The 144,179-nt window shown below is 40.6% G+C and overlaps 3 protein-coding genes and 1 long non-coding RNA gene across 7 annotated transcripts in view; 1 reads left to right on the top strand and 3 right to left on the bottom strand.

Annotated features, from left to right (window-relative positions):
- Positions 1–5,464, bottom strand: part of M1AP (meiosis 1 associated protein) — a 12,688-nt gene extending 7,224 nt beyond the window's left edge. The window contains exons 1-3 of the mRNA XM_064149400.1: positions 5,270–5,464; positions 4,127–4,419; positions 332–514 (exon numbers count right to left, since the gene is read on the bottom strand). Of these exons, the coding sequence (XP_064005470.1) occupies positions 332–514; positions 4,127–4,375 (432 nt within the window). The 5' untranslated portion in view covers positions 4,376–4,419; positions 5,270–5,464. The remainder of the gene's footprint in view (positions 1–331; positions 515–4,126; positions 4,420–5,269) is intronic.
- Positions 5,465–36,717: 31,253 nt separating this feature from the next.
- Positions 36,718–44,452, bottom strand: LOC135178479 (uncharacterized). Its single transcript, XR_010303565.1, has 3 exons — positions 44,383–44,452; positions 39,737–39,858; positions 36,718–36,829 (listed from the first exon to the last, which is right to left on the bottom strand). It is a non-coding gene; the product is annotated as an uncharacterized LOC135178479 (long non-coding RNA).
- A 28,510-nt stretch (positions 44,453–72,962) lies between these two features.
- On the bottom strand, positions 72,963–78,191 carry FGF20 (fibroblast growth factor 20). Its single transcript, XM_064149399.1, has 3 exons — positions 77,719–78,191; positions 75,300–75,403; positions 72,963–74,076 (listed from the first exon to the last, which is right to left on the bottom strand). Exons 1-3 carry the CDS (start codon positions 78,083–78,085, stop codon positions 73,831–73,833), a joined length of 717 nt encoding a protein of 238 aa, XP_064005469.1. The 5' UTR covers positions 78,086–78,191; the 3' UTR covers positions 72,963–73,830.
- Positions 78,192–85,719: 7,528 nt separating this feature from the next.
- MICU3 (mitochondrial calcium uptake family member 3) lies at positions 85,720–143,186 on the top strand. Of its 4 annotated transcripts, XM_064149077.1 has the most exons (15): positions 85,720–86,015; positions 97,621–97,774; positions 103,223–103,254; positions 104,336–104,414; positions 109,187–109,234; positions 110,600–110,682; positions 116,260–116,331; positions 117,631–117,669; positions 120,848–120,943; positions 125,588–125,688; positions 127,065–127,236; positions 131,045–131,153; positions 133,213–133,370; positions 136,340–136,414; positions 140,827–140,915. In XM_064149077.1, the coding sequence occupies exons 1-14, from the start codon at positions 85,734–85,736 to the stop codon at positions 136,406–136,408; spliced, it is 1,494 nt and encodes a 497-aa protein (XP_064005147.1). In that variant the 5' UTR covers positions 85,720–85,733; the 3' UTR covers positions 136,409–136,414; positions 140,827–140,915. The 4 variants fall into 4 exon arrangements, with proteins under 4 accessions (XP_064005147.1, XP_064005146.1, XP_064005149.1 ...); XM_064149076.1 differs by lacking the exon at positions 136,340–136,414 and having other exon boundaries at positions 140,827–143,186; XM_064149079.1 differs by lacking the exons at positions 117,631–117,669; positions 120,848–120,943.
- Positions 143,187–144,179: the final 993 nt, after the last annotated feature.

The raw sequence follows: 144,179 nt of genomic DNA, 5'->3' as shown, positions 1-144,179 counted from the left end.
AAGTAACTGCAGGCTGAAAGGAAGATCATGCCCGTTAAGTGCTGTGTCTGCCTTTGACACAGTTCTGTGAAGTAATCAAAATAAAGCTGAAAAAGCATCCAGTCTTATATGGCTGGACATTTTTCTGTTCTGTGATGTCAGCCTCCATAAGGAACTCATGCCTGAACTTCCCTAGTTTCCATGAGCATTTGCTGCTTGAGGTTTTGGGAAGGTATTTTCTTAACTCCTCACTCCCTCACATGGACCTTAGATACCACACAGACCATATTACTGTGCTAACAAGTGGCAAGTCTGCTAGATGGTTCCCATTACCTTTCCAGTATTTTCTTACCTCAACATAACTATTTGTGGAGCCTCCTGCTGCTGTGTGTCTGCTGTATTGTTTGAACTGCTGCAATCCATCCTGCACAGCTTGCACCACTCCACCTGCTCCCTGTAGGAAGCAGCCTTCTCTTGGCAGCGAGCGGAGCTCCGATATGCAGGCTTGGATTCGTGCAAAGTTTTCTTTCACTTGCTGCAAAACAGCATGCCATGAAATTAAAAGGCTGGAAATGTCAGAGTGAGAATGTGAAAGTTACTATATGATGGCTGTCCCAAGGACAGCTGGTGTCACTCATTATGGTAAGAGTAGCACTGTAAATGCAATGACGATTAACTCTTCGTGTGCTACAGTGATGCTTTGTGTCACTAGCATGGATGGGAAGAGATTGGGCCACACTCTGTGCCTGCTGTGATGATTTACAGCGCCTCCAGTCCAGGGCTGTTGAACCCTTTTATCACATGTGTTACCACCTCTTTGAGCTTAGTATCACTTTATAGTGGTTACCTAAAGCCACAGAAAACAGTATATATATGAACCAAGCTGGTCAAGATCATAGTAGATTAGTCTCATACTCTTTCTCCACACAATATTAGTTAAGTATTAACATATACTGAATTATACTGAAGGTCTCTTCCAACCTCAACAGTTCTATGATTCTGTCACTTTACCCCTGTACTTAACACTGGAGAGGCCCCATGTCAAGTAATGGGTTCAGTTTTGGACTCCTCACTATAAGAAGGACACTGATGTGCTGGAAAGTGTCCAGATAAAGGCAATAAAGCTGGTGAAAGGTCTAGAGAACAAGTCTTATAAGCAGCAGCTGAGAGAACTGTTTAGTCTGGAGAATAGGAGGCTGAGGGGAGAGCTTCTCACCCTCTACAATTCCTTAAAAGAAGATTGTGGAGAGGTAGGGGTGAGTCCGTTCAAGTAACAAGTGATAGAAGAAGAGGAAACAACCTCAAATTGCACCAAGGGAAGTTTAAGTTTGATTTCAGGAAGAATTTATTTACTGAAAGGGTTGTCAGGCATCGGAACAGCCTGCCCAGGAAGATGGTGGAGTCACTCTCCCTGAAGGTATTAAAGAATTATGCAGATGTAGTGATTAGGAATATGGTTTAGTCAAGGACTTTTCAGTATTTGGCTAATGACTGGACTCAATCTTGAAGGTCTTTTCCAATTTAGGCAATTCTGTGATTCTGTGAAATATGCTAATTGTGCTTTAATGCTCACTTGCCATCTTCTCCCTTGTTGTCTTCCAAGGTCATCCACTTTCTTCCTGGTTTCTTTTTCTTCATCCTCCTGCCCACTCCAGGGAAGCTCTTTGGACTTGTTAAGAGTTAGACAAACAAGGGAGACTAGTAGGAACACAGAGCATAAACAGGTGTCCAGGAAAAGGGTAATTGTATACAACACTTCCCCATTCACTCTCCCAGCCTCTATTTTCAGCTCTGGGGCTTTCCTGACTTCATGTAACTTGGCTAATAAGGCAACCTTTAATATAGCTCTCTCTTGGTTGCTCACTGTGAGAAGCATCATGTCCCTAGATAGATCAGAAAGTCAGTGTGATGAGCAACATGGCCTCTTGAGACAGAGTAGCAAATCAAGAGTACAGAAGAAGCCATGGAGCCTTGATAGAAAGGCTGAAGAGGGCTGAAAAGGAAGATACATTTATCAGCTAGAGTAGAAAAACTGCTTCTGATTCTAGAAGCTGCAGAGGACCAGGTATCATGTATCAATATCTATTCAACATAGTCATCTTGCTACTCTTCACTGCTTCTAATAGAGAAATTAGGGTTCTGAAAAACAGCCTTCAGTGCCCCAGCACTTGTCTGAAGAGATAGCTCAGTAGCAGAGCATCCAGACAAAGCTGAGGAGACATGAGTTGTGGCTCACACCAGAGTTGTGCCCATCATCTGGATGCATGCTGCTGGTTCAAGCCCTTGAGTGTGAATTCTGCTGCTTTGGACAAGTCACAGAGAAAACCAGTATTATGGCAAAGGAGTTGATGCAGTTACAGCATCACTGAGTCCACTATTGGAATGCAGCATACAACAAAACAGAAGAGTAAATACACAGAAGAGCTTGGAAGTGCCTGTAAAAATGCCTTGTGGTTAAGAATAGTACATTGTTCTCTTTATTTAGCAGCTAGAAGTTTGATAAGGGACCTGCTGATATTTAGGGGATGTAAGTATAGAGTACAAGCAGGTTCTTCAATCTAGCCAAAACAGAAAGTACATTAGCAAGTCCCTGGAAGCTAAAGCAAATAAATGCAAATTAAAAACCAGCTGCAAGTTTCACAATGACAGAGGTTAACCACTGGAAGAAATTATCAACAGAAGTACTAGCATCTTTGGGCCAGAACTGGATGTCTTTAATGCTATATGGATACTTTAGTGAAATATAATAGCCTGCAACATGAAGGAAGCCAAAGAATGATCTGAGGATTCCTCTGTCTTTAAAAACTGTGATTATCAAAATGAGGAATTGTTGCTTAGATCAACAAGACAGAAGATCCACGCAATGAGACAAGTGGAGAGACTGTATCAAAGTGCAGTTGTGCTCTTGTACCACGATTACCAAACGAGACCTGAGGTTGCTGTCTGCCAGCTAAGTTGGATCAGTATCAGGGCATACTTAGGAACTACACGAGAAGGTAATTTGCCTTGTAAATTAACTTGGACATATTGCAAAATCACTGGAAATAGCCTTGCAACCTAGTGCATCATACAGTGACATACTAGGATCAATGACAAGTGAAGTCATCCTAGGAAGCAAAGCAGGCTCTGTTCTTAGAGCCCTTATCCAGAGTGATTTTACTGTATCTCCAGTGATATCCTCTTAAGTCATGCTTGTCATGTCACTTATAACCTATGCTACAAAATAGAGACCTCATGACCCACAGGCTTCATCTGCTAAATTATTGCTGACCTCGTTTTTTCCCCAGCTGGTCTCTACCTTTCCCAAGTTGTGAACACTTGACAAACTATTTCAGAATGTTTTCACCATTACTGAATAAAGTGGAAAGGCTACTAGTGTGTGGTTACACCAATGCAGTGTAAATGAAGAGTGCTCAGTATGACTGTTTGTATGAGTTCACAGATTCTTGTGAACTTTGTGATGCTTTGTAATGCCAAACTTTCATTGCATTGCTGCTAGTTATTCTCCATATGCATTTATTTGGCTGCATATCCCCAGATGAGTTAAGTACTTGCTCTTACTGACTTAGGTCTGTATGTTTAGGTGTGTAGCTGTGACGCTGAGGGACATGGTTTAGCAGTGGACTTGGCAGTGCTGCATTAATAATTGGACTCAATCACCTTAAAGGTCTTTTCCAACTTAAATGAATTTGTGACTCCATGATGTCAGTGTATTGCTAAAATTTCCTTTCCCCTTAAATGTCTGGATGTTCTCTCAGAGTGGTAATATCTGTGTATCCAACAGGTGTACAGACCATTTCAACAAACTGCAGGGCTGTGTTTGATAGTTTTGATGGCTTAGCAGTGCAGCTAGTGCAGGAAGTAGCACAGGGGAGGGAGAGCTGCAACAGGTGTTTTAAAAGGGAACAGCACAAAACCTGATTAAAGTACACAACCGACTTCACAGATCAAAACTATGACACCCCTCCTTTTAAACATCATTCTCCCACAAAATTCACTTCTTCCATGAAGTCTACAAAATTATGCTCTTTGTCAATGATTATTTTTAGATAGACATTTGTAGTAAGTCGTAACTTTCTTTACTGAAGTACAACACTGTGTTGTACTCCTGTTTGTCAGACCCCAAGAGAGGCAGTTGCAGGCATACCGTAAAGGGAAGCAGACACTCCTGCTGGTTCTGCACCAGGTAGAGGCTCAGCAGGGGAACGCGGCAGGGGCCTGTCAAACTGCAAGCCAAACAGAGCGTGTTTTCCAGAGCTTCAGAGAGCACAGAACAAGTGTTGGTCCAGGAAGGTGATGTGACATCCACAATGAGAATCCTTGATGGCTGCTGACAGTGGACTTTAGTAGCAGGAAATGTCCTCCGTGTTTCTGAGAGTAATTTTCTGGAAGTCATGTCTTCTGAACTTGGGTATTAGATGTTCACTTATCCACCTGCATCTGAACAGGAAAAAATAACAAATAATAACCATGAATGGGATCTTCTCTTTCCAATCCACTTGAAAGCAACCCGAGACAGAATTAAGACTCCTGCAGTCTCCTCCAAAGCAATCATTATGGTGAGACTCTGGAATGGGTTGCCCAGGGAGGTGGTTGAGGCCCCATCCCTGGAGGTGTTTAAGGCCAGGCTGGATGGGGCTCTGGCCAGCCTGATCTAGGGTGGGGTGTCCCTGCCCATGGCAGGGAGGTTGGAACTAGATGATCCTCGTGGTCCCTTCCAAGCCTCACTGATTCTATGATTCCATGATTCTATGTCTGGGAGGAGGGCCAGGAGGTAGCTTCTTCCCAGCCATGGGGACCCTGCCCACAGGGGACATGCCCGTGGCAGTCGCGATAGGCCTGTCAGCGCCCTGCCGTAGGGACGTGCCCGTGGCAGTCGCGATAGGCCTGTCAGCGCCCTGCCGTAGGGACGTGCCCGTGGCAGTCGCGATAGGCCTGTGAGCGCCCTGCCGTAGGGACGTGCCCGTGGCAGCCGCGATAGGCCTGTCAGCGCCCTGCCGTAGGGACGTGCCCGTGGCAGTCGCGATAGGCCTGTCAGCGCCCTGCCGTAGGGACGTGCCCGTGGCAGTCGCGATAGGCCTGTCAGCGCCCTGCCGTAGGGACGTGCCCGTGGCAGCCGCACTGAGCCCGGCAGACCCCCGCGCCAGTGACCTGCTGGTGACAGCTGTGCTGGGCTCGGGCCGGCCGAAGCGCTGGCCCAGGGCCCGTGCCGGCCTCCGAGTCAGCCGGCCTGGGCTGTGGTGCCAGGGGAGCCTTGCCCGGGCAAGGCGGCTGCCGCCGCTGCCGTTACCTGCTCGGCAATCCCGGCAGACGCGCACCCAGGGGGCCTACGGTCTCGGCTCTGGCCGGGGCCGGCTCGGGCAGCGGTGCGCAAGGCGGCTGTGCAGTCCCCCGGCTCGGGCAGCGGTGCGGGGCCAGGCTCCCCTCCCTGGCCGGGCGGCTCTGCAGTCCCCCGGCTCGGGCAGCGGTACGGGGCCAGGCTCCCCTCCCTGGCCGGGCGGCTGTGCAGTCCCCCGGCTCGGGCAGCGGTGCGGGGCCAGGCTGCCCTCCCTGGCCGGGCGGCTCTGCAGTCCCAAGCCGCAGCGGGATAGGTCCGCGCAGCCCCGGGCATGCACGGACACGCATGGGCCAATATGTACCAGCATGTGCGGGCAGGCAGGCATCGACAGGCAGGCATGGGCAGGCTGCAGGAGGAGCCCGTCAGGCTCCACAGCGGATGAAGAGGGAGTACCAGTGGGGCTGGAGTGTGCCTTTGCCCTCTCATCTGGTAGGAAGTAGATCCTTGCGGGAAAACCTGCATTTTTCAGAAGGGATTTTAGCGTAGTAATACGTGCTAAAGATCTCAGGTTAAAATCAGTAAAGATCCTTGCCATTTCAGAGCTTTTATGTACTAATCTATGCATTACATAGGTCAGTTAAACTATAAACTCCATAAAACTATAAACTAAACTAAGTGTTCTAAATTTATATCATGTTTAAAACCACAAACTAAAAGAAATATGCATTGACTACTACGTTCTGGTACCTCACAGACACGTTTCCCATCACCTTTACCGTAAGTATTAGTGTGAGGTTTTCAGATAGAGAAAAATGTCTCATTTTTATCTATTGAAGACTTGTATTCATTTATATGTAAAACAGATGTAATAATAAAACTCTCTCTTCTGTATTACATAGAGGCTTTTAGAATGTTTTAAAAATCCTAACTAGAGAGAGTCAGGGTTTTAAAATGTAAAAACAACTTCTGTATATATACATTTTAAAATAATGTTGCTTCATTTGTAGCTTCCTTTAATTAGGAAAAAAAATCAGAACAGAGCCATCTGTGCTTAGTGTGTTACATAGTAAGTCTAAGCAGATATTCTATGTATCTTAGATATTATAGGTAAGTGTAGACAGAGAACTAAGCCTAAATAGAGAACTAAGTCCAAGCAGCCTAAAATCTAATTGTAAGTGGGTATCTTTTTGGGCTTCTATTTAGACTTGGGTATGAATGTGACAATATATCAGATATTACATAAAATAGCACATATAATATTTATAAGTACGTTCCCTAGATACCTTCGTGTTTAAATAGAAACATAAGTGTATATGTTTCACTGTAGAAGGTTTCTGAAATGCTTGTAATTGCTATTCGTAGCAAGGATTTAAAACCTTCACCTTTAAGTATCTCTCTATCCCAGACAGAGAAACACTCAAGGTTGAGCATAAGCCCGATGAGGAGAGGCTGAGGGAGCTGGGATTGGTTAGCCTGGAGAAGAGGAGGCTCAGGGGTGACCTTATTGCTGTCTACAACTACCTGAGGGGTGGTTGTGGCCAGGGGGAGGTTGCTCTCTTCTCTCAGGTGGCCAGCGCCAGAACGAGAGGACACAGCCTCAGGCTGCACCAGGGGAGATTTAGGCTGGAGGTGAGGAGAAAGTTCTTCACTGAGAGAGTCATTGGACACTGGAATGGGCTGCCCGGGGAGGTGGTGGAGTCGCCGTCCCTGGAGCTGTTCAAGGCAGGATTGGACGTGGCACTTGGTGCCATGGTCTGGCCTTGAGCTCTGTGGTAAAGGGTTGGACTTGATGATCTGTGAGGTCTCTTCCAGCGTTGGTGATACTGTGATACTGTGAGATACTTGCAAAAGCTCCCAATTCTCCCCTTCCCTTTTTCCCATCCTGGTTTGGGGCCAAACGGGGACTTCGCCCCTGCAGGCAGCGGTACGGAAGCGCCCCCGGCGGCAGCGCCCCGCGTTGCTATGGCCGCGGAGCCGCGCGTCCCGGTGGGCTCGGCGCATGCGCCCTACGCACGCTCGTTGCTGGGCAGCAGAGCCACGCGTTGCTATGCTGCGGTAGCGCATGCGGCCTAGTGCGGCGTGCTCTTGCTCTCACTACTGCCGCCGTGTGGACGGTGAGGCACCGCTCGCCGCCAGACGCCGGTAAGGGCAGTCGTTCCTGCCGTGCCCGCTGGGTGCTGCCTACCGGTAAGGAAACGCTGCTGCTGTCGCACGCGTGCGGTACCAGCGACCGCCCGGCGACTAAAGCGCGGAGCTGGAACCCGGGACCAGGCGGATCTGGGCTCCGGCGCAGCTGGGACTCAGGCTGGGCAGCTGGGGCACCACAGGGTTAGAGTTAGTGTTTGTGACCCCGTTAGGGCTAGCGTTAGCGGTTAGGTTTAGGGTTAAGGCCCTAGAGCAGTCATTCTCACCTCTGTGCCAGGTAAGATCCTGGAGCACATACTCCCGGTTACTGTGCTGAGGTGCATGGAAAATAAGCACGTAACCATTGGCAGCCAGCATGGCTTTACAAAGGGCAAACTGTGCCTCACAAATCTGGTGGATAGGAACTGAAAAATAATGTGATCTTTTTTCTCCCACAAAGCAATGTCTCACTGACTTTACTACCATTTCACATTCATCATGCCAGTGTTATTACAGTAAGTTGTACAGAAGGAGACAAATGTTTTGATACAACTCTCGTTTTTTAACTCTAGAAAGTGTCACTGTTTTTTTTTTCTACACCGATTCACAACATTAAGTATAAAAATCTGAGGTCACATAGGTTGTATATAGTGCAGCCAAGAGTTAACTTGCAGTATTCAAAGCATCACAACACCACTCTCTAGTCGTTGAAGTTTTCAGAGTTTAGTGGGTTTGGTGTGTCCAGTTTTGGGCTTCCCAATTGAGAGAAGCAGGGTTCTGCTGGAGAGAGCTACGAGGATGATGGTGGGACTTCAACATCACTCCTATAAAGAGAGACTGAAAGACCTGGGACTGTTTAGTCCTGAGAAGTCTGAGAGAAGATCTTAACATCAGTAAATATGTGAGGGATGGGTGTCAGGATGAAGGTGCCAGTCGCTTTTTGGTGATGTCCAGTGACAGGACAAGGTACAATGGGTACAAACTAGAACACAGGAGGTTCCACCTCATTATGAGAAGACACTTCTCTACAATGAGGGTGATGGAGCATTGGAGCAGGCTGCCTGGAGAGGTTGTGGAGTCTCCTTCTCTGGAGGCTTCCAAAACCCACCTGGATGTGTTCCTATGTGGCCTGCCCTAGGTGATCCTGCTTTGGCAGGGAGGTGGACTTGTTGATCTCTGAAGGTCTCTTCCAACCCATAACATTCTCTGATTCTGTGAATTACATTCTTAGCTCCTCAATCTAAACCCTATGTCTCTTACAGTGAAACACACACTGAAAACACTAGCACCAGTGTTAGCTGTCAAGTTTATTTTTGGATGAAGTCATTTTTTTCCACTGTTCCTTAGTCAAAACCATATATTATGTACTGTTTTTTAAAAGCTATTTTGAGACATAGCATACAAGTACAAGCACTTGAATAAGCTGTAAAGTACAGATTCATAAATTCCTGTAATTTCTTCTAAAGATAAAATCTGATCTAATGCAGACTCATTCTATACCCCACAAAGCTTCAGTGTGAGGTTTGAATGCCGTTTCATTCATCATGCACATTTCATGTCACTTCATTTAAGCACATCATACAGCTATGCATTCTTCTATAATCACATAATAAGCTATGTGTCAGGCTGGTTTGAGTATAAAAATGACCTTTGTCATTTAAATTACCATATAATTAAGGAAAACCACATTGTGGTTGGGAGTTATCCCATTCATCTTTAGCTTTAAGTGCATATTTATTCTTCTGATTTTTACATCCTGAATGATGGACAATGTAAAATCCACAGCTATCATTTGCTTTGCAAAGTGTTTTCTTTAGTCTGCTATGTTGATCCACCACCATATGATGTATAAACAAAAATAAATGCAGTCGTTGAAACATGAAAACAAAATAACAGGGGAAAAAAAAACTTTTCCACTTAGATCATAGAATTCACACAACTTACTCAAGTACACAGCAGCTAAAGAGTTTTAAAAGAAAAGATTTTACTGCAAAGTTTAGCTCGTTTGTTGTCATGGTTTTCCCGGTTAGATGGAGTCAGTTAGGTCGTTGTCTGGTGCAACACAACTAAATTGGTGTCAGCTGTTGTTCTTTGAGGATAATTTGACTTCTGCAGAGGTGTAGGTAGCAGTAGTTCCTATTTTGTCTGAAACCTTTGGGACTCAGCAGGCAAGCTGAACAGAAGGCTTTGACTTTGTTTGTCTTTTGTTAGTTTGGAAACTGATGCTGCTTGGAGGGGAGAAAAAAATGAGCTGAGGCCCAAAGTGCTGCTGTTGCTCTCCTTAGTGAAGTACCAGCTTGAGAGAGCCACTCATTCTTAAGGCTTTGTTGTTGAATTCTTCTGCTCTGTCTGAATTGTTGCAAGTTTGACGTTAATGCACGTTTTAAAAATTCAGAACTCAACTGAAGATTATTTTCTACATCACATTGCTGAAGCTTAATGTCACTTTGTTTTTTGTCTATTCAGAAAGTTCTGAAATCTTCTGCAGCATCACCAACTCCCACTTTAGCCTTTCAGATTCCAAGGACAGATTTCTTCAATTGCTCCTACAGCTATTTTAGTTTCAGCTAAAATTAAGTGTAACATTTTGCCCTTGAATGAGCCTATGATGAGTATCATTTACTGCAGGTGAAGGCCCATCAAGTAAAAATCGCATCGCTTAGCTCAAACCTGAAGAGGATGCTAAAGAGCAGTTCCTGCTTGTTTTGGCGTTCACAGAATCACCATGATCTGTGGCCTTCTGTACTTTCTCACTCTGGCCAGGCTGACTGTTCAGTTCCTGGTAAATCAGCTCCAAATCTGACTCAGTGATAGCTGCTCACTTTGTGCTTGCTCTGCGGCTGTCTTAATCACAACGTACATGTACAAGCAGTCATTTTAACTCTTTCGAATATAAACACAAAAGAAATGGGCAGCTGGCAGAAAGAACTGGAGCACTAGCAGGAACTTCTGCAGAAAGAATACCAGCAGCAAAAAGTAACAGATCAGGAGGAGTAAATGGGATGAGAATGGATTGTGTGTTCTGGGAGAAGGGGAGGGTGGGTATGCTTAGATAAGGTTCCTAAAAGGCCATTTAGAAGTGTGTCTGAGGAATAGTGAGGACGTTTTCTGTAGTGCATTTGAAGGGAAAAAAAGGAGATTCTTAAACCCAGAACAGGACAGAATCTTTATTTTCTGGAAGATTCTTTGGAAAACTGAAAGAGGACACAAGTGCACCAGAAGGCAAGAATGTTTTAGTACATGATACAGTACTACAAACTACTAGGGTCTGAGGAGAGTTACTTCTATAAATCTAAATGCATAAGACATACCATGATGGTGTGTTTTAGCAGCATTGCATGGAAGTTTTTTCCTTGTTTCCACTCTTCAAATTAGTGTCTGGGTGTTATGTGGTGCAAACACATGGAGAGCTGAGAGACTCTGGAGGTGAAGGAGTGGTGTTTGGAATTTAAGCTGGGAAAGGAAGAGGAAAGGTGGTTCATTCAATTTTACATATAGTTTGTTTATTTATTTATTCTTTTATTTTCTTCAGTATCCAACTCAGTAACTAAAAGTTTAGATAAATTGACAATAACTACCTTAAGTTAAATTCCCCAAGTCAAAACTGGTTTTGCTTGGAACAAAGGAGTTGAGGATTTCTTTGTAATGAATGCAATGTCAAAAACTACTGGGAAATGCTGATGACTTAGCTAGCTGCTCCGTTCTCAAGTAGACCTCCCTGTCAGAACAGCCTCAGCAGCTGATTTTCTTGAACAATTCCACCTGAGTTTTTCCATCCCTACCAGCCCACCTTATATTTTCACTCCTGCTCACTTTGGCCTCACAATCCAGTGTGGCACTTGAACCTAATGAACAATTTTGGAAGGCTTACATTGCCACTATTATCAGTTGCTCAAAACTCCACCGTTGACATCGCTTGTGCTCATTATTTAGCTCATTACAGGAGAAGTGAAGGCTCCTATTGTGGCCTTCCAGTATCTGAAGGGGGCCTACAGAAAGACTGGTAAGGGACTTTGTAGGGTGTCAAGTAGGAATAGGACTAGGGGCAATGGAGCAAGTGGGCAGATTCAGATTGGATGTTAAGAAGAAGTTCTTCACCGTGAAGTTGATGAGACACTGAAACAGGTTGCCCAGGGAGGTTATGGAAGCCCCATCCCTGAAGGTCTTTATGACCAGGCTAGATGGGTCTCTGAGCAACCTATCTAATGTGAAGTGTCCTTGCCCCTGGCAGGGGGGGTGGAACTGGATGACCCTTGAGGTCCCTTCCAGCCCTGGCAATTCTGTTATTCTATGGATATATCATGAATAATTATTTTCTGTACTCTCCACAACTTCATTAAAATGGCCTACAATTTCTTATGCATTCTAAGAATTGCTTTTTGCCTAAAAAAAAGTACTGTGTCCAGTTCTGGGCCCTTCAATTCAAGAGAGATGTTGAGGTGCTGGAACATGTCCAGAGAAGGGCAACAAAGCTGGTGAGAGGCCTGGAACACAAACCCTATGAGGAGAGGCTGAGGGAGATGGGGTTGTTTAGCCTGGAGAAGAGGAGGCTCAGGGGTGACCTCATTGCTGTCTACAACTACCGAAAGGGAGGCTGTAGCCAGGTGGAGGTTGGTCTCTTCTCCCAGACAACCAGCAATAGAACAAGGGGACACAGTCTCAAGTTGTGCTGGGGAAAGTACAGGCTGGATGTTAAGAGGAAGTTGTTGCCAGAGAGAGTGATTGGCATTGGAATGGGCTGCCCAGGGAGGTGGTGGAGTCACTGTCCCTGGAGGTGTTCAAGCAAAGCCTGGCTGAGGCACTTAGTGCCATGGTCTAGTTGACTGGCTAGGGCTGGGTGCTAGGTTGGACTGGATGATCTTGGATGTCTCTCCCAACCTGCTTGATTCTATGATTCTGTGATTATTCTATGATTCTAAAAAAGGCAAAATACTGAGGCAACAAAAAGTATTAGAGTCAAATATATGTTTTAATGTTCATCTTGGCATAAAAGCAGAAGGGATTTGTCGTGTTTGTTATTTCACAAGCAAGCTTACCATGTAAATTGCAGCAGTGGTATAGCTGTCAGCTGTCTCCCTCTACTGATTCCTATGCCTGAGTCTACCTGTCAAATCTTCCAATGCAGTAAAAATGCGTAAGACATGGAAATGACAGAATTTAAATGTAAAGCCAGTGAAGGAAGGAGGTTTGGGTGTCTCAATTCAGAGCTATATTTAAAGCTGCTTTCTGGAACTAAGAAGTTTTCCACACTTTTCTTGCAGCAGCCTATCCTCTAGTTGTACTTTCTATAAGCCACTGCACCCTTTTTACTCCCCAGTGAAATATTTTGTAAGGCTTCTTTGTCTTCCTAGTAAAATGTTAATTTCACTGTAAAACTGAATTCTATTTATTGCTGAGTATGGACTGAACTCAGCTCGAGCTAAGCATGAACTCAGAACAAAACAGGTAATTTTATTGGCAGTCTTGTTTCTAAATGTTTGATAAGGGACATCATTGTCGAGTTTGGCTAACATCTGTTCCTTCACTATCTGCATTCCTTAAATACATTATTTTAAAACAACCAAACCACACAAAACACCAAATACAAAGAAGCAAAACAAAGAAACAAACCATAACAAAAAAACAACGCACACACACAACCCCACAGCACACCACCCCCACCCTCCCCCAACAACCATCTTAAAGATGAGAAGGATCTGTCCAAGCTGACAAAGCAGTCACATACTCACTCCATGTTGGGTTTCCTCTTCAGAAACGAGCATTTTGTCCAGTCTGGGTATCTGGATTTCGGGCAGCAGAGGGAGTCTCTCATTCAGTGGAGCCCCATTCAGTTCCCTTCATTTACTCTCAAGCTTTGTGTTTTGGGGATAATTGATTTAAAGGTCAACGCCAGCAAACCAAAGAAGGGATATCAGGCAGAATGTTTTCTCTTTCTCTTTACTCAAGAGGGATGGAAAACTAAGATCTTTTGCCATCTAATTGTCACTAATGTTTTCTTCCAAAAAGAAGAAAAATGTTAATCCACTCTTATCTTCCCTCATCTCAGCATTGGTTTGCAAAGGCCTTGAATGTTTTCAACAAGAGGTAGTAAAGATTTGGCTGCAGAAGACAGGGATTTTTTTTTCCAGGACATGAAACAGCAAGTCTAGCAAATAATGGCTATTTCCACCCCAACTCTTTGCACTGTTGCCTCTATCTATGTACTGTTGCCATTAGTATTGAGAGAGCCATTGTTCATTGTAAGAAAATATAAAAGAACATCATTATAAGTTCAGATTTCTCTAGTGGCTTTCTGGAGGGGTTTTGATCAATGCAGAAGGACTGTCTGAAAAGAGAAACATTTTCCAAGAGAATGTATTACACAGAAAGAGAATGCCCTGACACTGAAAGAAACTTGGGGGGTGGGGAGGGAAGTACCTACCAGTAGGCTAGACAAAGGGCACAGGTCGAGGCCTTTTGTTTGAAAGCACTGATTAATGTGAGGTCCTGTTACCTGCTATAATCATCGTTTTGTTCAGAGTGAAAGGTTTCCTACATTCCTAATTTGTCTTAGGGATAGTAAAAGAAAAAATCCTGCCTACCTCGGTCCAAGGGTGAGACAGTTTCATTTTGTCTTCAGTTCAAAGTGATGGATTCAAAGGATGCAGGTTGCTGCAGAAATGCTGAGTGATTCCCTGGAAAAGCAGCCCCTGCAGCTCACCTCACATCACGCAACTGTTTATCTTGATAAAGAGGGACATTTAGATTGTTTCTTAAATAAAGTGTCACTGTGGCAAAGTTAGCAAGAACTGTTAAACTCTGATAGAGAAGGATCACTCCTTATATGCACATGATATTAAGAGGCTAGGTGGTTGCACAAATTAAGTCTCTGGCCTTGATTTTTCACTGTGAAATGTAAAACATGCTGGCAAGTTCTGCTTCCTGACTGGATAGGGCTGGGGGATAGGTTGGTCTGGATGATCTTTGAGGTCTCTTCCAACCTGGTTGATTCTATGTTTCTATGATCAAGTTCCTAATGCTCTTTTCACTGAAAACTATAAGAAATGTCTAGCTGATGAAAATGGGACTTACACAGACATTTTGGAGGAGGGTGGGGATGGGAAGGGCATTTTAGTATCTTTCTCCAAAGGTGGAATAGAAAAAGGCAGACCAGAACCACAGAGTTAAGGTGGAAGAGACCTTTAAGATCATCAGGTCCAACTGTTAACCTAGAACTGCCAAGTCCACTACACCATGTCCCTCAGAACCACATCTACACAATTTGAAATTCACTCAAGGATGATGACTCCACCACTGCCTTGGGCAGCCTGTTCCAGGGCTTGGCAACCCTTTCAGGGAAGAATTTTTTCCTAATCATGCAGAATGACAGAATGATAGGGGTGGGAAGGGACTTGAGAAGATCACCTAGTCCAACCCCTTTACTAAAGCAGGCATCCCTAAATCAGGTTGTGCAGGAATACGTGCCAGTGGTTTTTGCAAGTCTGCAGTGCAGGAGACTCTACAACCTTCCTGGGCAGCCTCCTCCAGGGTTCTGGCACACTCAAAGTAGATTCTCCTTAAATGCAACTGAAACCTCCTTCAAGTGTATAAACTAATGTAGGATAAATACAGGGTACAGGAAGTAAATTACAGCAAAAGAGTCTACTGATTTTAGACAGTAAAATCAATACTCAATTTTTGTTCATTCCAACAGCAATGAGGTACATTTTAACTAATTTTAGTAGAAGGAGTCATTGACACTAGGAATTTGTCATGTCAAGGGTGGGAAACTTTGGAGCTGACACTGACAACATACTCAGCAAATATTTTCCCCCAAAATTTACCTTGGTTAAGTGAAGGTATGTTGCCCCATGTCATACAGCCTCCCAGTTCCTGAGCACTACGCCCTAAAATGGAAACCCTGATGTTGATAGGCTGAAGGAGCTGGGCCTGGAGAAGAGAAGGCTCTGGGGAGACCTAACAGCAGCCTTCCAGTACCTGAAAGTGGGCTACAAGAAGACTGCAGAGGGACCATTTGCAGAGGCCTGCAGTGACAAGACAAGGGTCAATGGTTTGAAATGAGAGAAGAGGAGATTTAGATTGGATTTTAGGAACTATTCCTGTACCATGAGTGTGCTGGAACACTGCAACAGGTTGCCCAGGGACATAGCTCCTTTCCAGGTGAGGCTGGACAAGGCTCTGAGCAGCCTGATCTAGTGGGTGATGTCCTTGCTGCCTGCAGTGGGCTTGGACTAGATGACCTTAGTTGGACCCTTCCAACTCAAACCTTTCTATGATTTTATTAAACAACAAAATATTGGAACTCAGAGATGGTGTGGAGTGGTTGGCTTCTGGGCTGTAGTGAAGTACAGAAATTCTATTACTCACAAAGCATGTATACCATCTGCCACCCAATGCAAGCATGCAGCAAAAAAACTAATTCCCTAAAAGGTATTCTAGTTTAACACCACAGGAAGAGTCAAGAAAGAGTACAGTCTTGGACAGAGTTCACAGGTTGTGAGACCATTAGCCCTGCCTGCGCTGAAGGGAAAATATGAGAGTCCCTTCACAAATCCATAGCAGATTACAGTGAAAAAAACTTTCATCTCCATTTTTATTTATCCTAGAAAAAGCCATGAACATCATTGTTATTTGGAAAGGCATGTAACATTTTGCCTGTGAACTAGCAAACCAGGCAGAAATCAAGAGAACAAGAAGACTTGAAACAAGTAAATATAGAGTCAAGTTTGTTTTGAGTCAGTCACCTTTACCTGCTCTCCTTCAGCAGGTCTCCTACAGCCCTTCTGCACTTCTGATCAAATAAAGAATAAGCTGTTTAATTTATAGTAATGGTAAATGTCAACATTCCCAGAGGCCAAACCCTCAACAAGTACCTTCAGTACCAAGTACAATGTAAATTGTATGCTAAGGGCAGTCTCTGTTCCTCACCTTACATCTCAGGCTGCCAATTAAGGTAAGATTGCTAAGCATTTATTGATCTGACAAATCAAGTGAAGTATTGCTGATATTTTATGCAATACTTTGACTTTCCTCTATTGTCCTTTTAAACTAAGCTATAAAGTGTGACCGTCCTCAACTAGACCGGGTTGCCCCATCAAGCCTCACCCAGGGAAGGGGCCTCAACCACCTTCCTGGGCATGCTAAAATGTATGTTTCTCACACAGATGATGTTTTATTCAACTATTTATCAGCTCTGGGCTTTCTCATACACACTACAGACTTGTATGGAAGATCTCTTCACGTCCTGCAAATCTACATAGTCATTTGAATGAGAATTTACCCCTGCTTTGCCAGCTTGCAACACCAAAGAAATCACTTTGGTCATCCACAGCACACACTTGTTAGCACTCAGCTTGTTGTCTTGGGTTCAAATGCAGGTTCCCAGAGACTCTTATAAATTTGGTAGACCCAATGACAATTTATAGGATTTATAGAGTTTATAGAGTGCCCTCCCCTCCTCCCCCTCCTTTCCCCAAAAGACAGGGAGAGAGATAAGAGGTAGGGACACCCCCAATAAATCAATCTCACTCGATTTGGAAGTTAAAAAGGAAAAGTTTAACAATAACTTAGAAAAAAAGGGATTGGAGGTAGGGGAGTTTACAAAGGATGAGGAAGGGAAAACAGCAAAATACAAAACAGGGATGGATACAACCCGAGTAGTGTGATGGTGTCTCTGCCTCGTGGCTGGTATGCAGTATCAGTGTGTGTGTGTGTGATCATGAAACGCAGGTAGAGGAGGAACGAGCAAGAGGGCGAAAAGAGGAAGAGACAGGAGAACTCCTGTCTTTTATACCACAGGAAGTGGGGGGAGTGGGCTAACCATCACCTGGAGTGTGGCCCACCCCTGAGGAGGGGCCGAGACCCCTAGGGTCAGGTTCAGGGTCACTCCCCCAGGAGTGTTAACCCTATACATTCCACCCCTTGGTTAGACCACTTCCACCTTCCTAAGAACAGTCTTCTTCTCCAAAGATGGGAAAAGTGTCCATGGGTTAAGAGTTCGTGAAGTCCTTCTTGGTCCCCGGCTGTATCTCAAGGCGATGTGCTCCTCTGGCCCGGTGCAGGTTGCTGAGATGTGAGCAGGGCAGGAACGGAGGAAAAGTCAGTGAAACAGGAACAGTTCTTGTTGGAACTCAGGAAAGTCTTTTTCCTCTGTGAAGAAAAAAAACATCAGGAACACTCTCTCTTGGTGTCTGGCATCAGGGGAACAGGTGTAGATGAGATGGCTGTAGACATCCTCTGGAGGGAAGTCAGGAACAGTCTCTCACTGCAGGGCATCAGTGACGAATCAGATGCAGGGTTCTGGTTGGACGCCGTGGTGTGATGCGATGTTGTAGGACTCTGGATAGCTGCTGCTGTGATGTAGGTTCTGTTGGACGCCGTGTAGTGGTGAGGGTATAACTACAAAAACAACTTGTAACCCCTTATGAACTATAATACAAGTATTGCACAACTATGATACAAGTATTGCACAACTATGATACAACTATTATACAACTATAATACAAGATAACCTGAAAGTATCTGGAACACATGGAATCAACTCTGAGATTTCAAAACCTTTTCAGCTAAAGAGAGGTTTCTCTGAGGGACACACTCGATAACACCAGTTTCCATCATCACCCAGTATGTGTGACCAGGACCCTCTGCAGATACCACCCCTTTGATGGGTTTTCCCCCACCAGAGGCAGGAGCAACCCACACAGTCTTTCCCAGTAGATTCCTTTCACAGACTACAGGAACTCCATCTCCCTCAACTGTGGGCAGTAGGGCAGACTGAGCAGGACCAGCTCTGTTAACTGATCCCCTGCTATTCACCAGCCAAGTGGCTTCTGCAAGGTGCTTCTCCCAGTTTCTGAGAGTTCCACCTCCCATAGCCTTCAGGGTGGTTTTCAGCAGGCCATTGTGTCGCTCAATCTTTCCTGCAGCTTGTGGGTAGTATGGGATGTGATAAACCCATTCTATCCCATGCTCTTTTGCCCAGTTGCTTACAAGGTGGTTCTTGAAATGGGTCCCATTGTCTGACTCAATTCTCTCTGGGGTACCATGTCTCCACAGGATGTGGCTCTGCAGACCCAGAATGGTGTTACGGGCAGTAGCATGAGGTACTGGGTAGGTTTCCAGCCACCCCGTGCTTCCCTCCACCATGGTTAACACATACTGCTTGCCACTGCGAGACCGAGGCAGAGTGATGTAATCAATCTGCCAGGCCTCCCCATACCTGTACTTTGACCACCTTCCCCCGTACCACAAAGGCTTCATGCGCTTAGCTTGCTTTATGGTGGCACAGATGTCACATTCATGGATAACCTGAGTTATGGCCTCCATGGATATGTCCACGGATCTGTCTCGGGCCCATTGGTATGTGGCATCTCTTCCTTGGTGACCAGAAGAGTCATGTGCCCACCGAGCTAAGAACAGTTCACCTTTGTGCTTCCAGTCCAGGTCAATCTGGCAGATGTGGGCAGCCTGGTCAGCTTGGTGGTTATGCTGCTGCTCTTCAGTGGCTCTGCTCTTTGGGATGTGAGCACTGATGTGTCGGATTTTAACTGGCAGTTTGTCCAGGCGTGCAGAAATGTCTTGCCAGAGATCAGCAGCCCAAATAGGCTTCCCTTTTCTCTGCCAATCATTTCTCTTCCACTCCTTCAGCCACCCCCATAAGGCATTTGCTACCATCCATGAGTCGGTGTAGATGTATAGCATTGGCCACTGCTCTCGTTCTGCAATGTCCAGGGCCAGCTGGATGGCTTTCACCTCAGCATACTGGCTGGATTCGCCTTCTCCATCTCTTGCCTCTGCAACCCTGCGTGTGGGGTTCCAGACGGCAGCCTTCCATCTTCGCTTGCTGCCTACCAGGCGGCAGGATCCATCTGTGAAGAGAGCATATGCCTTTTCCTCCTCAGGAAGGTCACTGTATGGGGGGGCTCCCTCAGCACGGGTCACTGCCTTCTCTTCTGCTGGCTTTCCAAAGTCAGTGCCCTCTGGCCAGTTGGTGATGACCTCCACAATGCCTGGACGCTCGAGAGTCCCCATCCTAGCCCTCTGAGTTATCAGAGCCATCCACTTACTCCAAGTGGCATCTGTGGCATGGTGCGGAGTCGAACCCTTCCCTTTAAACATCCAAGTCAGGACTGGAAGCCTTGGAGCTAAAAGGAGTGGTGACTCCGTCCCAATCACCTCAGAGGCAGCTCTGACTCCCTCATAGGCAGCTAGGATTTCTTTCTCTGTGGGGGTATACTTGGTCTCTGAGCCTTTGTACGCCTTGCTCCAGAACCCGAGTGGGCGGCCTCTTGTCTCATCAGGAGCTTTCTGCCATAGGCTCCAGCTAGGACCATTCTCACCGGCTGCTGTGTAGAGAATGTTCTTAATCTCTGGGCCGGTTCGAACTGGTCCCAAGGCCATGGCATGGACCACCTCTCGTTTGATCTGGTCAAATGCCACTTGCTGCTCAGGTCCCCACCCAAAGTTATTTCTCTTTCTTGTAACGTCAAAGAGGGGTTTCACAATTTGACTGTACCCGGGAATGTGCATCTTCCAAAAGCCCACAAACCCCAGGAAGGATTGTGTCTCCTTCCGGTTAGTGGGTTCCACCATAGTGGCCACTTTATTCACCACATCCATAGGGATGTGGCGTCGGCCATCCTGCCATCGAACTCCCAGGAACTGGATCTCTCTGGCAGGCCCTTTCACTTTGCTTCTCTTAATGGCAAAACCAGCATCCAACAGGATATTAATGATCTTCTCACCCTTCTGGAAGACCTCCTCTGCTGTCTCACCCCATACAATGATGTCATCAATGTACTGCAGATGTTCCGGAGCTCCACCCTTCTCCAGTGCAGTCTGGATGATGCTATGGCAGATTGTAGGGCTGTGCTTCCACCCTTGAGGCAGTCTGTTCCAGTGGTACTGGACTCCTCTCCAGGTGAAGGCAAACTGCGGCCTACATTCTTCTGCAATGGGGATGGAGAAGAAAGCATTAGCAATGTCAATTGTGGCATACCATTTGGCCTCCTTCGTTTCCAGTTCATACTGCAGCTCCAACATGTCAGGCACGGCTGCGCTGATTGGAGGAGTCACTTCATTCAGGCCTCGGAAATCCACCGTGAGTCTCCACTCCCCTGTCTCCTTTCGCACTGGCCATATCGGGCTGTTGAAGGGCGAGTGGCTCTTGCTGATGACAAGCTGCTGCTCCAGGCGGCGAATCAGCTGCTGTATGGGTAGCAGGGAGTCTCTGTTGGTGCGGTATTGCCTGCGATGAACTACACGAGAAGCAATAGGTAACTTGACATCTTCCACCTTGTGGGTACCAACCACGGAAGGGTCATCTGACAAGCCAGGCATGATAGACAGCTGCTCTTTGTCTGCAGTTTCTACAGCTGCTATGCCAAATGCCCACTTGTTCCCCTTTGGATCTTTAAAGTACCCTTCCCGGAGAAAGTCAATCCCCAGGATGCAAGGTGCATCAGGGCCAGTTACTATGGAGTGCTTCTCCCACACATTCCCGGTGAGGCTTATCTCAGCCTGCAGCACAGTCAACTCCTGAGACCCCCCTGTGACTCCTGCAATTGTAACAGTATCTGTCCCCCTGTGGCTGGAGGGGATCAGAGTGCATTGGGCACCGGTGTCTACCAACGCTCTGTACTTCTCGGCTTCAGAAGTGCCAGGCCATTTCACAAACACGTCCCAATATACTCTGTTATCCCTGGCCTCCGCCTGGCTGGAGACAGGGCACCTCTAATTCTGAGCAGTGTGACTGCATGAGGCACATGGACCTGAGTTACTGGCTTCACCACCCCTTGAGCGAGAGCGCTGCCTGCGGGACACTGGGGCAACCCCTCTTCTGGAGGAGTTATTCCCTGTGTTTGTCCCCTGCAGTTCCCTTACCCTGGCCCATAGAGCTGAGGTGGGCTGGCCATGCCATCTATCCATGTTTTCCCCATGGTCACAGAGTGTTCTCCAGAGTGACCCCCTGTGTGTACCCTGTCTGCTCTGGGCTGGTCTCCTGCGAGGAGGAGGAGGAGCACGGCGGCGTGTGTTCCTTACAGCTGAGACTTGCACCCATTCTGAAGGTGAGGAGCAGTCATCCTCTGCCTTCTGCATTTCAGAGAAAGAGGCTTTCAGCTCGTTCATTTCTTGGGTGAGGGTCTCTACAGTGGCAATTAAGGTTTTCCTCGACAAACTGTCTTCAAACTGTCTTAGGTCATTCACAAACTCCCTGATTGTGGGAAGGTTGTTGGGGTCTCTGCCCAGCAGCAGTGCTCCCAATGTGGGGGCATATGTGGAAGGGGCACACTGAGTCAGTTTCTTTAAGAGGGCTGGCTTCATGCGGACATCATCAGGGTCCGAGGGCCTCTGGTCGGCTCCATAAATTATCTCTTGAACCGCCATTTGCCTCAGGTATGAGATCCCCTGTTCCATATCTGTCCATCTAAGGGGATGGAAAATCATGTCATCCTTAGTCGGGTACCTGTACCTCACAGCTATCAGAAGCCTGGCCCAAAGTGAGTGGGTACCATCGAGCCTTCCCAGCTCCTTATCCACACCTCCATCCCTCGACAAGGATCCCAGCTGTTTCGCCTCCCTGTGATCTAGGTCCACTGTTTCTGCTCCTGCATCCCAGCATTTCAAAAGCCAGGCTAAAAGGGACTGTCCGTTTGCCCTTGCATACTCCTGCCTTATGTGCCTGATTTCCTTTCTGGGCGTGGAGCTGATAAGGATCACTCCATTATCAGGTCCATTTCCAGCTGGTTGCTGTTGCTGGGGGGTGCTGGTTCCCGAAGAGGTCCCTTGCCCTGGATCGGCATCTGCGGGAGGGTTTTGATTTGATCTTGCTGGCCGCGTGGTTATTGGCGCTAGGTGAAGGGGGCTGGGCTGAGGGGGCAGGGTCCGGGGGGCTGCCCTGGGCGGGACCGGAGGCGGAGTTCGGGGCGGAGCCGCGCTAGGGGCGGTCTGCCCTGTCGCCCATCCCCCGCAGTTGCAGCTGGGGCAGTGAGGACCACCCCTCCCCCTAAGCACCCTAATGGCGGCGCCCACTCGATATTTCCACGTGTCCCAGTTCACCGCTATCTTATTAATTCCCAAACCCAAATTTACACACAGTGAAATAACAGCTATCCAGTACCATTTTTCCCCCAAAATATCTGGAGCTTCTGTGCTCCAATGCATATACTCAGATTGATTCCATGTTCCAGAAACATTTCTAAACACAGTGATATTACTAACAGAATTCAGGAAATAGGCATAGACTCGGGCAGGCAAATGCTTAGAATATTCCCAGAGCATATCAATGACAATCCAGAAGACATGGTAACTTATAAACTTTAACAGCCAGCCCCACAACAGCCATGCAAAAGCGTTAATGATTAAGACTTTCAGAATATCCATTTTTTAACTTCCAAATCTTCTCTGAAAGAATTCTTTCTACCTAGCCCCACGTTGAGACGCCAAAATAAATTGTCTTGGGTTCAAATGCAGGTTCCCAGAGACTCTTATAAATTTGGTAGACCCAATGACAATTTATAGGATTTATAGAGTTTATAGAGTGCCCTCCCCTCCTCCCCCTCCTTTCCCCAAAAGACAGGGAGAGAGATAAGAGGTAGGGACACCCCCAATAAATCAATCTCACTCGATTTGGAAGTTAAAAAGGAAAAGTTTAACAATAACTTAGAAAAAAAGGGATTGGAGGTAGGGGAGTTTACAAAGGATGAGGAAGGGAAAACAGCAAAATACAAAACAGGGATGGATACAACCCGAGTAGTGTGATGGTGTCTCTGCCTCGTGGCTGGTATGCAGTATCAGTGTGTGTGTGTGTGATCATGAAACGCAGGTAGAGGAGGAACGAGCAAGAGGGCGAAAAGAGGAAGAGACAGGAGAACTCCTGTCTTTTATACCACAGGAAGTGGGGGGAGTGGGCTAACCATCACCTGGAGTGTGGCCCACCCCTGAGGAGGGGCCGAGACCCCTAGGGTCAGGTTCAGGGTCACTCCCCCAGGAGTGTTAACCCTATACACTTGTGCAGGGAGTACCAGAAAGTTATGCAAGAGAGCTAAATAAGCCAGCTAATACACAACAAAACAGCATTAAATCAACTAAGTGTTAATTTTTGCTGACTGTGAAATGGAGACAAATGAAAAAATGAGACCAAGGAGGTGCAACAAAGGTGTGTACTCTATACTGAACAAGATATAGGTTCCCATAAGGGCAGGGAGATGTAGATCTTGGGTTGTCGTCTTCTGAATTTCACATTTGTGACCTCATGTCAGAATATTGCAGCCCTTTTTAAAATGAATGACAGGCTTAGAACAGGGCCTGTGTAAATTGACACTACTGAAATAGGAAAGTTTATTTGTTTTATCCTGCTTTTTTTTTTTCATTGATTTTAAATTTGTGTGTGAACTTTGTATATGATTAAATACATCATTTTCTAGTAAAGGCAGATGCTACTTTTAGTCAAGTAAGTTTAATGTATTGATCTTTGTTAATCTGTAGTGTAGTATATCACAGATAACCAGACAAATGCCACAACTTACTAGGTCTGTTGTATCCTTGACTAGCCCTGATGGAAGACATTTCCTCAAGATGTGTAGACAGCTCCCGACTTTTAAGGGGAAGACACCCTTCAACAAGGCAAGATTGACTCACAAGAATGTGACTACAGCTATCTGCAAGCCTAAATGCCATTTTCTATCCTTTCATTTTTCACTGAGGCTTTGAAGTAAATACGAAAGGAGCCAGAACTGAGCAAATTACCTGAGGACTGAAATATTTTTGACATAAGTCTCAAACGCAGTTCAAATCTTTTATACTTCTTCTTCGTTGTTCTGGTTTTGTTTCATCTCAGAATGTGAGTGATGGTAGTGATGATGGAAAGATTGGACAGCTGGCCCATGTTGGGTACAGATAGAAATGCTGTGAGATGCTCTCTTTCAGGAGCCTCAGAGCCCGCACAGCAAAAACATTTAACTATTTCTTGCTGAGGGAATTGTGCCACAGGAAGGATTCATTTCACATCCACTACTTCAGCAGGTCCTGTATGATAAAAGATTTCCTCTCTGAGTGGAAAGGCTGTAATTTCAAACCCATTTGCAACTAGCATGCTGAATTTGCTGTTCCAGCATGAAGCATTCTCAATATTGGGCCATAAGGCCCAATAAGAAGTTGCTGAGCAATCCTTACTTTGATCCATTCACATGGGAAAAAATGTATGAGTTTTTAAATAATCAAGTCTAGGACAATCAACTCAGCATGAAATCTGACTTAGAAGTAAAAGCAATGATTTATTCATAGTATAGTCACACTTCTAGAAGACTAATTTTGCTTTTCTCTACCCAAATGTTGGTTACTCCTCTTAAACTACTCTACCAGTCTGTGTTTTACTTCAGTCACCATCCACCACATGTCCCAGGGAGTGAGAGTAAGGGATCCCTTACAACGTGAAGGGATAAAATCCAGACTACAGTCTCTTATTTTCTGCCTCACTACCTTTCAAATGTATAGGAAAAGCTAACTGGTGTAAGAAGCCAATTTATACTTCTCACTATCAATAGGTCATAAAGAGTATGGGAGCCTTTTCTTACCACTCATCAATGTTAACTCTGCAACATTAACATCAATACTAACTTCTTCCCTTTATCTTACAAAGTCTAAGTCTGAAAATAATGCTGTAGAAATAAGAGTGAGAATAATAATGCTGTTGAGTTTCACCACAGATGATAAACAGGATTGCAAAAGAGGAGGTTTACTGAGAAGCTCTGGCATTAAATCTCAGATAGAACCACTTTGAGAAGGATGCAACAAAATGGCATTGTGTTCACATAAAAACTAAATTGAGCATTGCAGGGAACTCTTCATAAGTACAAAGAGATGAAACAGATCTTATAGGTTCATTAAATTTGAAGTGTTGAGGCTTGTTACTTCCATGAATCAACAGAAGCAAGGTCCTGAGAGGAAAACTTTGCCAGTAACTGGTCAAACATTACCTGGCATGAAAGAAAATCATTTTGTGGCAACAAGCCAACTTCTAAAGCTTTCATCAGCTGTTTTAATCACCAAAGATTATTACTCCAACTTTAAGAAGCTTATGTGATTTATCTTCATGGGTTTGACAAAAGAAAGTCAGCAGTCATTCCAAGAGAGGCACTACTGTTGCACTCTGTGATATTTTAGACTGTCAGGAAGTAGTACAATGTACATGATATACTCTGTGTAATCCTTACATTCCTGATTGTATAAGCCTCAAGAGAAAATCTCTATGTGATGATGACCCCGTCCTTAAGTGTGAAATTGGACATAATGCAGGACCAGTGTTCCTCTTTCCTTCCCTCCGCAGTGTAATTACATGTTATGGAAATGCAGAAGAATCTGTGACTGAAAGAGAAAGGTTCATTCTTCCTCTTAGAAAGGTTACTAGAAAGTCATGCTTTCTCAGTAGATCATTTATTCCTGTTTTGAAAAGGCTAATGTAAAGAAGAACATTTTAAAGAAGCTTGTAATGGAAACAATTGATGGACTTCTGCTACAAAATGTGTTAGATTATGTGAAATACAGTTGTCATGACAAAATCCACCTCAACCACAGAGCAAGCCCTGTGCAGATCTGAAAATACAGGATGATCACAACTCTAAGCAACTGGCTCCAACCCTCTTCTGAAGAAACACTCCTGCTTCCACCCCTCAGGGTCCCTGGAGGGATGAGAGGACCTTCTGAGAGAGCAAGATTCCTTCTTGCCCCAGTGAAGTGATATTAACTACAGTGATAAACTCATTGACTCACAGGATGTGGCAGTAGCCTTCAGTTGTTATGACTGCTAGTCTCAAGGCAAGCAATGATCTCCCTAGTCTGCAAGATAAAAACGTTCCCCAGGATACTAGATCTTAAGGGGACCTGCAAGAATACAACCTTTTTGGAAAGGTTTTAAGGATCCTTGGTAAGATAGGCTTCATCCAATGCTAAATATTAGAACAAAGCTAATTCTGAGGTGGTCAGGCCACACCTTGAGTACTTCTTTGCTCCAACTATGTACTAATCTCTCAACAGAAAAAAGAAAGATAAAAGAAACGAATGAATGGCTGTGTCTGCTAAGGAGCTGACAACATGGGACTCTTGTAATTTAGCAGAAATAATGATACACCAAGGGCTGCTGAGAGAAACTGTAAGAGAATCACATAGTTTTGCAGTAAGTATCATCGTTGTTCCATCAAATTATAGCACAGTGAGAGTAAGTGGGAACAACAGGGGTTTAGATGCTTTGAATTTGAAGAACACTGCTGTAGTTCATGTAAACACTACAGATTTCTTTTTGCCTGCCTTTGAGCTTGTTGAGATATTTTATTTCTCCTCCTCTGTCCATTCCCTCCTCCAGTCTAATCCCCTTTCATAAGGTGTTGCAACACTGCTCATCTGCAGGAAGCCCAGCTCTGTGATGACAGCTGCAATACTGATAGCTCTTTCATGTTCCACCAGCTTCACACACAGGAAAACAACTCCCTTTGCAACAATTACTGTGGTAAGTCAATCAGTGTGTATTAAAATGTGCCCACACCGACAGGCAGGAACTAAGAAGGTGAGTCTGACAATTCATCTCACTTTTGTTTTAATTGCTTGGCAAGGATGTTGGTGAATATTCCAGCCATCTATTACTGAATACAGAAAATATGAATAAAGTGCAAAATTATAAGTTCTATTTCTAAATCTCTGTGGCTTTAACCAGTTGAAGAAAAAGCTTTTAATGAGGAGTTATTCCTATTCATAGTTAAACCTGTGTAAATCCATAATAAAACTACTGCCATAACAGAAGTTAAGAAGTCAAAAAGTTACAGAATCTGTCATGATCAGGTGTTATGCATTATCCTGAAAAGAACTTTCCTGCAGGTTCAAACTTCAGCTTCAAATTACAATCAAAAACTTCTGGAGGGAAAAAAATAATAAATATGTGTATAAGTATGTATAAAGTGAGCAGGAAGAGATCTCAGCATTTGTTAGTATTTTTTTTACATACAGTTTTTATAGCTACCATAAAGTTTGCAAGACTCATAGACATAGGGAGAGCAAAAGAATGGCAAACCTGCCTACAGCTGTAGTGAATGACAGGTGCAAAAGTCAGGCCTCTGCCTTTGAACTCTCCTAGTATTGCAACCTAGGGCCTGGTTGTCATTCAACATCCCATTATGTCACCTTCTTCCACTGGGAAGCCTGAAATACAGTTACAACCTAATAATATATTTCTGAACCCAACACCTCCCCTCAAAAAAAAAAAAGAAAGAGCCCCAAGCCAATAAAAATAAGGCTGCCTTCCATTTAACACGAGATCATAAATGTAAACTTTGATCAATTAACAACTTTTCTGCTGTGTTCTCATACACTGATGTATGACACATTGTTTTCTCTACTTTTGCATCTGATCTCTCACAACCATAACCATCTAGGGTTACCATTAACCATGTACATGTTTTTAAAGGAGGCTAATCTTACTTCAGTTTGAAGTAGATAGGGTTAGACATTGAATAGTCCATTTCCTATTAGGACTCATGCAAGCTACCTGTCCTCTGAGGCTCCGATTTTGCAGCTGTCATCTTTCCCAGCATTTGGGCAATGAAGGAATCTTTTGTTCTGCTGAAAAGTGGTGCGTTGTTCCCTGCTCAGGTGCCCAGAACAAAACATATAAGGCAATACAATGAGCTTCTCTCCAGACTGGCTTAAGGGTACCTTTTTTCTTTGTCTTTATGAAGGATTTTTCACTGAATGAGACTTTCCATGTGCAGGTTAAGAAAAGCTGCAACTTTGTATTAAAGATTTTGAGGTACACCATAAAGAGTTCTTTAAGGGGCATTAAGTGTCTTAAGCTAAATCTAGTTTAGTTAAAAACATAACAGTAAATGGAACAGCTTTATTTTGCCTGGGATATCCCCTCACTTGTTTTATTTCAACAAGAATATCCAGACGATTTCCAGACATTCAAAGAATACTATTCATCTGCTCATTTTGTTTTGTTGTTTTTTCACTCTCTGATTGCTAATGAGAAATCCTTGCCCTGTGGGTCTCCTTTGGTGTGATGCTCCTGAATTGCTAAAGTAAAGCCCTTCAGAATGATTTTTGCAGATTTCATATGCTTTTAAAACCTTTCCCACTATGGAAAGGGGTTGACCTATTACATCTAACTCACATTAAGTTCATAAACCCAAAAATAATTACAGAGGCAAATCAATTGGCTGTGAAAGAAGTTTCCTAAGAAGCAGTGATTTGAGTGGGTTTCCTCACTTTTGATGTCAGACCTGTAGGTGCTCAAGTTTACTGTACCAATTACTGGATGTATCTTTTAACTAATAGGGAATCATAGAATGGGTTTGGTTGGAAGAGACCTCCAGCAGTCGTCTAGTCCAACACCCTCTGCAGTAACATCTTCAACTAGATTAAGTTGTCCAGAGCCCTATTCAGCCTAACCTTGAATATCCTCAGGTATGAGGCCTCAACTCCATCCCTGGGCAACCTGTTCCAGTGTTCCGTTACTCTCATGGTAGAGAATTTCCTTCTAACATCCAACCTAAATCTACTCTTCTCTAATTTAAAATCACTGCCCTTTGTCCTATGACTTCAGGCTTTTGTGAACAGTCCCTTTTCAGCCTTTTGTAGTTCCCCTTCAGGTGGGCAGGCTGCTATTAGGTCTCCCCAGGGCCTTCCTTTCTCCAGTCTGAAGAACTCCAGTTCCCTCAGTCTGCCACACACACAGTTAGAAAGGACCTGTCCTCCTAGAATAGGTATTCCAACCCCTTGATAATTTTCATGGCCCTCCTCCAGACCCACTCCATCAGGTCCATGTCCTTCCTGTGTTGAGGGTATAAGAGCTGAATGCAGTATTCCAGGTGAAGTCTCACCAGAGCAGAGTAAAACAGCAGAATCACCTCTCTCAATCTGCTGGCCACACTACTTTTGATGCAGACTAGGAAGCAACTGGCCTTCTGGGCTGCAAGCACACACTCTTGGCTCATGTCCAGGACATTAGTTAAGCCTTCTAATTAATTATTTCATTATATACATCACTAATTAGATACAATTTGTTGAAATAATGGAAATACAGGGCATGTGAGATCAGCCACAATCACACATGGGGAAAACAGGTGGAAGAAAAATGCTCTCCCAGCTTCACAAGAAGCCAATAGAATTTAGGAGGAAACTTCCAGTAGGCACAGTTTTTTTTCTGTAATTCTACCTGGTAGCATTTTGCTTTTAATCTGCCATCTGAGTGAAGGAAGCAGTTCCTAATGGAATAAGTGTTCTTTCCTCTGTGCTTGGCTGTTGTGTTTGCAAGGTGAAAAGCAGACTGATTAGACTGTCACTTCTGGAGTGTGCTATTTTCTGTACAAATCTAGTGAGCAAAATGCAGTAAGATAAGTTTGTCTTCAGCTGATTAAGAGCTGCAAACTTACATCTGTGCTGGAAAGACTGATGCACAGATTAAGTCTATGATGTGAGGTATAAGAGATGCAACCTTTCTCCTTGTAATTTTGGCTGAGAGTATAGTTTCAGACTAGGCAAGATCCAACCTAATGGCCACCAAAAGGAACATCTTTGGTCCTCATTTTTGCTTTTACTTGCTCACTCTAGCCTATCCCTTTGCATTAAAGCCTGTGTGGCCTCAGGGTATCTCAGCTAAACCAGTTGATCTGATAGGAAACTAAAACAACCAAAAAAAGAGGATCAGATCAGCAAACTGGACAAATTCAACCTATGGATGCCTGACTCCAAAGTTCTTTTGCTATTAACATAGACAGCAAAGTCCAAAGTTGTGCATTTTAGAAACTGCTCTAAAGAGCAAACTGGAAACATGTAGGTACCAATAATACTATTCTGTTTTGAAGATTAGCAAAAAATAAATGCATATTTTGGAAGTCTTCAAGATGTTTCTCATGAAAAGTTACCATTACAATTAATTTCTATACTCAAGCTGCAGAGAAACCCCTGCCTGTGACAGAGGGCTTAGAACTAGATGATCCTTAAGGTCTCTTCCAACCTAAACCATCCCATGAATCTAAGAAATGCAAACAAAAAGTTCATTAACTTTTTATATTTGCTTAAATAATGAAATTCAGAATAAACAGTAAAACAGTATAGCAAAAATGTTTTTAAAACTGCTTGTACTTCAGTCACTGATAGCTACAAGAATTGCTCTTTGATTTAGTTGGGGCAATTAATGAGGCAGGTTTATTTCTGGAAAGCCTCACCCACAACTGTATACAAATTAGTTAATTTTGAGTTCTAATTTGTTCAGGAAAATCTTCACAAGGATGCTTATGGGCAATTTAGTAATTCAGGAAAAACAGAAAATTGGAAAGGTTTAGCCACAAAATGGCTTTGCCCCACTTACAAGCTCTTGTTTTGCAGGAGTTTAAGTTACCTACAAGAGATTAACTTTGTCCATGTAGACACAGCATGAGGTTTCAATCTGAAATCAAGTGCAGTAGAAATACGATGAAATATAAAAGACATACCAAATCTGTACTAGAATTAGTTCTTTTGCAACCATCTGTTTATAATTGCCACTGTTGGAAGACATTTTTCTAAGGACAGTTAGAAGTCTTCAAGAATATTCTTTAACAAAGATATAGAATTAGGGCATGGACTAAGCTAGTTTTTGGATTTTAGCAACATACTGTTTAACTTTACAAATTTCCCACAGAAACTCATTCTTGTCTACTCACTGCTGCAAGGCCTTCCGATTCTGGCCCTTAGAAAACACCATTGTCTGTGCAAACATTCAGCTCTTTAGCTATTTCTCTGCATCAGACAAATGGAAAAAGTTACTCCTGTGATAGTCCAGGCCACTGCATGATGTAGGTTTGTATTTCTTTCAAAAAGCAAACAGATAACAAGAACTGCAAACAGATCAGATGGGTTCCCTTTGTAATGCACAACATGCCAGGAATCATGCAGCAAGTCAGCCAGGAAATTTGCTCCATTACACACATCACCTAATCACCTAAATTTCCATCATGGCCTGTGATTGTCATTGTTTTCCACCCTTCACATCGAAACACAGTTTAATGTGATGGAGATGCCGAGTACTTCAAAACTGCATTTATATTACCAGTCACTACAATATATTGTTACAGTCAAAATTTTAGTAGCTTTACTGTTACCTCTATTCTCCATGATTTTAGCCTACACCTTTTGTGCTTTGCAAGTTCTTCTCCTAGTGATGCCCTTTTGTGATTCATCCTTATAGCTTAGCATAGCATTCAATGACATTTGACGAGATGATTGTCAAAGACTTGACCTTTAAGTCTAGCTACTTCAGAATATTCACTCCCTTTAGAAAATATGCATATTCTTCAATTCAAAGTGCAGGGGGGTTGCAACTATTGTTTCTCTTCAGTGAGGAAAACTGGTTTTAAAGATTCTTGATTATATTTATTAAGAAGCACTAACTGAAAGTTCTATACAAAGCAGAACATCTGCCATAGTAGGAATATAATTCTACAAATAATCCCCCCAGAGAGACAGTGACAACTTTAAGCTGCAATAGTTGTGATTTTTGCCTCAAAAAACAAGAGAAAAGAGGGATATTGGAACTTGGTTGTTTATGCTTTGCAGGAATGTTACTCCCATTAGAATATTCTTACATCATTAGAAGCTTTCAATGATAGAAAGTTCAAAGAAGATTAAATATTATCATGAATTCAGTTCACAGAGCAAAAATGTCATATTAAGAAAGAATTAAAAAGAGAAGAAAGGTTGGCTTCTGAATTATTTGTATCCTGGCTATGTTTTCTAGCTTTATCCCTGATCACTTGTGCTAAATCTTCCGTTTGAGGGATAAACTCCTGGGCAAAAGCATGTTCCACTCATCTTTGGCACAGCCACATGAAAATCATTCTGTATTCTGCAGTCTTCAGGTGACACCCTTCTGCCTCCAAGGTTCAAAGTCTCAGGAGCATTCAGAGCTGTGTGCATCTGCCTCTGTACATTAAACGAGGACTTCGGAGGAAAAGTTACATTTGCATACTCAAGAGAGAGGACACAAGATATGCTTACCTCTTACTTCCTTTTGTTCATTTTACTAACTGAGCTTTTACATCGTGTGCAATATTCTGGACTAAGCATTTCTCATTTGCTTCTTCAATTTGCATGAGCAATCATTTCTCTGTGAGAAGTGGCTTACAAGAAAGGGAAATGCTGCTGAAATGCTTATTGCTTTAGCAATTCAGACCACCTTGCAGGCTTCCTTCCTTTGAAGATAAATATATGGAAATCTATTGAAGATTTACAATCATCACTGTAAAAGGTTTAAGGTTAGCAGGTTTTTCCATAACTCAATCAACTTGCAATTTGCCTTCATTTCAAGCTGGCAGGTAAATTTTGTGCATCTCAACAGTTTTGCACCACCAGGGCTTTAGCTTAAGCTGCTGTATTTTCTAACTGGTTAACCATCCTTCTTTGATCTCTATAATGCCCTGTCAGGTGGAAGTTCTCTTAAATCCTCGAGTTTCTTTGGGCTCTGGCTTTAAAATAACATCTCCAGTAACTGTGCAGACCCATCCCTTACAGTTTGGGGGTGTTGGTTTGTTGTTTGTTTTTTTTTCCTCAAAGAAATACCTGATGAGTTAAAGGTCAAATGGGTGTAGGTAAAAGGTAGCTAAACAGACAGCACACCTCTGCTGTGTAATTTTACACCTTTCATAAAGAAAACTGTTAAGACTTCTTGCAAATTTCAAAGATGTGAAAAATAGTCTTCACTCACAAACACTCAAAGAAAAAGAAATATCACTTTTATTGCTGTAGTAATAATATAAAGAAAGAAGCATTGCTTTGTATTTTCAAGCTAGAGCAGCTCATTATACTGAATTGGGGGCTCTTCATCTTAAGATTTCTTACTCCATTTTTTGTGTGCAATAAGTTTGCAGTTGCAACACAGCGTTAAAGAGTTTGTTTATAAACTTTACGATTACATTTCACAGTCTGCTGTATTATTGCTGCTGGAAACTGACATTCTCCTCAGACTGTAGAAGGCTTCTCATTCTCCCTAGTTTTGGTGATATTTTTAAACCTACTGTTGCCACGTGGATAAATGTTTCACCTAGGTTTCTGCAGCACATTTCTGCTTATCTGGAAGTCTTTACATCACTTTTCATTTTACAGCATGGGTGTATTTTAACGGTTTTTTCATTGTTCCATTTGCCTTTTCCAGGTTTGCACAATTCATTGAGCATCAGCAAATAGTAATAGATTTGTACAGCAGTGTTATCTCCAATTCACTTGAAGATGGATTTCCATATTCCTGCTTTCAAAAGATATGTCCACAATAGATCAAACTAGAGAAATTCTCATCCACTTTCTCTTCTAAAAATGACCAGTAACAGCTGCTTCACAAAAATAGAAGAGAGTGGATATTTGTAGAATAAGTCAGGCAGAGAAAACTTCCTCATCCTGCTCATGAATATGTATTGAGATCTACCTGAAGAAGTCTCTAGTTTACAAATTACCAAATCACAGTATCACAGTATCATCAGGGTTGGAAGAGACCTCACAGGTCATCAAGTCCAACCCTTTACCACAGAGCTCAAGGCCAGACCATGGCACCAAGTGCCACGTCCAATCCTGCCTTGAAGAGCTCCAGGGACGGCGACTCCACCACCTCCCCGGGCAGCCCATTCCAGTGTCCAATGACTCTCTCAGTGAAGAACTTTCTCCTCACCTCCAGCCGAAATTTCCCCTGGCACAGCCTGAGGCTGTGTCCTCTTGTTCTGGTGCTGGCCACCTGAGAGAAGAGAGCAACCTCCTCCTGGCCACAACCACCCCTCAGGTAGTTGTAGACAGCAATAAGGTCTCCCCTGAGCCTCCTCTTCTCCAGGCTAAACAATCCCAGCTCCCTCAGCCTCTCCTCATAGGGCTTCTGCTCGAGGCCTCTTAACTCTCATGTGAATCGATGGTTCCGTCACTTAACTCAAATATTAAATCAGATTAGTGTCTGACACATCATTTGTATCATTCTAAATATGAGAGTATCTAATAAACAAAGATCACCTGTTACTTCAAATTCCTCCTTTCCTTCTCAGTTTCCATGTTGCAAATACAAAAGCAGCCACATATTTGAATTAATTCAGAGACCTATGAACAATCAGATTATTTTTCTTTTCATTCCCAAGAACATGTTTACGACAAGTATTTCATTATTATATAGCAGATCTTTAATTACACAAGACCTTATTTGTTAAGAAAATTGAGAACTTGCAGTTTCCTCAAAGCTTCTTTTTCTTTGAGAGAATAGTTGACAGTATCACAGAATCAGAGTTTCAGGAGTTGGAAGGGACCTTGAAAGATCATCAATCCCAACCCCCCTGCCAGAGCAGGATCACCTATACCAGATCACACAGGAACACATCCAGGTGGGTTTCTAATATCTCCAGAGGAGGAGATTCCACACACCCCCTGGGCAGCCTTTGCCAGTGTTCATTCACCCTCACAGTGGAAAAAAAATCCTTCTCATGTTCACATGGAACTTCCTATGCTTCAACTCCCAGCCTTTGCCCCTTGTCCTTTCATGGGGCATAGAATCATAGAATCATCCAGGTTGGAAGAGACCTCCAAGATCATCCAGTCTAACCTATTACCCAGCCCTATCCAGTCAACTAGACCATGGCACTAAGTGCCTCAGCCAGTCTTTTTCTGAACACTTTCAGGGACAGCAACTCCACCACCTCCCTGGGCAGCCCATTCCAATGGCTGCACATTTGATTTGGTTTTATTTTTTTTAATTAAAGAAATAGGTTAAACAACCTATCAATAAAGGGCTCCGTTATTGCAAAGCTGTCATTAAGAGAAGTTCTAGAAGACGCTTAGAGATTTTTCACAAGCTGTCAGTAAGCTGTTGTGCTGCAATTTCGGTATCTGTCCTCCAGGTGTAGCATTTTCACAGTCCATAAGCACTGCCTGAGTGTCTGCCCCGACAGCCTTGCACAGACACAGGCACCAAACCACAGACGGTTCAAGCTCCGTGCTCGTTTGCATCCAAACAGTCCCAGTGACTTCAAAAGCCTTCAAAGCGATTCGTATCAACACGGAATCTGTCCCTACATCTATAAACAAACCGCTAATTTCAGGGCAATTAAGCAAGAGAGAAATTTAACCAAAGCCTGTTTGTTTGGTCTTTTTTAACTTCAACCCCACCCCACCCCAGATTTCTATCAAAGCAACCCAGTATCACAGTATCATCAGGGTTGGAAGAGACCCCACAGGTCATCAAGTCCAACCCCTTACCACAGAGCTCAAGGCTAGACCATGGCACCAAGTGCCACGTCCAATCCTGCCTTGAACTGCCCCAGGGACGGCGACTCCACCACCTCCCCGGGCAGCCCATTCCAGTGCCCAATGACTCTCTCAGTGAAGAACTTTCTCCTCACCTCGAGCCGAAATTTCCCCTGGCACAGCCTGAGGCTGTGTCCTCTCGTTCTGGTGCTGGCCACCTGAGAGAAGAGAGCAACCTCCCCCTGGCCACAACCACCCCTCAGGTAGTTGTAGACAGCAATAAGGTCACCCCTGAGCCTCCTCTTCTCCAGGCTAACCAATCCCAGCTCCCTCAGCCTCTCCTCATAGGGCTGTGCTCAAGGCCTCTCACCAGCCTCGTCACCCTTCTCTGGACACGCTCAAGCATCTCAATGTCCCTCCTAAACTGGAGGGCCCAGAACTGAACACAGTACTCAAGGTGTGGTCTAACCAGTGCAGAGTACAGGGGCAGAATGACCTCCCTGCTCCTGCTGGCCACACCATTGCTGATGCAGGCCAGGATGCCACTGGCTCTCTTGGCCACCTGGGCACACTGCTGGCTCATGTTCAGGCGGGTATCAATCAGCACCCCATCAAAGTGCATTCATGGGATTTATACTGCTCTGGTGAATCTATTGCTGGCTCTTAATTCTGGAAAGTAGTACCACGGTGGTTTTCCTAATGCTTTGTTTAATGCTGGTTTGCAAATGCACATCCTATCATATCATTCTTGATCACAGGATGTTAGGGGTTGGAAGGGACTCAAGGAGATCATCGAGTCCAACCCCCTGCCAGGGCAGGACCACACAATCTAACACAGGCCACAGAGGAACACATCCAGACAGGCCTTGAAAGCCTCCAGAGAAGGAGACTCCACAACCTCTCTGGGGAGCCCATTCCAGTGCTCTGTGACCCTTACAGTAAAGAAGTTCCCCCTTGTGTTGAGGCAGACCTGTCCTGCTGCAGTTTACACCCATTGCTCCTTGTCCTATCCCAGGGAGCAGTGAGCAGAGCCTGTCCCTCCCCCCCCCCCCCCCCCCCCCCCTTCCCAGCAGTCTTCAGATACTTATAAACAAACCTCCTCGAAGTCTTCTCTTCTCTGTTCTGATGTTTCAGATCCTCAGCGTACAACAGCTTAGGAGACTGAGTGTTCCAGTGGGCTGAGTGTTCCAGTTTGAGCCACAAGCATAGCTGGGTCTGGAGAACAGAACTGACTTTTACCCCTCTTCAGGAGTAAGAATGAGGACACTGTATGCTGATTGGAAGCTTCCAGAGATATTCTATTTGTAAGAGCATATATACACTTAAGGCAATTGGGTAGAATAAGTACAAAACCCACTGGGCCCGAACTGGGCTTCTAGAATGCTCCCACCCCTCAGGTCGGCCTGTAGGGTGGGCCGGGAGCACCCTGTCCAGGTGGGCCTGCAGGGCCTCAGTGCCCCCTGGCTGCACCATGGACCAGAAGGTAGGTGTGTGCTGCTCAGAGAAGCGGAGGGGAGAGAGGCAGGGGTGAGAAGGCAGAGAAATGCAGTCAAGCACTGTCTTTTAACCTGTGATACCAGAAAGGGAATAGAATAACAATATTACAATATCCTGGGACAAGCAGGTCCATCCCCCTGGGATGGGCCTCTGTTCCTATGGCTTTGTTTAAGGGGGACCGGGACCCCCCAAAGTCCCACACTGAGGAACAGAATAACCCTGTTTTACAGAGAGAGGAAATGAATTGTGCAGGTTAAGAATCATAGAATCAACCAGCCTGGAGGAGACCTCCAAGAGCAACCAGGCCAACCTAGCACCCAGCCCTAGCCAGTCAGCTAGACCATGGCACTAAGTGCCTCAGCCAGGCTTGAACACCTCCAGGGACGGTGACTCCACCACCTCCCTGGGCAGCCCATTCCAATGCCAATCACTCTCTCCGGGAAGAACTTCCTCCTGACATCCAGCCTAGACCTCTCCTGGCACAACTTGAGACTGTGTCCCCTTGTTCTGTTGCTGGTTGTCTGGGAGAAGAGACCAACCCCCACCTGGCTACAACCTCCCTTCAGATAATTGTAGACAGCAATGAGGTCCCCCCTGAGCCTCTTCTTCTCCAGGCTGCACAACCCCAGCTCCCTCAGCCTCTCCTCATAGGGTTTGTGTTCCAGGCCTCTCACCAGCTTTGTTGCCCTTCTCTGGACACCTTCCAGCACCTCAACATCTCTCTTTAATTGAGGGGCCCAGAACTGGACACAGGACTCAAGGTGTGGCCTGACCAGTGCTGAGTACAGGGGAAGAATAACCTCCCTTGAAGGAACATAGACATTTTCCTGTGTTTTCTAATTCCATGTGAATGAATGTTTGGATACCCAAATGGGACCTCTGCATACTCTTCTGTTCCAGTCATCTGACATCCAGACCCAGAGCATTTTGGTAAGTCAGACCTAATGCTACTAATATACACCTTAATTTCCACTTTGGGGGAGCAGGGAGGCAAAAAACCCACCACCTTTAGATAGGAAGATAGATAGAAAGTCTAAGCCCTCTGACAGATATAAACCCATTTTTCTTCATGTCATGATTCCCCGTGGTGTAGAATAAATGGTTTAAGAACTATGTAGCAACAAAAACCCAAGCAACTCTCCCACCTGGGGTTCACCATATGCCACAGGGTTCTTTATTCCCTGCCGTTGCTAGGCTGGTTTCAGGGTGGCCAGGCCTGAAAACTGCCTCCCCTTAGTCCCTGGCATGAGGCCCAAGTAGGCCAGTATTGCACAGCAAAAATGAGCTGGACTTTGAAGGCCACAGATAGGATGGAATCCATCCTTCCCCCACACCAGATAAGGGAGCTCACTGTGTCCAGGGGTGCACAGAGGAAGAAAGAGAGAGAGTTAGGCTTGCAGCCAAGTCATAAAGAGATAGTAGGATAATGGGATTGAATAACAATTACAATTTCACGAGCCCACCTCCTGGACCTTTCTGGAGGAGTCAACTCAGTGGTTTTCTTAAGGGGCATCCAGCCTCAAACTGCCAGAAGTACAAAACGTTTTATGTTTTGGGTAAATCTGTTTTGGGGTTGCATGTGGTTTGGATTTTTGTTTTGTTTATAAGTGGGGTGAAATCCAGGAAACCTGACAGAGTTACTTTGCTCTAGGCATCATCACATCTTTTGAGAGACCCTTAATCAGCATTTTGTACTGCCTAATCCTTGTGCTCCTCAGTATGTTCCATGTTCATAAAAAAATAGTGATTTGACTACAAGAGACCATTTGCTGGAAAAGGGACCTCATGAAATAGAACTGAAACGTGATGTGTGTGCACCAATAAAGTCATGGTGGTGTTCATACAGGGGAATCACAAGAATAACTTCTAACTCTAATACTACATTCAACTCATACAGTTTCTAATTCATAACAGTGGCATTACTGAGAAAAATTCAACCCAGTAGTTTCCCCAAAATCATGTTATTATTAATCTTGTGATTAAGAGATTTGTTGTTACCTACTGCAGCAGAGCTGTTAGTTCTTCCAAGTGAGGAAAAACTGCTTTGGTGCCAAGAATGTAATTGACAGGATGAAGAACAGGAAAAGAGGGAAGACCTGCTGTCTACAACTACCTGAGGGGTGGTTGTGGCCAGGAGGAGGTTGCTCTCTTCTCTCAGGTGGCCAGCACCAGAACGAGAGGACACAGCCTCAGGCTGCACCAGGGGAAATTTAGGCTTGAGGTGAGGAGAAAGTTCTTCACTGAGAGAGTCATTGGACACTGGAATGGGCTGCCCGGGGAGGTGGTGGAGTCGCCGTCCCTGGAGCTGTTCAAGGCAGGATTGGACGTGGCACTTGGTGCCATGGTCTAGCCTTGAGCTCTGTGGTGAAGGGTTGGACTTGATGATCTGTGAGGTCTCTTCCAACCCTGATGATACTGTGAATAAAAAGCTAAACACAACATTTTACTGAGCAAGGGTACAATAGTTTGTCCAAAGCACAAAACTAACTTTCCTAAATCACTTCCTGAGATAAAGGTAGAAATAATTGAAATTAACTAAGAGACTTTTCATCTTTTTAGTGTATTCTGTTGAATTAGGGTTTTGTGTGTGTGTGTGGTTTTGCATTCATTTTGTAGATGTTTTACCTTCTGGGTCTGTTCTGTGAATGACTGTAAAGAGAAACAAGTCAGTCAAAGTTTCTATTCTTTTAACGTGCAAAGTAGCCCTGTGCTGTGCAGAAATTCTTGAGAGTAGAAAGCAGACACATCTGTGAAAAGAAAGGAGCTGTGTTCAAGATCAGTTTGTCCGAATAAGGAAAGAGAGGGCAGCTTATAGTCAAGAAGGCATTGTTCATCAAAGAACAGCACGTTCCTTAAACAAGATACAGGCAGTTTTGCATCTTAACTTTAAAATAGTTGCAAACCAGAGGACGTGTTTCAAAGGTCCTGATAATATTATTGGGTTTTGATGGTTGTTATTTTGTATCTTCTGTGACATATAATAGGCAAGCAATCAGCCTAACTGGCCATCGCTGTAGAAAATAATGAGTTCTGATAACTTACCAAAATAGAAAACCCAACTTTGGAAGGTGATTATGTGTTAGCCAAAACACACAGGCACTGAAGCATGGATCTCTCTGGGTTTGGAAAGTATTGATCACTGAAGTACACTGAATTTCAGGATAAACACCTAGTTCCACATTCTTCTAACAGGCTAAATCTTTACTTACATGCTGGGGCGTGCTGCCATTTACCCTGGGGCTATGTTTCCCTAAATCCTCAGGTCAGGCACTGCTTAGTGTACACTGCAGCTTCTCTCTGGGAGCATATTTTTAGTTTCTTCCATGAAATTCAGAAAGCAGTGTATCTGTCTTATCTGAAGTTAAGGGTTGGCTAATTTTCACCCAAAAGAAATACTAAGTTATCAGAAATTCAAACAGATTCATTTCTGGTAGAAGACAATTCACAACTATATTATCACATATAATAAACAATTTTATGGCCTGTTGTCCACAGATAAGCCTGAATAAAAGTCCAAATAAACCAAAATCAACCAAAAAAAAAATCAACCCAACAAAGAAACTTCTCCAAATGTCTATTTCTTTTGTAGCATTATATGCAAATAATTTTAGTGAAGGATGAGATACCAAATACACATTCAATGAATACACTTTCAGTTTTTAAAACACATGGAAATGAAGTGTTAGTTTTGCTTTACAAAAGCATTCATTCTAGACTGTACAACATGCATATAAGTCCTAGTCAACTGATCTTGCTTTAATATTAGTGGCCAAATATTTGTGCTTTTAAGAAATTTATGTCATATGTGAAAAGCATCACTGGCTTAAATATACTATGCCACTGAAAATATCAAATGAAATATGATAGACAAAATCAGAGTGAAGAAGACAGTTAAATGCTGTCTCTGAAATGCTGGTTCTGTTTACTAAACAGGTTTGCTGTACTTTTAACCAGAGGACTAAAAAGAGTTTTACTTAAACTGATACAAGGTTTGTTTAGAGACAAGGTCTGATGTTTTTTTCCCTGTCAATTTCAGACTTAATAAGCTGCCTTTTTCTTAATGACCTTAGGAAATTCAGCCAAGAACCAGCAGTTCCAAATTAGAACATCTCTGGTTTACTTAAAGACTAAACACTGTGCAGATAGCTGCAGTAATGGCTATCTCAGCTGACCTACCAGTAACCTCTGTTTTGACCCCTAGGAATCACCCTCTCTCTAGAGGGCAAGAAGTTAGTTCAATTATGGAGCTTGCTGATTCATCTGCTTCAATAGGAAAGTTTTAGGTAGAAAGCATTTCCACATCTTGCCTGGATTTTTACAAGCTGTGTTCCTCCAAAGATTTCATTATTACCCTAGAAACAGTTTTGATTATGCTTCTCTCTCTCAAAAAAAAAAAAGGCAAAATTAATGTAATAATTAAAGCCACTTGTCTTGAAAACTCATTTCTTCAATTGTCAGATGCAGAGGGGAATACAGCTCTGATAGTTCTCATATTTGTCCACAGAGCTCTACTAATGGACCAGCTCAGAAAATCCCACATCTTGCTATTTGCACTGCTATTTTAAATATTCATTGTAACTATATTATAGACCATATAAACATCACTGTACAAAAGGCAGCAGACTTTTTGCTGTGTCAAGATCCATTGCACTGTCTTTTCAATCAAAATAAATCCATAGCCAACCAAGATCACAGAGTCACAGCATCACAGAATTGTCAGGGTTGGAAAGGACTTCAAAGATCATCCAGTTCCAACCCCACCTGCCATGGGCAAGGACACCTCACACCTCAATAATCTCATTATGGTAAATACAACATGTAAATATACTTAAATAGGTAAAGGCATCAAAGGTACCAAAAAGTTACTCTAGCATTTAGTTCCTACTTATATTCCCAAATACACTTCTAGATCTGACACCATCCCTTTTTCAGCAAGATGGCAAAGATTGCCCTAGAACCAATGCAGCTACAGACTCTTGCTGATACTGATTAGAAATAGTAGGGTAAGAGCCAGGAGGTGACTTCTTTCAACTATAAATTTGGAGCACAGTGCATCTGGCTCCTAAGAATTTAGCTTGTGAGACTCAAAGAGGCAATAAATTTATTAAACATGTTTAGGACAGTAGCACAATTTCAAACCATACAACAATCATTCCTTTATATTCCTAGCTCTACAAAGTATTGTTGGATGCCAGACAGTCACCTAATGTACTTTTGAGGGAAGTTAATTCCTTTTGCACTGAAACATGCTGGGTGACTAAAAGTAGGACAATTAATTGACTTCTTCCTTAAGCCAGAAATAGAAAACTAACATAGTGCCAAATGAAAGGCTTGCTTTTTCTGGAGCAAACTGAGGACTTGGTTTTGTTAACAGAACATGACATGGTAGCTTTTTCTTCTCTCAATTTCTTTAGGCCTGTGATTATTTGGATAATTGATTGTTGTAAGGCAGGAGATGTTTTGTATGTGAATATAGCAGGTTTATCTTCTAGCTGTACATTGAAGCTGATATTTATCTCCTTTTCTAGGATTCAAAGGGATTTAGGGGACTTTTTATTGCTTCAAAAGGAGCAGAACATCACTAAAGTGAACATGATTTACACCTTCCTTGTCCATACTTTGATTCGTTACATATTGGAATCTTCCATATTTCCTACTACATGGCATCAGCTGTTTTTGATTTTTTTGGGGTTTTTTTTAGGTGTCTTAAGCAATACAAGTAATAGTCTTTGGAAAGGATTAAATAGAAAACAATCAAATCTTTAAATCTGCCTATGTTTCCCCAAATTTCTGCTAACTCTAGGAAACAGGAGACCTTAGGCAATTTCAAATACTCCTTAGGGAGTATCATTTTATGTTCATTTGCTCTCAAGTCAGCATTGATAGAATATTCTTTTTCTGTCTCCAGATTCTTTTGTTATCTGCTTCTGGTCCTCTTTCCAATTGTGACTCAAATGCAGTCCACGCTGTAAAAGGTTCTGTTTTGTAGGAGGTGGTTGTCTGCCACTATCATATTGATCCAACAACATAACAACAAATTACTCCTAGTTTATTACCACACTACAGAGTCTCTATATCACACAGGCCAATATTCATAAAGTTCTGTTAATGTTGTGGATTTTCACCATGCCAACCTGGTATGTCACAAGGCATGTGAAATTATTTAGGTGCATGGTCTGTAGAAAGAAATTAAACAACAACAACAAAATTACAAAATTGTTTTATTTTTTCTGATATAAAGCATTTGGCCTAATTTATCTTTCAATGGTACAGCAGCAGCAGCTTATATGGTCTTAGCTGGATAAAAATTCTTTGGCTAAGAGAACATACCATACCATGTATGTAGGCCATGAAGGGGCCAAGTATGCAGAAGGACTTGTACAAGGCCAGATTGAGAGGTATTCCAAACAAAACTCACATGGATAGGATGCTGTACCTTCATCTGCTGCTTTGGTAACAGACAGAGAGCAGTGGGACAGCCAGATGCTGGTCATATTTAATACTGCTCCAAAACCACACAGCCAGGAAAAGGCTATACAACACTGTTCTGTGTGTTCCTAGCTATCACACAGAGCTGTCTTGATGGTGCCTGGTAGCCAAGTGGTCTCAAACATAACAAGAGGCTTTGAAAGTTCCTTATGACCAGCAGATATCCTATGCAGCCATTTAGGTCCAGCTTTGCTAAAAAAACACATTACCAATGCTGGCAACTGCCTGGATGAGCCTTCTCATTTCCCATTGCTACTACCGAGGGAGCCAAAGCAGTGTCAGTAACAGTGGGAAATTTGGGCCAAAAAGGCCTTGGACTGTATTTGACATCAGGTATGTTGGTGCCATGGTCTGGTGGATTGGATGGGGCTGGGTAGTGGGTTGGACTGGATGAGCTTGGGGGTCTATTCCAGCCTTGTTGATTTTGTGATTGTGTTCAAGCAACATGTGGCCACAGCACTTTGGGGCATGCTTTAATGGCCATAGTGGTATGGTGCTGAAAGTTGGGCTTGATGACCTGGGAAAGCTTTTCCACCCAAAGCAATTCCATGGCAACGCAGTACTACTCACCCACAAGCCTCCAGTTCAGCCGGCTGCTCCAACTCGTCACAAGTGAGATGAAAGCAGCAGCTAAACACAGAGCAGTAGGGACACACAGCCAGCACCCGTGAGTGATGTTGGAGCAATCATTGAGTCTCTATCCTAGCTAACCGGGGGGCCACCAGGCCCCCCGGCCTTTGAATCCCTTCCACCATCACCCAGCATGCACCATGGGTACTCACCAGTCACGATGAGAGGAAGATCCTCTGCCCAGTTGGGCAAGCTTGGGGAGTCTGCCTTTCCTGGGGCAATTATAAAGGAGAGTGGGTAGGGAGAGTAAAGTGGTCACACCTGGAGTGGGAGGAGACTCCAATAGAAGCCAGGTGCTGTGGGTTTGGGGGAAAAAGGGGAAAATGAGGTGTGGGGTGGTAAAGATTCAGGTGTGGTGGAAGAGGGGAAGTGGTGCTGGAAGTAGGGAGATGGAGAGGAAGAGAATGGAGAGGAAAAGGATGGAGATGAAAAGAGGAAGGTGGAGGGAAAGGAAGGAGATGGAAAGAAAAGTAGGAAGATGGGGGGAAACTGGAGTTGGAGAGGAAAGGAAAGGAGGGAGGTTGGGGAGAAGTGGGATTAAAAAAAAAAAGAAAAAGAAAAAAACCCTAAGCTGTGTTGAAAAAAAAGGAAAAAAGGAGACCCTGCTCTGGCAGGGAGTTGGACTAGATGACCTTCCAAGGTCCCTTCCAGCCCCCAACATTCTGTGATTCTGTGATTCTGTGATTCATGGTTTGAATAGAAAACCAGTGCCTATGCAGGTGGTATTTCATCCAGTAAACATGACATTCCAGAGTGTGAATGCAAATGGTATGGGTAAAATCCTGTTTTGAAGGCATTCTTAATCTGTGATAGACCTAAGCAGAGTCCACTTTTCACTTGATGAGTCCTACAGTTTGTCTTCAAAAATCTGAAAGTAAATAACTGATAAGCCAGGTTAAGATGGAATGACTTGAAAAGTGTGAAAGGCATGAGAAATTCTTATCTCTGTCTGAAAGTTCCCAGGGAATTTGTGTTTTGTGATTGACTGACATCTAAATGAATTAAGATAAATGTGAGTTCTAACCATAAGAGAGCAGAGAAAACACATGAAGAGAGTATGCATAATTTCATGGTCTGAAAATAAAGTATTCATTCCCTTCCAAACAGTGGAAATTCAGTCCTCAGTCAAGGTTAGTCCCTCCCAAATAGACTTCTAAAGTGTCTAATAAGTTAAAATATCATAATTCATAGATTCTCAAGAAAACAAGATGTCCACAAAATCTCCCAGTTTTCCATTCTCTTCTTACCTCTGTCCCTTCCCCTTCCAATATGATTTCCTGAATGTCTGCAAATAGTATAGAACACACTGGGTTTTTTTTTCCTGGAAGAGTGGAATTAATGTAGCCTCTCTTCTGCCTGGTAACCTGTTTTAATGAAAATTCATAGATCTTTTAAACCTCAATCTCAGTGTCAAATTTGCTCTGGAACATGATTTTTGAAAGTTATTAGAGTCTTCCAACATGCTCAATCATACTTACCCACAAATGTATACCTGTTTGTGTTATGTTTTCAGTCATTTTTGTATGAAAACAGCCTGACAAACAAACTGGATGATATTTCAATTTTTTGTTTATGTTATGATTTTATGTGAATATGTAAATATCTTAAGTCCCACAAAGTTATCCCAATGTTTTCTGTAAGTCCTACAAAGATATCCCAATGTTTTGGAGGTTTTTTTGGCATACAGAAAAGAACAGATGCCAAGAGTAATCTGCAGTGACCAACCACAAAAGCCACTAGCTAGCAATTAAGCACTTAAAGGTTAAATAACTTCAGTCTCTGCCTTCAGATGTGACAATACAAGAACATAGATGCTTACTTTACATGGGCAGAAAAACTAACACTGAAAGCTTACTGCATTGGGTCCTACATGTATCCCTCAGATTCGCAATCCAGATGACTGTTTTCCCCCTTCTCATAGGTTTTTCCTCTACATTTCCCTTCAGATTTTGAGTGCTTACACTCTGCAGGCAGAGGTTCTGCTGAAATTCACCGCTGAACTTCAAAGTAACAGCGATGTAAACTGAGATAATAACAGTAACACAGACTGATGTATAGGCACTTCGCATCATTTGAACTCAGAAAAACTGCAGAGTTCACCCTTGGAAAACAACCTTGAAAGCATGGCTATAAGCCATGAAATTCACAACCAATGTTGTTTATAGTAACGTGAGTGGCTTCTGTGCCGTCACCAGAAGCTTTTAGCTGTGCATACATAGCAAATACTAGGATTAAAAGTTAAACATGCAATTTCGTTTTGTTCACAAGGGCTGCAGGGCGATGGTTTCCACCCTTGGAAACTGTCAGACTTCTGCAGGGAAACAAAGGTATGTTACCAACTTGCAGTTTGTGGCATAAATTATACCTACCCAAATTATCAGATACATAAATCAGACATGTCACAGACACTGTATCTGTGTGTATTCGTATGTCTGTGATACACAGTAAGGTAAATATCTGATTGGTTTGGGAAATTAGATGTTATGTAATTTCACAGCATTTGGCAAAGAAATTGACACATGTTTTGGAAATTAAAGCATGCTGAATACATTTTGTATCTAACTGTAGGAATTTTACAAGCAGAAACAGGTTATTGATTGAAAGTTATTTGCTTAGCTTTAAGAATTACTGTAAAAACTTAAAACTGGAGTCAGAGTCCAGTATCACAGAAATAAAATATTGTTTTCATTTGGCTCCAAACATGAACCTGCTTTAAAGGTTTTTGCATGCTTATGGACATGCAAAGTGCTGAACTGAAATATAGTAAAAGATTTAAAAATGTAAGAATAAGACAATTTTATAATAACAGATTATTCGGTTATGAAAAAAATACTGTGTTTCAAAGTGCATTTCAAAGTTCTCTGAATGTTGCCTTCGTGGCTATTTTGGAAAGTTCAGAACAAAGCCAAGAGTAAATTCCATAGATCTGGGAGTCTATTTAGCTGCTTGCTGTTGTCTTATTGTAGGGCAAATACTCTCCAGGTGCTCCTGTTCTGCTCTCTGTCTACTCTCTGTTTCCAGGATGTGAGTGAAATGAGTAGCAGCATTTAAAGTCTTTAACCTTTAGACAGTTCTAAAAGCATTCCACATCCTCCTGAACATCACATAAGCCAATGTGCTGTTATATGCACTGGACCCATAGCCACATCTGATTTCCAACGTGCAAACCCTTAGTTGGAGGCTTTGATAGACTGTTAGAAATGACAAGGAAAACAATATAAATGCTGCACACAGATTAGCAGATCATTATTAGCTCTTTGCGCACTAAAAGCTGAAACCTCCTTGATCCTAGACTATAAAAAGCCTTCTGAAGCGTTTTGAGCTTCTCTTTGATTCTTGGCCCAAGCTTTAATTTTCTCACAGTGCAGCAGCTCTGGGTTTCATTAGGGCTATCATCTCAAATTCCTTTGTGCCTCTACTTGTTTGGAAGTGTTACTTCCACCCTCACCTAGGTATACTTCTCCATCTGTGTCAAAAGTTAACTGATGATATCAAAATACTTCAAACAATGCCTGTTCGTGAGCATTGTTTATTTTTTGCATCTGATACGATTTGGTTTTATCATTCTCCTCTAATATAAAATAATCCTGTCATCTATCTCAAAACAATTAATTTGTTATCATGCAGTTCTTAATTTCTTTCCAAGTATTTATACTCTGCTGCATTTTCAGCTAGTTCATTTTTTCCCTGGAAGTTTGTTTTCCACTATTTTGTTGTTGTTGTTGTTTATGGTGAATATTAACTTTTTGTGTGAAAGACTTGAACCTTGTGAATGTGCCTCTATTACTCAAAAATATTATGCATTATACTGCTAGTACCTTTGAATCGTTGAGGACAAACACTTTCAGAGAAATTCTGATTTGCAGAGCTACTTGATATTACTAGTTTTGAGCTACTTGATATTACTAGTAAAATGATTATGCAAACCCTTTCATTTTACTTGGCTTCTGCTCATCAGAGCACCTATATATATGTTAATAGATTCACAGAAGTTTAGTTTCTGACTCATTCCACTAGTTATCACCTCATCGAGATAGTAATCCTAGATATTAATTAAAATGTAAATTACTTTTATTAGTGGAAAGTACTAACCATCTTCCCAAACTCTAGAAAGAGTCAAGAGGGGAGGGAAAGAAAAAGACAAGTTAACCAGAGCAACAGCAAGCATGAGAAAAGGCCATTTTGATGCCATATTCGATTTTACATGTCAAAGCCAGACAGAAAAAATTATAATGATCAGCACAACAGAATGGGAAAATGAAAAGTTCATTGTGATTATAATAACAATGAAACTATTGCTTATTTGAGATAACTGTTCCGTGGATCTAATAAATAATTCCAGTGAAATTTAGCCTTAGAAACATTTTTTTTTTTTAAACTTTATAATACAAAAGGGTTTTGAATTCTTTGACTGCAAAGGCCCATAACTGGTTAAATACTCTGGTTGTTATGATCAGGTCTGAGAATATGTCATAGGAAAAGATAATTGTTTTTATATTCTAATAGTGTCTGAGAACTGTAATCTGAGGTATTCTTACTGTTAGGTTTGGATCTGAAGCTACTTTATATTTCTAGTGAGACTTAGACTTTCTCATGATGAACTGATTCAGGAAGATTTCAGCTCCAATGGCACTGCCTTTTCTGAGAATGAGATTTTGGTACTTAATCAGTCTCAAAAAGTCTTGCACTGAGCAGCTCCCTGCTTTTATCTTAGAGAGCAGAGATCTAAAAGTTGTTTAGGCAGTGGCCCAGACATAAAATGCACTATTTTCTGCCTCTGAAAAATTCACTTTATAGTGGTTGAATTATAAGCCTTGCAAAAATTTCTGTTTGTGTATGGTCAGTCGAGGTTTCCATGATTCCACTTGTGCCCAAAGTTGCAAGGATGAAATAGGATTTCTTTACGGTTTCTCCAGCTAATTGCTAAATTATGTGACACAGGACCCTGGAGCTGAAAGCAAGATGTCAGTTTCTTCTATCCTCAAGTACCTTTCAGCTGGCTCCCAGGCAGTGTAAACGAAAAGGAAAATACTTATCTTGAATGTAGAAGAGTGACAAGCTCGGAGAGGTAGGTTGCAAGTTTGACAGTATTTGCAGAAAGAGAAAAGCTGCAGAGTTAGGGGGAAAGGAGCTACAGAAAACCCAAAGATGTGGAGTTCAGAAAGAGGAGGAAGTGTGCTGTCAAAGACACACACAGAGAAGGAACATGGGCAAAACCTAATCTATTTTAGAAATAATTAGAAAGGTGCAAACTGAAAGAGGTGAGCTTTAAGGGAAAGAAAGAGCATTAGTGAGATTGAATTCACTCAAGTTTTGCATGATGCAGGCTTGTACTCAGTGAGATATATAGTATTTCTAAGAGGTGGCAAATAAAGTCAGTGAGCACTGCAAATCCGTACAGACTGCTTTAAAAAAATTAAGTATTCTTAAAAAAAAAAAACAAACATAACCTTCATGTGTCAGCTTTGGTATCCAAAACTGGACACAGTAAATTTGGCCTTAACCTCTTTGCACTTGAGTTTCATAGCTGCTAAAGCAGAACGCTGATAGTACACTTTCAAAGGGATATTAAAGACAGGTTTAAGAGCAGCCATGAAACAATTAGTTGGTGTGATAAGAGAATCAGAGAAGTTCCCAAGAATAGAAATTAATAATTCTGCAGTCAGTCAAGATTTTGGATGATGTAACATCAATAAGGCCTGAGGCTAAACCACATAGTGAACAGGATAAAAAGAAACCTTGGATAACCACTATTCACTTTATAAGCCAAAGGTTTCCTGGGAGAAAAACTCTGTGTGATTGTATAATTAAAGATTATATCACAACACACATGCACAGGAGGATGAAATAAAGTTGACTGGGAAATGTTCATTCCTGACTGTCCTCCTTTTCTGACTTCAACAAACGCCAAAACTACTATTTCAAATGTCATGTTAGAATAGAGAAGCATTTATGAGTTCTGCATAGGAATAGCAAATAGAAATAATATTTCAAAATTATTAAAGCTCATATTAGTAATGTGAATTGAAACTGTTTAGTTCTTCAGTTAAAAAGACAGAGGAATATTATTCCACAAAACAATTGGTTCAGAACACTCACATACAGCCGAAGTCACCTGCCACTGCTTCTTTCTTATTGTAATCACGTTGCATGAATTCTCTTCTCCATGATGTTTGATGAAGGAATTGCAAACCATAACAGACTGTAAATCACCAGGATTCCTGCTGCACTCCAGCATTCTTAAGTAGCTGAAATTCTATCAGATTCTCATTATCCTGTGTGTTTTCTTACCATTTCCTCTTTGATCTTCTCTGTCCAATGGAATCCAGAGAAACTTTCCCAGCTTTATCTTGGCTTTGAAATACTTTGCCAGTGTCATCATTGTAATGGATAACAGAATATACAAAGAGAAGTCTAGAGTCAAGTTTGTATTTTTTTCCACTTCATTTGCATCACTTGATTACTGGCACTGAAGCAGCTCCTGGGCCAATACAGATACAATACAAACACTTGATGAAAATCCAACCATAGGTATTAGGACTCTGACAACTGACTCAGAATTGCTGCTACCTCATGACACAGAAGACTGGAGTATTTAAGTTTGTTTGAATGTGTGAGTGGGTATATTTCTCCTGAGAGACTGTGATGGACCAGGTATCACAGGCCTGTGTGCTTCTAACTGTAAGCCAAGTGGGATGCTTGCTACATTGCAGCAATGTAAAGTGCACAAACTCAATTGTATTCTGTGGTCTGGCCAATCTGACAAAATAGAATTACATTTTTACAGCTGAACCACATCAAACTTGGTTTATTTAGATAGTCTACTAGATCACAGGTTTGCTATTAATGACACAAATCCAGTACTGTCAGGAAGGTAGAAAATTCATTGTTGTAGTAGCTCATCCTTGATTTTGGGAAAAGCATTCTTCCTTTAGCATGGAGGTCTCTTCCAACCTGGTTGATTCTATGATTCTATGATGGGTCAAAATAATCTGTTTGGAGGAATTTTTAAATAATGTGTTTTCTTGTCATTATTCCTTTAGCTAGTGTGTAGCTTTCCTCTACTTCTCAATTTCTTTCCCTATTTTAATGCTTCTCTTGTATGACCTGTAGCCATAAGTAATATCTCACTGATTTGTCTATCATCATGGAAGCTGTCAGAAAAAGAATAATGAATGTCTTTTGCAAAGCCAAGAAACTGAGGTTTCCCATGTAGAGAAATGTAGTTTAAAGCACAACTACACACATATAAAAGCAAAGACCTTTCACAGTTATGTGCTCACTGGTAGCCTCATTAAACAGAAATGGCTTTTGCTTGAATTTCATGTTCTGAATTGATTTTTCTGTAACATGGAAAAACACCTGGCCACATTGAGTGTCCCTTTATCATCTTAGCTTCAATACAATGCTTAACATAACCAGATTAAGTGACTCCAGATTTCATGTAAAAAAACTGATGCCAGATTACCATCTACCAGATCACACAAGATATCAAAAATGTGGGTGTGTACGAAATGCATATGGTAAAGTTTTATAGCAGGAGGGGTGATTAGAAGGTGAATGTGTCTCACCTGCAGATATTCACAACTGCTTCATGCATCATCTTGAGTACTCATTAAAAAAAACACATTATATTCTCTGAAAAGACAGATATTCTACTGAATCCTGAGAACAAGCTGCAGTAGCCACTTTCATTTTTAGGCACAGTAAATAAAAGTATTCACATGATTCTTTTACTTAATAGTTTTTTTTCTCCTTATCATTAGTGACATTGATCTGTATGGAGCATGAATGAAGTTGGTTTAGAGCTCATGACATTTCAGGATGTTGCTGGAAAAAGTGGGAAGGAAGAAAACAGATTCTGAGCATGGTAAGTGCATTGGAATTACCTTCAAGAGCCTTCCTAAGTACACTTCCCATTCTTTGAGATCTGCATTCTATTAAAACTACACATTTAACACTGTTTTAAAGAAAATCATTAATATTGTACTTTAATACATTGATTTATTGTTTTACTACATGTAGGAGATGATGATTGCATTATTAAGCCTCATACCACTTTAGAAACTACCCAGGTTTTACCTTCTTCTATTTTTCAATCCTGAATATCTGATTGTTTTTAAGTACTGAACTTTCTTCAGTCTTTAATTCTGGAAAGTCTTTCTTCTTAGTGGCTTTTCAATTTCAGCAGCTCAGAAAATATTCCTCAACGTTCGTGATCAAAGCTATTTAACAGAATGTTTTTAGAACTTTTAAAATCAAAATAATATTCTAAATAGTTTATGAATAGTTGAACAGAAATAGAAATATTGATGTATATCAACACAAAACCCAGGGCTACTCTAACAATAAGGTAAAAGCAGTATTCCCCTTTTGGCACCTGAGTTCAAGTCTCAGATATTTTCTAATGCACTTGACTGAAAATTAATGAAGTCTTCCTATGTCAGTCATGTTCAGACATGAAAGTGATTCAAAGCACAACATTTGCAACTTTCAGTTTAGGTTTCACAGGGCAATAAAACAGTTTGCTAAAACAGAACAATTGTTAAACTTGCCTGATTATTTGAGGAGAGGGAGTCCAATGGCAGACATTAAACCAGCACATGGTTAGCATTACCAAAATGAGTAATGAAGTACCAGTGACATCTGGATGGGTTCTAAGCAGGCTCTGATGTAGTGAGGTAATTTCTCAGTTTTAAAGAGTGATCTTTTCAGTGTCACTGACCTGATGATAAAATGCTTCTTCACTTAAGCCGTGAAGTGTGTAATGAAAACAAAGAATTACAGTAACTGCTGAAGAGATTGGAACATGGAAGTGAATCATAAATAAAATTTGCTTTCTCTCCTAGTCTGAGCTAAGTATTGGTGTGATAATACAGTCAACATCACAATAAAATTACAGAAAGTCAAGTTTAACCTTTCTAAATGTTTTGTGCTTGTGATACAGCTGACAAAATCTTCCATATGCACAGTAATTTTTTGTATGCTGATTTGTTCAGACCATAGAATTGTTTTCAAGTTGCAAATGCATTGCTTCACAGCTTCCCATTAAGAGATATGACATGGTTTTCAGTTCAACTCAGTGACACAGAAAGGAAATTATAGAACACAACCTTGCATGAGGGTGTGTTCCTGTGTTTCACAGTAACAGCTTAAAAACACACTGATGCCACAAATTTCTGATCTATTATTGTCAAATGTGGCAATAATTTTGAAGAATTTTCTTTGAATGCACTTGAAATAGCATTTGATGAGTTAAAAAGAAGCAAAAACCTCGTGTGGAAGAGTTCCAAATCCTTGTGCTATACTATTACAAGCATTACTTGAGTATTCAGAAAGGTCAGTGCACCTGGGGGCTTAAAAGCAGAATGCCTGGCAGCAAATATCACTATTATCTCCTTGCTGATAAAATATCAGACAGTGTAATTACTGTTCAACACTTGGAAAAAACGATGGTGTCTATCTAGGGTCAAAGTTAAGCAGCTACCTGGAAATCACTCAGAAAAAGAGGATTCTCTAGTTGTCACAGATACAGAATGACATCTGAGTGTCTGAGATAAAGTGAACTAGTTCACAGAAACATTCAGGTTGGAAAAGACCCTCAGGATCACCAAGTCAAATCAGTATCCCTACTCTACAAGGTTCAACCCTAAACCGTATCCCCGAGCACCAAATCCAAACAACTTTTAAGCACATCCAGGGTTGGTGACTGAACCGCCTCCTTGGGCAGCCCATTCTAATACCTGACCACTCTTTCTGTGAAAAAATGCCCAGTCTAAACCTACCCAGTCACAGCTTGAGACCATTCCCTCTTATTCTACCACTGATTACCTCTAAGAAGAGACTGCACCAGCCTCTTCCACAATGTCCTTTCAGGTAGCTGTAGACATCAATGAAGTCTCCCCTCAGCCTTCTCTTTTCAAACTAAATGCCTCCTTCAGTCACTCTTGATGAGATTTATTCTCCAGACCCTTCACCAGCTTCATTGCCCTCCTCTGCACTCAGTCCAGCTCCTTGCTTTTCACACTGCCAAGTCACCCAGGAAAACCAGGATACTGTCCTGAAAACTACCAAGTCAATAGCTGCAAATAAGACAATTTTTGTAGAAATGAGATTGGGAGCAAATAGGAGGGACTGTGTTTTCTTTTCAACAGTGCTAATTATCAGACTAGTTCAAGCAATTTCAGGTGAGTCCCTGAGGGAAAGAAAACATGTCTTAAACTCACTCTGAGTTTCTATCCTGCGTGGCCTCCATGCAAAATCAAGTCATGAACAACAACCACATGAGAGACCAGCTGTTCAAATTTAGTTCCACAGTCTGCATAGGAAGGGGCCAAACAAGTGGCTGCATGAGTTTGATAATTATTCAGAAGGCTTTCATTATACTGTGTCAATTTATAGAAGACAGGGCAGAAAGAGGCAGTGGTAGTTACTTGGGAAAAAGGACTTACTCTGCAGATTCTGCTGACCTTGAAGGCGTATAACCTCTGCTGATCTAAAGGAACAAGATCATTTAAATATCCATGCTTATATATTAAATGTATTTTGCATTTATTTGAGCCCCTTTTGCAAGAAAGATATGTACATGCTGGAGCATGTCCAGAGAAGGGCCGTGAGGGTGATCAGAGGGCTGGAGCACCTCTCCTACGAGGACAGACTGAGAGAGTTGGGGCTGTTCAGTCTGGAGAGAAGGCTCTGAGGAGACCTTATTGCAACCTTCCAGTATCTGAAGGGGGCCTAGAGGAAAGCTGTTGAGGGACTTTTTAGGGTGTTGGATAGTGACAGGACTAGGGGAAATGGAGCAAAACTAGAAGTGGATAGTTTCAGATTGGATATTAGGAAGTTCTCCACCATGAGGGTGGTGAGACACTGAAACAGGTTGCCTAGGGAGGTAGTGGAGGCCCCATCCCTGGAGGTCTTTAAGGCCAGACTGGATGGGGCTCTGAGCAACCTGATCTGATATGAAGTGTCCCTGCCCATGGCAGGGGGGTTGGAACTGGATGGTCCTTGAGGTCTCTTCCAGCCCTGACAATTCTATGATTCTATGATATATTTCAAAATGATACAAGCTTTCATGCTGTACTCTGTAATAACTATACATAATTCAATTAAAAATGGATAATTTTAATGATAAATGATAAATGCTTTCCATTTTGCCAGCAGATCTATCAAATTTTTCAGCAATTTTCCAGATTTTTTAAGTTCAGATACATACTGTAGGTATTAAATGCATACATTTTATTTACCATATTTTTCTGATTATTTATCAGCAATTACAGATTCCATTAATTGTCAGTTTGCTGCTTTTCACCTCTCATAGCCTGTGTTTTTGTCACAGATGATCTACAGTAATATAAACTATCAAGTTAAAAACCCCCTCCACCTTTTAGATTGACAGACATAGCTGTGGTAGTCTTTTTAAGCTTAAGACCAGTAAGAAATAAATTCTGTTTTATCCTATTCAGCCAAAACAACAAAGCAAGGGGGGTTTTCCTACAGATTTAGTGTAAAAGTCCCCAGATGACAAACACAAAAGCCTAGATATCAAACAGGATGAAAATGCTGATGTTCAACACCTGCACTGTGTGAGGGCCAAGTAAGCTAAAGCCTTTGCTAACCCACACACCTGCCTGACAGTGCAGTTTTTAACCCTTTCCTCTTCCTTTTCAAACGTCTTCAAACTGGAGAGGATTCCAATAAAATTATGCCACTAAAAGAGATGTTAAAGCACAGTTTTAAAAGACATTCTTCCTTCTTGTCAAGTTTTATCAAATTACTTTATTACTAGCAAAAAGCAAACATTTAATAATACAGGAAAGTATTATTTATGGTTATGAAATGATGGAGGAAATTACATGAGCTGTGTGGAAATGTTTTCTGTGCCTACTACATTTTTTGTGTCATCATGTTGCTATAGTTTACCAGGCATATGCTGCTAAAAAAACCCAAAATGTGAGTGGTCTAATCTTTCACCCAGCTTTTCAGAGGCTTCAGTGACATTGTTAAAGGCCATCCAGCCAAAGCTGAGCCCAGGGCTGTATGGGGTCTGCTTTTGCAGTCTGGGAAGCGCTGAGTATCCATGCTAAAGTACAACGGGCGTACGTGTAAGGTCACAAATTCATGAACAACAGCCCACATTGAAGGAGTTCTTACATTATCATTCTTCAGTCTTTCAGAAAGAAGAATATTTGACAATTTGGGGGGGGTGGTGTCATAATTAATACTGAAAAGGAGGGCCACATTATTAGGCCTTCAATCACTTTTATCATAGTCTACACAGGCTAATTGCCATTGTAGGTAAAAGCAGCTTGCCTCACTGTGAAAATCTGTGCAACTGGCAGCTGACACAATGTAAAGCTAATGTTGCTTTCTGCTTCCTTTACCACCTCACACAGAAAATGCTTTCTGTTGTCTTCCATTATTGCTTGAAGAGTTCTAAATAAATTCAACCCCCAAAATTTTATACCAGAGTAACATGAGATATTGCAATGGGAGAGAGCTAATGCTTCTTACAGCAGAAAGCACAGAGTTGAGGTAGAAAGGAGGGACTCAGTACAGCATAGCTGTGCCAATTAGGCATTTCCCCACATGCTAGCTACACCAGGCTATGATAACACCAACGAAGTAGCAGCAAGAGCTCTGATTTTGTTGGAAGGATTAGCAGAAATTGTTCATGATTAAAAATAGATGATCCCATCTAATACCAAGAACTTTGCTTGGCTTTAATGTGAAGCTTATTTGCATTTTTTTCCTCTTTGCCTTCAAGAAAAAAGTAATCTACAAAACTACTCTGCAAGAGCTTTTAAACTTTTATTCATACATATGACACTTCAGTTAGATGAAGAGCTGGCTGTCATTTAAAGTAACCTATTTTTCAAGCCTGGACCCTTGAGAATAAATTCAGCAACAAATAGCCTGATGAAAAACTGACATCATTAGATATGGCTCAGGAAACAAATCCTAGAAAATCCTAAATACAGAGAGTTCTTTTAATAGCAATTGGAGAAAGGCTGACTGTTACAGAAAAGGAGCCACGTTAAGGAAGAGTAGAGGGTAATAGGTTTTGTCAGGATCTCCAAAGAGGATTGTAAAAGCGTTCAGAGGTGTTAGAGAAGCTGAGGCTGGATACCCATGTGGTTGTTATTACATGGTCCAGATTTGTGTGTTCTTTGGCTAGTTACAATGTAACAGGATTTTCAGACACTTTGCAAAATCGTTTTTAGCCAGCTTGTATTTTGTGTCTCTCCTCCATAAAGTCAGGGTCTACATAATGTAGGGGATCTGGAAAAGGGTCCCCTTAGGTTACAGTACCTAAAGAAGCTGCAATACAGGACCTTAGTCTTTTGAAAACGTACCAGAGCAAACCCATATATTTATAAGACCTGCCAGTGTAGTCAAGGAATTAAATGTTCATATTTAAAACCTACTTAAGGGTAACTCCAAAGGAGAGAGTCTGCCACATTGGGATTCCAAGCAGGAATCCTAGTTGGAGTCCCCACCAAGAGGGACAAGTATAGCAGGGCACTAGGAATCAAACTGCTATCAAGCAAAGCACAGGCAAATGTGGGAATTCAAGAAATTTGGGTAGAGTGCTACTAAGATCATGAGTTCATTTCTTTCTTCTTGACTTTTTTTGGCTTATTTGATAGAAACTCCCAAAATGTTTTCAGTAGTGATAAAAGAAAAAGCTTTTTTTTATGCCACATGACCTCAGAGGCAAGAACACAGACAATTTTAAGGTTTATTACTTGAGCAAGGATGTTTTAAGTATGCTTCACAAGAATATTCATTTATCTCTTGCGAAACAAAACTATAGCCAAGAGTTTGACAATATCTGTGTGGAAACAAAGAAGTGGCAAAACAAATTTCTTCTGACACACCGCCTCCTTTAGCCCATCCTTTTAACCTCCATTTGAACTTTTGCAGTAGTTAAATTGTAGATTGATGCTTTAAACAGAGCTAAAAAGTGCTGACAGTTTTGGAATAAAAGTTTGAACACACTAATAGGTTTTAGTGTCTGAAACTCTTGATAATCTGGCCCTGAGTGTCATGGGTCTCTCTGAGTGGATTCCATCTGTCCCATAAAGTTATGTATTGAAACGTAACACAACCCTTTGATCTTCTCTCTGTGAAGATCCTTGTGTTCCATAAAGATCAACAAGGTGCTCTCATTCACTGAAAAGTCAGATCTTGGACTTGGTGATTGGCAAGATTATACCACTTGTCAGTGGATGTGCCTTTTTCCCTTGTGTTTCTGTCAATTTTCACTTGCAGGATGACCCCAGCAGCACTAGTGAAAAATCAAAGTATTTGTTATTATGACATAGCCAACCAGCATCTGGCCAAGCTAGCATAACATCAACTGAGACTGTAAAAGAAATAGTAATGCCTACACTCTGTGGTAGAAGTCAAGTAACAGACACCAGCAATGTTGTTTGCCTTTAGTGAAGTGTTTTATTGCCTATAGGTGTTCCTTGTGGTGGAGTTTGTTATACAAGAATGACAACTAACAGAGTTACTCCAGATTAGCATTGCCACAGTAGAAGGTGGACCAAGAGTAAGTTTTTTCTTACCTCAGGACATAATTGGAAATAAAACTCAGATTGAAAGCCCACTTGCATAGTTACCCAGAATACCTGTGCTCAAGCTACTCCAGGTAGACCTGAAAAGTAGCTCAGAGGCACAAGGTCTTTCCACACACATCCACAGCCCATGGCATGGTGTAGACAGGATATATGCTCTGGCTTTCTTTACTGAGACATTCAACCCTACACCCACTGCTGCCACCAAGATTCTTAGGAGCTCTGCAAGACCCCCAGAATCACCACTACAGGGGAAATCCAAACATGACTGAATCCCAGCTGGCCTCCAACAGTCCCTGAAAATAAGGCACTGTAAGCCTTCAGGGGATCTCCTCATCCTGCCTCAGCATCCAGACATCAGGGCTGCTGTGTTGGAGTACTTTTATGCAGACAGATGTTGGGCAGGATTGGTGCCTTATTCAGTTCATTCAAGAACTACACTGCAAACAGACCCCAGGTGCCTCTAGTGCCTATTCATCCATCTGCCAAACTCATGTAGGTCCTTATGTGCACTGGTTGGTGAAAACAGTCTCTGTCAATGTAAACACCATGTTTAAGATTGCCTGACATTAAAAAAAAAAAAAACTCTTATTATTATAAAATGAATGACAGAATCACAGAATGTTAGAGGGTTGGAAGAGACCTCGAAGGTTCATCTAGTCTAACACCCCTGCAGAGCAGGACCACCCAGAGTAGGTCACACAGGAATGCATCCAGCCAGGTTTTGAGTATCTCCATAGAAGGAGACTCCACAACCTCTCTGGACAGCCTGTTCTGTCACCCTCACAGCAAAGTTTTTCCTTATGTTCATGTGGAACCTCCTATGCTACAGCTTGCACCTCTTGCCCCTTGTCCTATCACTGGGCATCACTGAGAAGAGTGGCTCTGTCCTGACACTCACTCTTCACATATTTATAAGCATCAATGAGTTTCCCCCCCAGCCACTTGCCATGTCACAAGCTAATTATATTATTAGCACAGTTCTATTCATTAGTAAAAGTCCTACCTTAGTATTACTGTAAACACTATTAATACTGAAGTTGCATTTTGTATTATTCTATCTACTTCCAAAAACAGACGACAAAAGCATGAAATGTTTTCATGTAATTTACAGCTACCTCATTAGATGGCAGTGTAACATTCAAAACAAATGTTTTATTCTTTCATATAGGCATATTTCATACTCACTCAGAAAAGCAGTTAATTTTATGTTAAGTGATTCAACTCATATTTTTCTAAAGACAAACTTACTCTTACGTTCTGAAATGTCCCAAAGTAACACCTAGAAGTATACTGAAAACTAAAATATAAAGTATTGATAACTGAATTAAGAGATTTCTGATCTTGCCAAGAAGTTACAACTTTTAATTCGTGGGCATCTTTAACTCCTATGAGTCTAGCCAAGAAATCTGTGTTGCAGAACTCAATGTGTGACAGGAATTATGATTTTAAACAATCTTTGTATCTTTTTGATCCTTAGGCCAGCTGAGAATTAAGTCAGCTCTGGATAAAATTCTGAACTGCTTTAGTATCTTATCCCCAGCAGAAAGAGCCTTTACAATGCCAAGGATCATTCCAGGATTATTCCTCTTGTATCATAAATACCTACATTACATATTTCCTACACTACAGTCTGATTTATACTATGCTCCACCCATGGAGCATAGATGATCTTAAGGTCTCTTCCAACTCAAGCCATTCTGTGATTCTATGGCAGTGCAGATTTGCTATCTCACTTTTCAGGACATCTTGTTTTTCTAGATCTGGAAGCATATCTGGGGGCATTTTCTTTCCTAATGCCTTTATACTCCTTTCTTCCCTTGGTCTATCTATTAAGAAGGAAGATGTATTGCAAGAGAAAAAAACTTTGGCGTAAAGGCACACTAAATCAAAGAAAGATTGGATTAAAGTATTCCTCTGTGACCTGAGCTAGATTGTATGGTCCTGCTTTGGCAGAGGGGCTGGACTCGATGATCTCTTTGGGTCCCTTCCAACTCCTGACATCCTGTGACATGCAAAGTAGTTGGTGTGACAAATTTGTCAAAGACAAAGAGCATGTAAACATAAACTTTTAAGTACAAAGGCATTGCCTTTGATTCAGGGAATACCTGAGCTGCAAGGAGCTAGCTAGAGAATGACAGAACTGTGCTGAGCAAGTATCACTTATAAATTTGTCCTGGTCCTATCTACTGCCCTTTACATCTGGCATTGGCCATTAGATGGAACACTGAGACTGACAGACACTCTGGTGTGACCTTGTACCACTGTTCATAGGCTAACATCAACTAATGAAAATTACTCATGCTGTGTTTCTCTTCATAACCCAGATTGTTCTGAAGTACCCCACGATGTTGTCATGTTGCTGATGGGTTTTTTTTTTTTTTCAGGGAATGAATTCTTCCACTGAAATATACAATATACAGTTCCCACCTACAAAGTGTTATCAACATTTTAACTTTTTTGTTTCCTGTAAATTGACAGGGTTCCAGCATTGCTGGAGGAAAATTATATTAAAGAACTACACTAACTCTTCTCCAGTTTTCTTTATCATCTGCAGTTCTGGCAGCAGAACTTTTTCTGGAAAAAAAAATAATTCCTAGTTAAAGAAAAATTGATTTTACACTTCCCCCTCTTTCCAACCTATGTGCTGCCAACAAGCTCATTGAGGTACTGTTTGTTTGTCTTTTCAAGATTACAGAACTCATGCTGCAGGTGCCTAGTAAGAGACAGGACCCTCCTCGATATACTGTCTTTCAATGCACAAAAAGTCTCAGGCAGCATGCTAAAGTGGAATGCTTTTGTTTCACACTATTCCTTGAGGGATTTATATTTTTCAAATGCTGTCTGATGTGACAAGCATGTTAAGAATCTCTGGTTCTCTAAAATTCCACCTATTCTTCTGGAAAGGCATGCGATCAAAATGCCATGTCCTTTACTGGCATTTCCCCTGAAGGCTAGGAAAGCATTTCTGTGAAAGGTGGAGTTCTGAGGATACAGAATTACAGTGGATATGCTGCAAAGCCCTGCTTATGCTAGTTGTTATTTTTGCACCCTGTCAGAGCTGACTGGATTTGCCCAGCCATGAGAAATTAGCATTTTTCCATTTTTTAATTGCCAGTGTTGTATAGCAGTGCAAGCATTTCTCAGATTCAGCTGTAAGTTTGTATCACAGGATGTTAGGGGTTGGAAGGACCTCTGGAAATCTTTGGGTTCAACCCCCTGCCAGGGCAGGACCATATAATCTAGTGGAGTTCACACAGGAATGCATCCAGATGGTCTTGAAAGTCTCCAGAGAAGGAGACTCCACAAGCTCTCTGAGGAGCCTGTTCCAATGCTCCATAATCCTTACAGTAAAGTTCTTTCTCATGTTGATGTGGACCTTCCTGTGCTGTAGTTTACATCACAGTATCACAGTATCACCAACGTTGGAAGAGACCTTATAGATCATCAAGTCCAACCCTTTACCACAGAGCTCAAGGCTAGACCATGGCACCAAGTGCCACATCCAATCCTGCCTTGAACAGCTCCAGGGATGGTAACTCCACCACCTCCCCGGGCAGCCCATTCCAGTGTCCAATGACTCTCTCAGTGAAGAACTTTCTCCTCACCTCCAGCCTAAATCTCCCCTGGTGTAGCTTGCGGCTGTGTCCTCTCGTTCAGGTGCTGGCCATTGCTCCTTGTCCTGTCACAGGGCACAACTGAGTAGAGGCTGTCCTTTCCTTCTTGACACTCAGCCATCAGATATTTATATACATTTATTAGATCCCCTCTGTCTTCTCTCCTCTCCAGACTAAAATAGCATCTCTGATAGAAATGCCTCTTCGGTGCCCTGGCTTGGGTTTTGTTCTATTTCAAATGGCATGCTTACTTCTCCCTTTTCTTTTCAAGCTTTGATAACAATATAGAATTCTCATTATTTCATTTTCTGCTTCAATTTATCAGCAAGTTACTCAATTCCAGGAAACTGGAAAGGAGTAAAGTGATGTTATCTTTGGGTTCTTGAGAGCAGGAGTCTACACTTAGTGTGAGATTACATAAGTCTACTAAAGTAGAAGGAAAGAACACAGGCCAAAGAGGCAAATAGTTCTCTCAGCAATTATCATGCATGAAAGAAATGTTGGTTTCATGCCTTCTGGCAAAATCTCATTGGATACAATCAGGTATTAATTCACATTGGAAATATAACATTCTCACATTCACCTCTACTAATACACTAATGTTTCAAATACAAAAACTATTTTTTGGAACAGAATCTTTTTCATATATATATATATATATATATATATATATATATATATATATATATATACTGAAAAAAAAAATCATGTACTGCAGAGCCACTAAAGTGATTTAAGAAATTTTAAGCATAAACACTGAATCATAGAATCAGTCAGGGTTGGAAGGGACCACAAGGATCATGTAGCTCCAACTCCCCTGCCATGGGCAGAGACACCTATCCTAGATCAGCCTGGCCACAGCCTCATCCAGCCTGGCCTTAAACACCTCCAGGGACAGGGCCTCAACCACCTCCTTGGGCAACCCATTCCAGGCTCTCAACCACTCTCATGCTGAACAACTTCCTCCTCACATCCAGTTTGAATCTCCCCACCTCCAGCTTTGCTCCATTCCCCCTAGTCCTGCCACTCCCTGAGAGCCTAAAAAGTCCCTCTCCAGCTTTTCTCTAGGCCCCCTTCAGATACTAGAAGGCCACAGTAAGGTCACCTGGGAGCCTCCTCTCCTCCATGCTGAACAGCCCCAACTCTTTCAGTCTGTCCTCATAGGAGATGTGCTCCAGCCCTCTGATCATCCTCGTGGCCCTTCTCTGGACATACTCCAGCATGTCCACATGCTGGGTGAGCCATTAGGCATGCCTCAGGGAGCAAGACAATTGTTTCCTCAAGAGCAGTGAGAGATGCCTCTTGGTTAAAGCTGGGGCAACTGTTCAGAATCCAGGGTTGCCCCTCGTGAGAGTAAACAACACAAGCATCTGTGGCACAGCTTTCATCAAGCAAGTCCATCTCTCCCCAGTGGAACAGGGGATCCTGGTTATCAAGGAGCTCAGGCTATACTTTCTCAAAATGTGGCAGTAATTAGGAAGATTTCATTTCCTCAAGAACCTGAATGTGGCTTCTGAAGGAAATATAGGAGGTTATGTGTACAGAAGAATTGGTGACTGAGAGCTAACTTAGGGAAGGAACCAAATTCATGGAGAGCATAATTTGGGCAAACATTCAGGGACATGGTACTGGGAACTGATCATAATATGTTAACTCCATCCTTCCATTCTCAGTGCTTTGGGCAGTTGTCTAGTTCTGGCTAAGGAGAAGCAGGAATGTTAGACAGTTATGATTCGATTAGATGGAGGCTCAGGGATGATCTCATTGCTGTCTACAACTACCTGAAGGGAGGTTGTAGCCAGGTGGGGGTTGGTCTCTTCTCCCAGGCAACCAGCAACAGAACAAGGGGACACAGTCTCAAGTTGTGCCAAGGGAGGTGTAGGCTGGATGTTAGGAAGTTCTTGACAGAGAGAGTAATTGGCATTGGAATGGGCTGCGCAGGGAGGTGGTGGAGTCACCATCCCTGGAGGTGTTCAAGACAAGACTGGATGAGACATTTAGTGCCATGGTCTAGTTGATTGAACAGGGCTGGGTGATAGGTCAAACTGGATGATCTTGGAGGTCTCTTCCAGCCTGGTTGTTTCTATGATTCTATGATGAGTATTGCTGTATATTTCCAAGCTGGCAAGAAAGTAATTTCCTGCTAAACTGCATGGATCTGTTTTTTGACAGTATGAAAAATAAATGTTACACCCCATAAGTCAGTAGCAAAATGCATTCATTTTAATAGCACTACACAGTTATGAAAAGCAGAACATCAGCCATTTTCCTTCTTTTTTTTTCCAGCTAGGTGAAAGCAAACTTGAACAACCAACAAAAAAAAAAAAAAAGAAGTTCAAATAAACTCAAAGATCAAAAATATCTATCTTTTGATTATTTTTCCTCTACTATCAGATCTCTTCTGCTGATTTGAATAGGTTACCTAGGAGAAACAATGTGTAAAAGGCTGTCTTCAGATCTCTGATAGGAAATCCCCGCTGCAGCAATAAATATTGTACCTATGGCAGGCAATTGGCAAGCTACCTTGATCATGATAGTCCCTGGCTGACAATCACACAAAAGTGAGACCAGAAAGTATATCTTAAATGTTTCAGTGCTTGGATTTTCCTAACTACTCCTTTCAAGTTCTTTATGAACAACTTGTATATAGATCAAAACATGCTAATTTCATCATTGCTGGCCAGCACCATAAAAGAATCATAAGAAAACATATGGGCACACTCACCAACTTTTAAAGCAACCAAACATTTTGCAAAACTATTGAAGTTTCTTCATGAGATAAAAGAGTTTTGCTGTTTTGAAACAATAGCAACTCTTTTTTTTCTTTCTTTCTTTCTTTCTTTTTTTTTTTTTTTAATGTGGAAACATATGAGAGTGCTCTGTGTTATTCATCACCTGTCAGCTTTTCATTTAAAACACTGTCACAGGGCTGCCTCAAAATGTAAAGATAGCAAGGGCACTATAGTACACTGTGCAGCCAGTACAGGTTTGGCTTTTTAACCCTGAACACTTTGACAAATTCCCCAGAGCAACCAGAACAAAATATCAAAAAAACCCATATGAAATATCTGGTTATGAGAGGTATCTTACTACCTGAAGGGACATCGTAGCCAGGTGGGGGTTGGCCTCTTCTCCCAGGCAACCAGCAACAGAACAAGGGGACACAGTCTCAAGTTGTGCCGGGGAAAGTATAGGCTGGATGTTAGGAGGAAGTTCTTCCCAGAGAGAGTGATTTCCCATTGGAATGGGCTGCCCAGGGAGGTGGTGGAGTCACCGTCCCTGGAGGTGTTCAAGAAAAGCCTGGCTGAGGCACTTAGTGCCATGGTCTAGTTGACTGGATAGGGCTGGGTGCCTGGTTGGACTGAATGATCTTGGAGGTCTCTTCCAACCTGGTTGATTCTATGATTCTATGATTCTCTTGTAGCAGTCTTTGAAGGAGCACTGATGAGCTGAAAATGATCTGCTCTGAGATGTTCAAGGATAGAAACTGCATCCAAAAGAGTGACCTAAAGAAGGCAAGAGGAGGTAAGAGCTTTAAGGAAATACAGACTCAGCATATGAAAAATTGTCAATAGCACAGGTGGAATAGCTTCATGCAAACTCTGGCTAATAACCTAGAATTCAATCAGTTGAGATTTTCAAGGTGTATATGCCACAAAGAAAACTTAGAGAAACATCTACATATTCCTTATTGCACTTGTTTGCCTAGCACCATCATCAGAATAGAGAACACTTTACATAGTTAAGATTAGCAGACACATTCCTAGATAAAAGAATTTACCTCCTCATTACAGTAAACTTCAGGAGTTATCTGAGGTTACAAACCACAATACCACAACCACTACACAAATCCAAGTATCTTGGACCCATGTTGGTGCTTGCAATGGTTCTTGATTACAGCCACCAGACATTTCTAGCTGCATGAGACAGTATTATATTACACTTTGCAGTGTTTAGCAACCACAAAGCACAAAACTCACCTCCAGAGACTTTATGATTTTAGAACATTGCAGTGTTTAGCAACCACAAAGCACAAAACTCACCTCCAGAGACTTTATGATTTTGGAACAAACACTCATGGCACCATAACCTAAAAGAGAAAACATGAGTGACTAGGTACTATGGCCACATAGAATTTTGGTTTTAATGTTAGGCAGTTTCTAGTTTACACATAAAGATACCAGCATAGAATTAAGAGCATTTTCTGCCCATTTGGTGATTGCTAAGTACTGGATTCCACTAATGAAAGCTTGGTCAGAGCAGTCTTCTCACAGCAAAAAATCTACTCTATGTTTATCCAGAGAAGAATAAGATTGTAGTAAGAGTAGGAATTCTTTTGAATTAGCTGGAAAAAGCAAGCAAGTATCCAGAGTCCTACACCAAATCAGAGAAGGTAGCTGAAGTGTTTCTGATAAAACCAAAATAAAATAAAATAAAAAGAGAGAGAGTTTGCAAAAAATCTTAAGAATATTCCCCTGCTTACCATTCCACCTCCATCATGCTTATGCCAACTGGCTTCCATTCATACCTGTACTAGAAAAGGAAATGACATTTTCTGGCTCCAGCAAAATAGGAGACTCAGCATTATCAAGATACTGATGGCTTGGTAGCTAATGTTATTTCATGCTCCTACCCAGGAACTTCAGCACAATAGGGGTCAACTGCTAATAACTTTCATGTGTAAGCATAGTTGCCTATCAACACTTTCTGATATCTCAGCCATGTACAAATGAAAACATCCTAAGTCGAATTTACCCATCTTGAGACGCCTACCTGCCACATGTCTATGGCACCTTATAGCTACTGGAATTAGAGACAGATGGAAGATCTTGCATGAATAATACAGAAACAAACATGTTTGATGAAACAACACTGAGACTGTTATTGCCAGGAACAAAGAAGACAAAAAGCATCTTTCATAAATACAATAAACATATGCTGGTGTAGATATTTATATGTAGAAGATGACACTTAGGAGATAAATGTGACTTAACTTGGGCTCCGTTCATGAATCAAGTAACACATATCTTGAAGATAGTTGTGAAAGTGACATTATGTGGTTTGTGATGCTTTCAGTGTGAACAATGCATGATTCAGGTTTCCTATACACAATGTATTTAAATCAGGACTGTACCACAGAATGATTTGTGTTAAGCTCACTTTCAAGACTGCCTTTCTAGCACTATTTCTCCTTTCCCTATGAACTGCATTTACAAGAGACTTGCTATAACAGAAGAACAAGGCTAATAGCATTTTGGATATGTTTGAAATACAGAGAGCTACTGTCACCACTGCTTCAGTTCAGTGTTTTCTCTTTTTCCTGAACTTCCAGAATGGTTCTACTGTCTGATCATGTTGCAAATGAAATAGTCATTCTGGCAAGCTGCCAACCGATTTCTGTTTGAAATGTAATATCTCTTCAACTGGCAATAGAAGTAACTGTTTGACCTCATCCCTGTTTGGTTTGCTGGTTTGTTGTTTTTTTTTTTTTTTTTTTTTTTTTTTTTTTTTTTTTTTTTTCCTATTTGCTCACAACTTATTCACAAAGGTGTTGTGGGTTGTGTGTTTCACCTGAGAAGCTTTTACACCTATCTGGGTTTTTGGCTGTGAATTTCTCGCTGTTATGAACCTATATAGCATTGTCAAAAGTGATGCAAAACTTTGTATGAAAAACTTAGCTACAATTAATGCCATAAACCAAACTTCCCTGATTAACACTTTGATGGCATATAAGAACTTCAGAATTTTTTTTTCTCTAGCAATATATTTATTGTCTTGTATTGAGACAAGTACATGTGCATCCAGATATACACTGACAGAGAGCAGACTAACAGCAATTTCACCACAGCAGCTGAATCTACTACTGCAAAGGAAATTGTTTTAAGAGAAATACCTGTTGAAGTGCATGTTGATGTAGACATGCAGGAAGTGTGAAATTCCAACATCATGTTCTTCAATGTTGTGAAATGTTTCCTTCACTTTTTCTGCTCCGTAAAAGGAAATGAGCCAGAAGAGGAATGACTTCAGGTCCTTATTCTAGTCAGAGTTCTATAATTGATGCCCAGAATGAATACAGGAACAGGTTGCCCAGGGATGTGGCTGAGGCCTCATCCCTGAAGACATTCAAAACTGGACTTGATGCTGCCTTGGGCAGCCTGATCTAGTTGGAGGTGTCCCCATTCACTGCAAGGGTGTTGGGCAAGATGACCTTTGAGGATCCTTGATCCCTTCCAACCCAGTGCAATCTGTGAAGCTGTGAATCTGTGTATATACACCTCTCCTCTTCTTGCTTTCTTCTCCATGAGTGGAGATGCAATGCTGTCTGATCTCATGCAGCTGGTGTTATACTCATATAACTTGAGTTATCAACTCTTTCCACCACTAAAAAACCCTTACCAAATAATTGCAGAAAATTTAACAGAAATTAAGCCAGTAGAGGTTTGTTATTTTTTTTCTCACATAAAAAGCAAAAGGAACAAATGCAAAGGAGATTTCCAGAAGGTCTCACTACTGATAGCATCTGCATGTACTATGGAACAAAGTTCTCAGTATTTATGGTACAGGCTTGGTTTATTACGTTAAGGCAATAATCAGTGTGCATTTATGGTGTATAAAGCTGCCTTGCCTCTATTTAATGCTTTGCTGTACATAAAAAGGAGCAAGGCAAACCTAACGGTTTGCTAAGGCATGCGTAGATCCATGACATGGTGGTATTAATATGATTATGTAAACTGAAAGTAAATAAATAAACCACACCCTGTCATGGTTTAACCACAGCCGACAATTAAGCACCACACAGCTGCTGGCTCACTCCTCCCTCCTCCTGGTGGGATGGGAAGGAGAAGCAGAAATGGAGAAGTAAAACTCATGGCTTGAGATAAGAAGAGATTAATAAAGAAAAATTTATAATAGCAATGGAAAAGAATGGCACAAAAAGTGAGAGTAATAAAACCCAAGAAGAGACAAGTGATGCACAACACAATTGGTCTCCATCCACTGATCGAAGATCCATCAGCGATCTGCTCCTCCCAGCCAACCTCCCCTCTCTAGTTTCTATACTGGGCCTGATGTTCTATAGCATTAACAGAGTTAACAAAGCATGTCAAGAAATTAAAAGAGGTGCAAATGAAAGCTCTTATGAATATGCACTTATTGAATGATTCTCACATGTCAGACAGTATAAATTCTGTACAACCCTGGAGTGCTATCAGGGTGCATGGTCACACCAGTGATTTGAACTTCCAGGGAGAAGCAGTGAAGCTGGGTGTCACAGCTGAGCACAAAAGATTATGTCAATAAGCTTAATGCAGAAAACAGAAAGATATTGACGGGACCAAACTGCTCCATGTAAGCACCAGTGGTTCAGATCAGTTAAAGGACTCTGTTCTTTAGACTAGCTGTCCACCTTTTCTCATTATATCAACTTTCTACTAAAAAATACCCATTTGCAAAGGCATTTGAGTTCTCCCATATCCTGCAAGTAGTACAGCTGGAAGACTTTCACAGAAGACTTAAGAATTCTACCTTCTACATTATGACCAGAGTATCATAGAATGGTTTAGGTGAGAAGGTACCTTAGAGGGACAGTTGTCAGCTATTCTCAGCTGCTCTAAGACTCATCCAGCCTGGACTTGAACATCCCCAGGGAGGAGGAATCCACAACCTCCCTGGCAGCCTATTTCAGCATCTCACCACCCTCATACTGAAGAACATCTCCCTAAGATCCAAAAGGACAAAGATCAATAAAAGTAACAATTTGACTTCAAATATGGCCAGAAGTGAAGTTTATTCCTGGATGTTAGAAAATCTCCTGTACAGCAAGTACATTATTACTGCTGTAACTTGGGAAAGAGAGCATCAGAAAATAAAATACATAAAGAAATACAGAACTGGAGCACTCAATTTCCATCAATCTGAGACCAAAGGGTCAAATTTTACAGCTACTAGGGGAATCAGTGGGATGCAGAAAGTGGAGCTGCCTCTGCTATACAAACTGCATATCTACCCTGAGCAGTTCTCTTTCACTGGGAAAAAAAAAAAAAAAGCAGAAACAGGGCAGTCAGTCATGCAGGGGTTTACTTCAGAATGTGACATTTTCTCTTTCTTCAGAGATTTCCTCTGAACCTTGAACAGTGTCACTTCCTTCAGATTACCCTCTTTGTGACAATGCAGCTTACAGATTCCAGATTTAATGAGTAGTAAAAGAAATAATTAATTCTACTGATTAATGGAACCAGTCTCTCCCTCTCTACCCAGCTGGTCTTTCTGAGTAAAAATCACACACACCCCAAAAAAACCCAACCAACTGACCAAACAAAACAAAAACCAAACCAATCAACCAAACAAACACCCCCACCCCCCCAAAACCAACCACAACAAAAAAAAACCAAAGCTCAATCAAAGACAGCTAAAGCTATTGGTCTTTGTATAGTGTCATATGAAAATAGCTACTTTGAGGTGTTGCTTTTGCCATTTTCCAACTAGAAAACCTTTAACTGCATCTGAAGGTCGTGATGGACAGAATGTAACAAAGAGTAAATAAATGCTGCAAGCAAAATGAAACGGGAAGACACAATGTCTCTTTCTTCAATGTCAATACACCAGAATTAAGAACAGGAGACTGCTACAGTTTTTCAACCCTCTAGAGGTTTTGTAAAGTCATTCATCACCACCCTACCTGCTCCATTTTGCTTTGTTCAGGGATTCTTGGCATGTAACTAAAACGGGAAGGAGGCAAGAAAATGACAAGGATATAACACTCCTCTTCATCTGTATGTTGGCCAAGTCTTTGGATCCAGAAGTTTCAGGTGGTTTCACCACTTAAAGCTATCCTCTGTTACTGCTCTGGACTGTGAGAAAAAGATTCATCATCATCATCAGGATGACTACAGCTCTTGTCAGCTTTGAAGTACTTTTGAGGAGATTATCAGTAAAGTGCTAATCCAAAGAGAGAATTATTTTATTGATATGATTTAAATATGAGCATGTTTACCAGAAACACAGAGGAAATACACCCTGATCAGCAGACACTGTGTTATTTTATGGTTTGTTTGTGGTTTGTTCTTTTTTCTTACCACAAAACTTGCACGGAATAAAATGCTTTTTAACATGCAGAGGAAGATTTTTTTTTCTATTTAAAGCACATACTTTTGTCTTAAGTTATTGATCCACCTAATAGGATACAGTGTTCCCCATAAACTTACTATTTTATGGCAAGTTAAGGTTCATTGTGATGCTGTTTTTACTGAACTCTATTCAGTGCACTGCCTGTTTTTCAGCAGAATTTAATGAAGCCCTTAACCAGAGTAATATACATATTGCTCACCACAAAATGCTGAAACAGCTTTTTCTGTAACTGCATTCAATTCCTATTTGGCAGAAAGCAAAATGATTTTGCCCACAGTCCATTAGTAATTTATGCGCATCCACTTCTCACTATAGACTGGAAGAAGTTCTGGTACAGTGATGGTTCTAGAAAGTGTGTTAAAATACTGGAAAATGCTTTTGGACAGTATTTAGATTTTATGTAAGTGCAGCACTTTAACCCTATATACTTCCAGAAGACTGAATTCAAATGAGTTATCTTGAGCTGCAGACAGCCACTGGGAGTGTTGGCATCTGAAACATGAGACCACCTCTGGTGTGGTATAAATATTACTGCCCTCTCCTGGACTTCCTTTTTTCACTCATTTTCACGGACCTATCTTTCACCTGGAGGTGGCAATCATCTGATAGCAAGCTTCAGAGTGTTTAGATCTGAATAATATAGGGACTGTCATTAACCCTTAGTCTTCTTACAGAGAACAGAGAGTTCCTCATTAATCAATAGGCAGATGAATTTGTGCTTCATAATTGATAGTCTTGAACTAAATTAGTGCAAATTAATGTGATCTACCTGTTGAATAACTGCAACCAGCACAGAGACACAGGTCATCTTTGTCCTAAAAGTCTTCACACAAAAACTTAGGCTGAGATTATTCCCGAAAGGAGGAATTCAGATGTGAAAGCAGTCTCCTTAGGCTGCTTTGTACTTAGCACAGAAACAACCTCCACTCACAGCAATTTTTCATTCACTGATATCAGAAATTTCATACTTTGGTCCTGTTTCCCATTAAACATACTGATAGACAACAGAATTAAAATATCTCACATCGTGATGGGAATCCTACATGAAATTTTGAAGTAATACAGAGAATAGTAATTTTTGTATTAGCTAACATAGTATGAACTACGTGGCACTTGGTGCCATGGTCTAGCCTTGAGCTCTGTGGTAACAGATTGGACTTGATGATCTATGAGGTCTCTTCCAACCTTGGTGATACTGAGAACCATTTGGCAAAAAAAAAACCCAAGCCAAACCAAGAACAAAACCAAAACTATCAAGCACGTTGTAATTTGAATCCAGATTTCAAAAGCTAGCACTGCTTTTTCTTTCAAGGTAACTGCAATCCACCCTTCACAACTGTTGCAGGTTTGAAATGTTACATGTATTGTGCTAGGAGGCTCTCAATCTAAAAATGACAGGAAACCAAATAAAGTGAAATAATATTTAATTCCCTTTTAAAATGTGCATTGGAATTCAATACAGATAGGTAAGGCACTCTCATAGGTAAAAAAACAGCCAAACAATAATGTTCTTTCCAAATGAGGACAGTCACAAAGCAATGGTGTGTGCATAAAATATAACCTTATCTGTAACTGATAAACAATGAAATACGAGGGTTCAGGTTTGAATGCATTGCAGTGTAATGTCATTTCTGTATCATGACACTACTCAGAGTAAATATTGGCACTGTAAATTATTTCTCATTGGGGTTAGGGGCTTGTATTCTCTTCATATTCCAGTAAAAAATAAACTCTTTAATAAATAAATATATAAAATAAATATATGCTATCTGGAGATGTATAAATAGGTCCATCCTGAAGGAAAGTTCCAGCTCTGGCTAAGATGCATTGGCATCTCATGTCCATCACCAGAGTCGAGCCACTAAAACTTCATATACAGTTCTCAGGATTTATTAGTAGTTCATAGTTCAGTTCAGTCTATTTCTTCCAGCTGTTGCCTCATCCACATGATGTAGGTAGGTCTTTGCTAATTTATGGACCATAGGTATTCCAGACAAAACTGCCAAGAGTTTGTCATTCTTAAAAAAGTCACACTCCAACATCCCTCTGGTTACTGCTACCAAACAGTTCAGCAAGCTTGAAGGAGGCTGCTCCACTCTTAGCTTTAAGGCTTTGTCTCCTAAATCCAAAAGTTAGAAAACAGAGGCTTGCCTATCACAAAGTAGTTTTTTCCAATCCAGCATCCTAGACCTCAGGAGGTTCCTCGTGCTGGCGCCACCATGAAAGCAAGGGCAACAGCTCCAGTATGGGTTTTTTCCCAAAGTTGCCTCCTTCCTCAGCTGTATCCTAACACATCTTTGTACAGTTCTGGAACTCTTTCGGGATCCACAGGCCGGGGCAAGAAATGTGTAAATTTCTGATGCCTTTTGGACCTCGCCCCATCTCTGGGAGTGCCGTCTTTGTTAAGTGCTACAAAATAGCGCCGCCCCGAATCTCCGTGCTTGTACACATTGGATGAGTAAGTGTTATACCAGTTCTCCTCAAACTGTTCCCTGAAGATGCACTCAGCTGTTAGTTTCTCCTGCAGAAAGAAACAGTGAAGAAAAATAAGTCAAACTGTCACTAGGTACCCAAACACATGTGAAGAAGATACAATAAAAATAAATGAAGTGGTTTAGGCTTTGCATAGCCTTTCTGTTAACTGTCAACACACCAAACCCAAGCAGAGTACGTAGATTGGACACTGAGTTTGGGAGCCTATTTATGATGGTTTGGGTGTTACCCACCCCCTACTCTTATGAAATCACCCAGACTAGACTCAACCCAGCTGAAAGTTAAGGAATAAAGCTTTATATTTACAGCTTAGGACAATTTACAAGCAGATATTTACAATATATGCAGCTATAGACAGAAATAAATAAGTTGTAAGTATACAGAAACACAACACTGCTCCCAGAAATCAGAGTCCCCAAGAGGGGCTCCAAACCACCCTTCCACCTTCTTTCCAGCCCTCTACCTTATCCCAGAATTTGCCTTATGTGCAAGGCGAGCTGCGAGGATAGGCAAGGGAGGTTAGAAAGCAGGAGGATTAGTTACACAGAAGCAGCCCAGGGAGACAGAGACACACACTCTGACAAACAGAGACACTGTGTCTTATCTATGTTTCTCCTCTTCTTTTTATGCATCTCAGCAAGCCTATGAGTGAAGTAGACCTCACCATTGTTTCCTTTTCACAGCCTGAAATCTAATTTCTCTCACTATTTGTCTCAAACATTAAGTACACTATTTTAATCTTTATTATTTTGAACATAACTGTGAATCCTTGATGATAATGCCATTTATCACAGGTTTTTCCCCCAGAATTTGATAGAAAGCTTTCTTACTAAAAAGCTAATACCTGGAAGTACCACCTGCTGATTGGTAAAGGCGGCTATACATAAAGTATTTCATAGTACCATATTAATTGCTGTTTGCTTGTTCCATAACTATCCTTTTAACTTTTTCCCAGTTGCATTCAATGTTTTTGATCACTGTGCTACATTTGCAGCACTAATAAAAAGAAAGTTGATTATCTAGCAACTTAAATGTTGTTTGAACAGCTAGTTTAATTTAGCTGGGTTTTTTTTGTCATGATTTAAGAGGAGTATTTCTATTTTATTCATCTAGGACAGGGAAATCTTTCCCATCAAATCTTTAGTATCCAAAGCTATACCATACACTTAACAAATATACTACCTGAAAGATTTGTATACTGCTAAGTGAATCAAAACCTCACACATGATCTGACATGAAAGTGGTACTTACCGAGCCATAGAGTTCTCCCTTCTCATTCATTCCAAGGTAAAGGCCACTGTCCACGCCTCTAATGCTGACCAGTCCCACTGCCACACTGATAAATTCAAGGATACCTGAAAAAAAGAAGACATTACTTTAGTTCAATTTGCAAGCATACAATATGCAGCATCCAAAACACAGCTGAAAGTGTGGAAACTGTGTCTATTATAATAAATGTGCCTTTGTTTCTCTGAAATTTCAAATACTGTGTAGAAATGTATATGACACCTACAGGAAAGCAGTCTGAGAAGTCTTGTCTGCAGGCAAGAACCCTATACCATTTAAGAAACTTTTTAAAATGTTGAATATGAAAGGGTTTTATTCAGTGCTGAAGCTAAATCCTTCAGTACCATGCAGTTGGTATCTATAACGATTGTGCACTATTTGCCAAAGTGCCTACTCAAACATTGGAAGATAGGTTTGAATTACCTGAAAATATACTTTAGTTTCTCTATAGCATTATCTTAAAAAAACACATTCATTATTAGACCATTTGAATGGAAATCAAAGTACAGATGGGAATTTTATATAACAGAATCTACCCAGAGGAAAGGGGGAAAAAAAGGATTTATCTAGCATATGGGCCCACACCTCTTGAAACAACTTGCTGTCTTCAGTGCAGGCTTTTTATGTGCATGAAGTATGCTGCTAGTGCTTGGGTTATAGAATTATTTATATTCATTTAACAAAAAATGTAATACATATTAATAATATAAAGTATTTGAGAGCTGAAGCACCATTTGAAGCTCAAACCTGGCAAGTAACTGATATGCACAGATTACAGTACACACAAAACATGAAAGGAAGTGAACGTGTGAACTGGCTTTTTGGAAGTTGTTAACAATGTAAACAAAGCCTCAAAAAGATTAAGGATCATACCTAAGATTTTGCTGTGCAGCAGCAAAGCCACAAGATATTTAAATACCATCTGAATCTAAGATAAGTGGTGTTAAATAGTGCATCTGATTTTGATTACTTTTTTGTCTATCTACTACATGTATGATTACCCTTTGTTGTTGTCTATTTGTTTGTTAATTTTTTGTCTATCTACTACATTTATGACTACCCTTTGTTGTTGTCTATTTGTTTCTTTTCAAATCTATTTTTCACTCTCAGACAGATGGATTGTCTGGAATTCACAATAACACAAAATGTTTTGCATTTTAATTGAGCTTTGGCAGCTTTCTTATTTATGCTACCAAGCAGCAGAGAAAATAAACCCTTTACAAAGAGTAAGCACTAAAAACTCTATTTCATGTAAATCATTCTAGTTTCCCAGTTCCTAAAGCGTAAAGTCCCATAAAAGAGGTGGAGGTATTTTGTCTTTCTAGTATCAGTTTCAAAGCCCTCCTTTTTCAAAACTGTAATAAGCAGGTGATTCAACCCACAAAGCAACCACATCAGACAAACCTGCCAAGCATAGTGGTAGAATAAAGGAAGAACATTTCTAAAAAGCCCAGTAAATGTTTGATCTGGAGCTAACTTTTTTTTTCCCCCCTTTAAAGCGAAGATTTATTTCATGTTTACATGCTGTAGGAAATATTCCTTCTGAGAAGAACTATGTTTGACTACTGCTCTTTCACTTCTGAAAACATCCGCGTGTTATAAAAGCAATTAAGAGCCATTCCAACAGATTGTTTTGACTGTGGGGAGGATGATAGGAAGCTCTTTAATCGCCTTTTTACGACTGCTAAATCAATACACACAAAAACTCCCATGTAGTTGACAAGGGCAGGTTTCTTCAGATGTCCAGTCCTTTAGCTACTCTTAGATCACAGGAAACATTTACATTTTGGGGTTCTCTTCACTTCCTTTTAGTTTATGGATAGAAAAAGTTGACTGTGAAGCATTTTAAGTATTTGACCAAAGGGACACTTTAGGCCACTCTGCTTCAACTTTCTGTCATGTGAAACACAGCAGCCTAATGCATGCCCAAGTTTATGATCTAGACTACTCCATAACAACTCAAGAAGTTCCAACAGCGGTAGTGAATGCAAAAAGAATCAGTCTAACTTTTGACCTTTCCCAGTAAACCTGCAGGCATATGCATGTGCTCATACACACTCAGCAGAGGCTTAGCCTATCTCCTGCCTTGCATGGGATGCACAGCCTTCACTCACTGCTTTGCCCTGGTGCACCCCACAAGGTTTTATGCCGAATGATGAAGCCAGTATTGAGAGCTCATCCACCTCTCCCAGCACCACTGCCATCCCACACCGCTCCCGAGAGCACAACAGCTCACGCCCAGGTACGCGTACATGCACTTACACACACAGACGCACCCAAACACACGCGTACGTGATGCACACACGCGAGAGCACACATCTGGGAGCACACGCAGGAAAGCGCACACGTGTGCGCTGGCTGGGGCCGTGCCGCAGGCGCCTACCGAAGAGGCTGTGGTCCTGGCGAGTGCCGCGCACGCTGCCGTCAGGCAGGATCTGCAGGTGGAAGCCGGTGCGACAGTACAGCTGCCGCCGCCGCAGGATGCCCTGCAAGTGCGCCAGGTCCGCCGCCGCCGCCGCCGCCGCCGCTGCCGCACCGCCGCGGGCCGCCCGCTCCGCCGCAGCCCGTCGGTCCCCGAGCAGCGCCGGGCGCTCCCCGGCGGGCGGCAGGAGGAAGTGAGTGCCCACGGGCTGCCCCAGACCGTCCAGGCCGCCCAGGAAGCCCCCCACCTCGGACAGCGGCGCCATGGGGGCACGGGGCGAGCGGGCTAGGGCGCGGGAGAGCGTCTGCTGGCCTTTCCCGGCGGGCATGTGGGGGTGCACGGCGGGGCCCCAAGCATGGGGAGCCGGCAGGGCAGAGCCGAGCCGTGCTGAGCCGATCCGAGCCGTAGCGGTGCGAGCCAGGCGACGGGGTGGTGTTCATCCGCCCCGCGTGTGTATATATATATACTGCGGTCCCCCTGACATATGCTAATGAAGCCCTCTGCGGGGAGGCTGCGTTTGAAATTGTAAACCGGTTCCCCCTCTCCGCACCCTCCTCTGATCCGCGCTGACGGCGGGGAGGGATCTCCCGCCGCGCCTCTCGCGCCCCTCCGCGCGCAGCCGGTCACCCGCGGGCGCGCACGGCCGCGGAGGGGGCAGCGGTGGCGGGGGGGCAGCTCCTGTGTGGAGCAGAGCGGGCAGCGGGGGGCGGGCAGCGGGGGGCGGGCAGCGAGGCCCAGGCGGGAGCTGCCGGAGTGTTACGTGGACAGGTGCAAGGAGAGGCAGGAGGGGAGAAGGAGCAAGGGCGTTACCTGAGGCTCAGACCTGCCCAGACACACATGAAAGACAAAACCCAAAGATCTGACAGTTTTACTCCCTGTTTCTGAAGCGCTCATAAAGCGTACGTGCATTACCCTTCCCTTTTATCGCTTCAGCTACAAGGAGGGGGATTTCTAAAGAAATTGGCATAGTCAGGGAGGTGTTTTCCCCTCTGCAAATTCTCCCTCGCATTTCATTTATCATTAATGTGACACGGAGCTGATCTATAGCGCTTGGGTAGCGGCACAAAGCTTTAAAAACATAAACGGGCAGTCCTCTGGTTTGGGATAAATATTGGCAAGATTTGCAGAGAAGAAGGAATGAGATACTGATAGAGATGTCCTATAACATCTAATCGATTTTCTTAGGGGGGGTGCAATGGACCTGTAATCAAAGTCTGAGAGTATTGCAACCTAATATTGATAGCACCTAACTGAAAGATCTGAGTTGTCTTTTTAGTGTCTAGAATCAGTTTAGGACTTTGCTGTCCTGCTCCAGGTGAGCATATGCTTTTTTTTTTTTAGTTTTCATCCCCAAAGTAGAATGGTTCATGCATGAAAATATTTTGGAGGAACACATGCTTGTTCTTAGCAACAGTAAAAAAATAGTATATTAAAACTAAAAGCCTGGAGTTTACCTTATTTGCCGTTGCTGTTTGTTTTTTTTCTGTGACATCTAATGAATTTTAGGGTTCAAACTACATGACCCAGCTTTGCGGTCAAGATAAGCAGTGCAGTTCCTTGCCAGTGTTAAAGCATGGTATAAAATGCAAAGATCTTTCAGAGTTAATTCTTTTAAAGGTTTGAGAGAATCGCTCAGTAGTTTAAGGTTTCATTTAAACAAAAACGTTGCAGAGAATCATGAAAGATTAGTTCTCCTGTCTTGCTTCGTGGTCCTTTCAGTCAGAGTCTAAATCTGAGAGATCAAATGGATTTGCCTGCTTAGCTTTATTTGCTGTGGAGAGTATAGGGCTAATTAATTGGCAGGTGCTTTAAAGCAGGTAATGCTACACCTTTTCATCACTGCAGTCCTAAGTACTGCCCCTGTGTGCACCTGAATTATAAAAAGGCTACTTTAAAGCAAGTGATTTACTGTGGAGGGATTTAAAACTGAAAAAAAAAACAACACTAAATACAATGATCAGATAAATCACCTCAGAAGAGAGCACAGGCAGACCTGCTCTGAAGGCAGTTACAGATAGATGTTATATTATTTTACCTTTCAGATAACAGCAGCTTGTCATGTGGTGGGACCCAAAAATCCACCATAATCGAGATTTCAAAGCACATCTGTGTAAACATTATCACATCAGTGTAAAACATCAACCAATGAGCTTTCTCTTTGAACCGAATCTACTTAATTGCAATGCTAAATCAAAGAAATAGATCAAAGTTAAATAATCTATATGGCACCTATTCCTCAAGTAGCCTGCACACTGATTAGTCAAATATACTTTAAACATTTGAAACATGCATCAGGTACTTTTATTGACATGATTGGCAGGTCAAAATCAAACTTCATCACAGCTGCTAAGTTGCAGGACACACACTAGGATGATACAGCTAATTGAAGAGCTATATTCTTCCAGTATATGATGGGGGCCTTCCAAAAAGCTGGTGAGGGACTTTTTGGGGTGCCGGGTAGTTATAGGACTAGGGACAATGGATCCAAACTAAAGGAGGGTAGATTTAGATCAGACATTAGGAAGAAGTTCTTCACCATAAGGACGGTGAAACACTGGAACAGGTTGCCCAGGAAGGTGGTAGAAGTCCCATCCCTAGATGTTTTTAAAGCCAGACTGGATGTGGCTCTGGGCAACCTGATCTAGTGCGAAGTGTCCCTGCCCATGGCAGGGGTGGTTGGAATCAGATGATCCTTGAGGTCCCTTCCAATCCTGACAATTTGGTGATTCTTCTAAGCCTAAGGATGCTCCAGTACAGATAATAATGTTGGGTCCAAGCAGTACTCTCCAAGTCCTACAAACAGTAGAGGGCTCTTCTGGTTGAACGGCACCACTGCCTCCAGCAGAGAAGGGGGGTTTATATATTAAAAAAAAACCAAGAAAACCCTACCCAAACAAAACCCAACAAATCTCAGCCATCAGACTGGAAGACCCTTATGTCTACATCTTTCCTGTTATATAATGGACACATTTAAAGTAGAGTGGAATATATAACATGGATCTTTTCCGAGTGGAAGCTTTAATGTCTGGGCACTAAACCGGTTATGCTGTTTCATAAAGTACCAGAAAAGAAACAAAAAGATAAGAGTATTTTTGGTGTTTGCACTAGTCAGGTGACAGGAAAAGATAACACTAAAGATTTTTTTTTTTTTAACCTTCTGAGGCTATACCATGGGAAGTTAAATAATTTTTAAGAGTGTTTTTAGGAGAGTACATAATTCAACTTAAAGTATACAGTGCAATCTAATCAATTCGACGTATACTTCCTAGAGACCGCACTTTCAGCGTCGTTAAATAAATATGTATGTGGTCAGGTCTTTGTTTCCAGAGCAATTAGTTAAGGCTCCTGTAGACAATATAATTACTGTGTATTTCTCAGGCAAAACCTGGTGGCTACCAAGGCAATGGAGAAAGTAATGGACAGAAATCTTAAATCTATCTATCTACACGTATATACACACATATATATGTGTATATAAATATCTATTTATCAGGTTGATTAAAATAGCTGTTAGCTGTAAAATTTTATGTCCTGTATTTTATTGTACCTTTATTAATTTAAGATCTCTTTTAAAACAGTGCTGTGCCAGCTATAAAATTTTAATGATCTATTAAAATATTCACTAGGAGGATGAAGGAGAGGTTCATGAATATAGCATAAAATCATAGAAACATTGGATGTGGCACTTGGTGCCATGGTCTAGCCTTGAGCTCTGTGGTAAAGGGTTGGACTTGATGATCTGTGAGGTCTCTTCCAACCCTGATGATACTGTGATAATGGTTTGGGCATGAAGGGACCTCAAAGATCATCGAGTTCCAACCCCCCGCCCTAGGCAGGGACACCTCCCACTACAACAGGTTGCTCAAGGCCTCATCCAACCTGGCCTTGAACGCCTCCAGGGAGGGAGCATCCAGAACTTTCCTGGCCAACCTGCTCCTGTGTTTCACCACCCTCACTGTAAAGAACTTCTTCTTAACATCTAGCTTAAGTCCCCCCTCTGCCAGTTTAAACCCATTACTCCTCATTCTATCATTACAAGACCTTATAAATAGTCCCTCCCCAGCACATCTGTAGTCCCCTTCAGACACTGGCAGGAATCTACAAGGTCTCCTTGAAGCCTTTTCTTCTCCAGGCTGAAGAGCCTCAACCCTCATAGCAGAGGTGCTCCAGCCCTCTGATCATCTTCGTGGCCCTCCTCTGGACTTGCTCCAACAGTTCAATGTCCTTCTTGTGGTCAGGGCCCCAGAACTGTACACGGTACTCCCAGTGGGGCCTCAGGAGAGCAGAGTAAAGGGTAAGAATCACCTCCTACTGGCCACACTTCTCTTGATGGCCATGTCCTGGGCTGCACACTTGCATTGCTGGCTCATGTTGAGCTTTTCATCAACTGTGCTGGTTTGAGGCTAATTCCCAATCAACCACCACATCAACCAAGACCTCCATGTTCTTTTCCTGAGGGCTGCTCTCCAGCCATTTGCCACCCAGCCTTTATTTGTGCTTGGGATTGCACTGACCCAGGTGCAGAACCTTACACTTAGTCTTGTTGAATTTCATGAAATTGGCCTGGGCCCATCTCTCCAGCCTGTCCAGGTCCCTCTGGATGGCATCCCTTCCCTCTAGCAAGTTGACTGTGCCACACAGCTTGGTGTCAGCTGCAAACTTGCTGAGGGTGCACTTGATTCCTTTGTCCTCATTGCTGACAAAGATGTTAAACAGCATTGGTCCCATTACTGACCCCTGAGGAATGCCACTTGTCACTGGTAGAAAGCTAATGTGGGGTGGAACAAGAGCAACTCAGTAGAACATAAAGAAGTATGTCCAGGTGGAGATGCCTATGTGTCATGGTCTGTTAACATTTTTTTCCTAGGTTTGGACAAAAAGCCATGGTTGGCTGCTTTCAACAAGATGGGCAGAACATGCACAAGTTAGAGTGAGAGCCCTGCAGAGCACTCAGCAAGTCTGAGTAAAAATGAGATGTATATTCATGCAGGATTTACTAGGAAGCAGAGAGCAAAATAATTTTCAAGGCTCCATGTACAGATCATGTCATAAGCTGACGAACTACAGCCTTTTAAATGGAACACATGCAGATTTTAAAAGCATTAATAACTTTTTCTTCAGTTACAGGTATACATCTATATGCATGTATACATATATGTATATAAAAATATACCTGTTAACAAAAATTCAGTTGAGAGGAGAACAATGCTGAAGGTTTTTTTTCCTATGGCAAGGAAGCTCTACATTTCTTGTACCTTCATTTTTCTGTTGTATTTCTTTAAATGGTGACAGAAATTCATAGGGCTTTTTAAAACTTGTGATTTTATTGTCCATGTTTTTGCAGATACAGATGAATAACTCCTATGTAAGTAGAAATGGATGCAGAGAGCACATTTACAGCTAGTTACATCCACTGAGAATGAAGCTTGTCCACATATATCGACATTCAAATGCCTCATTTGGGAGCTTTTTATTGGTTCTGTAAGTGGATCATTGGATAAAATCACTTTGATCTATTTAAATTACATGGTTTCTCAATCTTCACATGTAAGATGTGTAGACAGCTCACAGTTTTTGACTTGCTGCACAAATAAATTGTGCTCTTGTTCCTAAGCAAACACCTCACCAGGGAAGTTCTGACTAACAGACCCAGGTGTAAGTAGTTACAGATGTGTATTGGACTTTTTGAAGTGAAAAAAGAGATTAGCCTAAAGGTGTTATTGAAAAGCCATTAAAATGTGGCTAAGCAGTTTCAGGGAAACAATGTGGGCAGGGAGATAACTCATGGTTCATGTCTACAGTTTAGGTGACTGATGAGTCATCCAGTAAAACAGTTTACTTTGGGACACTACACTGACCACAAATGGTTTCTTTTCCAATCAGATGGAAAAACTAGACTGTTTAAAAAAAGGTAATTGTACTGGTGAATGATGTCTCCTAATGAGGCAGCTAGAACTGAAAAGATCCAAGAGTGACATTCTACAGAATTTTCCAGACTGGATTCTTAGTCATATAACTGCAGGAGAAATATTTGAGTTTCAGTCATGCCAAGCATTTGTAACTATTACTGCCTCGGCACCTAAATATTGGCCTTTTACCACTTAGTACAAAGATGTAGCTCAGATTTGGTGAAAGGACTTTCACTTGAGAAATATACATGCAACATAAATAAAGCAGTAGGCATATTACCTCCAAAATTACCTCCTCCCAGATGTTGGCTTTTAACAGCTGGGAATAATGAAATCAAACAAATTACATGAGGGATGGACTGGCTTATGGTATCTTAAATTATTGAAAGAAATGCAGTAACTCACTCTAGAGACCTGCCTTTCCAGATGTAGCCCTGAGGTAATTCAACCTTGGCCACGTGTACAGTTGTATGATCTGTCAGACTGTTGATTGACAAACATGACCACAGTAATATATATAATATATATAATTCACTGAATATAGTATATCATAGAATCATATATTCAGTGACACAATCACTGAATCATTTCTTAGAAACTGAAAATGCATTAATATCTTAAACTTGTTTAACTGAATTACAGTGAATATAATTTGTGTATCTTCTGGCTTTTCTTGGTGATGCCCAGTGACAGGACAAGTGGCACTGGGTGGAAGCTGAGGCATAGAAGTTTCATGTAAACATGAGGAGGAATTTTTTCCCTGTGAGGGTGACAGAACACTGGAACAGGCTGCCTAGGGGGGGTGTGGAGTCTCCTTCTCTGGAGATATTCAAAACCTGCCTGGATGCATTCCTGTGTGATCTGGTCTAGGTGATCCTGCTCTGGCAGAGGGGCTGGACTGGATGATCTTTTGAGGTCCCTTCCAGCCCCTGGCATCCTGTAATTCCGTGATACGCAAAGCTATCAAAGATTTGGGGGAGGGGGGGAAGTAAAACCAGTTGAAACTTGGGAAGAACATGTTTATATAGAAGTAAAAGATTTGAATTTGCACCAGACTACTGCAAAAAATGCTCTAAGTTGTTCTGTGACTTTGTGAAGCTTCAAGACAAGGTAGATGTCAGTGCAAGTGGTACCATGGAGAACACCCTAGCATGAACAAGGCCTCACAAAGCCTATAGCCCATCAGCACCACACAAGAAAAAAAGAACACACTCACCTGTTAACAACTGGTCTTTAACTAGTGCTTGGTTATGCTAAGAAGGGTGCCTGCAGCCAATCATATTTATGACAGGTGAGGCTACTGCCTGGCAAGTGTGTTTCCCTGATGAGAAAGCCTCAAAACACCAAGAGTATAAAACCGCAGGAGATAGTGTGAACAATTTCGATCCTGTGGCCACCTCCAGCGCTCAGAATAACAGGGCAAACGAGGCAGGGCTGGAAGCTCTTCCCTCTCCAAAGCTAGCACTTCCAGGTTTCTGCAAAGCTGCGTTCATGTGTCCTGCAGGAGCACTGCCTTGAGCGCAGGGCCACGAACGCTCGGGGTTAGGCTCTGGAGCACGCCACGGAGCACACACGGCACATGACAGGCCTGTGAACCCAGCTGCGGCGGGGCCCACGCAGGGGCTCTCTCCCTGGTCACGGCAGTGTCCCTGCATCCCGCTTTCCAGGCACTTTGGCTTAAACCGCAGTCCGTGCCTGACTCGTTATCTCACTGATTTGCCTGCAGCCCGTGACAGGCAGAAAACGTCTCGCTGCCTACTGCTGCCTTTACCGGAGCCGGCCGTACCCCGCAGCGGCCCATCGGGCACCCCCGCGGAGGCACCGCCTGCCACAAGCACGGCTGCAGCCAGTGCCCCGCCGGTGGCTGCAGAAGGCCAGGGGGCAGTGCGGGCAGCGCTGCGAGGCGGCGGGCGCGGGCAGGCCGGCGGTGACGGCGCGGCAGGGCAGGTGGCGCGGGGCGGGGACTGGAGGGGCCTCTCGCTTCTCCTCCCCTTCTCCGCTTCTCGCGAGGCTTCTGCCGGGACCCCGGGGGCTTCCTCGGCCAGTCGCTAGGGCGGAGCGGCGGCGATGGCCGCCCTGCGCTCTCTGCTGCGGTGGCGCCGCCGCTTGGATCCCGCAACCGGAGCGCAGCCGGCGCGGCGGCTGTGGGCCGGCGGCGGGGCCGGGCCGGCGGGGCTGAGGCGGTGGCGACGAGAGCTGGGCTGGGCAATGGGGGCCGCCCTCGCCGGGTACCTGGGGTACCGGCTGTCCGAGCGGCGGTGGGAGCCCTCCCTGGAGCCGGCAGCCGCCGGGCCGGGCGGGGCCCGGGCGCTGCTCCCCATCCCTGTGGCGGCGGCTGCCAAGGAGACGGTAGGTGTGTGCGCCGCGCCCCTCTCGCCTAGCGGCCCGGCGGCCTCTCGCCTTCTCCCCGCGGCCTCGCTCTCTGCCAAGCTCGGCGTGGCGGCTCGGCGAGCCAGAACCCACGCCGGGCGCCGTTGTCTGCCGGGGGAAGCGTCCGGACCCGATACGGTTCCTCGCCCTTTCACTGTGGAAACGTCTCTGGCCCTTGCGAGCGGCTCCCCGGGTTGCCGCGCAGAGGTGACCCGGCGTGGAGCTGGCCCGTGGGCTGGGAGGCAAGGCAGCCTGCGCGGGCGGGACCCCCGCGAACGAGGGCAGAGGCAGGAGCGTCTCACCCGTCCTCCCGACAGCGGAGGGGAGCTGTCACTGGGGCGGCGTGGTGGGCAGCGGGCCGGGGCACGCCGCTGCTGCGCCGTCGCTGGAGCTGTCCTGAGCAAACTTCTTCTTTAACAGAAAATACTCCTTTGTAAATGGAACCGCTACTGACGGCGTGTTCATCAAAACCTGTGTTCATCTGCTTTGTGTTTATGGCAGTTCACTTCTTAACATGCAGTATTCTGTACATCGAAAGGTTTACGCAGAGCGTCATAGAAACTGGTACTGTAGGACTTCATGCAAATAAGCAGTGCTTCAGTTCAAGTGCTTCAGAAAAAAACCAAAATTGACCAAAAAACCCATAAAACCCAACATTGGTTGACTAACGATGAACAGGAAAAAGGTTGAGGTGAACGCGGAAAACAAATTTTCCGATGGCAGGGATAAAATCTTGCACCATGTTGTAGGTAACGTATGGTAATGATGTTTTTTTTGGGGTTTCTGTGTGTTCTGTTGTTATTGTTTGTGGTTTGGTTTTGATATATTTTCCCCCATGAAAAAATGAGACATTTTTTAACATGTCAAGAGCCTCAATGAGATAGTTTGTAGCATGGTATTTGGCTAAGGCTGGAAATCAGGGATGCCTTCTGTGGATCACATTTGTCTTATGTTTGGGAAGATCTGCGTTTTTGCAGTGGAGGCCTTGGATGAATGTTGTTAGCCTTGAGTTGTTAGACGAAAGACAGATTATGTTGGCAGCATCCTGGCCAAAGAGGAGGTGAGTGAGGCAGTTTTGATTATTCAAGTACAGAACGCCTTCCATTCTGTATGGAAGTCTTAAATCTCAGTCATCTCTCAAGGGAAATATGTGGCTGCTGTGCCTTGGATAAGTCAATAAATTTAGTGTGATTTGTAATTAAGGGTTTTCACACAGATCCCTATAAAAGCATTGAGGTTGCAAAGTCAAAATTAAGGTTATATTTGAACAAATACACAATAGAAATATGTATAAAATGTATGTTCTGTGTAAGCACAGACTATTTTTTGAAGACAGACACCATGCTCCTGTGTGGAAAAGTGCTTTAATTAATTTGGTTTTCTATTTGCATAGCAGAATATTTGAAAGATTAACTTGAAATGTGTCCTTTCAGGTTGTGTGGCCAGACTGAATGCACAGACTGACATCTCAGAACATTAGCTTTAGGATTTAATTTTGTTAGTTTTGAACAAATGGTCTCATTGATTTAAAATTGGCATTCCTGATAAAATATCCTTTCAATTGAAGCCTTCTAAAAATGAGAATCAATAAGCTGTGGAATTTTTGATCTGAGGTAGTGGGTTTCTATGCTTTTTTGATTATTGGCTGTTGTGATGTAGAAGAACTTAAATGACAATGGGGAAAGACTATAGCTTGCTACTGGATCTGGCTGATGAGCTATGGAGTGTTAGCTTAACTATGAACTCTATATACAATCTCTACTCCATTTATGATTGTCCTCTACACCTGTGATGAGAACCAACTCCTTTATTACAGGCTTGTAAAACACCTCCAGAGGTGCCTTCTGGGGAAAAGCATGCAAATACAGTGTTAAAATTGCATTGCTTGGTATCATGGTATTCTGTGTTGGCATTGTGTTGTAATGCCCTTTATAGAAGGCTGAATTAATGATGTCTGAGTGACAGTAGCTTTTTAATGTTAAGTGCTGAGCTTACAACATGAGTAGTATTAACCAGTTTTTAAAAATATAATAACATTTGAAGTATAAGTGTCTGTGTTATTAGGATTAAGGTTGAATCTGCTCTTGGATCTGCAGCAGAGTGTGTTTAGAATAATGGCTGGAGTAAATGTGAAGTATTCAGATAGTGTTCAAGGGTATTCAAGATAACTATGGCTGTCTCATTCATAGTGCTGGAGCTCAACCCAGGCCAGCAGCTGCCACACAGCCCCTGCAGAGGGATAGGGGAAAGAATTGGAAAGGTAAAAATGAGAAAACTTGTTGGCTGACATAAAGACAGTTCAGCAGGTAAAGCAAGAGCTCCTTGACTGAGCAAAGCACGTTAAAGAATTCTTTTAGTACTTACCATCAGCAGGCAGATGTTCAGCCATCTCCAGGAAAGTTGGACTCTGTCACATGTAACAGTTACTTTGGGATACAGACACCTTAACTCTAAATGTGTGTCTCCTCACTTCGCCCTCCTTCCTCGAGGCATTTATTACTGAGCATATCATATGTTATGAGATATCCCTCTGGTCAGCTGCAGACAACTGTCCTAGCTGCGTCACCTCCTAACTTCTTGTACACCCCCAGCCCCCTTGCTAGGGTCAATATGAGAAGCAGAACAAGCTTCATGTGGTCAGTACAAAAAAATACTTGCTTGACCAAGCATATTATTGGAGGCATTCTTGTAGAGAGTAAGATTTGTAAGGAAGCAGCATAGAGCTCAGCTCCCTATAGAATTCCCTTTTTCCAGACAAGAATATTCTTAAGAGTAACTCATGTGAGAATAATTTCAGTCCTGAGGAGTGAGAGCTTATGTGTGATTGCCTGGAGAAAAATAGTGGGCAATGTAATAGAGCAGCAGTTTTAGTTCCAGAGTTTCTGCCACTTAGGAATCAAATTAAATTTTGCATGCAATGCTGCTTATTTTGTCTGAATGTTTTGGTGAAGACTGGAAGAACTGCATTAGGAGACAGCTCCTTTGAAGTCTAAGAGGTGCTTACACAGAGCAGGAAACTCTTTAAGAGCTGTTTTGATACAGATTCTCAGTACTGACAACTGAGAACACTGTTGACCCAAGGAAAGCCCTGATCCAATGTCCTGCTTACGAAGTATTTCCCTTGTGAGAACAGCTGTGTATCATATGTTTTTTTTTCAGGGAAATACAACAATTTTAGAAAAGCATGATCCAGTGTCAGAATTCCTCAGAGGAATTAATATTTAACTTCTGGTTCCTTGCTTCCATATTCCTTACTTCAAAAATACCCGTGTCATTTGCAAGGGTTATGAAAATGATCTTGGAAACAGAAGTGATGCCTCTTTGCACTCCAAAGAAATCTTCCTATGGTCATGTTGTCATTGTGTAAAGGAAAGGAACTCCAGGTCTCTTACTTATTTTTGCAAAATATTCTCTGAGAGTTAATTCCTTCAGATATTATTTAGGAATTAAAAGAGAGAGGGCAGGGAGAGACAGACGCGGAATAAGGACTTTATCACGTTTCTTGAAGGCACATTCAGTTCCAGCAGGAGGGAGGTGCATATTTGGGGTGACTTTTTTTCTCTAGCACCTTAGCAGTACTGTCAAACTCTCTGTGAAAATACTCAAAAGGTCAAGTTTATTTGTAGCAGCACATTTCTGAGTGAATGACATCATGTATTTTTGTCTCTCTGAAATGAAGAACATGACTTCAACTCCAAAAAGTAAGGCAAACTTCCCTTGGGAGAAGACTTTCCTGCTTGATCAAAGAGGATACTGTTCCAAAAGATGCATAAAGCATTGTTTTTCACAAGAACCACTAACTAACCTTTTGTTTTGTTTGTTTTCATAAGCATCGTGCATTTTATGTCATAGGTCAATTGCCCAGTATAGGAAGATGGTTTTTCTCTTTGGCTGATGACATCTGAAGCTCCTCATGGTCACCCTGAGAAGGATAGTGCTTGCTAGCCAGATGTAGTGAGAGCCATGAAGGAGAAGGAAGATTTACCTCTTGATATTTTAACATCCTCAAGATGTTAAAAAAAAGATGATATACATATTTGGGACGGGATGAGCCAGCTACTGTATGTTCTAATCTTGCTTGCAGTGAAGCATATGGATGTGTATAGCAGGGTATACACACTGACCAAAGATTATTTAAGATCTGATAGAGGTTAAATAACTTACATGCAAAACTAATAGAAGAAGGGCTGTTGAAGAATATTTTGCTGTAATACTCATTTTGGAGGATTTCTGGAACAGTTGTGCTTATAGATAAACATTGTTACCCCAATGATTTCCTCTAACAGTTGTATGCGAACAGGGCCCTTCTTACAACATTTTAAACAGATTCCAGCTTCCTATGCTTGTAAATATTTTAATATAATAATGTCCTTATCTCACTGAAGCAGGATCAACTAACGAAATTGTTGGCTGTACTACTTCTAAGCAGTCTGCTAGAAATACAACTTCAGTAAGCATCAAAACAGCTTTGTCTACTTTGGGATTTTCCCACACTGGGAACGTGACGTTTAACCTTTTGGCCACCCAGCATGAAAACAAAATTGTGCTACTTTTATCTACATGGGAGCATATTAAATAAGCCTGAAGTCAAATACAAACGAAGGAAGTAAGGAACAGCATCGCTTTGAAAACCTTTTTATTTTAATAGTTTGCACAGATTCTCATTGATGGAAGACAGATTACTTTGCAAGCCAGAATTCAAAGAAACTTGAAATAAACAAAAGATTAAACTACTGTAACAGAACATATTTTGGACTGCAAGCAAAAGATACTTTCTGTAGTAAATGTTGGCTTGTTTAGCTAAAATAGTCTCACCTTTATCTCAGCTGAAAGAAACAAGAACGCACTGATTTCACATGGAACACAGCAAAGCTGTGGGGTTTTTTGTCTGATACTTTTGGTGCATTTTGCCCCGTACACATGCACATACATCATGTATATTTTTACCTATTGTAGATATTCTCAGAATCTGGGAGTTGGAGTACTGTTCTGGGTTTTGATAATGGATCCTTCCAGAGCTTTATGTTCTTGGAAGCATCAGTTTTTCTAATTTTCAAGTGAAAACTCCTGTGTCTGGCATTTAAGCTTGTCTCTGCAACTAAACAAAACTTCTGTGTTACTGGCTTTAATGTAATAGGACATAAACACTTGGCAAACATTTCTTTTGTGTTTTTTTAATAGAAAGGGTAATGAGGTCATGTTTTATCTTGTTTGGTTTAGTTCCACTGAACCTGAGCCATCTCACTATCATTTACTGATATTTCACATAAACTGTAATTATTTTAATGTCGCTCATGTTGTATTCAGGCTGTCTCATGGCAGCATAGAGCTGTTGCCTGAATTTCACTGGAAGGTCACACAGGTTGGTTAATTCATGTAATGCCAAATTAAGGCAGACCATATCTCTGAGGTGAGAGACTCAGTAAGACAAATGTGGAAGCAGAAGTGGAGATTAGGACATGTGTCAAGGAAGTCCCAGCCCCATGCAATGCTACAAGCATGGGGAAGAAAGACTGGAGAGCTGTGTGGTGGAAAAGAACCTGAGAGTATTGATTGACAACAGGGTGAATATGAGCCAGCAGTGTGCCCAGGTGGTCAAAAGGGCCAATGGCATCCTGGCCTGTGTTAGAAATAGTGTGGCCAGCAGCACCAGGGAGGTGATTGTCCTACTGTACTAGGCAGTGTTGGGGTCGCACCTTGAGTACTGTGTTCAGTTTTGGGCACTGCAGTGCAGGAAGGACACTGAGGCTCTGGGGTGGGTACAGAGAAGGGCTGCTGAGCTGGTGAAGGGCCTGGAGAACAAGAGCTGTGAGGAACAGCTGGGAGAACTGGGGCTGTTCAGTCTGGGAAAAGGAGGCTGAGGGGAGGCCTTACTGCCCCCTGCAACTACCTGAAAGGAGGCTGTGGAGAGGTAGGCACTGGTCTCTTGTCGCAGGTGACTAGTGATAGAATGAGAGGGAATGGCCTCAGGCTGCACCAGGCGAGGTTTAGGCTGGGCATTAGGAAAGGTTTTTTTACAGGAAGGATTGTGAGGCACTGAAATGGGCTGCCCAGGGAGGTGGAAGTGGTTGAGTTGCTATCCCTGGATGTGTTTAAAAGCCGTCTAGATCTAGTGCTTGGTGACATAGTGTAATGACAGACTTGATGGAGTGGGCAAAATGGCTGGAGGATCACAGAGGCCCTTTCTGGATGAATGTGAGTCTGTAATAAATGAAAACGCTTTGGTAGGAGCATTGGCCTTTCAGGGCAGTTTGAACCTGTCTGCACGGATAAACAGTACAGGAAAGATGAACCCAAGAGGGCAGTGGGCTTTGAATGCTAGTTTTGCTTGATAGGAATCCTAAATACTCTTTGATCAAGGGGGAGAAAAGCAGATGGGTATCACTCTGAAAGAGGTTCTGCAAAGAATGCCTTCAGATTTGGTTGATTTAAAATGTTGTGTCCGTAACAAAGGCCTGTTACTCAGAGACAGTGGCAGTGTTACTGCAGCCTTAGATGGTCCTCTAAGTACAGTACTTCATATTAAGTCCTCAAAATATGTTGGTTAGAGAGAACGATCATATTTTAATTTGCATAATACATTTTAAACAAGGCTTTTCCCAGATATTTTAGGCTGTTTGTAAAAAAGTTTGTAGCATAGATTTACACTGGAAGCACAAATAACTGAAGAGCTGTTACATTCATAGAAGCACTTCACCAAATTTGACCTTCAGTTTAATTTTCAATTGCCTCGTTTTGATAAGATGATGTTAAAATTGACTTTTTAATAGAAAAACCTTCCTTTCATTTCCATTGTCTGGTTGTGGTTTGCATGTAAGTGCTGAATCCATTTAATGCATTTTGGAAAGCACTTTGAAATGTCTTCTGTGTGTAAGAGTTAGATATGCATTTCTCTGTTAGAGAATGGTAAGATAACAGGCCAAGACCATTTTTTTCTGTACACCTGAGCTTATAAGAGCCACACAGTCTCTGTTCTTGGTTTTACAGGAGGCAGATGGAAGCCAAGACCATGTATAGCAGCACCCTGAAAAGGTGCTATGTTCCTATGTTCCCCCTGCAGTCCTTCTGCAAGAGTATGGTACAAGAAGTGGGAGGTGAAATATGGAGCAACAAGGTAGCAGAGTTTGAAAAAGGAAGGGCAGAAGGATAATAACCCTGAACTATTTGACTTCAGGTATTGAATTTTTGAGAATAGGGAAAAGGTTCATGAGTGCTGATGAGCTTCAGATTTGATCCTTTTTTACCTCATGAGTTGTGAAGTTGGAAGATGACAATTCTGGCTGACAGGTAGGTTCACAGGCTCACAGGATGTTAGGGGTTGGAAGGGACCCAAGGAGATGATCAAGTCCAACCCCCCTGTCAGAACAGGACAATACTATCTAACACAGATCACAGAGAAACACACCCAGACGGGCCTTGAAAGTCTCCAGAGAAGGAGACCCCACAATATCTCTGGGAAGCCCATTCCAGTGCTCTGTGACCCTTACAGTAAAGAAGTTCCCTATTGTGTTGAGGTGGAACCTCTTTTGCTGCAATTTACACCCATTGCTCCTTGTCCTATCACAGGGAGCCTATCCTCCCACTCCTGGCCAGACTTTGGATACTTACAAACTACTAAGATACTTTAATACTTACAAACTTATAAGATACTTATAAACTAATAAGGTTCTAATAAGAAAGTAGATTGGTGTCCATGTGCAGGTAAACCAGAGCTAGCTTGCTATACCTGGAACTAGATTATACTGCTATTAGGAGATTTGTGATATTCTGCTTGAAGGAAATGTCTCAGTCTCATTTTCAAAAGAAAGGGAATCATAACATGATAAAAGATCATAGTAATTAGTAGGCAAGATTGCCAAGAGGGTTAGTAAACAGAAGCATACAAAAATCTTTCCTCTTCTGTTTGTCAAGGAGATGCACTTTCATGGGAGTTTTTGAAGGTTGTTGATAATTACAGGGATGTTTTTGTCTGGATAAGCTCTTGAAACTTCAAATAGAAATTGGAATCTTATTGAATTCTGTTCACTTCTTCACTAACCCTGAGGTGTACCACATCAACACTCTGCATCTTGTCTCCGTGTCCATTGGATACTAGGACTGGGGACAAACATGGAATAAATCAGTTGAGACAGTTGATACCACTAAGGTCCTCATACTTGCCTCAGTGGGCTATGATCTGCTAATGCTGAGGAAAACGGGAAACATTTTATCACTATGTGTTGACACTAATTTCTTAAATGAATGGTTGAAGAGATATGAATCGAGGTAATTAAGGTTAGGATAGTTTGGCTTTTGATTGGCATATTGATTAGTTCCTTTTATGGATTTTATGCAAGAGACTTGGAGTTGCTGCATATTAATTGCTGTACATAAATTGATAAACAGTAATAGAAGAAGAAACCTGGACACAAAAGAATATTATTCTCAAAGATAGTTTTATTTGTCAGTTTCCTAAGGTACGTACCTGGAGTCTTCTGCAGCCAGAGCTTGCTTTTATTTGGACATTTAGCACATGGAACAGTGCTCTAATACATATTAAGTTCTGTATATACTTATTTGAACTCACCTGTCAACAGCAGAGACGGTTTGGCTTGAGTCTTGCAGATAAAAGCACAAAGTTTAAAGTGATATTTTTATTCATTGGAATAAAATGATGCTTAAGCTTGCAGTTTTCTGCTCAGTAACCTGAATTGGGTAGAGGTTGCTGCTGGAACAGGTGATAGTTTATTTTCTATAACCTGTAGGTTCCTGTAGCCTGTGTTCTGAAACAAATAATTGTTCTTGTGGGGTAGTTCTAAGCATCTATCTGACTTAAAAAGAACACCACTAAAAGAAAAGCTTTCACTCAGACCTGGTCCCTTTTCCATTTTGACATTTGGAAAAATGAACATAATCATAGAATCATAGAATTAACCAGGTTGGAAGAGACCTGCTGAGCCTTTAAGGAGGAACTGCACTTTTTGGTGGCAGACTGTATTCATATTGGGTTACAAGTACTTTGAACCAGAGTGTGAAATACTGGCATTGCTGTATATTTACCAGGGCACTACAGATTGGCTAAAATGAGACAGAAATTAAGGTTTTATGGATCTGGATGCTCAGTTAGGTGTAAGCATGTCTTGAAAATTCCATGTTTGCAGTATGTTGTTTCATACTTACAGTAGCATAGAGTACTTTAGATAATGTTGAAATATGTGTCTGAGAATTTAGTAAATGCTTTTTTTATTTCAAGCAAGGTATTAGGCACCTAAGTGTGAATTTCTTGAGAGCAAAGAATCTCAACATGCTCTCTAAATACTAACAGTGATTAAAACTAAGATAATATTTCTTGAGGGATACTTTATCTACAGATCCTTTTGATTACAGGTGATTGATTATGGCTGATTACAATTAATTCTACTTATTGCAGGTAGAATATGGCCTCGAAACAGTTTATTTTCTGAAAACTGATTTTGTAGAATTAATGCTTTCTTATTCAAGCTTACAACCTGCATGTATTCAAAAGCATGTTTGTGATGGTGATAAAACAGTGTTTGTATCTAAGATAGGGCAGTTTATTAAATGCAGAGATAATCAGTTATGTCACTACAGGCTCTAACAAAACAATTGAGTCATGTAAATCCCACATGAAGGCATAGCTTGAATACCACTGGACTGCTGAAGGATCAGTAAGTCCATAATCAAACAGTGAGATAGGACAAAAATATTTTGTCTTGTGTATGTCAGAAGAGAATTCAGCTCTTTTTTTTTTCTGACATTCTAAGGTGAATTTTTACTGTTTGTTTTTTTACTGTTAGATTTTTTTTTCCTCCCTGTATTTAGTTTGGTAATCATTTGAAAATGATAAACCCCGCAAAGACCAGGTTTAAAGCTCAGGCAGAAGTGCAGCATATTTACATGCAGAGCAGCCTACTGACAAATCACTGTGTAAGCACTTCTATTACTCTCATTTCTTTTCCCACTGAACCAAACCATTTTCAAACATACACAACAAAAACAGTAATTTCAAAAAGATTTGCTACAGCCCAGCAAGAAAACTATGAAGTCAGTAGCCTTTTTAAAAAGATGTATTTTTTATTTTCCTTGTAGAAGGCTAATTAAAATGCCCTGGATAAAGTACTGAAGCACTAAGACTCCCATACATAAAACCAGGACATTGGGAGTTTTCTGTTGCATTGTGCCATTACATGTGATCTGCTTTAGATTTTTTTGTTTTCTAAATAGAAAGTGTTTGACATACTCATTTTTTTTATACATCTGTCTTACAAACCTGATTTAGTCTCTTCGTTACAACTAAAAAATGTTTCACTGCAGTAACCTTACTGATGTGTTGTTTTTTAAGGAGGTTGTTTGAAAAGCAGGAGGAAAGTAAGCCCAGATGTTTGGCTACCCAATGTAATTTTTTTTGCTTCTGAAATTTGAAACTTGTTTTCTCAGAAAGATTTCAGAAAAGCAGTGTCCATTTGTACTGCTGCTTGTTGCTTGTCCTTGTTTTGACACCTGAATAATTTTAGGGACACTGTATGAAATGACAAGTGCAGCGAGGACAAGGTCAGCTTGTGGTGTTTCACTGATAAGATGCTGCATTCTTATTTTAACATACTGGGAGAAGTTGCTTTAGCTTTTACGAAACCAATTGGGCTTGGGTTTTTTTTCCATCTCTGAAAAAAAAAGTTCAAGGTACTTAAATTTTTTTGCAGCTACTGATTCCACAGAGGAGCTTGGCTTATTAGGAGCTAAAAAAGTGGTTCAGTAGCTATTTTCTGTTAAAAGACAGTGTAAACCAGAATTTGAATAGTTTAGAACACTTACAGTTTTGTGCTTCTAAGTTTATGTGTAAATCAGCTGAATGGAAAATACACCAGAAGCTTCTGAGTTCTAGAAGCTCTCATAAGATGTGAACTTAATGCTGTGTAGTACTTTTGTAACTATGGGGGAATAATTATGGTCTTCTCCTGTTCCCTTCTCCAAGTACAGTATTTTAATTGTCTTGGATATTTAGCAGTGTTCCAAGAAGATCTACACTGGAGTATATTATGGAGGTGTCTTGCCTATTTTTGTCAGTAGCTGCAGTCTAAGAAACAGCATAGAAAGTGTTATTCCATTGTAATTCTGCTTGTTGTCTTTCCTTAGTTTGGCATCTGAAGAATTTTATGCATACTGTATGGAATTACAACAGACTTTTCTGGAAATGCCAGACAGCTGAAATACTTGGATTTCCTTGACTTAAAATTGTCCCTTTTCCTATGATTCAAGAGCCTAAGTTACCTTTTTACCCCTTAGTTATTTGCTGTTGTTGTTGTTTGGGGTTTTTGTTTGTTTGTTTTGTTTTGTTTTTCCTGAGCTTGGGTAGTGTTCAAAATTTCAATGCATAAAGAGGTATTAATAAAATTGTAAAAGACCAAAAATTATAGCAGCAAAATCCTCATTATAGTTTCAGCTCTTAATATGCAACAATATTTGGATGTATTTGACTTTATGAATTACCAGCTTCACTTTTACAGTGTTTTTATGATGAATGGCAATGACAATGTAAACCAAACTTGTTTTCATGCATTTAAATTGTTCCCTTCTCTCTTTGAAGGTTACAGAAAACAGATCAGACCTTGAAGATTTACACCTTTATGCAACTCCTCGGGAGCAGCGGTTTCGTAGATTCGCCAGTTTAGAATTCGAAGGGCAGCTGTATATGACTCCATATGACTTCATTCAGGCTGTCACAAGTGATGAACCCAAACGTAAGCAGGAGGATTTTTTGGTTGGTATAATTGTTAGGGAAAATGTTAGGAGTGTATGTTATTTTTCCATTTGCTTTTGAAGACTACTACTTCTCTTTCTGACTGGTGGAAAGGTACTGTGTCTTCCAAAATTCTGTGTTATTTAATAATCCTTTTCCTGGTTATTACTAGATGCTAGTCATTAGTTAGAACATTCATGTCTTAGGGGTCACAGGCAGCTCAACAGGCACTAAAGGCAAAAAGTTCTTTTGTACCATTGCCATTGACACTGTTACAGTCATGGTTTCTTTCTGAGTAGACCCATACTACTGTAAAACTTCGGACTTCTCCTCTGTAGAGTCTCTGTGTAAATAAGCAGGCAAGATAGGAGGTCTAAGAAGGTTCTCCTACCCCTCTACTCTGCCCTGGTGAGACCACACCTGGAATATTGTGTCCAGTTTTGGGCTCCCCAGTTTGAGACAGGGACCTGCTGGAGAGAGTCCAGTGGAGAGCTACGAGGATGATTGCAAGACTGAAGCATCTCTCCTGTGAAGAGAGACTGAGAGCCCTTGGACTGTTAAGTCTGGAGAAGAGAAGGCTGAGAGGGGATCTTGTTAATGTCTATAAATACCTGAGGAGTGGGTGTCAAGATGAAGGGGATTGCCTCTTTTCAGTGGTGCCCAGCGATTGGACAGGGTGCAATAGATGCAAACTAGAACACAAGAGGTTCTAGCTCAACACAAGGAAACACTTCTTTACAGTGAGGGTGATGGAGCACTGGGGCAGGCTGCCCAGTGAGGTTGTGGAGTCTCTTCCAGAGCCTTCCAAAACCAACCTGGGTGCATTCCTTTGTGGCCTGCCCTAGATGATACTGCTTTGGCAGGGAAGTTGTGTTTAATGATCTCTGGAGGTCCCTTACAACCTCTAACATTCTGTGATTCTGTGAACAATTTTTAGGATAACATTGTTTACAATTTTTGATGTCTTAAATTGTCATTTACTATCAGGTTGGGATTTTTTTGCCCTACAGAGGTTTTACATGCATAGCATGGCTTTTGAATAACATGCTTTGAGGAAGAGTTTCAGACCCCCAGGGGATTAACTTTCTACACTTAAAAGTTGCCAGAGTTAGCACTATGTGTTAAATGAATGAAAAACAAACTATCAGCTTTGGTTCAGTTACTGTAATTTTTTTGCTTTAAATATCAAAGACTGACTAAATAATAAGGCAATCCATTTCTGATCTGTTTTGATTTCCTGGCCCTCAGGCTTGCAGTGCATTGGTAGCAGCACACAAGTTCTGGGGAAAGTGAATCTTTTCTCAGGTGTGATATGTGTAATAACTCACCTTAGAACTTTCTTCCTCAAGTGTACACCACAAAGCCAGTATTGAGAACAATCAAAAGCAGCTAAAACACTCAGAGGAGAGCTTAAAGTTCTGTGCAGATGTTAGGTTTTTCCCCTTTGTTCTCTTAACAGTAAAGATGCAAGAGGAAACAATTCAGCCAGGGCACATCAGTGATAAAACTTCTGTAACTTTTGTATAAAGATATAATCTCATTGTAGCAGTAAAGACAGAAGATAGACCTTAGATGGTAAAAACTTGCAAAACTTTGAAACTCTTACCAGAAAGGAAATTAATTCTCTCTTTTATTCTTGCTCTGCAGCTAAATGAGATTCCTTACCACAGAAGTAAATACAAATACACATCAGTACTTTATATCTACTACCTCTGTCCAGATTTCCAAGTTTTCCTTTTATTTTCTTTTTTATTATTACTGTGGAATTTGGTTTCACCATGTGTGGTCATGAAGCATTTGTGCCATATGTCCAGTGTTTAACTGGATATCAGTTAAATATTTAATTTTAACTCCATTTTATGACAGCTTGACTTCTTTGGCTACACTGGCTTTCTAGTAAGATTTTTCTGTGTTAATAAAATCTGTATTTCCTCCTCTCTCACAGCAAGTATTCAGGTTTTAAAACCAAAATCAAACTAAAAAAAGCATTAAGCTCTTTCATGCCAAAGGAGAAAAGGTCCAGAGCTGAGCATTCATGCACTTTTCTGAGTTCGGTGTAGCAAGCCTTGACTGTGTCAAAATCCTTCCTGTCCCTCTAGTGCATCTCTCAGACTAAAATCAAAACTAACCTGGAGTCCTTTTAGTTTTTATAGACTAGTATCAGAAATTACATGACTGAGATAATTATTTTAAGGCATAGTGTAAGAGGCTGTTACTAAGAAATGGATGACTTAGTTGTAGTGAAAGTCACATTGTGTGGGTATTTGGACAGAAGACTGACAAGTAGGAAGCAATTGATGACCTGAAATAGATGACCTGTAGATTACCACTTGCAGCTTCTGATCTCTGTGTTAATTTTAACCTTTGAACTGCAGCTTTGACAAAGTACTGCTTTGTCTGTGTGGGCAAATCTTAGTTTTCTGTCTGCCCTGTTGAAAATGGTCAGTTTGAGGAAGGTATTTTTCAGACTAAAATAATAGATTCTAACTATCTAATTTTGTATTTTTGCATCATTTTCTAAATAAGTAGAAAGTTGTGAATAATTTGATCCATTCAGGCTGACATAACTAAAGCATATATATTTTGCAGAAACACCACCCTGCCCCCAGCATACACCTGGTTTTTTTTAAGGGATGAAAACTAGAGAAGTCTAGTTGTGTCAAAAAGCAAAAATGCCCTTTGAAGAGTAGTAATAGTAGCTCTTTATGTCTGCTGCATAGAAAAGCTAATAATACTACACTTGAATGAGATTTGTGATGGAGTGAATGAGTCTATTGTGACTGATTTACTTTGGAAATCTTGTAAACCCTACAAAAGTCAAGAGGGTGTTCACTTCCTTTTTTTTTGATTAAACACTAACTGCCATGGGAAGAGTGTATTTTCTTTTAGAAAATGTAACCTTTTTTTTACTCCAAACAGTTATTATAAAAATGTAAAATAAATGGCTATAATGAACTCATTGCTGCTGCCTTTATAGTGCAGGCTTTCATTTGGGAAAATGCAGTATTTTTAACAGGCATGCATGATACATTTTTGTAATCTCAATATATGTTTATTTATTTAGAAAGCAAATTAAAAGTAGAAGAAATATAATTTGTTCCCTTCAGCTCTGTCTATAGTAAGTTCAGCCTAATGCTTGCTTGCCTAGAAAGAAAATCCATATATAATATATGAGACTGGGAAATTATCTGATTGGGAAATAGATATATTTATTCCTCAAGGTTTTTTATGGGATGAAATGTACATTAATTTGTCTGGGAAATTATGTGGTTTGGGATTTTCTTTATTGTTTTGAAACAAGACTTTAATTAACATTAATAAAATGAATTGAAAAGCATATGCAATTCTGCATGCTTGATACTGGTCAGCATAGTTCAAGTGGCTTTTGTGGATAGTCTTGGTGATAGCCTTTACCAAGATGTCAAACTAAAATTTCAGTGAATTTGTAACTGTGACCTAAGGTAGCTTCTGTTTCATGTTAATTATTTCACAGAATCATAGAATCAACCAGGTTGGAAGAGACCTCCAAGAGCAACCAGTCCAACCTAGCACTCAGCCCTATCCAGTCAACTAGACCATGGCACTAAGTGCCTCATCCAGGCTTTTCTTGAACACCTCCAGGGACGGTGCCTCCACCACCTCCCTGGGCAGCCCATTCCAATGGCAATCACTCTGGAAAGAACTTCCTCCTAACATCCAGCCTATACTTTCCCCGGCACAACTTGAGACTGTGTCCCCTTGTTTTATTGCTGGCTGTCTGGGAGAAGAGACCAATCCCCACCTGGCTACAGCCTCCCTTCAGGTAGTTGTAGACAGCAATGAGGTCACCCCTGAGCCTCCTCTTCTCCAGGCTAAACACCCCCAGCTCCCTCAGCCTCTCCTCATAGGGTTTGTGTTCTAGGCCTTTCACCAGCTTTGTTGCCCTTCTCTGGACATGTTCCAGCACCTCAACATCTCTCATGAATTGAGGAGCCCAGAACTGGACACAGCACTCAAGGTGTGGCCTGACCAGTGCTGAGTACAGGGGAAGAATAACCTCCCTTGTCCTACTGACCACACTGTTCCTGATGCAAGCCAGGATGCCATTGGCTCTGTTGGCCACCTGGGCACACTGCTGGCTCATCTTCAGCCTACTATCTCTCAGTACCCCCAGGTCCTTTTCCTCCTGGCTGCTTTCCAGCCACTCAGTCCCCAGCCTGTAGTGCTGCTTGGGGTTGTTGTGGCCAAAGTGCAGAACCCTGCACTTGGCCTTGTTAAAAATGTCATCCTGTTGGCCTCTGCCCACCTATCCAGCCTGTCCAGCTCCCTCTGCAGGGCTCTCCTACCCTCCAACAGATCAACACCTGCTCCTAGCTTGGTGTTTATCATAACAAAGGGATTTCTAATACCACAGAATGTTTTGCTCTATGGAAATGAGCCTTTACCGACCCAAATGTTATGATTTTGATTACATTCTGTGCTACTTTTTGTATCTTTTATGAATTCTGAGATTCACAATGCTTTATGTGAATACTAAGTCTGTGCAGATGTTTGTCTTGAGAAGAAGGTAGTGAACCTCAAGTTTTAAATTACTGGATGCTGGTGGACAGCTGTGGTCAAATGTCTTTCTCTGTTCCTGGAGTCTGTCATACGAGGTGTTAGGAAGAAAGCATCTGTTCAGTCTTACTCATCAGTTTTCATTGTTAGCAGGCAGTTCCAGTTCTGAACTGGAGGCTCTCTTCAGATCCTCTGTTAAAACTACTCACAAAAAAATAAGCCTGACAGAGGCTGTAGTAGGGAGCACAAGTCTGAGTTACTAGGAATGGCTGAAGGAAGTCTCAGCACCTGGTGTGGTTCCAATTATTTATTTACTTACTTTTCTGCATTTGCTTTAAAAGGTGTAGTTAGTCCCTGGAGCAAGAGCCAGAATCCAGGTTTCCCAATAATCTGCATTGTAATGCTCCTGCTACTAAACAGTCATTTCAGAATATTGATACCACAGCTTAACATGGATGCCCTCTATTTCTTGTTTAATGTTTTAATGGTGTATTTGGGGGGGCAGAAGATCTTTCCTCTCTCTGGAGCAGAGTTGGATCTGAAAGGGTGTTTTAAAATTAGGAATTTAGGAATGCAGATGCCCCCTCCCTGGAGGAGTTCAAGGCCAGGCTGGACAGGGTCTTGAGCAACCTGGTCTAGTGGAAGGTGTCCCTGCCCATGGCAGGGAGGCTGGATGATCTTTAAGGTAGTCTCCAAGCCAAACAACTTAATGAATCTGTGAATATATTAAGCCAGATATTTTTTTAATAATGCAAAGAGATTTTTTTTGCAATAGGTTGAAGGTGAGCCTTATAAGGTAGGAAAAATACCTCTTCTTTGGCTAGAAAACACTGTATATAGGCAGTCTGACTTTTACAACACCTCACTGGCATAACTAAATTCTGTGTGTTCATAACTTTGTCTTTTATTGCAGATGCTAAAAAATGGCGATCCCTTTCAAAGCAGGTAGGCAGTATTTCCTGTGCTGTCCTAGAACCACAGATTTTGATACAGTTTCTTTCTTTCTTTATGTCAGCTTGGAGTCACAGGAGATACAAGGGAGCATCTAAATCTTTATTATAAAAAAATGAAAAGAGAGAGACTTGAATTTCTTTGATTTTGTCACTTCAGACTCTGCTTCATCCAGAATCTCAGATACTTGAGCAGCTGTGTCTGTTACATTGGATCTACTGACCTGCTCAAGCCTTTGTCAGTTCTTTCCTTAGCCCATATCTGACTGAGTTTTTTCAGTGTGGAACCCAAAATCTGTATTTTAAGTTGTCATAGATTAAGTTGAAAATGTGTTGTTGTTATTCAAAACCATCATGCTTCATGCTGGCTTCAAAACAAAAGTGTTGGCTTGAGAAAAGTATTATGGAGCTTGAAGCTCAGATTGTGACATGAGAGGCTTCCCATTCAGGTTGCTCCTTTTGGGTCCTGGGTGTTGGGTCATTTCTGCTGGGATGGCAGTTGGCTGGGGATGGATTGGGCAGTAGCTCCCTGGCTTGGGTTTTTAGCTCGCTGGCTTCTCCTTGCTGCTGCTTTCTGCTGTGCTTTTCTGCAAACAGGCTAATTGTGCAGTTATGTCTTGTATGTTTAATTCTTCTTTTAGCTCAAGTTTTTATTTTGACCCTGACTTTTGTGTGTGTTACTTTTCCCTCACTTCTGTGTTGGGGGTAAACAGGCAGATTAATCGCTTACAGTGTGTTAACCCTTCACATTCTATTTTTGGCACCCTGTTTTGGGCACCAAATTATAGACTGTGCTGGTTTAGCACAGTCTTTTCCCTTGCTTCTGTGTCCTAGAGAAAAGACTGTTAAACCAGCACATAAGCAGAGTTTATTCTTTGAATAATCATATGTGCAAAAATTATGTATGTGCTTTAGTGCCTCCAAAGTCATAGCAGCAAACTGAAGTTAAATGCTAAATTTGCATGCAGTTCCTTGTTTTTTTCTGTTGGTTTCCTATAATTTACTCATACTCTGTTAACAACTTAATCAAGTATTTAAATATATATTTCTGTCTTTTTTTGAATGTTAATTTTTAGGAACTGAATCAGATCCTTATGGAGACACCACCAGTTTGGAAAGGATCATCTAAACTTTTTCGTAATCTTAATGAGAAAGGTGAGGAATAAAAATTTATTTTCATACAATCATCAAATCAGTCAGGGTTGGAAGGGACCACAAGGATCAGCCAGTTCCAACCCCCCTGCCATGGGCGGGGACACACTACCCTAGATCAGGCTGCACACAGCCTCATTCAACCTGGCCTTAAACACCTCCAGGGATGGGGCCTCAACCACCTCCCTGAGCAACCCATTCCAGGCTCTCACCACTCTTATGGTGAAGAACTTCCTCCTAACCTGCAGTCTGAATCTCCCCACCTCCAGCTTCACCCCATTCCCCTTAGTCCTGTCACTGCCTGATAGCCTAAAAAGTCCTAAAAGTTTGTCAGGCAGGATTTGCCCTTAGTGAGGCCATGCTGATTGTACCACATCACCTCTTCACTATTCTCCTGTCTCAGTAGTGCCTCCAGGAGGATCTGCTCCATAATCTTACCAGGCACAGAGGTGAGACTGACTGGCCTGTAGTTCCCTGGTTCCTCCTTCCTACCCTTTTTGAAAATGGGAGTTATGTTCCCCTTTTCCAGTCACTGGCGACTTCACCAGACTGCCATGACTTTTGGAACATAGTAGGGGTTTAGCAACCTCAGCTGCCACTTCTCTCGGTACCTGTGGGTATATCCTGTTTGGTCCCATGGACTTGAACACTTTCAAGTTCTTTAGGTGATCACAAACCTGATCTTCACTTATGATGGGCAGTTCTTCCTTCCAGTCCCTGCCATTATCTTCCATAACTCTGGGAGTGTGGCTGGAGGCCTTTGCAGTGAAGACTGAGGTAAAGAAGTCATTAAGAACCTCACCCTTTTCCATGTCACTTGTGACCATTTCACCTGTTTCCTTTCTGAGGGGGCTCACACCTTCCCTAGGCTTCTTTTTACCATTAATATACCTCTCTGGCTAGATTCAATTCAAACTTGTGCCTTGGCTTTCCTAACCACATCTCTAGCTGCTCGGGCAGCTTACTCACATACCCCCCATTCTAGCTGTCCTTTCTTCACTCTTTGTAGAGTTTCTTTTTATGTGACAGCATGTTTAGGAGGTCCTTGCTTAGCCAGGCAGGCCTCCTAGCATTCTTCCCTGCTTTCCTCTTTGGTGGTATACATTGCTCCTGTACACAGAGGAGATGATCCTTGAATACTGACAGCTGTCCTGGGCCCCTCTTCCCTCTAGGGTTTCATCCCATGATACTTTGGCCAGCAGATCCCTGAAGTGTTCAAAGTTTGCATGCCTAATGTCCAGGGTCATAAGCTTAGAATACGTCTTTCTGGTTGCCCTGAGGATCTTAAATTCAACTGCTTCATGGTCACTGCAGCCAGGGCTCTCCCTGAGCCTCACATCAGTCACCAGCCCTTCCCTGTTGGTGAGAACAAGCTCCAGCATAACGCCTTTTCTTGTTGGTTCCTTTACCATTCAGAGGAGGAAGTTATCATCTGTGCAATCCAGGAACATCCTGGGTTGCTGATGCCTTGCTGTGCTGAATTTCCCTGAACTAGATTATCACTTGTGTTAATTTATTGTGGCTAAAGTGCTGTTGCATTTTAATCTAAGTCACATCTTCAGAAAGGTAAAAAGCATTTGTTGCTTTCTACATTTTACAGCATGGAGAAGTTCCCTTCCGTGTCTGCAGTGTTTTAGTCATGTCATCTTACAGCTAGCCTCTGTAAGTGAATTGGTGCCTTGGAGTTTGTTGAACTGATATTTGAATGTTTCAAGTTCAGTCTGTGTTCTAATGAATAATGATCTGTAGCCCATAGATGGAATATTCTAAAACACAAAAGCAGAGGACTGGAAGACCTGTCATATGAGGGAAAGCTGAGAGAACTGAGTTTGTTCAGCCTTGAGAAGAGAAGGCTTAGGTGAGACCTCATAACCATGTATAAGTGCAAAAAGGGCATCTGTCTTCAGGAGGGAGCTTTTTATGAAGAGTCACATGGTAAGGACAAAGGGTAATAGACAGAAATTGCTACTGTGGAGGCTCAGACTGGATGCCAGAAATCTTTTGCCATTGGAACTACCAGACATTGGAATAAACTCCTAAGGGAGGTGGTGGGTTTTCCTGCACTGGACAGTTTCAAGGCCCAGCTTCACAGAGCCATCTCATTTAAACTATGTTCTTACCCCGAAAGGTTGGATTACATGATCCTAGAGGTCCCTTCCAACCTGGTATTCTATGAATATTGTTACCTTTTTCAGTAGATTCAATGATGTGATTATTATTGAAGACAGTAATGCATCCTGTATTGTTGAATAAGCATTTTATTCACAACACAGTTTCAGAAATGCTGTGTGTCTCTTTAAATTATGCAGATGGGGACACTGATTACTTTTAAAAGTCAACGTTAGCAAAGAATGAGCCAAGAACGACTGCTGGTCTCCTTCTTTTATTTTCTTTCTTAAACAATAAACACAGAAAAAAAATCTTTGACTGTGATGGTTTGTATGCCAATATTTAAAAGCTGCTTGTGATCAATAATCACATTCTCTTTTGCTTATATTCAGAATGCCACATGGAGCATTTAAAATATTTCAAAAGCAGCTACAAATACTTGCTATGAAAGAAAGACACTTTATGAATGTTTAAAGTAAGCATTCAAGTAACAAAACTACATGTAATTGATAAATTTCAGCCACTGTTGAATTAATCAAAGTACTAAGTGTGCAGCTACTCTAAGAGGAAGGTCCCAGCTCAAATCACTGGTCTCTGAAGACACTCACATTTTCCCCTGAGCCTGCAGCTAGGATTCCAGAGAGGCAGAAACTGGCACATCTTTTCATTGATTTTCATAGACTTATAGAATGGGTTGGGTTGGAAAGGACCTCCAAAGGTCATCTAGTCCAACCTCCCTGCAGTGAGCAGGGTCATCCTCTGTTAGATCAGGTTGCCTGAGCCTGAGCTTGAATATCTCCAACAATAGGGCCTCAACCACCTCCCTGAGCAACCTTTTTTGGTGTTCACTACCTTCATGGTAAAGAACTTTCTCCTAACTTCTTTTCTTTGTATTTCCTTGCTCTAGGATGTTCACTGTATAGTCCCAACAGCTGACTTTTGACATACTAGTCACATAAACATTCAGCTTCAGAATCTGTCAAATCAATACATTATCAGTTTGAAAGAAACATCTGGGTGTTGCTTACTAAGTTTGTAATGAAATATCTGCAATATGTACAGTGTTGATTCAACAGTATCTAACTCCAGTTTTCTGCCACTGAAATTCTACAGAAGTTGATGGAATTAAGAGGATTCAAAACTGGCATAATAAACAGATAAAATTAGTAATAAAATTTAGCACTTATGTAGGTTTTTAGTATGCATCACCAATAAAAAGTGAGTTTGTTATTTCATTTTATAGCTAATATAAGAAAATACAATAGGTCTCATGACTGATAAGACCAGTGAAAGGATTTCAAATAGAATTTCAGGCTCCCTTAATTCTAATTTGGTGTTTATTTAGTACATGACATGAAAACTCCAAGATTAATTTATTTGTTTTCTTTAAAAACATTTCTGTCAAATTTTAAAAGTTAACTTAAACATCTAAAGATGTGGCTGCTTGTAGAAAAACTTTTGCACCTGACTTGGATTAAAATCAAGGAGCCAGCAGCTTTTGAAAATCTCAGCTGGTAGACATCTTTACTCTCAGGCATCTAAATACTTTTTATTTTACTCTTTGAAATAGTCTAATATTGTGGACTGACTTGGTTCTAGAGGACAGACAAATTCAATTGGTTAGAAATCAGGAACCAGTTTTGCTAGTTCAGCCTCATTAGATCATTAGAGCTAAGTGCTTTTGGGAGAGCTGCAAGTCATTGGTTTCAGTTCTTACTGAACTGTAAGATGCTTCTCTTTGTTGCTATATGGGCAGCTGCAAGGTTACCTCTTTACCCCAGAGCTAGGACAGCAGAAGTACAGCTTATGGTACTAGGCATGCTATTTGGATATGACTTGAGCTGTAATCTAAATTTTGCAGTGCCAGTGAACACTGAGACTGCCTTTTGACATCTAATGAAAGATGAAAATCTTAGAATATGTTCCTTATGAATATTCTGAATGTAGAAGAGAGTACAAATGTCTCTTAACAGGCTTTAAAAATATTTCACCAAATGTAGACATTAATTTATTCAGATTTTAATATACATTTCAGGTGATTATTATAAAAGTGTGCACTTAAAAGCAACTGCCAAGCCCAAATCTGTGCTTTCCTAAGTCACACGAGGCCAAGTTTTCAATTAATATACAACATACACTTATAAAGCACATATTAAAGTCAAGAACTGTATTGAAACAGCACATTTGAATCAGGAGGAAGCACTGTTAATATTCTCAAAGTAAATGTAACCATACTGTTAGAGTGTGTTGTCATGAATTATTGGTAGGAAAATGAAGGGAAGGAAAGGAGAAAGGGAAAGGAAAAAGGAAAGGAAAAGCAAAGAAAGGAAGGAAAAGGAAAAACAAATAAAGGAAAAGAAGAAATTATATTTACTTCTAAGGATGTAGTGTTTAATGGCCCACCTCCTGTAGTTGGTTATTTACCATCTTTACTGTATTTCTTCTCTAAAATACTCAAATCCAAATGGAAGAAAAACCCCAAGCACCCCTTAGAGCAATATTTTAGACAAATAACTTGCTGGCTAGGTTGAGTACAGCTACATGCACACAAATATGAATACTTCTTCTTTTACACAGATTTAACATTTTCAAGTTCAGGATGTGGCTACAAGGTGAAACTAATATGGCATAACTTCGTATCTTCTTTTTTCTTCTATTGTCTCCAGGTGTGATTTCATACACTGAATATTTATTCCTCTTATGTATTTTAACAAGTAAGTATTTTTTTGGGGGAAAAAGAAATGCCCAAACACTTCCTTACAAATTTCTAAGATCAGAATGTATTGCTGTACATTACATTGGTTTGGTTTGGTTTGGTTTTTGCCTCTCTTCTGCATATTCCAATAAGTAAGGAATCCTACTGGAATCTTGTGGGCTTTTTTATTTAATGGCTTTATTATCTGGAGCATCTTTTACTGACTGCTGAGAAAGTTGAGCCTTACACTTCAGCTAAGCCCCAGTTAAGAACTTCATTTTATTTACTTCTTTGAAATTGCCACAAAGTCTCTAAGTAAATTTACTGAAGGTCATAAAAAGCACTGAATATATAGGAAGACAAAAATGAATAATACCACTGGTTTGTTTCACCCATTAGAGCATAATGGGTCACATCAGTGAGAAAATGATGAAATACAAGATCTGTCAAAATAAAGTAAATGTTTCTTTGTGTTGGAAAACACTAACAAAATTGAATATTTATTCTTCTGCCACTCACAACCCCAAAATAGAATAACTTGTAGTTAAACTAAGCCTGATATAGACTTTGATAATTTAAAAGGTGTTTTCTGGGTGAAGTATTTTACTTTTCTTTCTTTTGTACCTAATTAAAACATCTCTGTTGGATTCACCCTCTTATCTAGGGTCTTTTTCAGACATGATCTAGATTCTTACTATGAATCAGAGCAGGAGATTGACTCTGAACCATCACTCTCCCTAACTGCTGGTTCAATGCATATTCTTCCATGGTTTTGTTACCTGTATTAACACTTGGACATAAATCAACCACATTGCATCCATATGTATCACTAAAATACTGCCTAAAAGCTTCACTTACTGGTACCTTCAAATTCCCCATGTGTTGGAAATAAGTTTCAAATGCTCATGATCCTTAATCATGGAAACAAGAAAACGCTGTGCTTTTTTTTCAACACATCATTTATTTTGATCAGATGTTGCATCTTGTACCTGTCTTTAAAGTGTCCTTTTGAATGGTGCTTTCATTGAAAGTTTATTTTCTTTACATTTGGGTTTTGAAACAATAGAAGCTGTAGTAGCTATGAAGGAACACTCTTAACTATCCAACCATTCGTTATTGTGAGATACTCTTCTTAGATATTTCATGTTCTATTACTACTGGCTCTTTAATCTGTGGATTTATGAGCATGCCTTCTGTTTTCATAACATGAATAATACTGTTTTACAGATGCTATAATTTGCATTGACCATGTACGCAGTAGTACTAATTAAAATTAGATGAGGCAATGTTTTTTACAGACAGATAGCAAGTAGTTTTTTGAGTTTTACATTTGCTTTCTTTCCAAGCAAATAAGTAATTGAATGGGTTGGGGTTTGGTTTGCAGAGCCACATGCAGGTTTTAGAATCGCTTTCAACATGTTTGATACTGATGGCAATGAGATGGTGGACAAAAAGGAATTCTTAGTGGTATGTATTTATATATTTTGATGTAATCTTGCAAACACATTTTGTCTGGATGGTGACTCATGATGATGTCAATGATCATAAGAACATGAGCTTTTCTTCACTGAATGTAGCTATTGATTTGTTTCTGTTTTATTTAATGTAAATAGTTAACTTACTGTAAATAGTAGCTCCTTATTGCAGTGCATGGGTGTGTTGTATGTAATGATTTTTAAAGTTTAATCCCAGGTTTTGTTCTGGATCTTTTTAATTACTACTACATTCACAGATAATTAGGCTATTAAAAGTATATTGCTGTATCAGTGGTCAGCAGAATTCTTTAATTAACACAATGTGATGGTTTGGGGGTTACTCCGCCCCCCCCCCCACTTTTGAATTTGCCCCAGCTAACTCAGACGGACCCTGGGAATATAGATGAAGCAATTTATTTACAGCTAGCAGAATTTACAAGCAGCTATTTACAATATATACAGTTATATACAGAAATATACAAAGGATAAACAATACAAAAGCACAACTCCCCTCCCAGAAACCTGAGTCCCCAGGAGGGGCTCTCAAACCACCCCAACACCTCCCCCCGGCCCTCTCAACCTTACCCCAGTTCTCAGGAAGAAGAGAGGTGCAGCCAAGAGGTTAGGGAGCAAGGTTAGTAGGAGCAGGGTTAATGAGATGTGACCAGGTCTAAGGCAAAAGCAAGAGTGAGAAACAAAATGGAGAATAAGTCTTTCTTCTTCCCAGAGTTCTCAGTGAGACTGTGAGAGAAGTTGACATCAATTGTTTTCATTTCACTGCCTGTTATCTAGTTCTGTTACCAAAACATTCCAGCTTGCTTCAAACTAGCACACACAATGATAGAGAGACCAAGGAAAGAATCTTTTCCTGGGAGGCTACTTCATTTTGTTGTTTATTTTGCTTAGTCCTTGGTGACCTGGGTTGACTGACATAATATAGCACTGTCATCTGTTTTGGACAAGATTTGTAATGAAATAAAATGTACAGATAATTTAGTTCAGCCCACAAAATCCATATGCTGCAGCAAGTTGCTAAGATGGGATTCAGCAGTTTCTTTATAAGGAGAATATTCTACAGAAAATTTGACTTTGAAATCAATAATTTTCCCATTCTTTGGAACAGTTGGCAGAACATCTAGAACTTGGCAGTGGTTTTGTTGCATTCATAGTTTTGTTACATTACAAATCTAAGTTCCATTTTTTTTTCAAACTGGAGCTTGACTCAGTTTATTGCTTAGAAAAAGCATTTCTGTAAATTTTTCTTAGTAATTATTTAAGAAATTTTGTGCTGCTTTTTCTTATGATTAGAAATTTAAACAGTTATAAAAGGCCTGGACTTGAAAAAAAAATATATCTCATCATTGAGATTTGTGCATTAAGAGCAATTTGGCACTTGAGAGAAAATGTTCAAAAAACCTTAGGTCATCCACAATGTTTTGATTTTGATCATGATAGATCTGATAATTGCTTCTGAAAATTTGAGTGCTTCATGATTTTTCAAGTGACAGGAGCCACAAAGTGTAAGAGAATGATGTTTGTACTGAGAAGTACAAAATGAAAATGCTTTGGAACAAGAGGACTACTTCAGATCAATGCTTATTTCATGTATTTTCTGATCTTAAAAATGTGAGAGTAATAATTAAATGAATGTCAGTGATGAAGGAAAAAAAAGATAATTAAAAACCCATGAAATGCAGAAAACCTTCAAGACCATCAAGTCTAACCATTATCTAACTCTACCAGGGACTGCTACTACACCATGTTCTTGGGCACCATATCTAGACTGCTTTACATTACACCCAGGGATGACAATTCAGCTACTTTTACTGGGCAACCTGTTCTGGTGTTTGAGAATCCTTTCAGTATAGTTTCTCCTGATGTCTAATCTAAACCTCCCCTGGTGTGACTTCATACCCTTTCCTCTTGTCCTGTCAGTTTTATTAGGTGATTTAGTATAACAAAATGCAGTGGAGTAGACTGGCAAGCTTTTTTTATTCCTTAAATGACATGCTGCCATTACACCAGCTAAGTGTGAGGAAATTGAAGCAGGAGGCTTTGTCTTTCAGAAACTGGTGCTGAAAATTACTTCAAGTATATAAGGAAAGAAGCAAGCACAGTATTTAACTGGGGATATTGCATCTAGCTGTCTTCATGTCTTGCTTTTGTTTGTTGTCTGACATGGTCTCTGATAAGAATTTCCCATTGTTCTTTTTCTGTTACCAGACTGGATAGATAGAAAAAGAAAGGATTTTCAAACATTAGATAGACCACTCTCCACCTATTACTGTATTTAACTAATTTGTACAGATTAAACCTGAACCTAAGTCTACCTGATTACTGTGTCCATGACCCTTTGAAAGCCAGAATGTTGGACTAAAATAGATAGATATGTAGGTAGAGAATTGCATAAATGGAAATAAACATGAAACGTAGATTCAATGATGCTGCACCTTGTGATAGACTTAATCCCAGAGCACACATTTGGCATCTGTGCTTACGTTGCTTGGGTATGCATAATTTCCTGTGTGCCTGGAAGCAGGAGGCTGTAAGCTTTGCCATTTGAATTAAACTCAGCATTTGCAAAATAGTTCTCCATTGATTACACCCAGCCATCATAAAACCAAAAGTATAGTTAATACTATGCAGTTTTGCAAATAAGAAGACTTTGAAGAGATTGGTGGGGGCATCATATGTGATTCTTGAAGAGTATGTGTACTACAAATTTGAAAACTACTTTTTCTGGTTAACAATTTTAGTGGTTTTTGTAAACTATTTCCACAGCATTTGTGCTTTATTATATACTTATGTCATAGGGGTGAGGTCAGGGAACAGAATGATTGTGTTGCCTTGTTACAGGAGATCTCTCTCTTTTCTGCTCTCAGCAGTCAATCTCATTATCCTGTTTCAAACAATGTTCTATGAAAGTAGTCCTAGATCCATTTTGCATTCACTTTTCTGCTTGCTGGTAAACTATAGCACTCCTTCTGAACAAAAGATCCATTTCCTGAAGTCTAGCAAGTGATTAATGATGAATGCAACAGAATCTTACTCCCTTTGCCTCTGTGGCAGGGGAAATACATCCAAGGATGCATTGGTTTATACCAATGCCAATCATTTTTGGCTTTTCAATTACTGCCTTTCTTCTCTATTTGGTGACTTTTAACAAGGTATTTTCTTTCTGCTTATCTCTGTGTACTTTTCTTCATTCCACAGTTTTGGGTTGCAAAAGGCCATCCAGCTAGATGTCCTATCCTTATCAGCCTATGTTACAGTAATTGTACTTCTAGGCTTGCAAAAAAACTGGAAAAACCATACCAAGGTCTGTAAATTGATCCTGTACTCAAAAACAGACACAGTGGCACATCCAATATTGTGGTCTGTATTTGCCTTATAGGCAGTGGTGGAACACAGCAGTCAAATTTGGAAACTCAGAGATTTCACATATGTTTGTGACTTGATCACTAAATATGTTTTTTGTTTATTTCTGTGCTGGGTGTCATTTATTTCAGTGTTGTCACACCCTTGCAATAGAGCTTGATGATGCTTTTTTCTTTGTTGCCAGATGGTGGCTCGTGGTTTGGACAGATTCACTCTGATATGGGTCAAAAACTGGTTGGAGGGCCAGGCCCAGAGAGGAGTGGTGGTGAATGGTGCCACATCCAGTTGGCAGCCAGTCACTAGTAGTGTCCCCCAGGGATCAGTGCTGGGCTGAGTCCTGTTCAGTATCTTTATTGATGATCTGGACAAGGGGGTTGAGTCCAGCATCAGTAAGTTTGCAGATGACTCCAAGCTAGGAGCAGGTGTTGATCTGTTGGAGGGTAGGAGAGCCCTGCAGAGGGACCTTGACAGGCTGGATGGGTGGGCAGAGGCCAATGGGATGAGATTTAACAAGGCCAAGTGGAGGGTTCTGCACTTTGGCCACAACAACCCCAAGCAGCGCTACAGGCTGGGGACAGAGTGGCTGGAGAGCAACCAGGAAGAAAGAGACCTGGAGGCTGGTGAGAGGCCTGGAACACAGCCCTGTGAGGAGAGGCTGAGAGAGCTGGGGGTGTGCAGCCTGCAGAAGAGGAGGCTCAGGGGGGACCTCATTGCTGTCTACAACTACCTGAAGGGAGTCTGTAGCCAGGTGAGGGTCAGTCTCTTCTGCCAGGCAACCAGCAACAGAACAAGGGGACACAGTCTCAAGTTGTGGTGGGGGAGGTCTAGTCTGGATGTTAGGAGGAAGTTGTTGCCAGAGAGAGTGATTGGCATTGGAATGGGCTGCCCAGGGAGGTGGTGGAGTCACTGTCCCTGAAAGTGTTCAAGAAAAGCCTGGATGAGGCACTTGGTGCCATGGTCTAGTTGATTGGACAGGGCTGAGTGCTAGGTTGGACTGGATGATCTTGGAGGTCTCTTCCAACCTGGTTGATTCTATGTTTCTGTAATTCCTTCTCTGAAATATGGTGTTCTGAAATGAAAATTTAATTCACACTTTTATCTTCCCCATCCCAATCCCTGAGGAGCATTTTGTGCAAGCCATTGCAGTATCATGTTTTTAATCAGACTTCTGGTAGGTGAAATCAGGTCTTTGAAAAGACTGCCACAGTTGTGTCTGTATGCTATGATGTTTGGTTCTAGGTAGGAGAGATTTGTCAGCGACACTGTTGCTTTTTCCAGCCCACCCTGAGACTAGCAAATGCTACAAGTGACAGTATGCTATTTTCACATGCAGTTTTTGAGAAGCTATTTACTGGTAGAGATACAGATGGCATCACAGTTAACACTGCTCTCACTTGCTGTGAAGAGTCAACACTGACACTTTTACTATAAATAAAAAGATATAAATTAAACAGATACAAGGAAGGTTAAGTACAGACCAAGTCTTGCTCTGAAGACTTTATAATTACAAAAAATAATCATTCAAGAGTCTGTATGTTTTAAGTCTTGTATTTGAGGTTTCCTCAGAAGTCAAGTTTAAAGCTCTTGATGCAGAGAAAGTTATGGAAGGGGTATTTTACAACTCCTGAAGGTATCCTTTGAACAGACTTGAAAAAAAAAGGGTACTTGATAAATTACTCTTGAATAGTAGTTTGTTGCTGCTGAAAGGGAATGCTTCGCCCCCACCAGATGTTTCCACCCCTCCTTTGTGCCAGCAGGAGGAAGAAGTGATCTGGTCAGAAACTAGTGATATGAAAAAAAGCTTGATTCAGCAAACTACATAGTGACACAGATAGTAATTACTACCCAACAAGAAAGGATATGCCTACAGGTGGTGAAAAAGGCTGGAACTCCCCTATCTCACATAGGCTGGACTGGCTAAAATATAAAGCTAAATAGGATAATGCTTAGTATTGTACTCCCAAAAAGAATTATTAGCCTAACTTTGTGGAAAAATATTTCCTTTTTCCTTTCTGTGTGATAGGTAAGGTCACAAAAGGAAATGAAGGCATGAATATGAATAGTAACACATTGAAACACTGATATTTTAGTAAAGAACTGCATAGTTTGCAGTGTTTCTCACAATCAGAGGCTGTTATGCATGTGAAATAGCCTGCAAACTAAACAAGAACAAAATGGTTTGTTTTTTTAGCTACAAGAGATTTTCAGGAAGAAAAATGAGAAGAGAGAAAGAAAAGGAGATGAAGAAAAACGTGCAATGTTGGTAAGTAAAATTATAATTGCAGCTGGTAGTTGGTTTGTTTTCTTTGCAGGACAAAATTGTGTGCAGACACTTTCACTTACTCATATTTTTAAACAATAAATTAATGTCATTAAAATAATAACTTTTATATAATTAAGAATGCAATATTTAGCCTAAACTGCATTTATTGGGGAAGTAAAGGGGAAAATGGTGTTTAAATACTTTGTTATGTATTATGATAGTATCATTGATTCCCTACAGCGTTTATTCATCTAGGATAAAGTGAATAGTAATGTCCCACTGTTGTTGTCTGTAATAGTGAGAGATCTCAGTGACAAGACCAAACTATGCTCCTGCTCTAATAACTATCTGAAGCGGTTCATGCAGTCATACTGATCCTGGTTCTTGTTACTAACATAGTAGTTTAAAAATAGTGATGAAGTATTACGAGTGAAACTTAGATGTTACATTCAAATGTATTTTTTTTTAATTAAATACTGCTTATGACCAATACAAAGTGGTTCTGGTTGTTCATATTAAGAGATTCTTGGGGACTTTTGGGTGCTCATTCTTCTAGAACATCAATTTTGCATCTCTTATGCGAGTAAGAAAAGTCAGAAGTAGCCAAGTGTGTGGTGGTTTGTCTGGAAGATGGCAGCAGGAACTTATTTTACTGTTGAACAAGTGAAAATCAGAGATGAGTCTCTGTCAAGCACACATTAGGAAAAAAAACGTGTTTGTTTGCAATTTGCATATTTGTGGCAAAAATGCCTTATTATAAGAAACGTTTTGACATATATTCAAGGCTTCTTATAGTGCCTGTTATGTTTTGGGGACCACAGATGCTTCATTTCAAATCTTTGTCCCTCAAACTATAGGAAGTTTGAATTGCAAGAACCAATAAATTCTGAGCGTTCCCTGAGCATAAAAGGGAGTTTTTCTTCTCATCCCAGAGAGACCTGTCCTTCTCAGCTATTCAAAACTGTATGTCACTTGTTGAATCTCTCACACACTCTTTACTCTGAACAAGAAAACTTCAAGGAAGAGCTGTTGGAGAAAGTAAAGATGCAAAATGGGCACGTTCTTTTGAGAGTAATCTCTCCACTCTGTTCTTTTCTTTTGAAAATCCAAAGAAAGAGTTTGAAGAGAAACCATTTTTTTCTTCACTGTCTCTTAAGAAACAAGAGTATATAAAAATATGTAAGGTGAAGATTTGCTTGTCTTAACCTATTCTGTTGTCTCTTTTTTTTTCCTTCTTCTTTCTTTTGGCTTCATTCTGACATGTGATACTTGACTTGGCCCATTTTTACTGTATGTCAGCGTCTTCAACTTTATGGATATCACACTCCTACTAACAGTGTATGTACTCTAATTATCTTCAATTTATGCAGCCTTCACTAGTGAGGAGAAATAATGTGCTAGAAGAACATTTGCTATGTTTATCTTTTTCGTCAGATTACTTCTTTTAATCAGTCAAAATGTGATGGATCATTAATTGCATTGTGCATGCTTGTTGCATGTATTCTGGTGCAAGCAAGCCTAACAAGGAGGAGTGGTTGCTGCCTCTATTTACATAAAATGAAGGAAAAAGATATTTTTAAGGGAAAGAAAAAAATGTATATGCCTTAATTAAAAACAAGTCTATAATTTCTTATGATAAGTCATCTTGCATGAGTCATTTGATCCAGGTATGTCTGATCTGCTTGTGTATAATGTGAAGTAATAATTAGTCAAATTAGTTCTTCACCTCTTTGTTCCACACCATGCACATACAACCCCCCTCCAAAAAAAACATCCAGAAGAGAACTTTTGTATTTTGGTGCTTCACTTGCAGAAAAAGTAATAACTATCAATGCTGAACTAGAATTGAATTTTTACAAAAAGTAGTTCTCTTTATTATGTAAGTGATACTATTTTTTTTTTTCAATCATTTTGGAGTAGTAAGAGAAATTGGCAAGAGAGAGATCTACTGCATTTTGTAATGTCTTCATCATGACTTGGTTAGTTTTGGGATCTCAACAGAATTAAAATAGTTATAAAAAAAGGATTCATTTGGTGTTGGAACAGAACAATTAAAGTTGGTTTGGTGTGATTATTGCTCTATTCTAAGTGAGGGGAAGTAACCTAGAAGAATGAGCTAACTAGTGAAATTCCAGTTTTAAACTCTGTTTTTTTGATAATCACCCTTCACAGAAATGCCCAGATTTATTTCCTGTGAAGCTGGAGCAATATGCAGGAAGGAAGGTTGTTTGATGAAAAGGTCTAGTGACCTAATGGAGGTGCTGCAATGCTCTCAGAATAGAGTGTCAGGAAATGTGAGGCCTTGTGCTTCAGAGGATTTTAGATAAGGCTCTACTGCAGTGAAAGATGATGTCCAGTGGTTGCCATAGTCTAGTGCTGCCTCCTATTTTAAACTGAAACTGAACTAATTAGGCTTTAGTAAATGAATTTCCTTCTAGATTCCAGCCATATTCAAAGCCTTTATCAAAATGAAGTTCAGGTGTGCACCATCCTTTTCTAGTCTCCTGCTACCTGAATGGAGATCTTCATGCAAAGGAGGCTGAGGTGTGTTGGAGTTCACAGTATCCAACAAATCCCCAACCCCAGGAATTTGTTGTTTAGCAGCCTTTTCAGTTTCCCTTGATGTCTCAAGCAGATGAAGATACTTAAGACCAAAGTGATGCAGCCTAAAATGTCTAGAATAGTAAAAAGTGCTGCCTTGGGCCCTTCTCCTTAATTCATCCTTCAAAACAGTTGTGATTTTTTGGGGAAGTGTCAATCTCTGTAAGCCATAAAGTGCAGACACCAGCATTTTAAGTGGATTAAATACTTTTTTTATGTTGTATACGTTAATTATTTCAAGTCATGTTCTGGGGCATACTGCAGTTGTGTGTCAAGGCTACTACAGTATGCATTGCATTGAGTGTTCTTGCTAGCCAAATGCCAACCAGAACATGATAATTATGATGAGATGCATGCCAGGAAAATAAACCATGCATGCCCAGAAGTGCTAATTCCATTGGCTAAATCAAATCTACAGTCAGAAAACAAAATTAGTGAGTACTTAGAATACATAATTACCCAATTGTGTGCATAAAAGAATGAGATGTTTTTCATTCACATGACCCAGTAAACCTCAAAAGGATAAATAAGCATAAGAAAGAAACTGTTGAAGACCAAATCTTGCACCCACTGAAGTGAACAAATTTATCTGAGTTGAAGACATTAGGACTGAATGGAGTTATAAGTGAGAATACTGTGGCCACATCGTAGGAACTCTTACTCCATAGTAAGAGAAACTAAGGTCAGAACATTTCAAAAAGGGCACAAAAGTAAAAGATACATTAAGCACAGGTATAATTCCTGGTACTCACTCATGTTTCTTTGGTGGCAGCTTACATAAAGAGCTTAATTGAATTGGTTAGGATGTATTTGAACTTGCAGAAGCAATACATACAAAATGTGTTGATGTAATGTAGAATACATGGAGGTGATAAACATTCAACTCTGTACACTATTCTTTATGCTAACAATGTGGATGTATACATCTCAAAGCAGTGTATATCTTCTAAGAGAACAGTATGTACTGAGGCAAAAAAAAATCTAGTTAGAAGATAAACTCATTCTATTTTTGTCTTATCTGCCCAGAAGGGCATGAGTGGGGAGCCATGAAAGCAGGAGATCTACTTTAACTTGTGAAGAGAAAGGGGAAAATTCATTCAGTTGCAATAACCCTAACCAAGTTCAAATAGCCTTCTGCTGTTTTTAAGCTCACCTCCCCTGGATTTTTTTGGCCAAAACCAGAGAAATGTATTGCATAGCTCTTCCAGGAGTAATTGTAAGATAAAGAAGGCCTCTTTTAATAAGGGAGGATTTTTCAGACTTCCAAAAATGAAATGTTTGAAAGCACAAAGGTAAGCATATTCTCCTTGCAGAGCATAAACACTTACTTTCTGTTTAACAAGGTAAGTTTGATCATCAGATCTGCATAGCCATACGCATCTCTTCATAAAGTATGTTACAGTTGAAGGTAGACTTAACTACACTTGTGCATTTCTTTATTGGTGCAAGGGTGCCATCCTGATTATTGGATTAAATTAATTTTATATAACTATTTGTATGGTGAGAGTTAGATTCTGACTAATGAGAAAATGAATTTCACAAGTATATAAATAAATTTTTGGGGTCAAATGATTGCTAGAAAAATCAACAGCAAAATACTGACTTTAGATGGCTGCTTTCAGAGGTACTTGTAATAAATATTTTTCTTTCATGCTTTCTCTAATTTGTTTGGGAAAGTGGAGTCTGTCAATACTTCTGGCACAGTCAAGTTATGAGTAATAAGCAAATAGCTGTAACTGAGCAGTGCCCTTTTATTTACCAAGTGTCATGTAACTGCATAGAAAATTCTGTGTAGAAGCAAAAGAATCGAGCTGTGCTTTTTGAAGATCAGCTGGAAAAGATTTTTAAAGACTCTAAACAGTTGTTTTATTGTTCTGTGGTTTTCAAACAATTGTGCTTCTTGAAACTTCTGCAGGTTGTTAAAACAGAAGGAGAGGACCTTGTCCCCAGAAGCTATTGGGATACTTTGAGACGTAGCACAAGCCAAGCACTCTTTTCAGACCTTGCAGAGGTACAAGACAACCTCTGTCTCTGGCCCTATTCCTATGCTGATTATTTTCCTATGCACTTTGTTTCTTCTCTTCCTTTTAATTACTTCTCTTTTTTCCCCTTCAAACCTGGAAGTCCTCAGATGAAACCGATTTGTCTGCAGTGTGGTAATTGAAAGTTGCCATTTCCCTGTGAGAGCCAAGTTACCTTTTGAAAGACTTGAAAGATCCAAGTCCTCTTCAGTGGTTACAGTAGGAAGGATTTTCTAACACTAGCAGTGACAATGTTTCACAGTTAGAGAAGTAATTCAGGAAACCTTTCTCATTTAGACTCAATCCAGCAATAGGACAACTTTAGTGAGACTTGCAGCCCTTTAAGCTTTTCATCTTTAGGTCCTTAATGTATTTTTCATGGATGTTATCAGAGCATATCTTCACAAACACAGCACCATGCAAAGACAATTTTAATTGCTTGCTCAAACTAAGAGTGTTTTAAGGTAACCAAAACATTAGTCAATCTCTTTTGATATTACATGGTCATTATGGAGGGCTACCAGTATCACTGGGCTCTCAAATCATTTTCTGTAATGCTTTAAATAAGATTCTTGTTTCACAGTCTGCTTTCAGGTAATTAAGATAATTTATTTGTATTGATTGTTTAAGTAGGTCAGAAAACTAGATCATTTAGGCTTCTGTGTGTTCCCATACAGTGAGGGTGGTTGCTTTGCTGATTGTGGCTTTAAAGGACATACAGCAACTCCTCACTGACTCTGGTCTCAAGTTTTGTGCTTCAGAAGCAGGACCATAATGAGAAAAGCACAAAGAACTGAAATAAACCTCCAGGGTAAAACAATCTTTTGCTTTCCTTCATTAGGAATGTGTGCTCTATATTAAAAATATTTAGTGTTTTGTCCCTGCTGTCCCTCTGCAGAAGCTGTTGAATAACCTGAGGATTTGGATGTGCTTTTTCTAATGTCCACATTGAATTCACTCACAGTCGCTTCATACCAGTCTGTTGTCCCTTAGTTTTCATCGGGTTATTTATTCTTACATGTTAATCTTTCTACTCATGGTTGTGTTTATAAATGTAGTCAGGTTTTATTCTCATAGGCTACAGACAATAAAGTCTTTGATTTTTCTCTTCCCAGATCTCAAGTAGGCCTTCTCTGTAGCTCTCTCAGCTTGAGATTGTTTGCTTTAAACAAAACAAAATGCAGGATTGCAGAATGGAGTTTTGTACCAGTATTTATAGCAATATTCATAGTAACAATGCATTCATAATAATCTTTCAATAAAGCAGTATACCTAGCCTTTTTTCCCCCTGTGTTTAAATGCATGAGCTCCTCAACTATTATTCCAGTGATTAGTCCTTAATTATTCCACCAAATTTCAAACTCCACAACAACAATGCTGTTGTCTAGTCAGCTAAGGGAGACATAGAGGGGAGAGAGGTGCACTGTTTTCATTGACTACTTAAGGAGTAGTCAATGAATTAACTGTCATTTAAATCTACAGTTAGACAGCATGAATTCAGTCCCAAGTACAGATGGCCTTAAATTTGCTAATCTCTCTACACCTTTTAATTGGAGAAGTTTGTTACATCTGACGCCTCAGACTGTCTGCATTGAGCTTAACAAGCAGCTACACTAAACACTGATTTAAATTGTAAAATGCATTAGGAGTCTTTCTCCTCACTTGTAAATCATTTTATGAAAAAAGAAATGTCAAACATTTGTTCCACTGACAGTTTGCCACTTCTCATCATGATCACCTTTGTCTTGTTTGAATTAAGTTTGAGCTGCCTGACTTTGATCCATTTCTCCCCCAGGTATTTTTATATCTGAATAGTATTATAGCCATCTACACTGAGAAGGTGGCATGAAGGTAGCTGACATTGGACTGCATGTTGTTTCATAGCCTTTTGAGAAGGTTTTGTTTAAATTGAAAAGGATAGTAAATAAGGTTCATTAATGTGGGAATCAATTTACAAGGTCTCTTTGGGTATAGAAGTTATTCATCACATCCAGTGTCTTTCTACGACAGTTTACAGTGCTGTTTGTGCTATCCCTGATTTATCAGCTGCACCATCCTGTTGGAATATGCAAATTACCACTGAATTCAGGTTGTGGGTTTGTTCTTAAGTTACTGCCAATCAGCAGATTTCTTAGCACTATTGAAAAACCAAGGACTTGCACAAAGAAAATTCTTACTAATTCAAAGCTTAATATGCACACTTTATTCTCTGAAGTGGAGCATTGCTGTAAGTGGACCATTCTGCTGTAAGCGGACCATTGCTGATGAGTGCAAGTTTTAGTCAAAAGCTTGAAATGATTCAATGCAATCAGTGCAGAAGGAGCACAGGAGTAATTTTCAGTTGTGTGCAGTTCTGCAAAGAAGCATACTGGCTTGAGTTTCTGAGGTGAGGTTCTTGTTTGGGGTTTTTTCACTTGGTCAGGATGACAAAATGGGAATTGTGGAAGGACAGAGTGTATTTTTTTTATGATTCTTTAGATATGGGGGAATGCAACCTAAGTCTAAGGTTTTGAAATGTTTTTGCAAGATGAAAGGCTGTAATTTAACATTTGATATCTCTTCAGTGTACTTGAGGGAAATTGTTTGAATGTGCCTAGGGATTTAGTTGCTTAAAAGACTTAAGAAATCAGGGTATCTGCATTTCAGTATATTGTGTCCTGTAGTAGAGGATAACAATATTAAAAGACAAATAGTGATTACTTTTCAGAGTTAGTTTGCTCACTGGAGGAGCAGAGCTGTCTTAATTGAAGGACATTAAATATCTTTCTACCTATATTTACACTATGTCATCTTATTTCTCCCTGGAGAAGAATATGGGAATAAAGAGGAAGCTGGAGTACATGAAATACAATCTTGAGAATCCTGAATTGATTATACTAAAGTACTGAAAAGTCTCTCTTGTTTCTTTACTTCTTGATTGTTAAAAGGAAAGGATTTGTGGGTTTATTGTCTCATGTTTTCCCGTGTTAATGATACATAAATGCTCTTAACTGATACATAACTACTCCTAATTGCATTTTACATTATTTACAAATCAGTATGTACATTTGAAAATAATACAGTGTATTGCCAGACCACACAGATAGGAAGTAATTTTTTCATGATGCATGATGATAAATTACTGCACACTGTTCAACAGTTCTTCCTAATCTCTTAATTTAGAGTTTCTCCATCTGTGTAAAGTTCTAGCTTCTTCAGTTACAAAATAAAGTCAGACTTGAAGGACTTGGGTGCAGTTTTCCATGTGCAGATCTTTAGATATCTGTATAACCAGTTCTCTATTCTTGGAGTAAATCCCATGGGTTTATAATCTGTCATTATGGTGATAAATTAGTACTGCTACATCTCCCAAGTACCTACTAGGTTTCTGCATCGTGTATTCTGGTTTGTACTTTAACAGTGGAGTCCACAGGCACACTTCCAGAAAAACACAGTGTTGCTGATGAGTGGCAGCTTGCCTGGGAAGAGAGAGACTTCTGGCTCTCACTCTGCTTCTCTTAAGAACTTGTCTTTGTAAGAAAAAGTGAGATCTCAGGCAGAAGATTCTCCCTAAGCAGCTGCAGCAAGGAGACTATTACTTTTTGAACTTCAAATGTTGGCAGATGCATATTAATGCCAGAAGGGTGTTGCCATGGTGGAATACTGTGGCTTATGTAAGAGCCTTATGTTACTGAATTATTTTTCTAGCTCATCGCTATATCAAGAGTTTCTTTGTAAAAGAGGAAAAAAAAATCAGTGCACATACACAAGAGCTGAAGGTAATTAATATGTAGTAAACAAGTGGAATGTTGCACGCTCACTTTACCCAGGTGATGGTTCCTTCTGACCATATAGGGATGATAGTTACTGCTATTTACGTGTGTGTCTTCATGTTTACAACTCTTGCTCTTATAAATGGTCAACACTAGTTGGTTTTACTATTCTAATTCTGTGCCTTCAAAAGTGATAATTATTTAATGTAAAAGTGTTAGTACAGGTTCAAAGATTGCTGTCTGATGCAGGGACCACATAGTCAGTAGATGAGGAATATTCTTTAAAAAAGAATCAAACTATTACTTAAAAATTTCTTATAATCCTCTTGTTTTAAGTATATTTGAGCAATGAAACATAAGTTGTGTTCTGCCACTTACAGCAAAGAATATAAAGTACAGCTGACTGATGTGAATGTGATTGGAATACAATTTCATGCTTAATAATTCTTAAATATAAGACTATGTGAAGTAATTCCACTTAATTTGTTAGTAGTTGCATAGTAGAAAGGAAAGGAGATTGTGTAGTGAGGCAGCTATTTTTATGGTTTACCTCAACATTAATATTAGAGTGTTGTGTTTTTTCTCAAGAGTTTATGGCTTTATTTTTCTTGCTTTCCCTCCCTTTCATTGCAACTTGCATTATATTACATTGTTGGTTTAAATGTTTTTCTACCAAATGCAATTAACAGTCTAATGCTATTTTGTGTGAAAATTGCATGACTAAATTAATTTAATGGGTTTTAATACTAAACTCTTTTTTAAGACTGTGAACATTAAAAAAACCCTCTTGTAATAAAAAGGTCTGTCGTGATGATAGACATTCTGTGATTCTCAGATAATGCCTCTGTGACTGATCCAGTGTTTTCTGTTCTAATATTTAAGCGTGCTGATGATATTGCAAGTTCACTGTCAGATACAACACTGCTTGTACACTTTTTTGGCAAGAAAGGAAAAGCTGAGCTGAACTTCGAAGACTTTTATAGGTGAGTCTCAACATTATTAATTCCTTGTAGAAAAAAAACCACTCGGATGCTTGTTGTGATTAATGTAGGTTGTATCTGTAATGGAGGAGTAATTAATTAATGCAGAATGATATTTTTCCAAACTTAATATTGTTTATTAATTTTGATGTTCAGAACTCTTGCCACCCCTGGCCACTAATTTTAATAATAATCAGTTCTTCACACGGTCACAGAAACTTTATACAAAGGAGTAGCTAGATCTAGAAATAACTAGCAAAAATATATAACATTAGCTGAACTCAGTTGAACTGGAAGAGAAGGGTCCCGCAGTCAGTATACTGCTTGTGGTTAATTGTGCCGATTGTCCACTAGAGGGACTCAAGTTGCCCACAGCCCCTTTTACTCTCACCTTGAGTGTCTCCAGGGATGAGGCTTCGTTTGCCTCCCTGGGCAACCTGTTCCAGTAAAGATAATGATGTGAGTTCAAAGCAAACAAATAAACAAAAACATAGCAAATAATGTACTGTTTCTAAAAGCACCTAGTTAAAATGACCATCTGTTGCTGTCAGATGTTGTGAATGCTGAAGAGGTCAAAACCTAGCAGATGTATTCATGAACAAAGGATCCATCAAATTTTATTCAACACTGATTCACCAGTTCAGAAAAATCATGAAACTGTAGACTGATGAGGGAAATACTGTTGTATATTTACCTTGCATTTATACTTTGGCTTAGACATCCTTTTGATTTGAGCTCCTCAGAGTTCCTAGCAATCAAATGATATATTAGGAAGGAGTGTTGCTGACAGTGTCTACAGGGTGGGAAATCTTGGGGCCCTCTAACAGGGAAGTGTCACAGATGAACGTGACCTCCCAGTCTAGTACTACATAACTGGAGGACTGATTTGATCATTGGTTTGTATAACTTGTGCATTAAGCAGAATTAGAGAAATTATATTTTGGTTGTATATGTACCTGGTTTTATACTTTATCCAGTTTTGTTGTCCAGGATATTCTAACTGTGTTATTAACTTGGGAGGAGTTATAGAAATATTGTTAAGAATAGTGAGGTATTAAAAAAAAAAAAAAAGGGAAAAAAATATAAAGGTCCAATTGAAAGGCTGCAAGTGCTCATTGCACTTAGATTGTTAAAAAGAGAAAGTTCAGATTTAATTGGAATCTGTAATTAACTATATGGGGATCAAATTTTGGGAATTCATTTAGTACTATGTTAGAATCTTCATAGAAAAAGGATTTACCAAATTTGCTATCAGTGCTACCAAAAGGGTACTAATTTGTATAATTCTGTTTGGCTTTATATTCTAGGAATCTTTTAAGGACATGGATAGTAGAAATATGAACCATTGCCATTTCTTTGTGTTTATGTTTGTGCTTTAGATTTATGGATAACCTACAAACTGAGGTTCTGGAGATAGAATTCCTTTCCTACTCTAATGGGATGAACACCATCAGCGAGGAAGACTTTGCCCATATTCTTTTGAGGTACACAAATGTGGAAAATACGTCAAGTTACCTGGAAAACATGCGCTGTAGGATTCCTGAAGAGAAGGTAATTGTTTAGCTAGAGCAACAAAGGGCCACAGCATCCATTCCCAGTGGCAGCCTTTTTGGACTGAGTGAGATTCTGTCACTGAATTAATTAGCGCCAGGATTTTACGCTGATCAAAAACTGTCTCTCATGTTTTTTGAAGTACTAAAAATGAAAAGAGTAAATAGCAGAGGATTATGTTCTAGATTTAACTAGTAATATTTTGACGTTTAGATGACAACATTTTATAGTACATGAAAATTCAGTTTAAGCAGCAAAATCTACAAGAACTGAAGAAAAAATTGAAGGCATTTAAAATCCCTTTAATTCTTAATTCTGTTTTGCACTGCACTGGGATAGCTCTTCAGAAGTTACATTGCTACCTTTTACTGGTACTATAATCTTAATAACGGATCCTGTGTATGTAATTACTGCATGTGGTTCTTACTGATGGCTGAAGAGACAGATAACAAAACCAAGAAAGATCATGAGGTTGGTAGTCATTCATTTGTTTATCAATAGATGGGTTGTCAGGAGTGTATCAGAGAGAAGTGCAGTGGCAGCTATGCATCAGTGGTGATCCATAGCCCTTCAGTGTTTTGCATATAGTCCTCCTGTTTGTATTTATAGACAGAGATCTGTCCTATAAATCTAACTCTTTTAGTAGCTACATACTTAAATAGCATTGACAATATACCTTGTGAAGAAAGTAATATCAGTTTGGACAGTTTCCATAGAATCATGGAGTTGTTTTGGTGGGAAAAGACCTCTAAGATCATTGAGTCCAACCATCAATCTAACACCACCGTGGCCATTAACCCATGTCACAAAGTGCCATATCCACATGTTTCTTGAACTCCAGACAGTGACTCCACCACTTCCCTGGGCAGTCTGTTCCAGTGCCTAGCCACTCTTTCAGGAAAGAATTTTTTGTTGATATCCAACCTAAACCTCCTCTGGCACAATTTCAGGCCATTTCCTCTCATTCTATAACCTGACACTAGAGAAAAGAGACTGACCTCCACCTCACTCCAACCTCCTTTCAGGTAGTTGTAGAGAGCAATCGGGTCTTCCCTCAGCCTCCTCTGCTTCAAATGGGTTGTGAGTTTCTTTTATTTGAGAAATTACATTGTCATTTCAGTACAGGCCAAGTAAAATCAGTCAGCTGATCTCATAGAAACACAGGAAAAAGTCAACATTTTTTTGTTCAGATATGTGGATTATGTGATTCTTCTGTAGTTTTACAGTAGTTAGAAATAAATATAGCTGGGGAGTGAGAAGGGAAAGCAGTACTGTCTCTTTTGTACCAGATTAGGTGTAAAATGAAGTGGTAAGACTGGGATCAGAGTTCCTGCTCAGTCATGCTTTCTGAGTTCCTGATCTAGATGCTGAGTCACTTAGTTCAAACTACTGTAAAATGTCTGCAGCTTTCGCTATTCAAAACCAAGATAGTGCAAGAGAAATGTTTGCTTAGTTCCCAAATGCTTTCTCATTTGTTTCCATATATAGTTCCATATACATGGAAATCTGTGGAAAAAAAGCACTTTGGGCCTTGTATAACAACAATGATTTAAGTTTCACTTGAGTAACTGAAAAATAATGACAGCTGTAGGTATAGAGGAGTATTTCCTTGGATGGCAAGTTATTGAGTAACTATAAACACAGAGTTTTCTTTTGAACACAAGGAAGTGTTCTTTGAAGTTAATCTCTTAAGTCTTGCAATGTCACTGTTCTGATTGCAAGTCTCCCACAGTTGTTTCCTTTTCCTGATGTACGGTGAAACCATCAGCTATGGAAAACTTCCACAATTCCTGTGTCACTCAGTTACAGGTTTGTTTGTGTTGCACTTTGGGAACATCCTGGCATGTGATCAGTGATGTATATCTGTGTGCCAGAATGTGTGCCACGGAGTAAAAAAGACATTGCCATCTGCCATAGCTCCTTATCGTGGTCTTTAAAGGTGCTGTCAGTGGAGTGGATAAAGTAAATCCCTGTGACAAGCATTGTCCTGGCCACAGGATTTTGAGAACTGGACTTTGCCTCTTATTGCTGTGGAGGTGTTTTACACATCCTTGCTCTTTTTTTACACACAATAGCAAAATTCTGAAATATGCTCTCAATTGTATTACAGTGATATGCCACAATGCTAATACAAACTGGAGCATTCCACTTAGAGGAAGCCTGTAAATCAGTAGGCAGCTACACTCCTATTGAGTTGGCACTACACTCAGAGTTGGCAACATTAATCTTTCATGGCACTGTGTGCAGATGCCCTTAAAGGAACGTGATGATCAGTTGGTGTGCTGCAGTCATGTTAAAATGATCAACTGGCATGCTGCCTGCTCACAGGATGTTTGCCTCCCTTTGCTAACTAGATGCCAAGCAGTAATTCATTTAAGCTGTCATCTTGAATCATTGTAGATGTCAGCTCCTAAAGGAAATCTAGGCATTTTTAGCAGCATTGGTGCATCAATACAACAGTTTTCTTTGCTGTAGTAAAATATAATCTGTCTAAATAAATAGAAAATTTATTATTTCCTTTCCCAAAGACCATCTTTCATAAGTCTTTGGTTTTAACAATATTATGTTGCTCTCCACATCTACCACAGTACTTTCTGTCTCATGCAGGTTTATGCCCAACCTCTGCCATTTTTTTCCTACGCCACAAACCTTCTTACCTGTTTTGACTGTGTTCCAGCATAATGGCTAGATGTGTTTTGGAGGAGAGATGTTAAGTCAAGATCTTAGTTTGAACAGAAAGGCTCTCACAGGTTTTTCTCTTGTCTTCAGGTTTATTTTCAAAGAGGAGTAGTGAAATAGAATAAAAGAATAAAAGCAGACAGAAAAATAGGAAGGAATGATAGCTAAAGAAATCTAGGCAAATCAAGGTTTGACAAGGAATGCCATCCCATGTTCAGAATGGCTGACAGACCGTGGAGAATGAGTTGACAGCAATAGCCTTTGCTTAATTCAAAGGCTCTGATTAGGATTTCTTTCAGAGTTGATTGAGAGTTTATTGGGTCATTGGATTTGTAGCTAAGAACACTGTGAAGTTTCAGGTGGACAGAGTGCTGAGCCATTTTTTCCAGACCATATTTTTGCTGAGAAAGTTTGGACCAGACGATCCTTGAGATCCCTTTCAACCTGGTATTCTGTTATTCTACAATAAGAGAAAAACAGAACTAATATTATGAGGAAGTAATTTAAAATAGCCTCTTTATACAGTAGAGCACTTTCAGGTAAACTTCCACAGAAGGTATTCTGAAGTCTGGTCAAAGTGCAAAAGATCTATTAAATATCTGGACAAACCCTGCAACATTTGATTCTTGAAATGTCAGCAGAAGAGACTTTGGTGTCTAAATCAATATATGTAGTGACTTCACCTTGAACTTAAATAAGACCATAACGTGTATTTATGAACCTATTTGATGTATTTATGTGCACTCAAAGATTCATTTCATAGTGGTTTGTGGCTTTTCAGTAGTAAACCTATTCCAACATTCATACAAACCTAGAGTCTTATTCTTAGTTAACTGCCATGTCATAATAATCCTGGAATTCTTAGAGTGTTTTAAGCAATGGAACAATACTTTTGACTGCTTTTTGGGTGAGAATTGCTTAGTGTTGCAGTGACAAAGAGGAAAGACATCTTGCATTCCTCAGGAGACTCAAATTCTTTGTTGACTTTTAGTACAAATCTGTGTTTTTTTTTTCAATGAGTGTAGTTTCTATTGTTAAATGAAGTAGATATATGCACCTGCGAGTTTATTTATCAATTATTATCCCTACTGATAATTCTTATGGTGGATGTTGCTCTTTTATTTTTCAGGGTATCACATTTGATGAGTTTAGATCATTTTTCCAGTTTTTGAACAACCTTGAGGACTTTGCAATTGCAATGCAAATGTATAACTTTGCAAGTCGTTCCATAGGTCAAGGTAAGTGCTTATATTTGTATAAAAATCTGTTGACAAAGATACATAACCACTGACAAAAATGATGCAAATGTGTAATTTTGCAAGTTGTTCCATAGGTCAAGGTAAGTATTTATATTTGTCTAAAAATCTGTTGACAAAGATACATAACCACTGACAAAAATGATGCAAATGTGTAATTTTGCAAGTTGTTCCATAGGTCAAGGTAAGTATTTATATTTGTCTAAAAATCTGTTGACAAAGATACATAACCACTGACAAAAATGCAAAAAGGTTTTGTAATTCCTACTTCATAGTTTTAATGTTTCAGATTCAAGGTGAAACAGCCTAAGACTCCTAAGCCTTTGAGAGGAGGAGGCTTAGTCATAAGAGATGCGATAAAGCTTTACAAAGTCATTGAAGTGGATAAGCTGAATACAGAATAGTTGTTCACCAAATCCTGCAATACAGGAAGAGCTAAAAGGCATCTGATGATCTGTTTAAAGCAAACATTTATTTATGTGGTGGGTATCTGGAACTTCTACAAAGTTTGTGGAAGGAAACGGTGTTAGAAGGTCTGAAGAGGGATTAGGCAGATTGTTGAACAAACCAGTAAGTGGGTGCTGAAAGAACTAGGCAGGTATATACTGATTCAGATCCTTACTACATCAGTGTTGCAGTTTTAGGACAAGTGTCCTAAGTTGTAAATAAAATTTTCAGGAGAACTTGAAAATATGTCTGTGATGATTTGGGAATTACCTGCCCCCCACTCTTATGAAACCACCCAGACTAGACTCAGCCAGCTGGAGGTTAAGGAGTGAAGCTTTTTATTTACAGCTTACCACAATATACAAGCAGATATTTACACTATATACAGTTATATACAGAAATATATATGTTTAAGGTAATACAGAAACACAACACCCCTCCCAGGAAGGGCTCCCAACCACCCTTCCACCTTCTTTCCAGCCCAGAGTTTGCCTTATGTGCAGGGTGAGCATGGAGGGTCGGCAAGGGGGGTTAGAAAGCAAAAGGATTAGTTACACAGAAGCAGCTCAGGGAGAAAGCACAAGCTCCGAGAGAGACACACACACACACACTTATCTATGTTTTGTATCCTTGCTTTTGTCCATCTCAGCAAGCCTATGAGTGAAGTAGACATCACCATTGTTTCCTTTTCACAGCCTATAGTCTAATTTCTCTCACTAAGGTATTCCAGTTAGCCTCAAACTAGCACATACACCCCACAAGTGGGCTGAAGAGAACATAAGAGAGATCTTTATCTCATTTCAATAGCCTGTTATTTTTCTATGTAATCTGAAATTCAGAGTATTGCCTTGCTTGCTTGCTTGCTTGCTTGCTTTTCCCACTGACTCCCTCTGGCTTTGTCTGCTCTGTGATGAAACATTGTTTGGGTACCATTGCAGTGGCAAGGTAAGACAACTTAGCCTTGTAGGCTGCGGTGTCCAAGGAGTGAGGTGTTTGGACTTCTGTCCAGAAGGGTCTGAGTTTGCTCAGAGGGGTTACCTGCTTTGTAAATAATGATTTCATTTTACTTCCAAAATTCTTATTGTGGTAATTTATCTTTGGAGGGTAAATCCCAAAGTAGTGTAAAACCACCACAAACAGTTGAGATACTTGACAAACTGTAAGGTGAAGAATTATGTGCTCAGACTTGCACGGCTCTCCTCATGGTGCACTTTCATGGCTCTGACGCAGTAACAGCAGCATAGTCCTACCTCATGTGACCTTACCAAAGGAGAATATTGATTTCTCTGTGCTCTATTTCTTAGATCCTGTTTTGGGTCAACACAGTAGATGTCATTAGTATATGTGTAACATAGGTTTAATTGTGAAATGGTTTTCTGATTTTGTTATTACACATAGTATAGTACATGGACCATTGTCTTATTACCAATTAAGCAGAATCATATCAGTTGAGAACTACTTGGTTTAGAACTGTGAAAATCAACCCTAGTTTTCACTGTTTTGTTGGGGGTTTTTTTGAGTGGTTAAATGTAACAAGTTAAAAGTTAACTTATTTTAATACATTTTTTTTTCTTCCCATGTTCTCCTTATGCAGATGAATTCAAACGTGCTGTGTACGTAGCCACAGGTGTGAAGCTTTCACCACATTTGGTGAACACAGTGTTCAAGATTTTTGACGTTGACAGAGATGACCAGCTGAGTTATAAAGAATTCATTGGCATTATGAAGGACAGACTCAACCGAGGGTTTAGGGTAAGGATTCTAATTTTTATAATTATCTTAGTTGACTTTACTACTTACCACTTTAGCACCTGTGGCACCAGCAGGTTTCAAACCAACAGTGTTTATGTTTAAGGACCTAAGTTTTACAGCAGTCCTCAAACAGTCTGCAAGATAAAGTCATTCTTAAATTCTTGCTTCTTTTTTTTATTAGAAAGCAATACATAGAGGACCTTACATACCTTTGTAGGGCACAAACCAAACCAGAGATGTGAAATCCTTGCACACTGTCATTTCTTAAGGATTGTGTGTGATTGCTAGACTGGCATGAAGAATTTTAACAAGGGTACCAAGATGTCTAGGTTGTTTGCAGGGGAAAAGAAATTTTGTATGCTTCAAGCTCAGGCAATTTAATAAAAGGTCAAACACTCTTCTAAAACATTATGTAAAATACCAAGTGTTGATAATGACTGATTGAAAGAGTTGCAGCAAAAGGTTGTTCTAATTTTCAAATAAAGACTTAAGGAAGTGGCACTGAACAGTGCTATGGTCTAGTTCAAAGTTGCTTTTGATAATTTAACCCTGTATTGAATATATTAAGTAACAAGAAGCTAGAGGGCAGGAAATTACTTGCAGAAGATGTCCATAGGGAACAAGCTTGTAAATTATGCTTTGCCTTTCAGGTGAATGTATATGCCTGCTGCCCTCTTCTGGTTCTCTCTAGTACAGAGGAGTTTTATAGTAGCAAAAATCTTTCATTATTAAAGCATGATCAATAAAAGTCACATTTTTTTTCTTCACATGCCAGATGTTAACATTTTTAACTAAAATGCCAAATGATGTTCTTGCTGACAACCTAATCCCTTAGATGCAAACCTTAAACTATATTATGCTTCCTAAATCCACATTTCAGTACATTAATCCTATGATGTAAATTTAGTCATTGCTAGCTTCCTAAATATAACTCTAGAATTTTCTGTGAAGTGGTGTCGAGTCTAATAGTTTACTTGTTATTTTTGTAACACTATGAATGGATGTAAAATGTGGATAACAACCACTGCATCTGTAACAAATGTACTTCTTTGTTGTCCTCAATTCCTTCGATTACGGTGTGGGAACGATGATTGTTTCATGACTGTTTCAAGGTGTTCAGTTATATGTTTTAATTGTTTACTAATCATAAGTGTGCAGTGTATGTTAATTTAACAAGAAAACAGTCTGCTTACTAAGGAATTCTTGTATATGTATTACATGTTTCTATTTCACAAAATCCACGAGAGAAAGCACATTTAACCCTTAAGAAGTTGCATCACCCAGCGTTATTCAGTCTTATGCATGTATCTTTCTTTGGTCTAGGCCAATATAAAATATGCCAGTGGACTGTAAAAGAACTGTAAAAATAGCCAAGGATGTTCAGAAGAATAGCACCACCTTTCATAAATGCTGTGTCTAATTTGAATTAGAAACATCTCCTGACTGCATAGAAGATCATCATGATTTGGCCTTATAATTAATTTATATTCAGACATGCCTACATGCAGACTTGTGAGATTATCCAGAAAAAATGCATTCTTTTCACTAATCAATAGTGTTCCAACACAATTACAGTACCAAGCTTAGGAATTGCAATTTCCAGTAAGCTTCTGTGTCACACAAACCTGATTTTTCTGAGAGCAAGTAGTAATAAAAACTCTGCAAAGATTTTCTTCTTCAGTTCTGAAAACACTCCCCACCCACCCCAATCTTGTTTTAGAATGAAAAGAAGAGAACATAAAAGAATCATTTGCCCAGAAAGTGTCATTAACTGCTTACTATTATTTGTACATTAAAAGTTACATGGTATTTCCTGTGGCCAAAGCAAGTAGAAGTTTACCTCTTGCCCCTACAATATGGAGACCTCCAATGTTGTCTCTTGCTAAATCAAAACTAACAAATCACTAACTTCTTTCCTTTGTCAATAGCTGTGTTCTGAATCCATATTGAGATTTGGTCAGTTCTGTTATTCAGATAAAAGAACATTATAGCTTTTGCTTATGCAGTATATTTTGTAGTAACATAGGAAGTTTTATCCTGAGCAGTTTAAACCTGTTCATAAAGTGTAAATACTTGATGTTAGTATTAAGCATCATGCAACTTGTACTTCAGCCCAATCAGTGTAGTCTCTGATTATAGCTCTATAAACGTTCTAAACACCCAGTTTAAAATAGGCTGTTGATTTGAAGCATGATTTTACAATTTACACCTTACACTTCATAATGTTTTAGAAGCTGTTTTGCTAAAATGCTTGCACAGAAGAATCTTGAGGTTGTCACAGAGCATGGTACTACGACTATGTATTTCAGAAAAGGGCATTTTGTAGTTGTATGTCTGACTAAAACAAATATGTTTAAAAGCAAAGATTTACACAAGTCCAGTGAAAATGAAGTTCTGAAAGGTCGGTCAGTACCTACCAGCTTTGTCTTCTTTAAAAGATCAACCATAAACTCATGCACTTGAAGAAGTTCAGGTACTACCCCTTATGTGAAATACTCATTTGAATATATATGTTAGATGTATTTTTTCAAAAAGTAAATGTCTTAGAGTTTACCAAATTAAATTTCTCTCTGGAACGTTGGAGTCTTGATTTGAGTAGTTTGAAACAAACTAGTATATTAAGCTGCCATCAAGTGATCAGTCAGAGTATTGCCATAGAATGTGCAGACATGAAAAGCTTTGTTTTTCCTTGCAGTTTGGTTTAAAATAGTTAATTCCTTTCTTCTTTTTACTTTTAAAATACATCAGATTTCCCCTTCCTTTATAAATTCCATTTTTAAACTAAAGTCTTTGGAACTTAATGACTAAGAGATAAACATTTTACCTAGAACATATGTACTGTACCTTCTAGATATTTGTCACTTAAAGCCATTGTTTTGTATTTTCATGATACTGTTGTCCTATGCTTACTTCTGGCTGCCTTCACATGTTGTCTGCATCTGCGCACTTCTCCATCTTCTGCTCCACAGGGCTACAAACCTATACAGAGGTATACCACTTTCAAATCCTGCGTGAGGAAGGAGCTCTATAGCAGATAAATGACGGTATGTGTTAGCCACCCAGTCTGAGTGTGCTGGCATGCTTGCAGGACTGGCTGAATGTTTAACTGTCCCTGCTGTGTTTCCTATTCCAAAAGTCAGAAGTAGGCTATCTGACTGTAGGCAATGACTGTGTCTCTGACTGAAGCAGGAAAACTTTGTTCTGCATTTGGCAATGACTGACTCACTCTGTCACCGTTCTGTAAGCCAGCTGTGATTTTGTACTCTGTTTGGAATAGGGAAAAGTAATCCTTTGTAGTTTCTGTTGCTGTTTCCTGTCTGTCCTGTGATCACTTTTCAGTAATTTCTGATATCTATAGCTAATAAGTATTTGTAAATGAAGGCTGTAAAGGCAGAGTTTTCTTTCTGAGACATTGTGAGTAGCTTGATTCTACTTTGATTTATGGTTCTGCTTTTCAAAACAGTAATGTATTCTTGGCACTCTTAATGCTATAGCAGCAATTTTAGAAAGCAAGCACTATGCCCACACATGGTCACCATGCCTGTGTCTGCATATCTACCACATAAATATTCATTCTTACAATTAGACTTCAGAGCAAAAACTGTGGTGTGAATATTGTGGAGCCATATTGTGAAACTGTCATAGAGTGGACACAACAGAAAGATGTTCAGCAGATGTTTCTTACTTAAACCAAGAGACTGCTCCTTTGCAATTTAAGGTTTTGGTGTCAGTGCTTTTTTTTTTTCTGTTTGCAGACTGTAGTAGTTGGTGGGAACACTATTAGGGGCTGCTGTAGGTCCCAGATATTTTATATTGCAGTGGGAAGAGATGTGCACCATGATGAACTGGCCTCACAGTCAGTGGTCTGCTGTGAGTGAACCCCATGTAATAGCCAGCACATCTCATGTCCTTCTGAGCCAGGGGAGTTTGACTGTCATTCCACCACTTTAATTCTAAGACATGATATTAAGCTGAGTTTTCTTGTTAAATAACCATAATCATATGCCTCAATGCATCAGCATATTGATATCTGACCTAAATCATCCCTTTTCCTTTCTTATGCCTCTTTGAGCACTTGTATGCCACTGAGTGTGCTAGGCCTCTGGTTTAAATCTTTCTTCCCTAGCTGTGAAATGGCATGACAGGAAAGTGTGGAATGTAGGTGCACTAAGGAGAAGTTTTATGGATCCTGCTTATCTGGAGTGATGTCTGGCCTCCAGCACAGTGGAAAGACCAAGTCTGTAAGGATGAGAGGTCAAGTCCATTTGCCCAGGCTGGCAGCCCACCAGCTTACCTTTCCTACTTATGGCTTCTTTGTGTAGACCCTTGCGTGAGATAGGTACGGGACTGGGAGTAATACATCTACAACAGTCATCTGCTGCTCTTCAAAAACTGCTCCTTGTCTCCTGTGATGAATTACAGTAAGATGTCCAGTTGTAAGTTATTCCAAGTCCCTTTAATGCAAAGTGTTACTTGACTTGGAGTACTTCCTCAAATTTTGTTTTGGTCAATATTTACTTAAGTTTGCTGCAAGTGTCAGTTAATGGAAATGGAAACTTAAGGCAGAATGTGTGAAGTGACTCAGAGTTAGTTACTGTGGAGGAGAAACAAATTAATTCTGTCTTTCCCACAGAGCATTGAGTAAAAGTGAATTTAGATTATTATAAAATTAATTTCTATTTAGTTTATAAATTGAAAAGATAATAGAGGCAGAATCATTGCAAGTTTGAAATTGAACAGTTTCAATTGGGTAATTTAATTTCAGTCTGAGGTACAAAACCCCATGTAAATGTATGTGAAATGGAAAACTCTACTTCAATTACATCTCAAAATTAGGCACAATACAATAGCTCTTACATTTACTTTGTTCCAAATATAAATGTACAGATCACTGTCTGCTTTGAAACCCTTTTTGTGGTAAACAGAGGAGTCTGATGGAAGTGATTAAGGTACTTGGCATACCTACCATAGATGATATCATCCTTTGAATCTGCACCCTGAAAAGGAGTAAACAGCACATTGTGCTGTGCATTGCATATCTCTGAATTCCATCAATTTAATTTACTTAACACTATAAAGAATGTTATAGCCTTATAATAAAGAATGAAAATCTCTCCTTGGGGAACAACTGCACATGCTCTGTCTGGTCAGACAGCAGTAATGTTTTTGGAGATCTTGTCTTGCTGCATTGCTCTTCTTGCAGGGCACACAGCCTGACTCGGCAGGGGCAGATACTCCTTTGACTACACTGCAGGGAGAACAGGAAAAAACATGTTAGTAGGGAACTGCCAAACAGAGCTGAGAGGAGAACTCTACTACCAGTGCTTTGTTGGGAGGGTTACCTAGGAAATTTCTAACAAAACTCAAGAGTTAATTTCTGAAGAAGGATGCTAGAGACCGACTTTAGGAGAGATTCAAGTCCATCTGCAAGTACTGTTTGCTAAACTATTTGTAATACTTTAAGTAACTTAAATCTCTTTAACTCCAATTCTGTTCGCTTCTGAAGTATTGAAAGTAGATACAATATGTCACATTTGTCAATCTAGAAATTAAGTTGAGTGTCTCAGAAATTTCTTGAAAAGCTTAAGGTTTTTCATTAAAATAACTTTTCTGAATGGGGGTTTGTGGGCTTTCTAAATTTCTGACTGAAAGTTTTTAGGAATAGTTGATAGCTAAAGCCTCTTTTTTGGGACTGACTGAAGAAGGAAATTTCGAGTAAGACACAATAAACTGAAGCATGGATTCAGAGCCTCATTTCCAGTCATGTTTCAACAGTAAATTGCTCTCTTCTCTCAGTACTTCATTCAGTCAAGTGGGATTGAGTTGTCATGTAGGTAATATTTTGAAAGCTGTTAATTTCCTTCTTTTCTTAATATAGAGCAGTTTAATAGATCTATGATAGCTTTTTATAAAACAAAACCTGAAGAGGCTGTTGCTTCCTAGCTGAAGGAACCTCTTCTCTAAAGCAGGTAAGTCAGAAGTGTGTAATAGGCACATCTTACTTATCTTACAGAAGTAACTGGAAGTTACAGAGCCCAAGCTTTTGATCCAAAACCTGACTAGAACCTTAAAAAGATAATCTGGATAGTGGGAGGAAAATCTTACAATGAAGAAAGCCTTGTGGAGTATGTGGAAAAAGTGTTCCTTCTGTGGACTGGGTACACTGAGAGCAGATATGACAGTGCAAGCAGTAGAAATAAGTAGATGAACAGTTACTATATTTCAGTGTTTCTTTTACTGATTTTCATGAACGTTTCCCTGAACCTGTTTCATAAAACCAAACATAAATGCACTCAAAGCATTGGCTGATAACTGAATGTGCCTTTGTTTAATGACGCTGTGCTTTTTGCAAGTAATGGAGTCTTTTCATAAGGTTGACTATAAATCTCAACCAAATTATGCATCCACGTAAGTATTGTACCTAATATTTAAGTCTGGTTTGTATACTGCTGTGGATTAGATTGTTTTCTGAATCTTTACAACACTTGCATAGGGTTTTATGCTTTCTAATTACACAAGATGAGTAAAAACATAAATGGAAAGGAGCCTTTACCCTCCAAAGGTTGGGTTTAATATGCTGCAATGTAAAAACATTTTTAACTACTTCACTCGTTTCAACTAAAGTAAGCTATCAGACAATCTCTCTCAAGGTTTTTTTACCTTGACATTTGTAACCATTTACTTCCAGATACTGGATTTAGGTCCTAAAAATTGTTACAATTTTACTTGTAAAAGCTTCTGGGTTAACTACAATCACAGTTCCTGTTACTTAGCCTCTTACTTAGCTCCTCTCACTCTTTCTCTTCTTCCTATGAAATTAGACTTGTGAAGCGAGGAACAACAGAAGAAATAGAGGTCCAGTGGTACCTACAGACAGCACAGAGTCTAGTGACTCTCCCAGGCCAGCCTTTGGCCAACGTTCCTCTCCATTCAGAGAGCCCTTACTCATGTCAATGAACTTCAATGCAGTTTAGGATTAAGATAACCTAGTATCATGAAGCTTTCATATCATCTGCCTGTTTTCTATTTGGCTAATGCCAAATAGAAATTGTTTCATGAACATCAATGATTTTCTGTGCTTTTAATTTGGTTTCAGAAGTGAATTTTTTGTGCAGTGTCAACATGAAGAAACAAGAAACAAAACTAGAGAGAGAGCAGAACATACCTGAATCAAGAGGATTTTTTTCTTACAGCTTTTAATAGGCAAAGGCTATTTGTTGAATGCTAACTGTGTGCTGTGAGGTGAGGATGCATTCTGAATACTTAAGCTGTGCACAGATTCATAGCCCTCACTTTCTCACTTTACACAAGTATTTCTGAGCCACAGAAGTATTTGATCTTCCATGACTTTAACAGTAACACATGTATCTAGTTTGTCTGTGTCAAATTTAACGTAATATTAAGGAATTTAGTGAACAATATTTTTCCTAATTGTATATTTCCTCACTTTTCACAGGAGACTCCAAGGTATGGTTGGCAGGAATATTACTCTTGTGTGATGACTGTGACCAGTGAACATCTGAGAGATCTATGGAAGCAATTTCGGAGAAGAGATATGCTGAGATAAAGGAAGAAAGAAGGAATACCTGCACTGGTCAGAACTATTTATTCCTATGAATTCTTAATGGAGAACAGAGTAACCCAAATGAATTGTGAATCTTCCAGCTGCCAGTACAAAACACAGGACTTGTTTTCCATTTAATGTAGTGGTCATAAAGTCTTAGAACTGCTTTTCAGGATGTATTTTATTTAAATGACAAACTATCACCTGGTTGGCAGAGGTCTTTTTCTTACAAACACATTCTGTGTAACAGTTTTTATTATTCTGAGATATGTTTGTCATTTAAAAGAGAACCAAGTAAGTTTTACACCTGGGTAGGCAAACATTTTGACAATGAAGAGAATCAGCTTAGACTGTGAATTCACTTTCAGGAGAGCATTATGAAAAGTTTGTGCTAAACTGGGAATGAGAACCCACTAAGTTACATAACAATTATCTACGAGTTGAATGTAAAAACCGAATTCTTACAAGCTAACAAAGCTGTTATGGCCATAATGTGAATGATAGGTATTTACCTAGGAAGGGTACTGTATGGATTATAATGTTCAGATTTTCCAAGTCTTACTATTATGTTTATTTATTTATTCTTTTAAAAGCATAGTACAGATTTTAAGATGTCTTACAAGCCCTATGTTGAAGAGAAGTTAAAATGTTCAAATTCATCTTAAGACACACTTTGTAATATTTATTTTACGTTTTATTGGCATAGATTTGAATTTCTCTGGTATATTTCTGGTAGATTTAAAACTTCATGTGTTTCTTGTGAATAGTGGACTTTTATATGAAATAAGATATGACACTAAATAGAAATTATAGTTGTCTAATTTGCTACTCTGGAATGCAGTATCTGAAAGTAGATGAAAAAGCTTCTTGTGTTTGTGTCAAACCAAAAAGCAAAGCAAACCAAGAATGCATGCAGCAGCACAGAGCAACACTCACTAAGTCATATTAGTTGAATATTACACATCAAATATTAGACATAAATTAGGCCCTATAAAGTTTGTGGAGATTTCAGGCAGTCAGTAGCCACTGTGAGCTTTCATGCCCTGCAGGTTTAGATGTTACTGAAACAGTGGCAAGGACACTGCTGCATTTGGTTTGCATATCTATCCTCTGAAGGATATCTTCTGCCTTTTCTTTTCTTTACTCCCTTTTGTAGGTGATTCTCAGGTAGTGTAGATTAAACCCAAACAGACATGAACATGTATTCCTTACATTTTTCTTGTGAAGAGTCCCTGGATAGTAACTAAGTCTGTATGTATTTAGGAACAATCTGTGCCTTGAAATATATCTAGCTGAATACAAACACACACACTAAAACTAATGCACATAAATTTATTTTGGGAGGCAAATATTTGGTGGCATTTGACCATTAAAGGGGAGCCAAAGTAATGGTTTAAAATCTTCTATTACTCCAAATACTTGTAAGCAACCTTTTCAAAATCGTATTTAGTGCACAGCAAACAGTATCTTATACCACATGTGTATGTACACCTACGTTTAGAGATGTTTAATTTATAATAAGGTTCATCTCTGCTAAAAAAATGAAAACAAAATTAAGAGGAAATTGTTTTTAGGAATTTTCACTTTGAGAAGCTTAGAAAAAAATCTGCTGGGTGTGGCTTTTATTTGAAAAAGCCAGTTCAGAGAGCTTTTGAAGGATGCTACTTCAGTTAATATATCCACATTGTTGTCCTTAAAGGACAGACAACAAGAAAAAAATCAAATAAACTGAGATAAAGGTGCAACAGAACATGGATAAGCTGTAGTCCCTATGTGATTATTTAGGGAATGAACTGTATTCACTCTATCGTCTTCGTACACAGAACTTTCTCACTGCTTCTTGTCAGCATATGCAAACCCCCCTCTCATTTCAGTACTTCAGTGATGAAGCACAAAAAAAAAGGGAAGAAAGGATAGGGAGTTACTGAAGGGATTTCTCTCCTTCATCTTCATTCACCACTGCCCACTTACAGTGATCCTCACCATGAAGGAAGCAGCAGCATCACTAGTGATGATTTTGCTCCTCCACTGCCCTAGGCAATAGTGCACTTTGCTTTTATGGCTGGCTTGAGACAATTTTATTGTTTTTCTATGTACTTCCTAACTGTAGTCACTTAATATAAAATAGAATGTGAAAGTGTCAGATTAGTTTCTAAGAGTATTTTCCCTTATGTTTAATAATAAGTTATTTAATATAAATATGAATATATGCATATACTTGTTTCTTTCAAAATAAATGCACTAAAACCTAATTTTCTTTGCAGTGTATATCATTCATATTCCTTTGTCAGAAAAGACTTTTCTTGCCTAACATGAATGTACAAGTACTTTGAGTTACAGCATCTCACCATCACCTAAAAACACTTTTTTTTTGTTTCTTTCATTTGTTTCTTCAGATATCTTTGCTTTTCTGCCACAGAATGCTCTATAATAGAGCTGGAAGTACAAGGACAGACAGGTGAAAACAAAGCAGGATAATGGGATGTGCCATCTGCTAAGAGAGGCACCCCTCGGATAAGCAGCAGTCAGTGTGCTCAGTAAAACCTTGCTCCAAATCCACCAAATCCCTGTCAGCAGAGAAAGCATGGACACTGCAACTAAATTATCTGCTAGCTGCATAAATTAAGGCTGTTTTCCAAACCAGCTCATTCTCTTCTGTAACTGAAAAAAACTATAATAACATAAAAAGATACTCGGTGGATGCTCAGGAACCTACCTACTGATGCCCAGGCCAGCTGGAAATTGTGGTAAAATTGTAATTATTAAACCTGCAGCTTTGTGTGGCTTTGTGATAATACCTTTTGACTGAGCTCTGGTGAATTCCTACATGGTAATGTTCTGCTGTTAAAAGTCTGACCAGCAGTTTCCCTCCTTACACTGTTTTGACAGTAAATCGATACAAATTACTTGCACTGCAGGTGCACATTTTGTATGCCACAGAGGAAAGTTAGCAACCTCAAAACAAACCAGATGACTGTTTGATGGAGACTTGCAGCACATTGCTGGTTATTCTGCTTGGTTTTCTCTAGTTATTTGATCTGCTCTTTCTCTCTAAATATCTAGATAAGGATGCTTTAACAAATGAAACAAAACAACATAAGGAGAAAAAAAAAGACAGAGGAATTGTTCATGTTGCTTCAACATTGCATAATATCCTGTTCATAAGTCGTGTTTTGCGGTTTGGTCCTACTGAGGACAATTTTAAGACAGTTTCCAGCAAAAGAACTCCAGACTAAAACTAAAAG

The sequence above is a fragment of the Pogoniulus pusillus genome, chromosome 9 (genome assembly GCF_015220805.1).
Source record: "Pogoniulus pusillus isolate bPogPus1 chromosome 9, bPogPus1.pri, whole genome shotgun sequence".
NCBI classification, from domain to species: Eukaryota; Metazoa; Chordata; class Aves; order Piciformes; family Lybiidae; genus Pogoniulus; species Pogoniulus pusillus.
Note: the sequence above shows the minus strand (reverse complement) of the source record. Positions and strands in the feature narration are given on the sequence as shown.

Bases quoted from the DNA above. Each gene is read 5' to 3' on its own strand.
- FGF20 (XM_064149399.1), bottom strand. From the start codon at position 78,085: ATGCCCGCCGGGAAAGGCCAGCAGACGCTCTCCCGCGCCCTAGCCCGC. The intron at 75,404-77,718 runs GTAGGCGCCTGC...TCTTTTTTTCAG, and splicing joins CCAGGACCACAGCCTCTTCG to GTATCCTTGAATTTATCAGT. The intron at 74,077-75,299 runs GTAAGTACCACT...TTCTTTCTGCAG, and splicing joins AGGGAGAACTCTATGGCTCG to GAGAAACTAACAGCTGAGTG.
- MICU3 (XM_064149076.1), top strand. From the start codon at position 85,734: ATGGCCGCCCTGCGCTCTCTGCTGCGGTGGCGCCGCCGCTTGGATCCC. The intron at 125,689-127,064 runs GTGAGTCTCAAC...TTTGTGCTTTAG, and splicing joins AACTTCGAAGACTTTTATAG to ATTTATGGATAACCTACAAA. The intron at 131,154-133,212 runs GTAAGTGCTTAT...CTCCTTATGCAG, and splicing joins AAGTCGTTCCATAGGTCAAG to ATGAATTCAAACGTGCTGTG.